The sequence below is a fragment of the Glycine soja genome, chromosome 3 (assembly GCF_004193775.1).
Source record: "Glycine soja cultivar W05 chromosome 3, ASM419377v2, whole genome shotgun sequence".
Taxonomy (NCBI): Eukaryota; Viridiplantae; Streptophyta; class Magnoliopsida; order Fabales; family Fabaceae; genus Glycine; species Glycine soja.
The window spans coordinates 30,935,465-31,079,643 of record NC_041004.1 but is presented as its reverse complement, the minus strand read 5'-3'; the positions used below and the strand labels follow the sequence as shown (position 1 = coordinate 31,079,643).

The following is a 144,179-nucleotide window of genomic DNA, read 5'->3' as shown; positions in this document are numbered from 1 at the left end:
TTCTTAGTTAACAACCATCTTAGAATGGTTTTTTAAAAAGAAATTAGAAAAAATTGAGGATTTTAAAATGATTTTTCCAATTCTAAGACGGTTTTTCAAAAAATTGTCTTAGAATGTTTTTTTTTTAAAAAAAATTAAAATATATTGAGGTGGAGCTCTAAAATATTTCAGACAAGAACTACAAATGTCACATGATTAGCCTTCAGAACTTTCCAACTATTTTATAATATATATATATATATATATATATATATATATATATATATATATATATATAATAACAAAACACGATGAATGAAGTGGCCATTTCACTCTTATAACATGTAATGTCATACAAGAGATAAAGATATAAAATTTTGGGTACACAATTTACATAATTACTTATTTAAATAAATGATTAGAACAGTGCAGTCAATGAAATTGTGTGATATGTAAAAGTTTCACTCTTTACAACATTTCTTATTTTTAGTTAACAAAGTTACAAGTTTATTTCAGACTCTCTACCAGTAAGTATTAGTCATATATGTTGTAATCTGCATAATTACCTGGGTTGATAATCTTCTAATTTCTTGGTTTAGTATTATAGTGAACAGATGCATATCCTCATGGCTCCTCTTACCAGGAAGGAATGAACATTGTGTATCCAAGTTACAAACAAAAAAAGGATAAAATGTGCACCTAAGCTAGTAATGCTACACTTCTTTTGGGTGCTTGAGATATGGTAAATCTTGTTAGCATTTGGTGAGAGTTGCCTCCCCAAATTCTCTACATCCTTTTCAAAGATTCTTCTACTGCCTGTGTCTTGTCAGCTAAATAAATGTCGAGAGATATTGGTTCAATTTGTATCTACGCAGCAGCCATGTGAATTAAAGATATATACCTACCCTCTTAAAAGAAAAATATGTCATAAACAATTAAGAGGGGAAAGAGGATAATTTAGTTTGATAACTTGGATAGGATGTTTAATTTCCTTTAATATTGACAAACTCATATCCTCCTCATGGTATTTCACACACTTGTGTCCTCTTATATATTACTAAAGAATGGTCAAACTTCTAAGTTTTAACTGTCTAATGCTTTTGTCACTGAACAGTAAAAAATTCAGAAATAGATACAAGAGTGGCCACTGATATATTTTTCTCTTTTCTCCCACTATGATGCAACATTTTCCTAGTCATAATCTCAAATAGAATTCTTGTGTTAAGGCTGAACCTTTAAGATTTTTAAGTCTGCCGTAAAAGAGTAGGTGCTCTCTTCTTGTTAGGGATTCCCACAACAAGCTAAAATAATATAAGAAAAAATATATATAAAATTTCTCAATCGTTATGAATTTAACTTAATATTACATAAAAAAAACCATATAAATTGGAGGAAATTCCGGATTACTCATGTTGTGGCCATACACCTATGCTAGTATATATTCCATCCATATGAGTTCTTATGTCAAGACCTTGAACAAATGCGGTACCAGAGGTTGGCTTGTTGAGGCCAATCATTTGTAAGCATATACAAGCTGGTTAATTAAGGAGAAAATCAGCTAGAGAGGAAAAAAAAATTCATGGCATAGTAAAAGAATTTCATCTAATAGTGAAGTAAAACAATAAGAGGTCCACTCAACTAGGAACATTTTCTTCTTAATACATTTTTATGGTTCTTGATTCTTGATAAATCATATGCCTCTTACAATACCTACAGGTCTTAGAACGCGTGTTGGTACGTCTGTTGGTAGTTAAGTTGAGTCAACCCATTTGCATTTCTAATTGACATTTGAAATGTTAGTATGCTACCCATCTTTACCCCTTTTACGGAATAATCTATACCTATACTCAGTCGTGTTCCAATTCAATTCAAGTTTAGGATTATGCTTTACAAGCAGCCATTTTTAGTTGCAGCTATGTGCATTGAGACTAGTAAAGAAAGGGACATTTATGATTTGGTCTTTAGACCTTGATAATACTTAAAAATAACTAATTCAGCTTTTAGCAGTGTGACCAAAGCTGTAATGACAGGGAAAGATAATTTGGCCATTGTTTGTTTTATGACAAGATAAAAGTTTGAAGAATTGTGTGGCTAACTTAACAACCATGTCCATGTTTATTGTACTAGTACTTTCTGAATCTTTAACTAGTTAACATCAATACCAAGAAATATTGAAAACTATGACATAATTTCAACTACAAAAGTAATACCTTCTGAATGACTACCATCAAGATGAACTCCAATAAAATATTGTACCTCTCCCTGTTGAACAAAGAAGAAGAGAATCGGGTTAGCCTTTGAGAATGCTGAAGAGCTTCATAATGTGCTTTCAACCTCAAGTATTCTAGCTGACAGCTTAACTCCTATAGTCATGGAAGCAAAAATCATAGATGTTACAAAAGCTGAATGACTTGTGCATTAATAAACTGGTGCTCCCTGAAGCATGCATGTAACAAATTGTGTCCATACACAGTTAGGCTATAAATGTTTTGCTCTAGACCCTATTAATAAATATTCTTTATTTATTTTTATAAACTATAACTTTTGTCAATATGAAAATGAAAAATTACCCCCTCTGGGAATCATTGGTTCAACTTGATTTTCTAAGAGAGACACTACTGAAAATATAACTTTATGCAAACACTACTGCAAAAAGGATATTGGATAGAACAATTATGTTGTAGCCAATTATGCTCTACATTGGCTTTTACTTTTTTCAAATATAAAAAATGTTATGGAAGTGAAGAAGAACAAGCAAGAACAGCAGCAACAGATGCAGCGGAAAACTATGTCATACACAGAGTTTTGCAGCAAGGTGAAAAGAGAGAAAGATGAGGAACAACACATAGTTTTACGTGGTTCACCCTTGATCAAGGCTACATCCACGGGAGGGAAATAGAAAGATTTTTATTATTGATGCAATATACAAGTGGAAGCTATATTCTCAATACAGAGCAAGCTATCCTATATATACATACATACATATATATATATATATATATATATATATATATATATATATATATATCAGAACAGAAAAACAATAACAAAATTAACTGCCATATGGATTTTGGTCACAACCCAACAATTCACCACCTTGAACTAACATTCATATAAAACACCAACTGCACCCTCTAAGCATACATGAACTTAACCCCCAACAATCAACATTGAGCAAACTTAAACAGTGATCAAACTTGCCCTTTGGAACTGGCTTTGTGAACATATCAGCAGGATTGTGCAAAGTGCTGATCTTATGAACCTTAATTCTTTTTTCTGACGGAATGAAGTGATATCTAACATCTATATGCTTGGTTCTATCATGATGAACCTATCCTTGGCCAAGCATATAGCACTAAGGCTATCATAGTAGATGTCAGCACATTCTTGATTAATTCCAAGACCATTTATCAGACCTCTTAGCCAAATTCCTTCCTTTGCAGCTTCAATAAGAGCCATGTATTCAACCTCAGCAGTTGAGAGGGCAACAGAAGGTTGAAGTGTTGCCTTCCAACTCACCAAGCAGCCACCAAGGGTGTAAGCTACCCTGTTAGGGACCTTCTCTTGACAAGATCAGCAGCAAAATCAGCATCAGAATAGCCAATGAGACAACAATCTGAGTTAGATCCATAGATCAATCCTACATATGCAGTCCCTTAAAGATATATGAAAATTCTCTTCACAGCCTTCCAATGTTCCTTCTGAGGTTGGTTTAAGAACCTACTAACCATGCTAACAGTATAAGCAAGGTCAGGTCTGGTGCAGACCATGGCATACATGAGACTGCTAACAACACTTGAGTATGGAACCTTTGGCATATAGTCCTAATCAGCCTGAGCTTGAACCTTTATCATAGCAGACAACTTCTCTTTTTCTGAAAAGGGAGTGCTAATAGGTTTAGAATCAGCCATTCCAAACCTCACAAGTATCTTCTGAATGTAGTCCTTTTGAGACAAAAATAGCCTTTTCTGAGTTCTGTCCCTATAGATCTCCATTCCTAAGATTTTCTTTGCAGCCGCTAGATCTTTCATATCAAATTCACCACTCAAGAGGATCTTCAGATTTTGTATATCACACATGCTTTTTGCTACAATAAGCATGTCATCTACATAGAGTAGAAGATAGATCATTGATCCATCCTCCACCTTGTTGTGATAAACACAACAGTCATAGAAACTTCTCTTGAATCCTTGGCTGGTGATAAAGCTGTCAAACCTCATGTACCATTGCCTTGGAGATTGTTTCAATCCATACAAGGACCTCTGTAGTTGACAAACATACCTTTCTTTTCCTTGAAATTCAAAACCTTAAGGCTGTTTCATTAAAATATTTTCTTCCAATCTTCCATGGAGAAAAGCAGTCTTGACATCAAGTTGTTCAAGTTCCAAATCTTGGTTTGCCACTATAGCAAGCAAAACCCTGATGGATGTATGTCTGGCCATAGGTGAAAAGATTTTGTTGAAATCTACTCCTTCTTTTTGGCTGAATCCCTTGGCAACTAACCTAGCCTTGTATCTTATCCCTTCCTTTTCTGAAAGACCAGGTTTCCTCTTGAATATCCACTTGCAACCTACCACATTTCTTCCTTTAGGTAGTTCAAAAAGTTTCCAGGTTTGATTCTTATATAGAGATTCCATTTCCTCTTTCATAGCTAACAACCAATTTTCAGCTTCAGGATGATTGATAGCTTCTATGTAGGTGGTAGGTTCATTTGAATCTATTTCTTTAGCTGCATGTAATGCATAGGCAGCCATGTCTTCAAAACCATATCTCTCAGGAGGCTTAATGACCCTCTTAGATCTCTGACTAATTCCAGGATTGAACTGTGTAGGCTCAGGTTCAACATTCTGATGAGCCTCATTTGCATTGGAATTTTTTGATTGCTCACCTTCTTGAAGAATAGGAGATGCATCTATATAACCCCCTTTTTTCGAGTCTTTGGTTGTAGATTCTACATCCTTTTCTTGAGGAGAGTGACAACTCTATGTTCCAACAATTGGAACCTTAATTTTTGGATGGAGCAGATGTGATTCATCAAAAATTACATCTCTGCTGAGTAGAACTTTCCTTTCAGAGGGTGACCAGATCCTGTAACCTTTCACCCCATCACCATAACCCATGAGCAGACCCTTTCTTGATCTAGGTACCGGCTTTCCTTCATTGACATGATAATAGGCATTGCAGCCAAATACTCTTAGATTTGAGTAGTATGTTGTTTTGCCATTCCAGATTTCAATAGGAGTTTTAAGTCCTATAGTAGTAGAGGGTGTTCTATTGATCATAAAACAAGTTTTATTGATAGCTTCTCCCCAAAAACTTCTATTGAGACCAGCATTAGACAATAGGTATCTTGTTCTTTCCAAAAGTGTTCTGTTCATTCATTCAACAACTCCATTTTGCTGAGGAGTGTTCCTAACAATAAGTTGTCTAGCAATCCCTTCATCTTTGCAGAATTTGTTAAACTCTGTTGAGCAAAACTCCAAGCCATTATCAGCTCTGAGTCTTTTAACTTTCCTTTCAGTTTGTTTTTCAATTAATGCCTTCCATTCTTTGAAGCATTTGAAAGCTTGACTCTTCTGACTCATGATGTAGATCCATGTCATCCTTGAGTAGTAATCAATTATGGACAGAAAATACCTTCCACTGTAGATGCAAGCTTCATGATGAATCAAGATTGATTCAAAGAAGTTTTGATGATAACAAAGGTGATGACAAAAAGCTCAAAAGTCAAGAACACTTCATGATAACAAAGATGATGATCTCAAAGAATCAAAGAATGAGTTCAAGATGTTCAAGATTGAATCAAGAACATTTCAAGGTTCAAGAGGATATTTGATTTCAAGAATCAAGAATCAAGATTCAAGGTTCAAGCTTCCAAGAATCAAGATCAAGATTCAAGACTCAAGATTCAAGAATCAAGAGAATAATTAATCAAGATAAGTATGAAAACGTTTTTTTCAAAAACTGAGTAGCACATGGATTTTTCTCAAAACCTGTTTACCAAAGAGTTTTTACTCTCTGGTAATCGATTACCAGATTATTGTAATCGATTACCAGTAGCAAAATGGTTTTCAAAAATCTTTCAACTAAATTTACAACGTTCCAATTGATTTCAAAATGTTGTAATCGATTACAATGTTTTGGTAATCGATTACCAGTGTGCTTGAACGTTGAAATTCAAATTCAAATGTGAAGAGTCACATTCTTTCACAAAAAAGCTTTGTGTAATCGATTACACTGATTTGGTAATTGATTACCAGTGATAGTTTCTGAACAAATCAAAAGATGTAACTCTTCAAATAGTTTTTGACTTTTTCAAATTGGTTTTAAGTTTTTCTAAAAGTCATAACTCTTCTAATGGTTCTCTTGACCATACATGAAGAGTCTATAAAAGCAAGAGTTTGTTTTGCATTTCATATCAATCTATCAATCAATCTATCTATCAATCTTTTCCAATTCATTCTTTACACAAGCAATTCTTTCATATTGATTTCTGAGTCTCTTTAAACTTCTTCTTCTTCTTCCTTTTGCCAAAAGCTTTCCAAAGTTTTCTAGTTTTCCAAACCTTGAAAACTTGTGCTATTCATCTTTTTCATTCTCTTCTCCCTTTGCCAAAAATAATTCGCCAAGGACTAACCGCCTGAATTCTTTTTGTGTCTCTCTTCTCCCTTTTCCAAAAGAACGAAGGACTAACCGCCTGAATTCTTTTGTGTCTCCTTTCTCCCTTGTCAAAGAATTCAAAACGACACAGTCTGAGAATTCTTTTGATTCTTCCTTTTCCCATATACAAAAGATTTCAAAGTACTAACCGCCTGAGAATTCTTTTGTATCCTCATTCACAAAGTTTCAAAGGTTTAATCGCCTGAGAACTTTGTCTTAACACATTGGAGGGTACATCCTTTGTGATACAAGTAGAGGGTACATCTACTTGGGTTGTTGACTGAGAACAAGAGAGGGTACATCTCTTGTGGATCAGTTCTAGTGGAGGGTACTTCCACTAGGTTGTTCAAAGAGAACAAGGGAGGGTACATCCCTTATGGATCTTTGCTTGTAAAAGGATTTTTACAAGGTTGGAAAAGAAATCTCAAGGACCACAGGTCGCTTGGGGACTGGATGTAGGCACGGGTTGTTGCCGAACCAATATAAAAACTCTTATGTGTTTGTCTCCTTCTTCCCTACTCTTTTAATTCCCGCTGTGCATTTTAATTTCCGCTTTTACTTTTGGTTAAGTTTCTCTTCTACTCTTTATTTACTTAACAACATAGTAAAAGCCTTAGAAGAGTACATTTTTAATTAGTAAAGGTTTAGGAATAATTAATTCAACCCCCCCTCTTAATTATTTTGAGGCCACTTGATCCAACATCCACCACCTAGTGAAGGTACTCTTGCAGGCCCCCAACAGTCAGCATGAATGTAATCAAGAGTTCATTTGGTGGTGTGAATGCTTTAGGAAATTTAATCCTATGTTGCTTGCCAAAAACACAATGCTCATAGAATTTAAGTTCATCTAGTTTCTGATTTCCCAATAGTTGTTGTTTTTGAAGTATCATCATACCTTTCTCACTCATATGACCAAGCCTCATGTGCCATAATTGAGTTAAGTCAGGTATGCTTTTATTGGATTTTGATGCAATTGCTACTAGACCATCCTCAATACATGTTGTACCTTGAAGTATATAGAGATTACCCTTCTTTATACCCTTCATCACCATTGTAGAGCCTTTCTGAATTTTCATGACCCCATTTTCAGTGTTGCATTTGAACCCCTTTCCATCCATAATACCTATAAAGATTAGGTTCTTCTTCATCATACCTTTCTTCTTTCCTTTAAACACCTTTTTCTTGATGTTCTTGTTAGAGTTAGAGACCACAAGACCATATCTATTTGATTCTTCAGAATTTCTAGGTGCTTTAGATTGAAGTTCCCTTGAGTATAAGATGGATCTCACCTCCTCCATGGTGACACATTCCTTACCAACACTAAGAGAATTGATAAAGCTTTCATATGATGGTGGTAGAAAGGCTAACAGAATCATGGCAGCATCTTCATCCTCTATCTTAACATCTATATCTCTCAATTCCATCAAAATAGAATTCAATTCATCAAGATGATCCTTAAGAGATGTACCTTCTTTCATGTGTAAACCAAATAGATGCCTTTTCAAGAAGAGCTTGTTGCAGATTGACTTGGTCATATATAGTTTTTCCAACTTGAGCCATAAGCCACTTGTATTTCTTCATTAGCAACTTCATATAAAACTTCATCAGACAAAGAAAGCAGGATTAGTGAGTGAGCCTTTTCTTCTTGTTCCGTGAGTTCTTCAGTCTTTGAAGCAGATGCCATTTCTTTTGAATCAGAAGCCACTGGTTTCTTCACAGATGCAGGAGCAATAGGAGCCCAAACACGTTGTTCCTTCAACAGAGCACGCATCTTGATGCGCCACAGATTGAAGCTATTCTTTCCATTGAATTTCTCAATCCTGATTGTGTTTGACATGATTTCTTGAGTGTTCTTGATCACAGTGAAGCAGCGAAAGAACCAGAAACAAGACTCCCACAACTTGATCTTCGTTTTTAGATGAGAATCTTGAATTCCCTTGATCGCAACTTGAGCTCTTGATACCAGTTTGTTTTGGAAGTAAAGAAGAACAAGCAAGAACAGCAGCAACAGATGCAGCAGAAAACTATGTCATACACATAGTTTTGCAGCAAGGTGAAAAAAGAGAAAGATGAGGAACAACACACAGTTTTACGTGGTTCACCCTTGATCAAGGCTACATCCACGGGAGGGAAACAGAAAGCTTTTTATTACTGATGCAATATACTAGTGGAAGCTATATTCTCAATATAGAGCAAGCTGTCCTATATATATATATATATATATATATATATATATATATATATATATATATATATATATATATATATATATATATATATATATATATATATATATATATATCAGAACAGAAAAACAATAACAGAATTAACTGCCATATGGATTTTGGTCATAGCCCAACAAAAAAGATGTTAAATAGATCCATATTTCGTTCTATGTACAAAAGACAAAAAAGAAAATAAGCAAAAAATGTTGCAATAAAATTTGGCAAGTAAAGTGAACAACTACTCAATTAATTAAATATGGTGTATGGGATTATCACCAATACCAAGGATTCCTTTATTGCCACATTGTCCTTAGGCGCTCCATAGTCGCATTTCTGGTACCTCTCCAGCGTTTTGAGCATGTTGCACGTTGACTTATATAAAATAATAATGTATTAACATGTAGAATATCATATAATAAAGTACCAATTAAGTGTATAATTCCATTACTACAGGAAAAATGCATAATCAGTAGTACTTCGGCATCTGAGATTTTTTTTTTAAAGGGAAAACTACAGAGAGTGAAGAGAACAAACCACTCAAGCATCCTTCAAGATCCTGATGAGGCAGGCAAGGCTTCTCGCTAGAGCTTGCATTGCAGCTGTTTAACGTTGAAAACCATTTCCTTCCCAATCCCATGCACTTGTACTTGGAAACATACTCTTTCACCTTCAACTCATGCTCCGTCAACCAATCATAATACACTTTTAGCATAAACGATATGCACATTAATCTAGCATATTTTTCCAAAAGAGCCAACATTTGAAGGCAAACAGAAATCAAACTCACTGAGTCCTATGTTCAAATTATCCCAACACTACTAAATTAAACTTCAATTTATCCTTCACTGCAAGAAATCAAATCAACTACGAACAAATCCTTCAATTAAAACTTCAATTAGCAAATGACATTATATTTTATTTTCTTTATGACTTTAGGCTAAACACCAAAGCATGCTTAATTTAGAGCTATATCCAATATGCAACAATGTAGTTAACGGACTAAGCCATCAAACCAAAATTGAATTAAACATGTGAACATTTAAAATCCCAAAGCAAGACCGTTTTGTTTGGCATGAATAAGTTGCTGAAGTTACCAGCTTGATAGGACCTGGTGGTGAAATTCCATTATGGTTGTTTGTGAGGTAAAACACTCTATAAAGTCATCATCAGGGCTCTACAACAAAATAACAGAGTAAAGTAGTAACTAGATAAGTGAGCAAAAAGGAGGAAATACATGGAATTCAATTGCAAATTTTGTAATTCAGACTTAAGCTTTTTGTGTCATCTACCATTAAACTCAATAAAAAAATTCAGAGTTAAAGATCCAATTCAATCACAAATTTAAAGTTAAAAATTATATTCAATGGAAAAAGAAAAAGCCTAAGAACCTGGTGTTTGTAAATGGAATAGTTGTTCAAGGTGTAAGAATAATAGGCGTAAGTGTGACTAGTGTTCTTTTGTGGGCCAACAGAGCGTAAGTGTAACTGGTGTTGGCTTGTCAAAATATTATTGTTAACTGGTGTGGGCTAACAAAGTGAAAGCATAACTAGTACATACTTGGAAACATACTCTTTCACCTTCAACTCGTGCTTCGTCAACCAATCCTCCCAAAAGATGAATCCTAGGTTTGTTTTGCGGACCTTTACGATGACATATTGCACGTTATTCGTTAGGAATAGAGAAGAGAGTGCAACCTCTTTCTAGAGTTCAACTATTTTGTCGAGCTTACAGAGGAGCACTAATATTAGCCACGCCATCCGTTTAGCTATCTTGGAGGATTCCTTTTGAATCACGGATTCGAAGTTGTTTAGCATCGTCTGAACGTTCTCACCGAGCCTAGCCTAAGAAGCAAGTACCTACGATCTGATGGAGAAGGTTGAGTTTGATGAGAAGAGGGATTCATTTTGTTGACGGTTATCAGAGATTGCTTCGTACAAGTAGAGCGTCCTGAACATTTTCTTCGAAGTTTTCTTGCTGCACTAGACAACTTTTTTTGGGAATTCAAACAACGACGTAGCGCCTTCGCTGCAAATCATGGTGAAACAGGGCTCCACGGTCTTCCTCTCTGGTGAACTAAAGATGTATAGCGAAGGAGAAGATGAGTGACCAAGTGGGAAAGGAGGGAGCCTCTGCTTCTAACCCTTTGCGGGATTGGGGCTTAGGGTTTTCGCCAATGAGAGAGACAACTGTTAAAGAATGTGGGTGGGCACGAGTGAGAGGCGCATGCCTTTTCAATAAGTCAGATGCGTTTTCAAAGGCGGTTCTTCACGTAACTGATGTAGTAATGCGTCTTCAAAGATGGTTTTGAGAAAACCTTCTTTCAAAAGCTACAATTATTTACAAAAATGTCACCGTCCTTATTTTTAAGAGGGTTTTTGTATAACCGTCGTAGATCCGCTGTCGTATAAAACGTTTATTTTAGTAGTGATTGGAGCTTCATCCCATATAATCAATTTTGTGATTTTCAATAGCTCCACAAGTTCACTCCCTTGGTGAATATTACAAATAGAGGTATCAAGAGTTGGAACAGGAATTTTGAATGCGTTGTCCTACCACCAGGCAATAAAAGAGAAGCAATGCCACTCGATGTTACGGTTAACACAATCTCATGTTGAGACCTAAGTGCAGATGCCAAAGTCTTCCACATGAAAGTTTTATCGATACCACCATACCCATATAAGAAAAACATGCCACCTTTTGGAGCTTTTACAACATCAATAATTTTGTGGAAGATTTCCTTTTGCTCATTTGTTATACATGATATATAAGAAATCAATATCAATAATATGAGTAAAAATATTATTTAATTCCATAAAAAATACTAGTAAGTGGGTTCAAATGTCTTTGATATTAAGCTTTTAGAAGATTCACATCATAATCAAGCTCACTCATGATTAATCTATTTCCACACATACTTCTAACATAACCTCGAGATATGACATCATTGGGTAATCCTTTAGACTCTTTCTACTTTTCTCCAATATTTTTTCAATCTTCAACAGTGTCAAATTTTTAATATCTTCATCACAAAGCTGTAAATCTATAAAATTAAAATTAAAATTAAAATTGTAAGTTATTCAATTTGCAAACCAAATAATGATAAAAGACTTGTAGTTATTAATTAAGAAAAAAATATCTGTTATGTTTGTCAGCTTTCTTTGCTCATAAAGGATTCCATCAGAAAGGCACTACCATGTTCAATTCCACACGTCCTACGATTTATTAATGTTGTTTGATAACAACATTGTCATGAAGAGCTTTCTTAAATAATGACCTGAACCCCATTCACTTGTTTCTCCAATTGCTTCAATGTATTCTATGTCATCATCAAGAAATCCCATGGTAAAACATGCTTCCTTGAAAGTGGAATATTCAACATTTTCCATAGTTCTGATTTGTTCATAGGTAGTAGGACCCTTACAAACTATTAACATCATCCTTAAATTAAACAATTCACCTGTATTTGGAGGATCCCAAATTAGCCTTCCAATTGTATAACCTTTTTTTCTTGGTTTCCAACATCTCTCTTGCTTTTGTCATACACAAACTTTGAAACAAATTGACCACACGTCAATTTTTTAGCATCAGGATACATTTGGTTGGCAGCCATCCAAGAAGTAAACACTGATTCAGTTACACTTGGTTTGGAAAGTAAATCATTTATACGATCATCATCCTTAAAATACACAGCTTATTCTCCAGAAAGATGAAAGAACAATCTTTCCACAAATGGCTTCCTACTATGTATTGGAAAAGAACAAATTCTTCAGCATGCTTCAGATGGTGATATATACTTGCAATCAAGGTATTGTTTGATTTCATCTGTTGCCCTGTTTTCATATGAACCTTCATGTTCATTTGGATAGATTGAAGTTGTAATTCAAACCTTTGTTGATATACTTAAATAAATATTTAATTGAAGTACTCGGATTGCACCATTCCATGTTAATGTGTGCATGATATTTTATAAACAAAATTGGATTGAAGGGGACCACACTCTTGTTGTCAAGAGTATTACCATTTTTTTATAATAGAATGACCATTATTTCTCCTCCTATAAATAGGATATTCATCTTGGTCAAGAGATGTTGATTGCTGAAATTTTTAAGGATAGTACCTTGAGCACCTTTCACTCTTCATGCATGGTGATGTATTGTTGGCTAAACCGCATGGTCCATGGATCATGTGTGACTTCACCAAGTTGTACAACTCTTTCTGATTATGTTCACATGGCATCTCTGCTAAAATAATCTTGTCAATATCATTTGTAGTTGGATACTTATAGGATGGATGCATGAAGAGAAGTAAATGTGTGTGTGGTCGTCCACGCTTTTGAAACTCAATGGTATACATGTCTACAAAATCAAGAAAGTTTAAAAACAATTATATTAAATCAAATAAATTGCTAAAATAAATAATTATATTCATGAATACCAAATATGTTATATACAAAAATATATACTTACATGCTACAACTCTTCCTAATATACGTTTTTTAGTTAAATCTGCATGTAGTTCATCTAACTTCATTTTGAAGAATATCTTGAAAAAACATCAGGACGATTATAAGCTTTCAAATGTAAAGGATCAAGAAGTCTTTGAATTTTATGCCAACATGGATTGCAGGTAAATGTGACAAATAGATCAAGAAACCCAACATGACTACAAATAGTCATATCGTCAAAGTACAATTGATCCATATATCTATGACCACCGACAAAACTTGAAGGCAATATAACTCTTTTTCCCTTATTCGAACCTTGACTTTGCTGAGTTGAACTTGCATATGATAAATTGGATAATTTGTCTACTCTTAGCTTTCTCTGGTTCATTCTAATGAAAGATAATCTCTCTGATTCAAGCATTAAATATCCATCCACCAGATATTGTTGAAACAATCTTCTTAACCTTAATAGAGTTTTTGCTTCTCTAGTTCTACTTTGTATTCGAAAACAAAGCCATTCTCTAATAGTAAGCTGTGTTCTTTTGGCACTTCTAGTTTTGGGTGTAGCTTGATGAAGAACATCATCTATGTATTCATCCTCACCATAAGGAAACAAAAGAGAATACTAAAATCCTATGTAACTTATCTCTAATTCATCTATTCGTTGTAATTTACCACTTTGTGTCTCCAAGTGGATATATCTATTAAATGTTGTATCAACATCACCTGGTATTATTACAACAACTTTAGAAACAGTGGGTGTGTTGTATATTCTATCATCCTTGTGTCTATCAGAAATTAATTGTAGCTTTAGCTCTTGGACATGTTGTTGTTTTAGTCTATCTTGAGCCATCCTAAAATATTTTGCATGTGTATTCGATTCATCAAGAATAGTTGATAACCTTGCAACTATGTTTGGATCACTGCTAGAATTGCCCCTAAAGAGTTGTCAAGTTTCACATTTAATGTTAATAAAGATATAAAACTTATCATATGAAAAAAATAGGAATAATTGTTTTTACCCCCTTAATGCTTGAATCCTATTTTGTATTTCATTTTTTGTATCGTAAATGTAGAGTTGTGCAAATCATGAAATTTGTACCTTCATAGACAATCAACTCCCAATTCGGTGGCATGCCTTACCTTGAATCCGAACATTGGGTGGTCCTCTATCATTATTTATTGACCTATGCAGCTTAACTCTGGGTGATGTGAATGCAAACATCATGTTATACGTCTGAATATGATGCTGGAAATTCTTACTGTCATTAGATTTGTTGTCAAACAAAAGATGTTGAAGTGCAGGAGGAGGTGTTTTCAGAAATGGTAGTTGCACTTTTTCATCACCACAACACAGAGGAAATTTAGGATTTGGTGTATGTCTATTCTTATGCATCCTTTCTTGACACCACATCAATGCTTCACAATATTGACACATCAGTAGTGGATCTCCAATATTAGAATATTCTGTTGCAGTATGCATGTAATAACATGTTAAACCTTGACACATTACATTTAAATAACAAATTAAATTAAATTGTTTTAAGAACTATTATGGTGTGTACCAATTTGAACAACATATGTATTTGTAAGTAATTCATCTTTATCCGTACTTTCACTACCATGTATAAATTGGTCACCTAAAATATAGTACAAATCACTCAGTATATTGTAGGTAAAAAACTCTGCGTTATATAATCATTTCATAAAATATCTTCTTCTAGCTCAACAACATCACATCTTTCATTGAATTCCACATTTACTCCTACCACTGGTGTAGACGAACACAATGAGATTGAAGTTGTTGCAGTCAAATTAGGTTGCTGATTACCAACACATTCATGTGTATAGTTTTGACTACTTTGTTGAAATCTCTTAACTAGATTTAGACCAATAGAATGATTTCCAACTCTACTCCTTTTTTTGCAAGAAGGGTTTAGACATGAACTTGGTTGAGTATATTGGCTATTTGTAGCCAACTGCTCATTCCGTGTCCTCGATGTTATGTTAGCCTGCAGTGTACGTTGTGTGGATCTTCTATTCATATTTTGCCTATTAATCCTTTTGAAGCACATTCTTCCACTTTAATAATTCTCTTTATTTTCCATTGTTCTATAACCAAATAAAATATAAAAACACTGCATTTAGTAAGTTGTCTACTACACATGTTCCAAATTTTAACTAAATAGGTGAAATCTAAATGTAAATTAGTAGCAAAATATGTAGTATAAGGAAAACTACGGAAATAAAATGATAAAAACTTAAATGCAGTGATGAAACATATTGATTTGGATATATTTCTATAACTTGGTTGCTGACTTTGATTTTTTGCATACTCGGATTCAACCTGCTACTCTGCTACTAAATGACCCACTTTTATCATATGAATCCCATGTGACAACCTTCTAAATAACAACCCATATTTATATTTCTATAACTTGCTTACTAACTTTGATTTTTTGCAATTTTACATTCTGTTAGTAAAAATTTATTTGATAATTTAAAATTTATAAAAATATATTACTTATATTATATTTTTTTTATAAAATAAAATATTTGTTTTAAAATCTGTTACGTAAAACTATAGTTCTTATCTTTTAGGATTTTTCTTTTAGTGGGTCAATTTGGTTTGTTACATGTTTACTATGTTTGTTTTTTTGTTTTCTGCATGTTGGTTTTCAACGTTCAGTACATGTGGGAGTTTTACTTTGAGTTTTTTGTGTTGTTGTATAAGGGGGTCTATGTCTATATATATCTCTCTCTTCTTTAACCAATAGACATAAGCAGAAAAACAATTTGCTTTTTTCTCTAAATTTCTTCTCTTCCTTTTCTTATAAAAAAATATTTTTTTAGAGCAAGAGCGTTGGTGTTCAGAAAGTTGAGGGATTTTCGCTGCACACAATCGGAACCAACAGATTGTCGTATCTTGGGAGAGGAGCGTAATCAGATTTTTCTGCCAGTGTAGTGAAGGTGTTTTCTCTTTAAGGATAGTGTTTGCGTGCTTTAACCCAGGATATTTAAAAATTTTCACTTAAAATTATTTTCCTTTGTGCTTATTGTATGTCATATTGCATTGTTAGTCCATGCTCTGTCATATTCTGAGGTTACTTTGCTACTGTTGTTTTATTATTTAGTTTAAGGTTTTGCATCTTCTTCTCATTGATTCCTTTTATTTTATTTTATTTTTCTAACAATCCTAGAGAGAAAAATCTACTTTCTTCTTGCATAGTCTTTTCTGCACTAACATTCTGTTTTATCAAAATTTCTATCATGGATATGATTAAGTTTCTTTCTAGTAAACATGAATAATTTACGGGCGAAAATGCAATGTATTATGCTCCATTAAAAATGTTTTTATTATATTATTTTGTTTCTTTAAATTTTAAATTAGTTGGAGATTATTGGCAAATATTTTATTATAATTTAAAATTTAAAATTAAAATATATTTTCTTTATCAATTATGTTTTTTAAAGATAAAATGCTTTTAGAATTAGTTTCTGTGAAAAACTAAAAGCATTCCACTACTTCTATTCCTATATGTTAGGAAGCTATCTTTTACTTGATCAATTTTCTTTGTGAACGTTACAAGTCTTTAACATTACGAAGTTTGTTGTTTAGTGTTTATTTTTTGTTTTTTAATGTTATTGCTGCAAGTATTTTGTTGCTACATGTTTGTGGCTAGTTGCCTCTATATATGTAGCTTGTTGCTAAAAAAAATGAACACATGAAAATGCAACACACAAAGCAAATATTCTCTTGTTTCTAAAGTTACTACTATTAGTGTTTTAATTGCACTTGCTTGTGTTTTTAATTTGGAAATTCATCAAATGGAAGTAAAAACTACTTTTTTAAATGGTGAATTAGAAGAAGAAATTTATATGAACCAACCTGAAGGCTTTGTAGAACCAGGTAAAGAAAATAAAGTTTGCAAACTTGTTAAATCCTTATATGGTTTAAAGCAAGCTCCAAAGCAATGGCATGCAAAGTTTGATCAAGTTGTTCTTTCATATGGTTTTCAAATGGATAATAGTGATAAATGTGTGTATGTGAAACAATTTGATGATAGTGGATGTGTCATTTTACATTTGTATGTGGACGACATATGAATATTTGGTAGTAATATGCATTTCATAAATGATGTGAAGTCTTTCTTGTCTAGTAATTTTGATATGAAGGACCTTGGTCTTGTAGATGTGATTTTGGGTATTAAGCTTATAAACAAAGATGATGGCATGGTTTAAAATTCATAAAAATATATTACTTATATTAATTTTTTTTATAAAATAAAATATTTGTTTTAGAATCTGTTACGTAAAACTAGAATTCTTATCTTTTAGGATTTTGCTTTTAGTAGGTCAATTTGGTTTGATAGATGTTTATTATGTTTGTTTGTTTTTTTTTCTACATGTTGGTTTTCAACATTGCTTTTACCCGTTGGTTTTTTAACACCAATGCTCTTGCTACACACGATTAAAACCAACTGGTTGTCGTATCTTAGGAGAGAAACGCAATCAGATCAGATTTTCCTACCAGTGCAGTGGGGGCATTTTGTCTCTAAGGATAACGTTTGCATGCTTCAACCCAGACTATTTAAAATTTCTCCCTTAATAGTATTTTCCTTTGTGCTTATTTTATGGTATATTGTATTGTTTATTCATGTTCTGTCATATTCTGAAGTTACTTTGTTGTTGTTGTTTTGTTATTTAGTTGAAGACTTTACATCTTCTCATTTATTTATTTTATTTTTCTAACACATTCAACTTGCTACTCTGATACTAAATGACTCATTCTTATCTAAAAATTAAAAAGACAACTTTGGAGTTTGGAGTAATCAGATTATTGCTTTCTTTTTTGGTCACCACGTGATCATTGTTTTTTGGTTATTAGTTTTTTTTGTGTGTCTAAAATGTAATTTGATTTCATGGGTATTGCTACGGAGTGATAGGAAGCATATGCTTCTTGTAGTCCCAAAGCTATGAATAGCTAGTTGTCTCATTAAAACCTAATAACCAAAAAACAATGATCACGTGGTGACCAAAAAAGAAAGCAATAATCTCATTACTCCAAACTCCAAAGTTGTCTTTTTAATTTTTAGATAAGAATGAGTCATTTAGTATCAGAGTAGTCCCAAAGCTATATATATAGCTTTGGGACTACAAGAAGCATATATGTGGCAGCAAGGAAACTAATCCATGTCAGTGATGTCCAATTAACCTGCAACAACTATATATATATATATATATATATATATATATATATATATATATATATATATACCCTATTTAGGTATGTTTAAAGGTGCTTAGGTTTTAAAGAGAAAAGAAAGAGGGATAAATTTTACATTGTTGATAAATGATTTCTAATTAGACAACTTTGTACTATGATAATTTAATATAAATTTCATTTAAATTTTTCTATTTTCTTATAAATATTATATACTAATTCTTTTCAATTAAAATTTTGATCTACAATCTCCAAATTGATGTGTATGGACTAACATTTGCATACAAGGAGATGAATGAAAGAGAATATATATAGGCAATTTTTTTGTTTTCTTTTGCTGAATTTATATATAGGCAGCTTGATACAGAACTTCTAATTAAATTATTTCAATTAACAAATTATTTGAGATCCTTTTTAATAGAATTATTATTTGGCATTTAAAACACCATGTTACGGATATTTTCATTTGACATTGGTCCAATATTGGAAAGAAAGTAGTTGTAACCCACATATTATAACTACTTGTTAAAAATTTAATACATGCACCTTTTATTTAATTTTATTCAATATTATAACTACTTGTTAATACTTAATTAATGTTTGGAATTCATTATGTAGCTCCAATAATGCTCAATGTAATTAGTAGGCACTTTTTGTTTTCCTGTTTGCATTGTGATCTCGACATTTATTGTTGGACATTATAGTGACCATCATCACAAGTACGAATATTTTTCATAAAATTTTGATGCTCTTTTTTTGTTACAAATACTTTTATAACTTGTTGATTGTGATTAATGACTATTGCTTTATATAAAATTAATATTCATCATGAGTGAACCTTAGATTCACGTTTGAGATTCAATACAATGATTCTTCCGAACAATTTGGATAAATCATAGTATTAAATCTTGACTTGTTCATTTGGATAGTTTGGGAAGACTCATTTTTTATAGTATATTCATACATATAGGTTAAGTATCTTTTATAAAATTTGATAAAATTTCGGTACAATGCATTTCTCTTTATTCTCCAAGTACATACTTGATGGTCATGGAATTAATCTCGTCATTTTCATGTCATGTACTTGGAAATCAATGCGAAAATGCTGTCGAAATTTCGTCAAATTTAAGAAAAGAGACTTAGCCTTTACGTAAGAATCTACTATAAAAAGATACCTTCCTGAATGGGATAGGGCCACACCTTTAATGAAAAAAGTGAGGTTTTCATGCATTGAATAACTTTGTGAGTATCACATGGTTATTAATTAGATGGACCAAAGTTAGATGAACGCAAGTCGCATGAGCCCTAGGTGTGAGGAAGGCGTTGAACAGTTCTTGCAATTTGCTTCCGAAAGTATTCGACTGGATGAGGATGAAAAATATTTTGTCGTTGTATAAACTATTTGAATGGGAGACGACAAGTACTAGACAACATACGAGAACATTTTTTGTGTGATCGGATTAAGAAGAATTATATGACATGGATATAGCATCGTGACTTGGCAGACATGTAGAGGGGGTCCCAATTTGAACTGTTTGATGTAGAAAAAGGAGATCGCTTAGAGAATATGATTCGTTATCTTGGACAAGACTCTTTTTAGCAAGCACATGCCCCTATGTATGATACATTGAAAAGTAATTTGAAGAAGCCTTTGTATTCGGGGTGCAAGAAGTCGTTGACATTGTTGTTAGCAGTGTTAAGTCTTGTTAATGTCAAGCCCAAATATGGATGGAGTGACAAAAACTTTTCTTCACTGCTTCAAGTAGTGCAGGATATGCTTTCAGAGGAAAAACATGTTGCCTAAAAGTTACAATGAAGCGAAGAAGATACTGCGTCCGATGGATATGGAATATCAGAAAATCCATGCATGCCCTAATGATTTCCTAATGTACAGAGATAAGTATGAAGAAATGCATAAATGCCTCAACTGTGGGGTATCACGGTACAAAGTGAATGATGATGATGAGTGTAGTAGTGATGAAAGCACAAACAAAGGCCCTTAGTGAAGGTGTTATGGTATTTTTCGATCATTCCAAGGTTTAAGCATCTGTTTGCTAATGCAAATGATGCAAAGTACCTTACATGGAATGTACATAGAAGAAATTGCAATGGAATGCTTCGCCATCCGGCTTATTCCTCCTAATGGAAGAAGATTAATTGTCTATATCCAGATTTTGAAAAAGAGGTAAGAAATCTTAGGCTTGGACTTGCCATTAATGGAATGAATCCCTATGGTAATTTAAGCACTCAACACAGTCCGTGGCCTATTTTGCTAGTTATTTACAACTTGTCTCCTTGGTTATGCATGAAGCAAAAATACATGATGTTGTTTATGATGATATCAGGCCCAATATAACCAGGAAATGACGTTAATGTTTATCTCGGTCCCTTGATTGAAGACTTGACAAAGTTGTGGGACAAAGGGGTTATGTTTGATGGGTATCGAAATGAGACATTCAAGTTGTGTGCAATGCTATTTTGTACCATTAATGACTTTCCAACATATGGAAATTTGAGTGGATACAATGTTAAGGTCCATCGTGCATGCCCTATCTGTGAAAAAAAAAAACAAGTTACGTACAACTGAAACATGAAAGAAAAAACAGTATACACTCGGCATCGACGTTTTCTGAAACCTTATCACCCTTGTCGGTGATTGAAAAAAGCTTTTAATGGAAGTCAAGAGCATGAAAGTGCACTGACACCGTTAACTGGTCAATGGGTTCTTAAGTGGGTTGAGGACATCAATACTATATTTGGAAAAACCCAAAAGAATGAAAAAAATTAAAACTTGCATATGGAAGAAGAGGTTGATATTGTTTAATCTTCCATACTGGTCTGATCTAGATGTCAGACATTGTATTAGTGTTATGCATGTGGAGAAAAATGTGTATGATAGTGTCATCAACATGCTTCTTAACATTCAAGGCAAGACAAAGGATGTTTTGAATACTTATCAAGATCTAGTTGAGATGGGTATACGAGACCAATTAAATCCAAGGTCTGATGGTAAGAAAATATACTTGCCTCCAGCTTGTCATACTTTGTCCAGAAAGGATAAGATAAGTTTTTTTCAGTGTCTGGGATGTGTCAAAGTGCCACAGGGATACTCTTTAAATATTAAGATCCTTGTGGAGTTCAAAGATCTAAAGTTAGTTGGCTTAAAGTCTCATGATTGCCACATCTTGATGCAACAATTGTTAGTCGTGGCGATACGAGACATTTTGCCTAACAAAGTGAGGCATGCCATAACTCGCATGTGCTTTATCTTCAATGCCATATGTAGTAAATTCATTGATCCGATCAAGTTAGATGAGCTAAAAAATGAGGCTGCTATTATCTTGTGTCAGTTGGAGATGTAATTTCCTCTTTCATTTTCCAACATCATGGTTCAGTTAATAGTTTATCTGGTAAGGGAAATTAAATGTTGTGGTCCTGTTTATTTGCGGTGGATGTGTCCGGTTGAGCGATACATGAAGATCTTAAAAGGGTATACAAAGAATCTACACCATCTTGAAACATCTATTGTTGAAAGGTACAATACAGAAGGCGCTATTGAGTTTTGTTCAGAGTACATTGAAAAGGAAAAACCTATTGGGCTTCTAGAGTCTCGACATGACGAAAGAGTGGGAGGTAAGGATTCAAGAGGACTACATGTTATCACTCCAAGTCTAGAAGACTTGCAACAAGCTTATTTGTATATACTAAATGACAATAATGAAGTTCTACCATACATAGTTCGTCACGAAGCTTTAGTCAAGGAAAGTAACCCAAAAATGACCAAGAATAAGGTGCTGAAATGTTATAACTTGGCAAGGATATGATATCAACAAGTATTTCTTCTACACGAAATCACAAGACAACAGGAGTACAATGCAAAACAATGGGGTTAGTCAAAGGGTTGAATCTCAACAGTTTGTTACTCTACATGATTACAATCCTCGTCTATCTTCCATGTCTTACTTTGGAGTCACTAAAGAATTCTCGAAGCTTAATTATGCCAAATTCATTGTCTGTGTTTTCAAGTGTAAGTGGGTAGATAAAAATATCAGTGTGTGAACTGATGATTTTGGAATTACTTTAGTTGATTTGAAGAAGCTCGCATATCAGAATGATCCTTTCATCATAGCAGAACAAGCTAAATAGGTGTTTTATGTTCCAGAACCTTATAATGATAGGTGGTCAATGGTTTTACACGGAAAAACAATTGGTGTTAATGTTGAAGATGATGATTCAACCGTTGATATTTGTCTTAGTCCTTTCTCCACACAAATGTCATCTAACGGCAACGGAGAAGAAGAAGTTGACGACGTCCATGCAAATCGTAATGATCATGATGAAGGAGAATTTATTAACATCATATAATGTAATTTATTTTATATTTGCTTGCTTTCGTAATTTCAATAACATAACTTAATATAGTTTTTATACATTGTTTAATTAATTTATTTTTTAACAGACACATGGCTACACCACCCAGCTCCCCCCATCCTCCTCCTAAGTCAGTAGCACCTTCGTCGTCTACGTTGAAGAAGACAAGAAAAGCAACATGGCTCAGATCATTGGCTACTAGATCAGTTGGGGTGGAGAGATTAGTGGTTCATGTGGATCCTACCACTGGGAAAGTCGATGGTCCCCACGGAAAGAAATTAATAATGTATTTGGGGATCGGCGCTTGCGATAAGGTTGATGTTACATATGATAATTGGAAACAAGTCCCTGTAGATCAAAAGGATTTGATCTGGGAGGTTATTTAGGTATTTCAATTAAATGTTGCATGTTGTTGTAATTGGTTGTACTAAAAATCTTAAAAATTATAATTGATTAACTATAGAATGTATTTATTGTATCACAGTTTGAATTTGATATTCCTAAATCATTCGATTTAAGGACGATGAAAAAAATACTTCAAACCGTAGGAAAGCGATAGAGGCATTTTAAGTTAGATTTGACCTCCAAATGTGCTCTAGCAGACGTCAAGGAGAGCGACGATGATAAAGTATGTGGAAATTACAACATAAGCAAGGAGAAGTGGAACCAGTTTTGTCAGAGCCATAGAGACCCTTCATGGGAGGTTAGTTGATTTTCATTGTTTTAAAGTTTATATTTATGCATTATTGTCAAACGTATTAAGTTAGGCTAATGTGTAATTGTTACAGGATATTCAAAAAAAGGCACAGGCCTTTCAAAAACAAAACACTGCCCCCCATGTGTTGTCTCGTGGGGTTATGATTATCCAGAAGAAAAGTTGATGGATGGCAAGAAAAAGAAATAATTGGAGGAAGCAGCCCAATCCGGGAGCACTGACACAATCATTGATTCTCCATCTCCCATTAGACGACACATGAAGTGGAAGATGACCTGCATGAAAAAATCTGGTCAAATGACATATGAGGCAGCAAAGGAAATTGCAGGGAGGATTGTATGTGACTCTCATTTGACAGTGGTCATTTTTAATAATAATTGTTGGATGAGTAAATCAAATGTGTTTCATTTGTTGACTACAAGATTCCCTAGAAGAGCAGGCCTCACGGGGAAGCTTTGTCGCTCATGGACATCAGGATGTACTGACTACTGTCATTGGGCGACCAAAACACCCTGGTCATGTTCGTGCTACTGGAGCCAACGTCACGATTAAACAATACTTTGGATTGGCTTGAAGGAGCTCCCACACATCTATATCTGTGGCTCCCGAAGACCTGAAGTAGCTAACACAAAAAATCAGGGACCAGTTGGAGGATTTGATCACAAAAAGTGACTCGACAACTAATGTTGTCCTTTAGCCAAATGCAGTCCTAGTTGTACTCGCAAATGCAATCACAGGGACTCACACTACCTCCTGAATCTGAGGTTGGTCCTTCTGCTACTCGTGTCAGCACAATGGAAAGTTGTGTCAATTCCTTAGGGTAGGACCTAGACACGAGTGACTAAGAGAAATGTGGCTTGTATGTCAATGAAAATCTTTCCCACCAAGTTACCCTTGGAAGTGTTTATGAGGGGTCAACCACCATCCACAACATCCCTTTGGGCAATGATCAAGTCAAGGTCGGTGTTGAGGAAGTTTGAGATATTGATGTTCGCATTCTTGTACCCACTCAAGAGGTTCAATTAGTGGGGCAGACACTTAACACCTTCCTTGCTTGGCTGACACATCTTGTAAAACATTTTTCAAAATAGGTATTTCATTTTGTTGTTTTTAAGAATTATAAAAAAAGGATTTTTTACAAATAAAGTTTTGATTGTCATTGACTTATGTTTATTAACTGTGTAGGATAAACAGGGAGTTGAGGGACCAGCGAAACCTGCAGATAGGTTAGATCCTGATGTCAATCCCATATATGTGATGACATTGACCATCCCACTGGTTTTCCTTAAGCCTTTGTAGGTACCAAAGGATGTTATCATGTTTAGGGTATATAATGATAACTTCCCCTTGTACATAAAACATGAATATCTTTCTGAAATAACATATGGTGGGCAATGTCTCAACATCTCTATTATATAATTGTGGATTCTGTAAGTCACTTTACATTATTGTATATTAGTTAACTGATTGTTTTAAATTCATACATAATTTACTTTATCTTAACAACAATTGGCATATTACTGAGACAAGTATGTGAGCAGGGAATTCCTCTGTGTATGGATTCCTCAAGCCACAATCCATACAGAGATATCGGCAATCGCAATTTGAATCACAAGATTATATTAAGAAATGGATGTAGAATTCACATAAAGATGTCTACCTAGGAGCCTACTTGAATGGGTAAGTTATACTGAACAAATCAATTTATATAATGTATGCACTATAATAACTTAATGTTCTCCAATGCAGTGCACGTTGGCAAATGGTCATTATATGTCCTAAAGAAAATGTTGTCATCGGGTTTTATTCCTTGCATAATACGCCTGACAACTACTTGAAAGGAATTATTAACAGGTCAGTTGTATTTTTATACATTTATTTTATTATTAGTATTTGACCTCGGTATTTTAATTGTAAATACCCATGCATGTTTCTCTTAATCAATGCTTTGAAGGGATTCAGCGATAGTCAAGGAAGTAAATGTAGAAGCAAAGCTTCATGGTGAATCAAAGGTGATTCAAAGGTGTTTTGATGATAACAATGATGATAACAAAAGATGATGACAAAGGTGATGACAAAAAGCTCAAAGATCAATCAAAGAACAACTCAAGTGAATCAAGAACAATTCAAGAGTTCAAGATAAGAATCAAGAAGAATTCAAGACTCAAGAAGAAAGTTAAGAGTCAAGAATCAAGATTCAAAGTTCAAGATCTCAAGAATCAAGATCAAGATTCAAGAATCAAGAGAAGGCTTAATCAAGATAAGTATGAAAAGTTTTTCTCAAAAATTGAGTAGCACATGATTTTTCTCAAAACATGTTTACCAAAGAGTTTTTACTCTCTGGTAATCGATTACCAGATTGTTGTAATCGATTACCAGTAGCAAAATTGTTTTGAAAAAGTTTTCAAATTGAATTTACAATGTTCCAATTAATTTCAAAAAGTTGTAATCGATTACAATGTTTTGGTAATCGATTACCAGTGCCTTTGAACGTTGAAATTCAAATTCAAATATGAAGAGTCACATCCTTTCACATAAAAGCTTTGTGTAATTGATTACACTGATTTGGTAATCGATTACCAGTGACTATTTCTGAATAAATCAAAAGATGTAACTCTTCAAAAGGTTTTTGACTTTTTCAAATTGATTTTAAGTTTTTCTAAAAGTTATAACTCTTCTAAATGGTTGTATTGACCAGACATGAAGAGTCTATAAAAGCAAGGCTTTGTTTTGCATTTCAAAATCTTGAATACTTTCCAATCAATCTCTTACAATCCTTTACAAGCCTTGAATCTCTTTGAACTTATTTTTCTTCTTTGTACCAAAAGTTGTATGAAGTTTTCTATTTTTCTAAACCTTGAAAACTTGTGTTATTCATATTTTCATCTCTTCTCCCTTTGCCAAAAAGAATTCGCCAAGGACTAACTGCCTGAATTCTTTTTGTGTCTCTCTTCTTCCTTTTCCAAAAGAACGAAGGACTAACCACCTGAATTCTTTTGTGTCTCCCTTCTCCCTTGTCAAAGAATTCAAAATGATGCAGTCTGAGAATTCTTTTTATTCTTCCCTTTCCCTAATACAAAAGTGTTCAAAGGACTAACCGCCTGAGAATTCTTTTGTATCCCATTTACAAAGTATCAAAGGTTTAACCGCCTGAGATCTTTGTCTTAACGTAGGGTACATCCTTTGTGGTACAAGTAGAGGGTACATCTACTTGGGTTTGACTGAGAACAGGAGAGGGTACATCTCTTGTGGATCAGTTCTAGTGGAGGGTACATCCACTAGGTTCAAAGAGAACAAGGGAGGGTACATCCCTTGTGGATCTTTGCTTACAAGGTTGAAAGAAATCTCAAGGACCGCAGGTCGCTTGGGGACTGGATGTAGGCACGGGTTGTTGCCGAACCAGTATAAAAACTCTTGTGTGTTTGTCTCCTTCTTTCCTACTCTTTTACTTTCCGCTGTGCATTTAATTTTCGTTTTTACTTTTTGTTAAGTTTCTCTTCTACTCCTCATTCTCTTAACAATTTAGTAAAAGCCTTAAAAGAGTAATTTTTTAATTAGTAAAGGTTTAGGAATAATTAATTCAACCCCCCTTCTTAATTATTCTGAGGTCACTCGATCCAACAGTAAATCCAAGGCTGCTGCTAGATGGATTGTGGTTAAAGTAAGTGATTTAAACAATTTTTGTTGCCTTAAAAATTAAATTTTATTACTCTGTACACTAATTTTTGGTTAACTTTGAATATCTAAATACCCTATTCAATTTAGTGTAATAAGAAAAAAGGAAGCACTAAGTACGGGTCCTACGTAATGCATTGGATGTCAACGATAGTCCTAGAAGGTTTCAAGGACAATAAGGAAATGGTAATTGTTTACTTCAAAACTAATTCAATTTGTTATAGCTGTTATTATTTATACTTATTAACTTATGTTTTATTATATCATGCAGTGTTTCATTGATCGAAAACCATTAGAACCAGAGACCATGAAGGAAATTCGCATTTAGTGGGCAAGATATTATCAAAAAGTTAAAAATGAAACACTAGGTGTTTAAGTAATTTTAGAATTGTAGAGTTATGTTAATTTAGATTGGGTTACAATTGATTTTATGTAATTACTTTCATTACTTTGAATATTTCTTTTAATTGATAGTAAATATTCAATTATTATGGACAAAATTTGAACTGCCAAATAAAAATTGTCTGGATTGGTTCTGTTTTCAATTTGAAGGTTAATTTGGGGTAATTAAAAAACAGAAAGGATATAATAAAAAATCCAAAAAATAACATCTGTTTTCAGAAAAACCGATGTTGTTGCACAAAAACAACATCATTTTTTAGAAAAACCGATGTTGTTTACCAAAAAACAACATTGGTTTTTAGAAAAACTGATGTTGTTGATAAGAACACAACATCAGTTTTCCTAAAATTAATATTGGTGAGTAGAAAACAACATCGATTTTTCGTCTATTACAACATCAGTTTCTAGGAAAATCAATGTTGACAGTTAACCATAACATTGGTTTTTCTAAAAACCAATGTTGGTTTATACATATTTTACATTTTTTTGGTTTAATTCTTACTATACAACATCAATTTTCTAAAAAGCCAATGTTGTGTATTTTAGGTTAACATCAGTTTTTTAAAACCGATGTTAACGTTAATACTTTTGACGCTGGCTGTTTCAACATTGGTTAATAACTAATGTTGAATGTCCTTAATAATCAATGTTAAAAACCTATTTTCTAGTAGTGAAAATGTACAATATACTAATCACTTAGGTTCACATCTTTATTAAGACTTATCATCTAGGCTTGTTCTTAAACAAACTATCTTTTCAATATTCTATTGTCTTGTGGGGGCCTAAATAAGGACATTATACTTAGCCTAGCTCACAGTAATAAGAAATTCCAAAATAAAACTAAATTGACCATAATATGTTGCAAAATGGAACTTAAATTACAACGATGCGTACCTACCCCACAGTCATATCTAGAAAAGAAAAATCTTTCATAAGCTACCCAATGTTATATGTATATATAAACTACCCATTGTGTGTAACATTTGCCTAAAAGAATAATTATTTAGTCTCATGAGAAGCAACCAATTTCCAATTTAGTACCATTTATCATATATCAAGATTGGAAAATGCATAATAAAAAATTTGTTGAATATGCAGGAATAACTTAAAATGAAAAAACAACAATAAAGAAAAAAATAAAAATTTAAACTTGATAAGGAACTAACCTAAGACTTTTAAAGAGATGTATTGTGTCAAAATGTATGCTTTTCTGGTGCCATCGTTGCTGCACTTTTTCATAGGAATTAAAAGACATTTAGTTTGAGTTAAATTTATCAACCTTCTTTCACAGCAGGTCTTCAGAAAAAAAAAAAAAAAAAGAGGTGGAATTTGACATGTATATATTGAAGATTAAAAAGAATATGCAACACAAGAAAGATCTATTTCCAGTTTAGTATCTAAGTTGGGGCTTAAAAATAACTAGTTCAAGCAATGAACTCAAGAAAGAGAATACCTTTTATTTTTGCAGAGGCCAAAACAAACTCTCAAAGCCTGATTTTAGGGCAACAAAAAAACTCAAAATTTCATATCAATGCCATTACCTGCAAAGTTTTTCAATCACCTAAGTGAGATCCCATATATCACAAGGCTTTTTAATAGATTGGTGCAAATATCAACGTGTTTCGCTTTCTTTACTTTACATGTCAAATATGAATTATATTTTTTTAGTTATACATCATACAACATAATTAATATTTCAAAAAAAATAATTTTGTAACATAATTTAGTCATTCTTTTCCCAAAAGCAACACCTGTGAATTCAAAGATTAAAGTTGGACATTGAGGAAAATTCTTCCCATTAGAAGTATTGATAGCTTTCCCTTGAATTTCATCCTATTGCTCTAACCTTGATTGCTAGAAATCATAATGGAATTTGGATGAGGCATTTTTTCAAACACCTCATAAGCAAAACAAATTTCAACAATTTTAAGCATAGTTTGTTTTTATGATATAAGAAGCAAAAGCAAGACTAAAAAGCACCAGCAAAATTTTGGAATGTATATCAAATAAAAAACACATATCTAATGAGAAGAAAGAAGCAACATTTTCATCCCTTAAGTTCCTAATATCATTCTAATCATTTTTCATGGCCAAGAAATAAAAGAAGCAACAGAAGACAAATATTTCAAACTTGATCTTTCACATTGAAATACTTGTTAGTGCGGCGTGGCAGTGGTGGTGTGGCAATGTTGTTTGGTGCTGGTCGAAGTTTGGTCACGATGGGTGAAGGGTGGAGGAGATGGTTTTTGTCGGAGATGATGCAACACGATGATGGTGGTGCGACTGTGCTATTTGGTGGTGGTTAGAGGTTGGTAACGATGGGAAGTTGGTGGGTATGGTGGAGTGGTGGCTTTTAAGGGAGGTTATGGTGGATGGGTGACATTGGTAGTTCGTAGTTTGAAGGTTTTCATAATTTTTTGGAGGAGTGAGTAAAGATTTGGTAGAAGACAAAAATGCCCTCCCATTGGATAGATGCCACAAATTGGTTGAGGCTAAAATGGCATTTTCTATAGGCTAAACATTTTATAGTAGATAGTAGAAACCTATAGTTGATGCAACCCATCACCAGAGCCATGGCTAGGAGACTCCAAGAAGATTGGGCTAGAGACGCAAGAGAAGGGCCTAGGATTCTCATGAGCCTTAGGGTAGATTTTGAGCCAATGGTCTAAGTATGAGCCCACTTATCTTTGTACATATTAGATTAGGGTTTTATTATTTTTGGGCCTTGTATTTAGGGCTCCATAGTGTAGGGAGGGTATCCTGGTAATGTAGGATTTTTTAGCCCTTGTATTTTAGGGCACCTAGACTAGTTTTTGTATTAGAGGTAGTTTTGTAATTTCACATGCATTAAGTGCACTATTTGATGTGTGTGTGTGTGTTGGGAGAGAAATTTAATTTAATTGGGAGAAGCCCAATCTAATTAAATTTTGGACCATTCTAAGGGGGAGGTGAGCATTTGCTTACTACACCCCATTGTCACATCATATAGTCACACTTTGTGCATGACCTTCATGTTTTACATGCCTCATGACACCTAAGCACACTTAATGGAGAATCTTGGACTTGATCTTGGATTAATGGGTTGAACCATAGCTAAAATTCACTAATAATAATTAGTGAAATTTTGGCTCCAAATTTGGCTCCACAAATTCAAATTCAAGTGAAATTTGAATAGAAATTCAAAATTTCCTCCAATTTTGTGTGACACTTAGGCTATAAATAGAGGCCTTGTGTGTGCATTTTTTCAACTTTGATCATTTGAGAAATTACACTTCAAAGTTCAGACCTCATTTGAGGCATAAATTTTGTGCCCCTTCTCTCCCTCTCCCTCCATTCATCTTCTCCGACCTTCAAGCTCTTATCCATGGCTTCCTATGGTGGTGAGCTTGTTCTTGACTCATCTTCTCCTTGAAGTGGCGTCTTCAATCACCTTTCCTCCTTCTCCATTCTGCTGCCATTGATCTTCAAGAAGCAAAAGACTCCATTGATGAAGAAGATCCAAGGCCTACAACCTCTACATGGAGCTACATCAATAGTGTTGAGGACTATTAAGTCTAAAGATATTTAAGTCTTAAAGACGAATTATGAATCCTAATTATTTTGATTAAATATAAATAAATGCAAATGATAAAAGTTGAGTCAGATATTCTATCAAATCATGATCTGTCTATGTGCGTTTGAATTTTTTAGATGATGCACTCAAAAGACGATTTGATATAACATTTAAATAGTGCATTTAAGACCTTCATTTAATACTTTGTCTGAGATTTTTTCATGTAGAAAACATTCTCCTGGGATCTATCAGAATCCTATGAAGAATAAATAAAGACCATAATTTGAAAGACGTTGATTCTCATTAAAAGACACATTCTGTTGTTGTAAACCTGTTGTGATGAAAGAAGTGACTTCTCTTGTGAAGAACAACACATGATACCCTATCAACATGAACTTTGCATGAAGAAGGAACGTGTATTTAATGCTAGCATTAAATGCCTTAATGGATTCGAGACTTCAGACAAAGAATGGAGTGAAGAATTCAACCATTAAGAGACAATATATGAAAATTTTATACGTGAATTATTCTTTCTTGTAAAACTTTTTGTAAATTCTTGTAAAGATACAAAGCTTTCAAAATACCTTGTATTCCTTGAGACTAAAAGTGCTAAGTGCATTACTAAAATAATAGGTTTTAACATCGCCCTCTTAACATCGGTTATGATGAAAACCGATGTTACAAAATGCGAAGTGACATTTTTGTAAATAAAATGTCATTTTTAACATTGATTTTAGAAAAATTGATGTTACAGGACAATTTTAACATGGGTTATTTAAAAAATGATGTTGTCTAAGCACTCACAACATTGGTTTTTTTAAAAACTAATGTTAACCTCGCGATTTTAACATCGATTATTTAAAAACTGATGTTGTCTAAGCACTCACAAAATAATTTTAAAAAAAAAACAATGTTAACAAGGCGATTTTAACATCAATTATCATGGTTATTTAAAAACTGATGTCTCTGCACTCACAATATCGGTTTTTAAAAAATCGATGTTATTCTTGTTATTCATTGTTCACTGTCATGCTCCCTCTTTCTCCACTTTTCTCCTCTATTCTTCTTCTCATCCTCCCAAAATACAACACATTCTCCTCTTCTCTTCCTCTCGCCACACACCAAAAATTCCCTCCCGAAAACCTACCTGTCGCCCCTGTCAAAGATTGCCCCGACAAACGCCTCAAGACTAACGCCATGGTTTCTCTTTCAAGAGATAAAACTCATTCCTCTACGTGTAAAGTGTAATGGTAGAAACTCAAAAGTTAGGGTTTATGCAAAAATAACCCATCGATCATGGCTGGACTTGTCGTAGTCATGGCGATTCATAGGGCTGAATTGCTGAGTCCTGGTGCACGGTGCAAGCACCTAGTGGGGCTGCACTTGTCGAGCACGATAGAGCTAAGGGACATCTTACTATATTAGACTCACGATAATGTCGCATAGTTACTCTTTGATGGCCTAAACGCATTTAAAAGGGGGTTGCCCAAAATCCAAGTGCTCACTAACCCTAACACTGAGAGAATCAAGAAAAATAGCTTGCATCTTCAACCTCTCACAATCCACCATGACCAAAGATCGTCTCTGTTTTAAACCAGTTCTATTTTGATCCTCTACAACTTATTTCTCTGCTTTTGCAAGCTAGCTATTGTTCCGGTTTGGTTTCTCATGCTTATGTTTTTTTATTCACCACCACTAGACGTTTCTACAGCATTTCCACAAGCATCTCCAGCATCAAAATTTCCTCCTTGTGGTAAGAAATTTCTTTGATTATTTAGGACATGCTAGAAGTAACATATGCATTACTTGGGAAGTTGATATTTTTAATTTCTTTTATTAATATTTTGAGTGAAACATGATATGCTTCAGGAATCCACTTCCATTTTGATCTGCCATCCAACAAGAGTCATTGCTTGAATATTACCAAGCATCTGGACAAGTTTCTGTTGGCTGATTCGGAAAGCTGCTAATGGTGCTCAAAATTGTTTCCTCTCCTTTAGGTACCTATTGATCTATCCAAATTCAGAAATATTTGACGTGAAAGAGCAAGTATGATAACATTCTAATTAATGGAGCAAATGATAAGAAAATAGTAACATATTTGGATAACTCTTTCAATTGTAGGTAAAACAATAACTGTGCACCCAAGTTGCTTTTAAAAATGGTTAGTTAGTGTCATAAGTTACATTAGAATTGTTTTATTTTTTGACTTTAGGTTATTCTGTTTGTTGAAGTCAGTGATAATCATGCAGTGCTATTACCAAACCATGTTCTTTTCTTTAAAGATAAAATCCAATTTCATTAATCTCAAGTCCACCATTCTTCACATGACCTATGAGACCTCAAGTATATATATGTATTACAATAATAATAGCTATAATAAAGATCCACTTGAGTACATGTATATAAGATCAAGCTATACTTTGCATGGAGTATAGATCAAGTCATAGAAGGTCTGCATGAAATTCTACCCAATAATAATAATAATAATAATAATAATAATAATACACTACTAGAAAAATACTTTCAACATCACTAAATTAACATCGGTTTTTGTTAAAACCGATGTTAACAAAAATACGGTGGCAAAATGGTAAATACCCATACTTTATTAACATTGATTTTTCAAAAAACCGATGTTAACAAGAGCATGGTGGTAATAAATTCAGTTAATTCACATAAGTTTTGAAAAAACCGATGTTAACTAGTTTATGTTAACATCGGTTTTTTTAAAACCTGATGTTAACGTTATTTTGTTAACATCGGTTTTTGTAAAACCTGATGTTAACATAAACTAGTTAACATCGGTTTCATAAAAACAAATGATAAGTTTATAACGTCAACATCTTGTGTTATTGATAAATTAAAACATGAAGTTCTTTTCCCCGTGCATTGAGTTTCGCAAACCCTGCCTCCGTCATCACTGCCATCTCCCTCCTCCGTGACACTGCATCTTGCGACTCGTCACCGCCATCTCTTTATCACCCAAGTGAACCTGCAACTAGTCTGGTGAGCATCCTCATGCCTGCTTCCCTCATTGTCGCTTCCCTCATTGTCGCTTAATCTTTTCTAATTCTGAGCATTCCCTCTACTTGTTTCATGTCTTGTGAGCATTCGCTGAGGTACATTTCGTTGAGCATTCCCTCGTGGCTGGTTCTTTTCAGATTGTGAGCATCTTGGACTTCTGAAAAGGCTTCTGAGCATCCTGTTCATCACTTACTCGAAGATACATTCCTTCTAGGTTTTTTGGGTGATTAACTGTTTATTCATGACACTAGGCTATATTAGTTGTTCATTGTTGAGGGTATATGTAGCAACATATTCGTGCTTTCATTTCATTTTTGCATATCTGCTCTGTTTCTATACATTAGCAGTTTCATTTGTGAGGTGATTTTTTGATTTCCTTATTTTCTAATTAAGTTCAAAATAATTTGATGTTATACATGTATGTTGATTTCAATTGTAGTCGAACAAAATGACATTGATTTTGTTTGAAGGTAATGGCATTGATCTTGTTTCCTGTGTGTAGTTGCTCTATGCATTTCTCCTTGTGTATTAGTATTTATTGAAGTCAATTTTCTATTTTGAAATTTAATGGTGTCATATATTTTGATATAATATTTTGCAAGTTTCAGACATGTCTTATGTTATTTTGGCTTTTTAGTTGTAATAGTTATTTTGATAAGAACTTGGAATTAGAATAGTAAATAGGGAGCCCTTGCTACATACCAACTGATAGGGACTAGCAAATCATAAATGAGAAGTGAAATGAAAACACTCTACTATTTAGATGGAGGTCTGATCAAAGTGATCCAGGACCTGATAGTGACAACACATACAATGGTGAATGGTGAAATGGAGATAAAAAAAAAAAAGAAGTAGCTCTAGGCTTTTGAGAGGCCTAGTCTCTCCCACTAGTCCAAAATAATTCTCCACTCCCAACACATATCCCTCCTTATATGTTTATATTCTCTCTGAGCACATGCACCCCTTCTAACTTTCTACCAGCTTGGCATTTAGTTTCACTTTCCCCCCTTTAATTTCACTTAGGTTACGTGCATCACACCTCATTTTGTTGCCTTACACCTGCACTCTGCTTTCCTCTTTCATAATCTTTGGTGGTCTTCGGCCTTGGGTTTGTATCAAATTTTTAATCAATGGTTGTTGTATGGACTTTTGGAGTCCATCAATTGTTTGCTCATGACTGACCTTATTCTGTTCTGCTTGCTGATTGCAACTTCCCCCCATGCAATGTTTGTTAACTTTATTACTCAAGTTGTAGTCTTCCTAAATTTCATCCCCTTTTCCTTGATAATGTTTCATCCCTCTTCCAAACTTCTTGACATAATGATTTTAAGATCATCTCCAACAGCCCCTCAATGTCCATTGCTTATGTGTCCACTACCTCAATTTTTTTGATTTCCAGTTTCCTCACTATTGGGTCAATGTTTGACTATGCTTAGAATCTTTTCCATCTCCATTGTTTCAGTTTCTATACCTTCGTCTTGGCTTCTATTTTATAGCCACCTAGGTTTTAGTTCCTCATCCTGGACTAAAATTGGTTGATTCAGATCACTCTCTGGCTGGAATAATTTGATTACTTCCCTAAGAGTGTTCACAAAGTAGTATTTGGATTGTTGAGCCAATCACTATTGATATACTTGATCATTACAGCTATTTTTTCCCATACTAGTAGAGCGTCGGCCTGTAGGATAGCTTGCCCAATCAGCATCACAATAAATATGTCTTTCATTTCTTGCTTCTATGATTTCAATTGAAACATTGTCCTTAAGTAGAATGGCAGAAAAAACTGTAGCACATAATGAACAAGTTATATGTAGGGCAATTTGCACTGAGCTGAAATCTGTTGTACCCTTTTGACAGTAATGGGATAATAGGTCCCTCCCTTGATCTGTTTATATATAGCAGTGAATCATAAGTTGATGATAACAGGGGTCATTGACAACAACATAAGCCTTGGCAATTAGGAAAATTGTGCTTTTAGCATAAATTATACAATGATAAATTATACAATCAAGGGCAAACTTAATTCAATGGCCAAGGACAACATAAATTATACAGTCATGCCCTGCCCAAGTAGTCATCTCTACACATAGACCGTTGGTGCCTGAAAACATTGCAAAATCTAATGAAAAGGGTATTCCTCATCGCACTTTTCCTATGATGCATATGAAATACTCTTCCTTTGAGCCTCAGTTGCTGCTAGTTTTGCTCAAAAACACTCATTTTCTTTTGTTATTAATAACATCTTTTATAGATCAGATAAATGATTAAAGATGTAATTTTGATATAAAGCTGGTTAAAAAATAAACTTGTAACTTAAGTCATATAACATCTCAAATTAAAGAAAAATAATAATGAAAGTGGAAAAAAAAAACACACACATTGTTCTTCAACAAGCCTCAGTTCACCCTTAACTACAACCTTTGCAGAATCTACCATTTCTACATTCCTCAAAGCCATATCAGTTGCAACTTTTATTTCCTCAATTTCTTTAAGGTTTGCCTCCACCTTTCTATCCACTTCATTCCTCTTTTTGTTGATTGGTTGAACCTGAGCCATTGTTGTTGTTTATGTTCTGTCAATCATGTCTTCATCTTCATCTCCTCAATGGCTCTTTATTCTGATGCTTTTGCACCCTCAGCTTGTTGTAGGTAAAGCTCTAGTTTCTTCTCTAGTTCTTTTGCCACTGCTTTGGATTTTTCAGCTTCTTGCTTCAGCTCTTGTGTTTTGGATCTCATTTCCTTCTCTTCCCTTCTTGCGGTTTCTGTCTCAAATGAAAGTTGTTTGATCTTCATTTCTATCTCAATAATTTTATCAGATTCTTTTCCTAAAGTGTTTTTGTGGCTTCTTTGATCTCCAAAGTTATTCGTCTCACTGAATCCATCTCAGAAGCATGTGCTTCTTTCATTTGCTCTTGAAGAACCTGAATCTCTTCACTTGCTGCTTTCCCAAAGTCAATAGCTCTTTGGCCAGATATCAATTCAAGAATAAGAATTCCAAACCCAAACACATTATTTTCTCAGAAGATTGGCATGTAGAGAGATACTCAGGGGCTATGTGCCCCCACAGTGCCTCTCACTGTTGTTGTCACATATGAATCCATGTGGTCTAATAGCTTTGCCAACCCAAAATCTCCCACCACAGCCTCACAATAATCATCAAGCAAGATATTTTTTGCCTTCACATCCCTATGAATAATCTTTGGATCACACTGTTCGTGCAAATATAGCAAGCCTCTTCCAGCTCCTAAAGCTATTTTTTTCCTTGTTGGCCAGTCCAAAGTTGGCTTGGCTGTATCATCAAAAAGATAAATGAATACCCCTTCTTCATAAACTAAAGGCTTTATTGGGAAACTCAAAACATTTCTTTTACTTAGGTTTTATGGAAATTGGAAGTGCATCCAAGTTTGGTATGTGTATTAAAAAGTTTCATGTGTATGACAGCAGACCCAAGATGGATACATATACAAGCTAACATGCAATTTGGTCCTAGAAAGTGACTGTTTTTGGTCCCTGAAAGATTTTGTTTAGATAAATTAGCCCTCTGAGAGATAAAATTTTTTAGTTCACACACACACACACACACATAATTTACCTTCAAGGTTTCTGTACAACTCTCCTTGTTTGAATTTTTAAAACAAAATTTTAGATTGAAATATGTTGATGAGATGTTTACTTTTCTGAAACTTGGTTAGGTGTGACAATATTTTGTTACTTGTCACAAGTTCTTGTGACAATATTTTGTTAGTTTTCCTGTGAAGTTCCTGAAGATCCAACAAGTTCTTGCATCCCATTAAAATCTTCCATAGGTATGTCTCTTTGTTCAAAATTAACTTGCTGCATGTTATTTATGTTTAGTCCATTGTTTATATCTTCAAGAGGAAGCTAGATTAATAGAACTTTGTTGCCTAGCTTCTACTTGATGAAATTGTTGCTACCTTTGAAGTTGTTGCATCTGGTTGAGCATGATTAAAGGAATAATTATAATTTGGGGTCATCTACTTTGAGCATGGTTAATGATCTTAGATTTGAAATATATTAGCTGGCATTCTTTTGACCATTCTTTTGGTTAATCATGTTACACTTTTCTGGCTATTTTTTGGAGAAATACTGTGTTTGTAAAACTATTGACCTTGTGTAACTGCAGTAGTTAACTTCGTGCTCACTACATATGCATCCAAAATAGTACCAAAGAAATAAAACATTTGGTGAGAAAACCATGAACTAATCCATTAGGTTTCACCATCAAATAAAAGCCTCCTAGACTAAATACAAAAAGAATGCAAACAAAAAAAAACTATCTCATTTGTTAGAAGATTATCTTCATTAGTTGCACATCAGGAATGGATCAGTGAATTGATTATATTTACTTTCAGATGGTAATCCCCATAGCTGCATAAAATAATATTACTTTAAGGAACAAAAGAAAGCGCTATAGCATAGCATCTGCATAATAACTAATGCAGAATAAAAGCCATTAATAAATCCCTAGTGACAAGGCATGATAGAATAATTGAATAAAGAAACCATAACCTGCTGGCGAGCTGCTGCAAGTTTTAAGAGCTCATCAGCCTCAGAGAAGTTCAAGAACCATTGGGTTAGAGGATGATCTTTGGTGTCACCTCTCCTTATCATCCACAGCATTGCTTGGTACTGCAGAAACCAAAACAAGGGAAAGCTTAAAGAAAAAATCTGAAGGGTAAAAAACTTAAATACTACTACTAGTAGGAATAGGAATAACATTGAAAGGAAAGTACCAAGACTTGATAAATTCAAACCAGCAAGAAGCCTAGGCACATTAACAGTAGGATGATTCTGTACACGTGCAAGAAAAACCTCTGAGGGTTCAGGGAAAACAATCTCGTTATAAGATTCAACAACCACGAGTTTCTTCGTAGACTAGGGACCAGATTCATCTTTTGGATATAATTTCAAATGCTGGTACCTATAACCACAGAATCCGTTAACATAAGTTATTAAAAAAATGCAATCCCCCAAGTCCCAAATCCAAGTAACTAGCAAAGAGTAAACCATCAATTTCATGCTTGAGGTATTACTCTCACAACCTCTCCTAAATAGTCCCTAAAGTAAAACAAACCACTTAAGTAGTTCTAAAAGTATTAGAAATGAAGTTAACTATAACATTTTGAAAAAACCATTTCTTTTCCTATGAAGTCTAGCTGCAGACTCTCGAAACATAAGTGTAGCCTTGCATTATGGCTCCTTGCTTTATGGCTTTATCATTATTCACTTGTTTTGATTCTGATTCCTGATTTTCTTCTTCCTCTACTACGTATATCCTCATATGGTATATTTCCTCATTTTTGGATTTGTTCTTGTAATTTATCTCTCCATTGTCGCAACCTACCCTTCGGCGGGAGGGCGACGCGTGACTCGCGGGATGCGTGTGCCACGAAAGGAATTCGCGCGGAGTCGCCACCAACGTTTATTTGAGGAAAACGTCGGAAAAATCGGAAAAGACGCGATCTACGAACTTTTAAGTGAAAGGTTCGGGAGTTGTATTTACGCACGGGGAAGGTATTAGCACCCCATACGTCCGCCCCAAGGGACGGCAGCCTTTAATCGAATGTGCAAACATGACTTTGATTTTTTATGTTCCCTTTTTATGTCTCTATATCCTTTATACCCTTTTTATATTTTCTCTTTTTGTGGTCGACAAGGGTGTTTCCCTTTGCTCCTACGTATTCCTCAATTTGGGATGAGAAAATCAGACCTACGTAGTTCTTTTAAAAGCGGTAAAGTTACATGTTGATTTTATGCTTTTGAACGGTCCATGTTAACCGATAAAAGCAAAGAGGACCGTTTAAGGCGTTGGACCTTAAAACGGTTTTTAGTGATTTTCGGACAAAACTTGATTTGTGAGTCTATTTTAGTCTTAGTTTCACTTTGGTTATTAATCAATTCATTCAAGGAAACTTCCAAAGAAAAAACGTCCGATTGATTTTTTTGTTTTATTTTATTCAAAGATATTTTGTTTATTTTATTATTATTTTTCAAGATATTTTGATTATGTTATTATTATTTTACTTTTTTTGTTTAACCGAGGTTATAGCGTGAACGATCGGTTAGATTTCATTTTAAAAGTGATTAAATGAGATTACAACACAAATGATCGGTTGAAATTCATTTTATCATTTATTAGGTGAGAAAACGGCTTAAATAAACGGTAAAAGCGCGTTAAAGACGGAAGAAAAGAAATCGAAAATGAACGAAATAAAGAGGAAAGCTTAAAAAAAACAAGAAATGAATTAAAAGTCTCGGATTCGAAAACTTACCCGTTGAAGAACGAAGAACGGATGAAGAACGATGAAGAACGGACGAAAACCTTCACGGATTTGCTTACGGAAACATCTCGGAAGCGTTACGGAAGCACCTCGGCTTGGATTTTCTTCACGGAAACAATTTTTTTCACCCAAAACAGCTGAAATACATAGCCAGGGGGCTCAGGGATCCTTAGAACAGCCCCCTTCAGCCTATTTATAGGAAAAAGGGGGAGGAGGTTGCCGCCCAGCTCGCCCAGGCGACCTTAGCTCGCCCAGGCGACCTTAGCTCGCCCAGGCGAACTTAGCTCGCCCAGGCGAGCTGGGTTGCTTCCTCCAGAAGCAACCCAGCTTCAAAAAACGTTCTGGAAGGCCCAATTCAAAATTTCGAAATTGCTATTTGCACCCCCCCAATTTTGATAAGTTCACCCCTTCTTTCATAATTTACGGAAAAGTTACGGAAGCCTTACGGAAGCATATAGGACTTGATTTTCTTCTTTTTTTCTCTTCCGTCTCACCCGTATTAAGTTAATTATGCTTATTTAGAGTTATAGGAATTTTACGGAAGCATTACGGGTGTCCCGGAAGCCCCGGAATCCCATTTTTCAACAAAACGGGGGGTGTGGTGGCCATCTAGCTCGCCCAGGCGAGCTCAGCTCGCCCAGGCGAGCTCAGCTCGCCCAGGCGAGCTAGGTTACTTCAACCTTAAGCAAGAAATTGCCCAGAAACCTCTAGAAGGGCCCAGATTTGAAAATTACTGTTTGCACCCCCCATTTTACTAAGTACACCCCCTCTGCTTTTTTTTTGGTGATTCTTTTTTCGTAAAGTTACGGAAACTTACGAATTTCGTAACGATACTTGTTTTCTTTCCGTAATGTTACGGAACCTTACTTAATTATGCAACGATGCTTCCATTTGATTTCCGGTGTGTCACGGAAACTTACGAATTGTGCATCAATATTTTTTTGGTTTTTCGGCATGTCCTGGAATTTCACAAATTGCCTAATGATGGATGCCAAGCACCTCACAAGGACCAAAGAAAGGTCGCATGTCATCAAGCAAAGGTCCCCGGACGAAATTAGGGTATGACAGTTGCCCCTCTTTACTTGTCTTTTATTGGAGATAAAAGGAAAGTAAAGATAAGACACTAATTTCGTTCCTCTCGATTTGACGAGAGTCGCGGGTGACCATAAAATCTCCACATGCAAATGACTTGTTGCTCCCGGAATTTCACAAATTGCCTAATGATGGGTGCCAAGTACCTCACAAGGACCAAAGAAAGGTCGCATGTCATCAAGCAAAGGTCCCCGGACGAAAATTAGTGTATGACACTAATTTCGCTCCTCTCGGTTGACGAGAGTCGCTGGTGACCATGAAATTTCCGCATGTAAATGACTTGTTGTTCCCGGAGGAACAAAAGGTGCAGAAGACTATGTCAGCCTCTGCATGCTATCAAGCGTTCTGTCTTACAGATAGCAAAAGAATGTTTATACGGATAACCACTCGGGTATTTCCGCGTATCATCGGGCCCGCCGCCTCTGGATGATACAAGGGTGCAGAATGACCAAATTTGGTCTCTGCTTGTCATCGGGCCCGCCGCCTCTGGATGACAAAAGGGTGCGGATAACCGTAAGGTATCTCCGCGTATCATCGGGCCCGCCGCCTCTGGATGATACAAGGGTGCAGAATGACCAAACTTGGTCTCTGCTTGTCATCGGGCCCGCCGCCTCTGGATGACAAAAGGGTGCGGATAACCGTAAGGTATCTCCGCGTATCATCGGGCCCGCCGCCTCTGGATGATACAAGGGTGCAGAATGACCAAACTTGGTCTCTGCTTGTCATCAGGCCTGCCGCCTCTGGATGACAAAAGGGTGCGGATAACCGTAAGGTATCTCCGCGTATCATCGGGCCCACCGACTCTGGATGATACAAGGGTGCAGAATGACCAAACTTGGTCTCTGCTTGTCATCGGGCCCGCCGCCTCTGGATGACAAAAGGGTGCGGATAACCGTAAGGTATCTCCGCGTATCATCGGGCCCGCCGCCTCTGGATGATACAAGGGTGCAGAATGACCAAACTTGGTCTCTGCTTGTCATCGGGCCCGCCGCCTCTGGATGACAAAAGGGTGCGGATAACCGTAAGGTATCTCCGCGTATCATCGGGCCCGCCGCCTCTGGATGATACAAGGGTGCAGAATGACCAAACTTGGTCTCTGCTTGTCATCGGGCCCGCCGCCTCTGGATGACAAAAGGGTGCGGATAACCGTAAGGTATCTCCGCGTATCATCGGGCCCGCCGCCTCTGGATGATACAAGGGTGCATGTCACATGACCTCAGGGTCAGTATGACAAAGATTATGGGGCGGCCGACAAAAGCAAGGCTCTTGCTCCTACGTATCCTCCAATGAGGAATTCAGACCTACGTAGTTCTTGATAACTTGTGAGACTTGAAAAGTCTCCATCGGAAAATGCTGACATCTCCGGAAAGGGCGCAGATGACCATATTGGTCTCTGCTCGTGAATCACACTTGGGGTCACTGAATGACGAGGTGCGGATAACCGTAAGGTGTCTCCGCGGGCTACCAGCTCTTGAGTCATGGCAACAAAAGGCGGTGTGGTCGACAAAAGCGAGGCTCTTGCTCCTACGTATCCTCCAATGAGGAACTCAGACCTACGTAGTTCTGGATAACTTGTGAGACTTGAAAAAGTCTCGGTGTTTTCTCCACTAAAATGCAAACATGCTTTAGCAAAGAGACAAATATTCCAACTGATTTAGAGCAGCATATGCTTTTTTGAGTGAAAAACAATGCGTCTACCGGGGAAGGAGAGTCTACTGATGAAATCTCCCATAACCATAAATGAGATTTTGGATGTTAGCATTTCGTTTCTAAATGACCATTTAGAGGAAACACTGGGTTCGACAAAAATAGAAGAAATCCACTCAAAGTGTATCAATCTCGCACAGGTAAGTGTTTCATCCTAATTCCGAACCATAGATATGTCATGACTTGACTTTGCAAATTATTTCCTATCAAATCAAAAATTACATGCGTGATCATGGATCAAATAGGACTTCCCTTGGGAATGGGTTCTTTTGGGGAGTTTTTCGGCTTTTATGTGTTTTTGGCTTTTGATTTTTTTTGTTGGCTTTTTCTTTTTCTGTTTTTGTTTAGTGCGGGGCGAAAAAGTCGCTAGCGCACGGGATTTTGGTTGGTAATCAAAGGGAGAAGACCATTTTAGGTCGTGGTTTCCTTTCCTTCTTCTTGTTCATTTGGTGACAATTCTGTACTGTTCAGATATTGTCTGGTCCAAAGACCTCTCTGCACATTTCTTCTGGTTTCTTTGACCAGGAGCTTCCTTCTTTTTTACTTTCTCCCATTCTTTGGTTGGGAATTTTCTTTCTTTTCTTTTTTCTTTCTCCCACTCTTTGATTGGGAATTTCCTTTCTTTTCTTTTTTCTCTTTCTCCCACTCTTTGATTGGGAATTTCCTTTCCTTCCTTTTTTGCTTTCTCTTTGATTGGGAATTTCCTTTCCTTCCTTTTTTGCTTTCTCTTTGATTGGAAATTCCCTTTCCTTCTTTTTTTTTTTTTTTTTTGCTTCCGAGGGTAAGGTTTATGGTGAGTCAAGATTGTTAGTGCTTAGCTTTACTGAGTTTTAAAAGATTGGCTAAAATTTTGTTAAAACATAAGCACTTAGACAATGAAGGAAAGCTGGAGTTGCTGCACATGATGTCCAACGTTATGTCAAGGAATCAGATTGGGCTGCACAATGCACAAGGCAAGATAAAATGTCAAATGAAGAATTGAAGCTGCAGAATCCATGATGTCGGATACAATGTCCAGGACATCCTGCCCGAAAATACTGGACACATAAATCTGTTATATCTTTAACAGATTAATGTGCAGTTAGCAACAGATTTGGCGATCTATCTTTAGGAACGAATTAAAAGATAATTAAAGTTCGAATTACAAACTTGAATAGTTCGTTCAGGGATTAAAGATTAAAGATAAAAACTAAAAGATCAAACTTTATCTTTTAGATCTTTAAGTGCAGATTTTTCAGGAGAATGATAGATCTCATCCAGCGCAAGTTGTTGCAGCCCAGATACGCACACTGCTATATAAACATGAAGGCTGCACGAGTTTTCTACCAAGTCCGAGATTAAAGAGTTATTTTGTGAGTTTTGGGACTTGAGTGTTTTGTGAGCCACCTTGATGTTACCATAACATCAAGTGTTGGACCTGAGTGTGTAGAGTTGATCTCTAATGTTCAGAGAGCAATCTCTGGTGTGTCTTTGATTTAATTGTAAACACGGGAGAGTGATTGAGAGGGAGTGAGAGGGGTTCTCATATCTAAGAGTGGCTCTTAGGTAGAGGTTGCGCGGGTAGTGGTTAGGTGAGAAGGTTGTAAACAGTGGCTGTTAGATCTTCGAACTAACACTATTTTAGTGGATTTCCTCCCTGGCTTGGTAGCCCCCAGATGTAGGTGACGTTGCACCGAACTGGGTTAACAATTCTCTTGTGTTATTTACTTGTTTAATCTGTTCATACAGTCAAATATAATCTGCATGTTCTGAAGCGTGATGTCGTGACATCCGGTACGACATCTGTCATTGGTATCAGAATTTCAAGGATTTTGGCTCAAGGCTTGTAGAATGGCTAGACATGATACATGTCAGGGTTTGGTTTGGTTCAAGGATAAAAAGGGATGCCCCACATTATTTCCATGACACAAATGCAAAAATGATGATTTGGAAATTTTATGCAAAACTGGTTATGAATGCACCTATGCGGACGCTCAAGTGTCAAATTTTTATGGTCATGTGATGCTAGGGCTCAGGATTCATTTCCTCTATTTTAAATCAACCCAATGTTTCCAAAATATGTTCTTTTATCAATTTGTGCATTCATCCGAGTCCATTTTGGGCGTCTGGGAAAATCTTCACAGCATTCACCCTTCAGGTGTATACACATTTTTTCAAAAACTAGTTATGATCAGTGAATTTTTCCAAAGAAAAGTTGGAAGTCATCTCTTTTCAGAAGCATGTTGGTTTTTCAGCTTGACAACTTATTTTTCTTTTTTCTCCTTCTTTTTTTTTTATCATTATCATTTGTTTATTTCTTTTTCTTGTTTGTTTTTTTTTTTCTTCTTTTTTTTTTTCATGAGGTATTTTGCTACCTAAACATGTGCATATTTTTGTGAGGTATTTTTGCTATATACATGCATATCCAAGGTATCTTGCCACCTAAACATACATATATATGTTTTGTGAGGTATTTTTTTGCTACATACACGCACATCTAAGGTATCTCTCTACCTAAACATACAAATACATATTTTGTGAAGTATTTTTTTGTTTACATACACGCACATCTAAGGTATCTCTCTACCTAAACATACATATATATATTTTGTGAAGTATTTTTTTGTTTACATACATGCATATCTAAGGTATTTTCACTACCTAAACATACATATATATATTTTGTGAGGTATGACTACCTTCCGAGCTTGCGCTTGTTTTATTTAAATCCCCAGGATCATGAGCAACTAGGTGCGTCCTACTATAAAAAGTGATCAAATAACAAGCATAGATTCAAAAGGTACTAGGTTGCCTCCTAGTAGCGCTTCTTTAACGTCTTTAGCTGGACGCCTTATGACTTGTCGGTCACTGACCTAGTACTTTGCTTACCTTTGGCTTTGGACTTGGTCGCTTATTGGTCGGCCATGGGTCGTAAGCAACGCTCTAACCTTTTTGTGGATGAGCTGAGGTGAACTCTAGAGGTGATGGCGGTGCGTCTGTTGCCCGCTGCCGGCCATCCCCAGGCTGCTGTGGTGTTTCGCCCTGCGCCTGCCTGGAGACGCAGCACTTCTAGATGAAAACTCGATTGGTAGGGGGCCTGATGACCCTGCTGGGGGCAACAGGCACTCCCTTGAACTGATAGAGACCCGTATTTAGAGTTGGCAACTCCAAGACACTATTGGCCTTCTTCGGGTCCACTAGGTGTCTTGCGGGCACAATCCCTGCAAACAATAGATGACATCAGAAATCAGTTGGGGGAGGTGCATACTTACCTATGTCATGATGGCATGAGCTTGCTGGGGGGACAAGCGCCCTATAGGGCCGATAGAGGCCCGTAACCAGAGCTGGAAACCCCAGGGCCCTGTTGGACTTCTTCAGGTCCACTGGGTGTCTTTGTGGGTGCGATCCCTGCAAACAATAGAAGGTATCAGAAATCAGTTGAACCATATGCATACTTACCCATGTCGGGACGACACAGACCAACTGATACTTTTGCAGGGGGAGATTGGCATTGCGGTCGCTGGGCAGAATATTGCTAAGTAGCAATGTCATCTATGTAAGAGTGGTCATGTTGGTGCGCATGATCCGCACTCGTCTCTTTGCAGCGGCACGGGTGAAATCTTGCCCCAGTATGCATAGTAGCAGTGTGATAGCCTCCCTCTCTAGTTGTGCTCGCACAGTTGGCCCTCCTCCAATATCAGGGGGTGGCCCAGAAACCGTTAAAAGGAAACTACTGGTCCCTTAACCGGGAGTGCAAGTCTCGGTTAAGCATTTAAGGACAGAGGACCTTAAATTATCTTAAGGTGTGGATATGGAGCCCACTGAAAGTGAGGACGCGTAGTCCTTTAAAGGCGAGGGCGTGTAGCCCTCTGAAGTTCAGGACGTGTCGTCCTTTCAACGGTGAGGGTAACTAGTACCCAAGGTGAGGGTGTGTAGCCCTCTCAAGGCGAGGACATGTAGTCCTCTGTAGGTGAGGGCGTGCAGCCCTCTGATGGTGAGGACGTGTAGTCCTCTCAATGCGAGGACGTGTAGTCCTCTCAACGGTGAGGGTAACTAGTACCCAAGGTGAGGGCGTGTAGCCCTCTCAAGGCGAGGACATGTAGTCCTCTGGAGGTGAGGGCGTGCAACCCTCTGATGGTGAGGACGTGTAGTCCTCTCAAGGCGAGGACGTGTAGTCCTCTCAACGGTGAGGGTAACTAGTACCCAAGGTGAGGGCGTGTAGCCCTCACAAGGCGAGGACATGTAGTCCTCTGGATGGTGAGGACGTGTAGTCCTCTCAAGGCGAGGACGTGTAGTCCTCTCAACGGTGAGGGTAACTAGTACCCAAGGGTCCACCCTTATGAGAAAGCAAGAGATCGACTCATCGAGAGGGCCGGTCATCCCAAATCCACAAGATTTGGACATTAGATGTAGGAAATCTATGCAGTTAACATGATTTTTAGGGATGCAGATGCATGCAACCTTTGTCGTGAAATTTGGTAAATGCGGACTTCATATGAAACAATGCAATGTAATGGAAAGTTGTACAATGTTCATGACATTCTTTTCCTATTTTGTGATTTTGATTTTGATTTGATTTTTTTGGAAAACATAGATTGACTGTCCTTTTGAAAGAGGTGATAATTCATGCGACCTTATCCTATCTTTTGCAAATCTCTCCGGGAACTCCCTCAAAGTGTATGTTCTTTTTGATTTAGTCACTTGACCATTTTGGAGTGATGGCAATGGAGCCATTTGATGTTTAATCAATCCATCGAAACCCTAGGGTTTGTCCCCCCTTTTTTGTTGAAAACATCGATGGGTGAGAACTTTTGATCGGCCCCTATGTTAACTTGAGGCTCATGCACGGTGCCCCTCATTGCCCCAGTGTAAGGCTTTGAGGTACCAATCGTTGCCTTTCGTCATGACCTTGTAGGAGGGAACCTATTGGGTGAGAACTTCTAATCTGCCCCTAGGTTCGCTTGAGGTTTTTGCATGGTGCCTTTCGTTGCCCCAGTGTAGGGCTTAGAGGTACCAAGTGTTGTCTTGTTTTCACGACCTCGTAGTGAGGAAGAATGAAAGAAGCAGTTGATTCTTGCAAAAAGAATTTTCCAAGGACGAGAAATAATTGAAGGATCTTTCAGTTGATGGATTAAGTCAAATGACTCCTATGTAGAAGCAAGATGTTTTGATGTCTTGATGATGCTAAAGGATCAAGTGCTTCTAAGTTTTATCCAAGAAAATCAAGATATATGATCAAGTTTGATCTCTTTAGAATCTTTAGGAAGAAGTTTCCAAATTGAAACAAACAAAGGTTTGACCAAAGAATTCTATCATTTCAATTTGAGATTTGCTCTCTGGTAATCGATTACCAGTAGTTAAAAATGTTTTTATTCAAATTTTTAAAACCTGTAATCGATTACGTAAGTCTTGTAATTGATTACCAGAGGGGATTTTCAGAAAATAATTTCCAAGAGACATATCTATTCAAATGTTTTATGAACGGCCATTCAAATGTTTTAAAGAGAGTTTTCATTGCCCAAACAGTTTTATCCTCTCGAAAGATCAAGAGTTTTTTTGAACTGAAATGTCTTATCCTCTCAAAAAGATTCCTTGGTCAACCACTTTCATATTCAATAATGAATTTTGATTGGTCTTCATTGTACAATCTATCCCTTTTAAGAGAGATTTCTTCTTCTTATTTCTGAAAAGGGATTAAGAGACTGTGGGTCTCTTGTAGTAGAGGATTCTCGAACACAAGGGAAGGGTTGTCCCTATGTGCATTGTTAATTCGAAAAGAGAGAGTGAAAGTTTAATTGGGGAATAATATTCGTATCTTAATTCAATCCCCTCTTCTTCTCAAGGTAACTGAGGCCATTTGTCCAACATCCTATTCTTGATAACTCACTTCTCTCTAAAAAGACAAAATGAGGTCACATGAACGTCTATATTTTTACTTGAAAACACAGTCAATCAAATGCCTTTTTATTTTTTATTTTGAAACTTATTTTTTATTTTGAAACTTATTTGTTTTGAACTTTGCTCGTTGTTTTACGGCACCCCCACAAACGTGCAACATGAGTAATCTCTGATTGAACGGTCTTGGAAGTCAACACTCAGGAGCGCAGGTTGCTTGAGCAAACAGACCAATGGCTTACACTCACATTCCGGTGGAAGTTGAATAAGCAAAGATGTGTTCGTGAGAGGATGTCCATTTTATCCATATCATTTAACATTGTAACTGTGGTTTATGGCATAAACTTGAAAATCCTGATGAGTCATAACAACAGCTTCCAGAATTGCCCCATGTATGGTGTTGCTTGTTAATGTTAGGATTCAACAAGCGATTCTCCTCAAATTTCAGCCAGCCCGTATCAATTAGACCTTGCACCTTACGCTTCAGAGCCCTACAATGCTCAATGGAACGCCCCGGGGCTTCTCCGTGACAAGCACACGTTGCGTTCGAGTCGTATTCTCGGAGAAATGGAGGTTGATGAACCTTGGCTAGGGTTATGGCTACCATTGAATTATCAAGTAGATATGGGATCAAGTTTAGCATATGACAACGGAATTTGGGGTGAACCCTACAGGCTTTTTGCTGCAAAATTCCTTTTTGTTGGTGTTTTTTTTTTGTTTGTGCTAAAAGTGGTCTTCGTCATTGGAAGTGCGGTAGACAGACTTTGTGGTTGATTTAGGGATGGCCTTTGTGGATAACTGGGTGGTGGGTAAGGAGGAGGTTTGTTATTGGCTGAGTAATGACATTGTTGGGTTGGTGGGAAACTTGGCCGTATAGGAATGGCAGTCACAGCATGGGTTTCTCCCTCTTTCTCACCCTCTTCATTTGCCCCAGTTTTCTCAGTCGTCCTAGTAGGACGATCAAATTTGCCTCTTTTCGGATCCACTTCGATCTTTTTGCTGGCGGAGACCAAATCTGTAAAACTTGAAGGTGTGTAACCCACCATTTTTTTCATAGTAGAACACCGGTCACGTGTCTACTATCATTGTGATAATCTCTTTCTCTGTTTTTGGGGGTGCTACTTGAGTTGCCAAGTCTCTCCATCTTTGGGCGTATTCTTTGAAAGATTCGTGCCCCCTTTTTGCACACTTTTTGTAGTTGCATCCTATCCGGAGCCATATCAGAATTGTACTGACACTGCTTAATGAAGGCAACCATTAGGTCCTTCCAAGAATAGACTCAAGAAGGTTCCTAAGTTAGTATACCAGGCGACAGTTGTCCTAGTAAGACTTTCTCAGGAAAAATGTATCAGCAGTTTCTCATCTTTTGCGTATGCCCCCATCTTCCGACAGTACATCTTTAGATGGTTCTTGGAGCGAGTAGTCCCCTTGTACTTGCCAAAGTCCGGCACCTTGAACTTGGGAATGACCATGTTTGGGTATTAGGAACAACTCTTCTAGGTTAGCAAAGGCATAATCTTCACCTCCTTCAATGGCCCTGAGCCTTTCCTCTAGATGATCCAACTTTCCCATTCCTGCCATAGTCATAAGGGTTTTTAACCGTTGTGGAATGCAAGAGGTGCAGTTATGGGTGATACTGAGGGCCCTCCAAAGGGTTTTGTAGGGGTATACCACCAACTGCTTGCCCTTCAGTGGTATATCCGAGCCAAGGCTCGAAGTCGGCTAGATTGTGATGGGGAATTTCATGGGTCTCTTCCACAGTTTAAGAGACATGTGCATGATCAGTTTGGGGTTGCTGGCTTTCAATGGGTATAGGAGTGGAGTTATTGACATTCTTATTGGGAGTGTACGCCACATTGGGTGGCGTATAGTTGAGAGGCAAGCCATATGACGGGAAGGCGTGCTCGTTTTGAATTTGCACATCATGGGGGCCGCCCGTACTTCCTAAATCTTTGCCTACCATATTTGAGGTTGGATGATTCATTTGCTTGAGGCCGGATGGGGACGTCGGGTTCACGCTGGTAGCGGCAATTGCAACCGCATTGGCTTCCATTATCTTCTTCACGCTCATCATGGCCTCCATCATTGTGGCCATTTTCTCTTTAATGGCCTCCATGTCGGCCTTCATCTTCTCTTGTATCTCCTCTACTTCACCCATTACTCTAGCTCTAGCACGAGTTCGGTAAGGGCGTCGTAAAGCGTGTCCCTTTCTTTTTTATAACAATGATTAAGTTCATTTTATTTTATTTTTCAAGGAAAGAATGCAACGAGCAATGCAACCAATGAAAAGCATGGATGCATGCGAATGATGTACAATTGAAGTATTGCGAATTTTTACGCAAGATATGGGGTTGAATCAATTTAGATTTTCAACATGGTCCATGACATCTTTGTCAAGGTGAAACTGGAAGTAACAAGGACATCAATAATCCTAAATATGTTTGGCAGTAGATGAAGCAGTGATGTGACTCGATTCATCTTTTGCCCCAATTTTGCAAGACGGTTACTTCCATATTTCAACTTGACTTGATGAACCTTTTTGTAAAAGCATGAGCTTGGTTCAACCCTATAATCCAAGGAATGGAAATTCTGATCGCCAATACTTCAACAACATCTCATAGGGATGAATGACTCGGGCATACTTTAAGCTATGCACGGAAAATGTAATTATGAAATTGAGATGCCCGAAGAAACACCATTTCCTAGTTAACCATGCATTAGGTACCATGTTAAATTATTTTGTTTTGTTGTTGTGTGTTTTTTTTTTTTTTTTTTTTAGAAATGGGTTTATGATCCCAACATGGTTGGCTCATGGTGCCTAACACATGCAACTAAGAATGTAGTGTGAAGTTTTCACGCTTCCCCTTTTTTGTTTTTGTTTTGTAGAGGAAAACGCAAGGATGAGCAAACATGAAAACAAATGGTATGCAATTTTGCAGATCAAAAAGTTTGTTGAACGCATATGCATGATGATGCCATGACTCATGCAAAATGTGAGGCTGGAATATGATAACGGACAAATGCAGGATATGTCCATTATGATGTTATGAAGAGATGCTTATGCGATGCATGATATGAATGCATTTTACGGACACGAGAGCCCGGAAAATTATCTCTTCTTACTTGTGCATTTGGGGGCGCAGTGCCCCATGTGTACAATTAAGAAGGTGATATGGACCTTCCGGCTTCCCGTGACAAAGGACGAGACCAACATACAATGCATGCTAGAGATAAAATGCGGGAGTGACTTGATTCGCACTGATTTTTGGAGTAAAAACGTGGGACAAACTCATTTTTTTCAAAAAGTTATAATTAGTCAAGATCTGAGCGACAATACAAACTTCCTAGCGGTTTCTAATCATATGGTCCATTAAGTCTATCATATGCTGACAATAGCTGAGAAGTCCATGGATCTCCTTGGGGGCGGAGTAGGTGTCCGCCGTTGCTTTGGCCTTGGCTAGCAATCGGGGAAGTTCTTGACTCCTGTTCAAAGTAAGAGCAAATCGGCCCATCCTCATTGTTGCCTCTTGGTGCAGTGAATCAATTACCCTTTCCCTTGCTTCCCTTTCTACTGATATCTTGGCGTACTCATCCTCTAGCCTTTGCTCGTGAGTCGCCGCTAGATTTAGCTTCTCTTTGCACTTATCGATGATGGCCCACATATTCCCTTCAGTCTCGCTTTAACTGTTGGGACAAATTTCTTTTCGACCTAAGGCAAGCCTTTAGCTCGTCCTTCCAGATCATGCCTTTGACCCGTGATGATTCCTTTCACCTCTTCGGAGCTTGAGCTTACTATTGCTGCCCTATAAAGCCCCTCAAAACTTTGCTGGCACGTGTTCTTCCTTTTGGGCCTTCTTGGTTTCTCGTTCCAAGGCATCAGCGGTGGCCATATTGACGTCCCTTAGTTCATCATACTCTTTTCAGACTTTGATGGCTATGGACTTGAACTTCTCTTCGACTACTCGGGCTCTTTCAAGCTCTGCCTTTAGGGCTTGTACCTCATCACTTTCTTCCGAAGCTTTAACCTCATCGTCCCTCACAGTCTTTAGATTTGGGAGCCAATCCAGTCCTTGTGTTCGGACTCTCAGCCACTTATGATAGCCGCCGATGATCCCATTACTGCTTCCCCTAAGCTCTCTGTCCTTTCTTCACGCCGCATCCCATGCCTTGCGAACTCCTTGGAGTACCCTCGCGTTGTGGTCACTAAAACCCCGTGCGATGAAAGGCGTGATGCTTTCGTCTAATGGCGCTCCTCTCATGGGGTAGCCAAGCTGTCTTATGGTGAGAACGGGATTATAATTAATACAACCCCTTGTTCCCATCAAGGGAACATTTGGACATCCTTCGCATGAAGATAGAATCCTGATTCTTCCTTCCTTCTAGCGAGGGAACCAATTAACAGACGCCCCCCCCATGCTAGCCAAGAGTTGGTCCCAATTCGCCTTTCCTTTTTCGACGCACGAGCGGTAACCTTGTAGCGGATAGACGGGCCTACCTTCTTGGAGAAAAAGGTGTGAAACCAGCCCCACATAGAGAGCTGGAGTACAACAAACAATCCTTGCATTGCTTTCTTCACATCTTCAGTCGAAGGTGTCATATAGGTCGGCTAGCATAGCGACAACTAGACTTTCCTTGTGGTTATGATAGGCGAGAAAAACGTCGATCGCTGCCAGGTCCACCAACCCATCCACATTTGGAAAGAGGACTCCCTCGAAAATCAACAGTGTGAGAATATCTATGAATGGGGTCCACTCGCCTTTATCTGCCAAGATTCTTGCTTTTACCTCCAAATATTTTCTCGGTATTCCGACCACCCCATTTTTGACTTGCTTTTGGTGGTCTAATTCCTTCGCCAAGATTTGGAATATTTTAGAAATTCTAGCTAACGAGGGATAGAACCCTGAGAAGAGGTATGGTTTCCTTCCCCCTAGAGGACATCCTAGAATTTCTTCGAATTCTTCCACCATGGGTGATAGTTGGAAGTCCCCAAAAGTGAAGCACCTCAATGGATGATCATAATACTGGGCAAGGGAGGCAATGGACTCTGTGGAGACTTCTACCCTAGCTAGGTCCCAAATCTTACCATAGGCTTTGCGAAAGGCTTGCCGCTGAAGTTGACCCATTAATTGCCCCAACTCTCGTAAACTAGTGACCTCTAAGCTCTTGATTTTGACTTGATAGAACCTCTTTTTAAACGAAGGCTTTTGACTTGATCCCATGTTTTACTAAAGTGAAATAAAATCTAGTGCGAATCAAAACTCCGACATCTATCATGGGTGGAATGGATGAATGCATGAAGAAATGCATATGACACAGATGCAATTTACGAATACGGGAGCCCGAGAAACTGTCTCCTTCTTAGATACAACGTCTAGGGGTAGCAAAGTGCCCCAACGTATGTATTTAAAACGGTGACACGGACCCTTCGTTGGTTTGCTAAAGTGAGGGGATCAAAGACGAAACCTACGCATGATGCATATGCGAAAGGCACAACACGGGGATGTACATAGTACGACAATATTCACAAAAAAATATAAGCAAAAGGGTATATGATACTTATGCATGGCAGTGTGAAAAATGGCACGCAACGTGTTTGCTCCGTGCCTCTATTTAAGGGACCTATAAGGGAAAGAGCTAACTAGGCTTTTAGTAATAATCCCCAAGGTAGTCATATCTCTCTTGATGGTTTCTAGAGGTATCATCCCCTTCGAAGAACATATTGCAGCAGTAGGGACTACTAGCAACAATAAGTTTTCAAAGAGAAAAGCTCTAGATGAGGGTTCACTATAATCAAGCAAGTCAGAGACCTAGCATGATCACAGATTCACCTCCACTCCTTATGTTCCCATGAACCCGGGTATAGGGCCCTTCTTCACTCACAGTGTGTGCAAATAGTGTTGGTGTTTGTGTGCATCAAATGAATAAATATTTACCTCATGCATACATTTTAAAACGCACTAAAAGCAACAAAGAGTTTATATACACAAGTACATAATGAAGGAAAACAACAAAGGAGTAAGTCATGGTAAAGCATTTGCACAAGATTAAATGGCCTAACTCTCTAAAAATTGTCCCCAGTGGAGTCGCCAACTGTCGCAACCTACCCTTCGGCGGGAGGGCGACGCGTGACTCGCGGGATGCGTGTGCCACGAAAGGAATTCGCGCGGAGTCGCCACCAACGTTTATTTGAGGAAAACGTCGGAAAAACCGGAAAAGACGCGATCTACGAACTTTTAAGTGAAAGGTTCGGGAGTTGTATTTACGCACGGGGAAGGTATTAGCACCCCATACGTCCGCCCCAAGGGACGGCAGCCTTTAATCGAATGTGCAAACATGACTTTGATTTTTTATGTTCCCTTTTTATGTCTCTATATCCTTTATACCCTTTTTATATTTTCTCTTTTTGTGGTCGACAAGGGTGTTTCCCTTTGCTCCTACGTATTCCTCAATTTGGGATGAGAAAATCAGACCTACGTAGTTCTTTTAAAAGCGGTAAAGTTACATGTTGATTTTATGCTTTTGAACGGTCCATGTTAACCGATAAAAGCAAAGAGGACCGTTTAAGGCGTTGGACCTTAAAACGGTTTTTAGTGATTTTCGGACAAAACTTGATTTGTGAGTCTATTTTAGTCTTAGTTTCACTTTGGTTATTAATCAATTCATTCAAGGAAACTTCCAAAGAAAAAACGTCCGATTGATTTTTTTGTTTTATTTTATTCAAAGATATTTTGTTTATTTTATTATTATTTTTCAAGATATTTTGATTATTTTATTATTATTTTACTTTTTTTGTTTAACCGAGGTTATAGCGTGAACGATCGGTTAGATTTCATTTTAAAAGTGATTAAATGAGATTACAACACAAATGATCGGTTGAAATTCATTTTATCATTTATTAGGTGAGAAAACGGCTTAAATAAACGGTAAAAGCGCGTTAAAGACGGAAGAAAAGAAATCGAAAATGAACGAAATAAAGAGGAAAGCTTAAAAAAAACAAGAAATGAATTAAAAGTCTCGGATTCGAAAACTTACCCGTTGAAGAACGAAGAACGGATGAAGAACGATGAAGAACGGACGAAAACCTTCACGGATTTGCTTACGGAAACATCTCGGAAGCGTTACGGAAGCACCTCGGCTTGGATTTTCTTCACGGAAACAATTTTTTTCACCCAAAACAGCTGAAATACATAGCCAGGGGGCTCAGGGATCCTTAGAACAGCCCCCTTCAGCCTATTTATAGGAAAAAGGGGGAGGAGGTTGCCGCCCAGCTTCAAAAAACGTTCTGGAAGGCCCAATTCAAAATTTCGAAATTGCTATTTGCACCCCCCCCCAATTTTGATAAGTTCACCCCCTTCTTTCATAATTTACGGAAAAGTTACAGAAGCCTTACGGAAGCATATAGGACTTGATTTTCTTCTTTTTTTCTCTTCCGTCTCACCCGTATTAAGTTAATTATGCTTATTTAGAGTTATGGGAATTTTACGGAAGCATTACGGGTGTCCCGGAAGCCCCGGAATCCCATTTTTCAACAAAACGGGGGGTGTGGTGGCCATCTAGCTCGCCCAGGCGAGCTAGGTTACTTCAACCTTAAGCAAGAAATTGCCCAGAAACCTCTAGAAGGGCCCAGATTTGAAAATTACTGTTTGCACCCCCCATTTTACTAAGTACACCCCCTCTGCTTTTTTTTTGGTGATTCTTTTTTCGTAAAGTTACGGAAACTTACGAATTTCGTAACGATACTTGTTTTCTTTCCGTAATGTTACGGAACCTTACTTAATTATGCAACGATGCTTCCATTTGATTTCCGGTGTGTCACGGAAACTTACGAATTGTGCATCAATATTTTTTTGGTTTTTCGGCATGTCCTGGAATTTCACAAATTGCCTAATGATGGATGCCAAGCACCTCACAAGGACCAAAGAAAGGTCGCATGTCATCAAGCAAAGGTCCCCGGACGAAATTAGGGTATGACATCCATTCAAAACACATACATCTAAGTTTGAATTCTGTCCCTATCTCCATATGCTTGTAAATTAATTCTTTTTGTATTCATTGCATAATTTACTGTATTTGGGAAATGGAAAAAGGCTTATTGTTATATCTATATAGCTTGATAAACTAGCTTCACTTTCTACCACATTAAATTCAACAACCTTCTGGTTTAGGGTTTCAAATTTTCAGATCATTAAAACTCCTCCTTTTTTCTTTTCTCCTACTTGATAGATTAAATTCTATAGATTGGGATTAGTTGTTTTTCTCCTAGATAGATTTAATCCTATAGATTCAATCTGCTATGTATCTGCCAATGTTTTTCATTTGCAACAATGCCCAATTATGTAGTCACTTGATGGCATTGAACATCAAGTGGCTACATAATTAGCCACTTGTTAGCATATTAACACACACACATACACACACACCCTCATCACACACACACACACACACCCCCTCATCAGAGACACACAGACACACACACCCTCATCACAGACACACACACACACTTCACAATAGTTGTTAATGAGTTAATCTGTTTTAGTTTTACATCATCCAAAAATTGTATGCATAATTAATTGTAGAAGGAAATTGGCTTTTTAATAAGCCTAGTAATTGCCATATATTGATATCTGCTTTTTGGAATGATGATTGATGTAGGTGTTCATTGAGTTATTTCTTTGATTCTTGCTTTCATTTTGGACCGTGCTGCTCATCATCACAGGTACAAATGTTTGTTGCCAATTAATATTTTATTACGTGTTCACTGCCATTAATGACAATTCATATATGCTATACAAATTGTGTTCATGATGAGTGAACCTTAGATTCCCGTTTGAGACTGAATGCAATGATTCTTGTAGACAGTTTGCATTACTCATTGTATTCAATCTTGAATTGTCCGTTTGGAAAGTTTGGGGATATTGATATTTTTATGGTAGATTCATGCATTAAGGTTAACATTATTTTGTTTAATTTGATGAAATTTCGGTACAATGCATTTCGAGTTGTTCTCTGAGTGCATACTTGATTATCGGGAAATTAATTTCACTGATTTCATGTCGTGTACTTGGAGACCAATGCGAAATACTGCCAAAATTTTGTCAAATTTAACAAAATAGAATTAACCCTGATGTATGAAGCTACCATAAAAGACTGTCTTCCTGAATGGGATAGGGCCACACCTATAATAAAAAAGTGAGATTTTCATGCATCGAATAACTTTATGAGTATCACGGAGTTATTACTTAGATGGATCGAAGTTGGATGAATGAAAGTCGCATCATCCTAGAATATGAGGAAGGCGTGGAGCAGTTCTTGCAATTTGCTTCAAAAAGAGGTCGACTGGATTAAGATGGAAAATATTATTGTCCTTGCATCAATTGTTTGAATGGAAGACGACAAATACTGGATGACATACGAGAGCATCTATTGTGTGATGGAATTAACAGGAATTATATGATGTGGATATGGCATGGTGAAATGACAGACATGCAAAGTGGGCCCCATTCTGAATCATTTGATGTAGAAATAGGAGATTGCTTGGAGGATATGATTTGTGACCTTGGACAAAAGTCTTTTCTGCAAGCCCATGCCCCTGTGTATCAAGGATTGCAGAGTGAGTCAAAGAAGCCTTTGTATCCAGGGTGCAAGAATTCCTTGACGCTATTGTCGGCAGTGTTAAGTCTGGTTAATGTCAAGGTCAGATATGGGTGGAGTGGCAAAAGCTTTACTTCACTGCTTGAAGTAGTACACGATCTGCTTCTAGAGGAAAACACATTGCCTAAAAGTTACTATCAGGCCAAGAAGATATTGTGTCCAATGGGTATGGAGTATCATAAGATTCATGCTTGCCCTAATGATTGCATATTGTACATACATGAATTTAAAGAAATGTCCAAAAACCCTAGGTGTGGGGTGTCACAGTACAAGGTGAAGGATGATGAGGAGTGCAGTTCTGATGAATACTCAAAGAAGGGCCCTCCAGCGAAGGTGTTGTGGTATCTTCCCATCATTCCAAGGTTTAAGCATCTTTTTGCTAATGAAGACAAAGCAAAAGACCTTACCTAGCATGCAAATGGGAGAAACTCTGATGGAATGGTCCGCCATTCGGCTTATTGCACCCAGTGGAAAAAGATTGATGGTTTGTATCCGGATTTTGGCAAAGAGGCAAGAAATCTTAGGCTTGGACTAGCCAGTGATGGAATGAATCCATATGGCAATTTAAGCACTCAACACAATTCATGGCCAGTTCTACTAGTAATTTACAATTTGCCTCCTTGGTTGTGCATGAAGCGAAAATACATGATGTTGTCTATGATGATATCATGCCTAAGACAGCCAGGAAATGACATTGATGTTTATCTAAGTCCGTTGATTGAAGACCTGAGAAAGTTGTGGGGCGAAGGGGTTTTAGTGTTTGATGGATTTCGCAATGAGACTTTTGAAATGTGTGCAATGCATTTTTGTACCATTAGTGACTTTCCAGCGTATTGGAATCGGAGCGGTTACAGTGTCAAGGTTCATCACGCATGCCCCATCTTAAAAGGGTATACCAAGAATCTACATCGTTCAGAAGCATCTATTGTTGAAAGGTACATTGCAGAAGAAGCCATTGAATTTTGCTCAGACTACATTGAAAAGGCTAAACCTGTTGGCCTTCCTGAGTCTCAGAAACATTAAGAAAGCTAGCAGATGGGCCTAAAAGAAATGTGATAACTTGGCAAGGATACGACATAAACAAGTATTCCTTTTACACAAAAGCAAAAGCCGACAAAAGTACAATGCAAAATAGCGAGATCACCCTAAGGGCTGAATCTCAACACTTCGCAAGTGTGTATGATGACAATCCCTATGTAGCTTCCATCCCTTACTTTGGGTTCATAGATGAAATTTGGGAGCTTAACTATGTCAAATTTACTGTTTGTGTTTTCAAATGTAAATGGGTTGACAGTAACACCGGTGTGCGGATGGATGATGTAGGATTTACGTTGGTAGACCTAAAGAAACTAGGTTACCACGATGACCCTTTCATCATGGTAGAACAAGCTAAACAAGTTTTTTATGTGCAAGACCCTTGTGATGAAAGGTGGTGTGTGGTTCTACACGGCAAAACAATTGGTGTTAATGTAGAAGATGATGATTCATACATGGACACTTATGTTAGTCCTTTGTCCACACAAATCACTCCTAACGTCATCGGAGAAGAAGAAGCTGACGACGTTCATGCTAATCGTAATGATCATGATGAAGGAGAATTAATTAACATCATCTAATGTAATTTTCTAATTATGTATTTGATTTCGGTAAATTGATTTACATAACTCATACTGTGGTTTTTGATAATGTTAACTAAATCAAGTTTTTCTCTTTACAGGACCATGGCTACTCCCCCTGCCTCACCTCCTCCTCCTCCTCCTTCTCCTTCTCCTCCTCCTGCAATAGCATTAATGTCTCTGTCCACCCAGAAGCGGACACGCAAAGAGAAATGACTACGATCCTTGGCCACTAGACCACCTGGGGCAGAGAGACCTTTGGTCAATGTCGATCCTACGATCGGCAAGGCCGATGGTCCCCACAAGAAGAAATTAAGAACATATTTGGGGGTTGTCGCTCGTGATAAGGTCAACGTCACATGCGATACCTGGAAGGAAGTCCCTGCTGCTTAGAAGGATTTGATTTGGGAGCATATTTAGGTATTTTAGTTTGTTTCTCTGATTTTCTTTATTAGCCAAAACTTATAAATGATTTACAATAAAACCTAATTTTTTATTTGTCAGTGTCATACCCTAATTTCGTCTCGGGACCAGAGGATGAGGACCTCGTTTGACCACTTCCAAACACTTGAGACCTGTCCCCATGGAATCTATGAAGTTTCGAGGCGTTCCGGAAAAGGAACGGTAAAGAACGCAAAAAATGGGGGTGTATTTAGCAAAGAAGGGGGTGTAAATGCACTATAATTTTGTCCGGGGACCGTTGTTGATCACTCCGGAACACTTAACACCCATCCCCGTGGAATCCGTAAAGTTTCGCGAGGTTTCGGAAAGAAATCAGCTGAAAAGCACAAAAGGGGGTGTATTTAGTAAAATCGGGCGTACAAATAGCAATTTTCAAATCTGGGCCCTTCCACAACATTTTGGATGCTTGGTTGCTTCCTGAGGAAGCCACCTGCTCGCCTGGGCGAGCTGGACGGCAAGCTCCTCCCCCGTTTTGTAAAAAAATGGCTTCCGGGACTTCCGTAATGCTTCCGTAAAATTCCCATAACCCTAAATAAGCATATGTCACTTAATATGGGTAAGAAGGAAGAGAACAAAAGAAGAAAATCAAGTTCAATAGGCTTCCATAACTTTTCCGTAAAGTAAGAAAAAGGGGGTGATCTTAGTAATTTGGGGGTGCATCAGGAAACTTCCTGAGGAAGCTACCTGCTCACATGGGCGAGCAGGGTGGCAAGCACCACCCCTTTTTCCCTATAAATAGGCCAAGGGGGGCAGTTCCAAAGGGTTCCTGACCCCTATGCTATGCATTTCAGCTGTTTTGGGTGAAAAAACGTGTTTCCGTGAAGAAAATCCAAGTCGAGGTGCTTCCGTAATGCTTCCGAGACGTTTTCGTAAGCGATTTCGTGAAGATTTTATGTCATTCTTCATCCGTTCTTCGTTCGTTCTTCGTTCTTCAACCGATAAGTTTTCGAATCCGAGACTTTCAATTCATTTCTTGTTTTGTTTGCTTTCATCTTCATTTTGTTCACTTTTGGTTTTCTTTTCTTCCATTTTCAATGAGCTTTAACCGATCGTTTAAGTCGTTATCTCATCTAATAAATGATAAAATGAACTTCAGTCGATCATTTGTGTTGTAATGTCGTTTAATCAATGTTAAAGCAAAATCTAACCGATTATTCACGCTGTAACCTCGGTTAAATCAAAAAAAGGAAAATAATAATAAAATAACCAAAATATCTTGAAAATAAATAATAAAATAATCAAAATATCTTTGAATAAAATAATCAAAAAAATCAATCGGACGTTTTTCTTTGAAAGTTTCCTTGAATTAATTGACTAATAATCAAAGTGAAACTAAGGCTAAAATCAACTCACAAACCAAGCTTTGTCCGTGAAAAGTCACTTGAAACCGTTTTAAGGTCCAACGTCTTAAAACGGTCCTCTATGCTTTTATCGGTTAATATGTACCATTCAAAAGCATAAAATCAACACATAACTTTATCATTTTTGTAAGAACTACGTAGGTCTGATTTCCTCATCACAATTGAGGATACGTTGGAGCAAAAGCTCCGCTTTTGTCGACCATGACAAGAGATCGTTAATGGTCCAATGCCTTAACATTTCTCTCCTTTCAAAAACAAAGAGATTGTTAATGGTCCAACGCCTTAACGTTTCTCTCCTTTCAAAATCAAAAGATCATTTAATGGTCCAACGCCTTAAATGACCTTTGTTCAATTAAAATCTATCTTGTGAAAAAAGATAAAAACAACTTAACCAACATTTAGTTCTGAAAGAACTACCTAGGTCTGATTTCCTCATCGCAATTGAGGATACGTAGGAGCGAGGGAAACACCCTTGTCGACCACAAAAGGATAAAAAATACAAAAGGCCCATAAAAAACATAAAAACATAAAAAAGGGAAAATAAAACAAATTGAAGACACGATATTGCACATTTGATTAAAGGCTGTCGTCCCTTGTGACGGACGCGTGGGGTGCTAATACCTTTCCCGTGCGTAAAAACAACTCCCGAACCTTTCACGATTAAAGTTAGTAGACCACACCATTCGGATTCTTCCGACGTTTTCCATGAATAAACGTTGGTGGCGACTCTGCGCGTTCTCCTCCCTTGGAAGACGCACCCGTGAGCCTCCGCGTCGCCCTCCCGCCGAAGGGTAGGTTGCGACAATTGGCGACTCCGCTAGGGATTGTTTTTAGAGAGTTAGGCCTATTAATCTTTTGTGTAAAAGTCGTGTTTTCCCTTTCATCGGTTTCCCTTTTCCTTTATGTTCTTGTATAAACTTCTTCGAAGTTGTAAGCGTGTTTTAATGTATGCATGAGATAAATATGTATTCATTTGATCCACACAACACCAACACCTTTTTGCACACACAGTGAGTTGAAAAGGGGCCCTATACCCCGGTCCATGGGAACATAAGGAGTGGAGATGAATCTGTGGTCATGTTGGGTCTCCGACTTGCTTGATAACAGTGAACCTTCATCTAGAGTTTTTCTTTTTGATAACATATTGTTGTTGGGAGTCCCTACTGCCGCAATATGTTTTTCGAAGGGGATGATACCCCTAGAAACCGTCAAGAGAGATATGACCACCTTGGGAATTATCACTAAAAGCCTTTTAGTCCCTCCCGTTTAGGTCACTAAAATAGGGGCACGAAGCAAACACGCTACGTGCCTTTTAAACACTGCCATGCATATAACCTAAATGTCATGTACGCCTTTGTTGTATGATTATTTATGGATATTTCCATACTATGTACATCCTCGTGTTGCGCTTTTGCGCGTCTGCATCATGTCTTCACACACACGTTGTATGTTAGTCTCAACTTTTGTCACGGGAAGCCGGAAGGTCCATATCACCTTCTTACTTGCACACATGGGGCACTGTGCCCCTGAATGCGCAAGTAAGAAGAGATGATTTTCCAGGCTCTCGTGCCCATAAATGCATTCATATCATGCATCGCATAAGCATCTCTTCATGGCATCGTAATGGACGTATCGTTCCTGCATTTGTCACTTATCATTTCATGCATTGCATTTTTCATAAGTCATTTCATCACCATGCATCTGCATCTAACATGCTTTTTGCATACCTTTTATTTACATGTTTACTCATGCATGATCCTTGCGTTTTCCTCTGCAAAACAAAAACAAAAAAAGGAAGCATGAAAATTCACATTACATTCTTAGTTTCATGTGTTAGGTACCATGAGCCAACCATGTTGGGACCATAAACCCATTTCTAAAAAAAACAATAAAACAAAATGATTGAGCATGGTACCTAATGCGTGGTTAACTTGGAAATGATGTTTCTTCGAGCATCTCAATCTCATAATTACATTTTTCATGCATAGCATACGTATTTCTGAGTCTTTCATCTCTATGAAATATTGTCAAAGTATCGGCGATCAAAATTGTCATTCCTTAGGTTATGGGGTTGAACCAAGCTCATGCTTTTATGAAAAGGTTCATCAAGTCAAGTTGAAGTACAGAAGTAACCATCTTGCAAAAAATTGGGGCAAAAGATGGATCGAGTTACATCACTGCTTCGTCTACTGCCAAACACATTTAGGACTGTTGATGTCCTTGTTACTTCCAGTTTCACCTTGACAAAGATGTCATGGACCATGTTGAAAATCAAAATTGATTCAACCCCATGTCCTACATGAAAATTCGCAATACTTCAACTGTGCATCATTCGCATACATCCATGTTTTTCATTGGTTGCATTGCTCATTGCATTCTTTCCTTGAAAAAAAAGAACTTAATCATTGTTATCAAAAGGAAAGAACACGCTTTACGATGCCCTTACCGAACCCATGCTAGAGTTAGAGTAATGGGTGAAGTTGAGGAGGTGCAAGAGCAGATGAAGGCCGACATGGAGGCCATGAAAGAGCAAGTGGCCACAATGATGGAGGCCATGATGAGCATGAAGAAGATAATGGAAGCCAATGCGGTTGCAGTTGTCGCTACCAGCGTTGTTGCTAAGGTGACCCCGACGCCCCCATCTGGCCTCAACCAAATGAATCATCCAACCTCCGATATGGTAGGCAAAGATTTGGGAAGTACGGGCGGCCCCCATTATGTGCAAATTCAAAACAAGCACGCCTTCCCGCCATATGGCTTGCCTCCCAACTATACACCACCCAATGTGGCATACACTCCCAATGAGAATGTCAATAACTCCACTCCTATACTCATTGAGATCCAACAACCACAATCTGATAATGCACATGTCTCTTAACCCATGGGGGAGACACATGAAATACCCTACCATAATCTAGCTGACTTCGAGCCTTGCCTCGGATATGCCACTGAAGGGCAAGCAGTTGGTGGTATACCCCTGCAAAACACTTTGGAGGGCCCTCAGTATGACCCACAACCACACCCCTTGAATTCCACAGTGGGTAAAAACCCTCATGCTATGGCAGAAATGGAAAAGTTGGATCATCTAGAGGAAAGGCTCAGGGCCATTGAAGGAGGCGAAGATTATGCCTTTGCTAACCTAGAAGAGTTATTCCTAGTACCCAATATCATCACCCCTCCCAAGTTCAAGGTGCCGGACTTTGACAAGTACAAGGGGACTACTTGCCCCAAGAACCATCTAAAGATGTATTGTCAGAAGATGGGGGCATACGCAAAAGATGAGGAACTGCTGATACATTTCTTCCAAGAAAGTCTTACTGGGGTAGCTGTTACCTGGTACACTAACTTGGAACCTTCCCGAGTCCATTCTTCGAAGGACCTAATGGTTGCCTTCGTTAGGCAGTGTCAGTACAATTCTGATATGGCTCCGAATAGGATGCAACTACAGAACATGTGCAAAAAGGGGCATGAATCTTTCAAAGAATATGCCCAAAGGTGGAGAGACCTGGAAGCTCAAGTGGCACCTCCAATGATGGAGAAAGAGATGATCACAATAATAGTAGACACATTACCAATGTTTTACTATGAAAAAATGGTGGGGTACGCACCTTCAAGCTTTGCGGATTTGGTCTTTGCCAGCGGAAGGATCTAAGCGAGTCTGAAAAGAGGCAAATTTGATCATCCTACTTTCATGAATGAGAAAACTGGGGCAAATGAAGAGGATGAGAATGAGGAAGGAACCCATGTTGTGGCTGCCATTCCTACATGGCCAAACTTCCCACCAGCCCAACAATGTCCTCGCTTAGCCAATATCGGCCTTTCTCATTACCCACCACCCAGTCATCCACAAAGGTTATCCCTAAATCATCCACAAAGTTTGTTGGCCGCACATCCAATGCCAAGTGCAAACCAAAACACCAACCAAGAAATGAATTTTGAAGCGAAAAAGCCTGTAGAATTCACCCAAATTCTGGTGTCCTATGCTGACTTGCTCCTATATCTACTCGATAATTCAATGGTTGCCATAACCCCAGCCAAGGTTCCTCAACCTCCATTTTTCCAAGGATACGACTCGAACGCAACATGTGCTTATCATGGATAAAATGCTAAATAATATGGATAAAATTTGACATCCGTGTCTCTCTCATCCTCTCATAATTACATCTTTGCTTATTCAACTTCCACTGAAATGTGAGTGTAAGCCATTGGTTTGTTTGCTCAAGCGACGTGTGCTCCTAAGTTTTTTTTTACTTCCAAGACCGTTCAATCATAGATTACTCGTCCTACACGTTGGTGGGGGTGCCGTAAAACGACAAGTAAAGTTCAAAACAATAAGTTTCAAAATAAAAGAAAAAACATTTGATTGGTTGTGTCTCAAATAAGTACAAACATTCATGTGACCTCATTTTATCATTCCTGAAAGTTTGTCTTTTTTTAGAGAGAATGTGAGTTATCAAGAATAGGAATCATTTGACTTAATCTATCAATTGAAAAATCCTTGAAATGTTTCTTGTCCTTGAAAATTCATTTTCGAGAACCTGCACAGTTTCTTCCTTGCTACAAGGTCGTGACAAAGACAAGGTTGATACCTCAAAGCCCTACACTGGGGCAATGAGGGGGACTGTGCATGAGCCTCGAGCGAACCTAGGGGCAGATCAAAAGTTCTCACCCGTCGATATTTTTAAATGAAAAAGGGGGGACAAACCCTGGGATTTCAATGGATTGATTAAACGGCTCCATTGTTGTCACCCCAAAATTTTCAAGTGACTACATCAAACAAAACATACACTCTAAGGGAGTTCCCGAAGAGATTTGTAAAGATAGGATGAGGTTGCATGAATTATCACCTCTTTCAAAATGACAGTTAATCTATGTTTTCCCAAAAAAAAAAATCAAATCAAAATCAAAATCACAAAATAGGGAAAGAATGTCATGAACATTGTACAACTTTCCATTACATTGTATTATTGCATACAAAATTTTCATTTGCCGCATTTCAAGACAAAGGTTGCATGCATTTGCATCCCCAAAAAACATGTTAACTGCATAGATTTCCGAGATCTAATGTCCAAACTTTTAAGTTTGGGATGAGAGGCCCTCTCGATGAGTCAATCTCTTGCTTTCTCATAAGGGTGGACCCTTGGGTACTAGTACCTATTGCCTTTAGAGGACTACATGTCCTCGACTTCAGAGGGCTACACACCCTCGCCTTCAGAGGGCTACACGCCCTTGCCTTCAGAGGACTACATGTCCTCGCCTTCAGAGGGCTGCACGCCCTCTCCTTCAGAGGACCACACGTCCTCACCTTCAGAGGACTACATGTCCTCGCCTTCAGAGGGCTGCACGCCCTCGTCTTCAGAGGACCACACATCCTCACCTTCAGAGGACTACACGTTCTTTCCTTCAGCGGGCTACACGCCCTCGCCTTCAGAGGACTACATGTCCTCACCTTCAGAGGGCTTCACGTCCTCGCCTGCAGAGGACTACACGTCCTCGCCTGCAGAGGACTACACGTCCTTGCCTTCAGAGGGCTTCACGTCCTCGCCTTCAGAGGACTACACATCCTCACCTTCAGAGGGCTACACATCCTCACCTTCAGAGGACTGCGCGTCCTCACCTTCAGAGGGATCTAGGTCCTCGCCTTCAGAAAGCTACACATCCTCGCTTTCAGAGACTCCACATCCGCACCTTCAGAGAACTCAAGGTCCTCTGCCCTTAATGCTTAACCAAGACTTGCATTCCCGGGTGAGGGATCAGTAGTTTCCCTTTATCAGTTCCTTGGCCACCCGCCTAATCTCGGAGGAGGGCCAACTGTGCAAGCACAACCAGAGAAGGAGGCTATCATGCAACTACTATGCATATCGGGGCAAGATTTCACCCATACCACCACAGGGAGATGAGTACGGATCATGCGCACCACCACAACTCCGATCTCCCCCTGCCGAAGTGTCAGTTGGTCTGTGTCGTCATGACATATGTAAGTATGCACGTGGCTCAACTGATTTTTGATGCCATCCACTATTTGCAGGGATCACACCCACAAGACACCCAGTGGACCCTGAGAAGTCCAACAGGGCCCTGGGATTTCCAGCTCTGGTTACGGGCCTCTGTTAGTCCCATAGGCTACAGGGTGTCCGTCCCCCCCAGCAAGGTCATGCCATCATGACATAGGAAATTATGCGCATGGCTCAACTGATTTCTGATGCCATCTACTGTTTGCAGGGATCGTACCCACAAGACATCCAGTGGACCCGGAGAAGTCCAACAGGGCCTTGGGGTTTCCAGCTCTGGTTACAGGCCTCTGTCAGTCCTATAGGGTGCCCGTTACCCCCAGCAAGGTCATCAGACCTCTAATCACCAGACCCTTCGTCAAAAAGTACTACGCCCCTAGGCAGGCGTAGGGCGAGGCACCACAGCAGCCTGGGGACAGTTAGCAGCAGGCAACAGACATATCGCCACCACCTTGAGAGTCCACCTCAGCTCATCTACAAAGGTTGGAGCGTTGCCTACGACATGTGGCCGACTAGCAAGCGGCCAACCACCAGGGCAGGTATGAGCATCCGGCTCAAGACGTTAAAGAAGCGCTACTAGGAGGCAACCTAGAATTGGCCGTGAAGAAGCTCCCCGCGAAGAGGTCCAGGAAGGGCACCATTGAAGAGAGTTCTAGTGCGGCCTTGCAAGCCGACACAGGCTTCGACAAACACCGATTCCATAGAGTGGAACATCAGTAGCATTTTGAGGCCACCGAGGGATGGTAATTCCTTAGACAGAGACAGGGGCAGCTGAAGGATGATGAATTTCTGGATTTCCTTGGAGGAGGCGGAGCCATAAGATCGGAATCGCCAAACTTGTGATTTATCCTTCATTATTGATTTCAATTATTTTTTTATTTCCCGTGTGATCTGACATTATCTGCTTCCAATTATTATGTCCATTGTGATTAAACTGAACATGCAGTTATCTGTCACATTGCGAGTAATTTATCGCTTTGGGCATATGTTCGTACTTACTTTACGATGATTTATCCGAAACGCAAAAAATGTGTAGGTCTTGTTCACTTTCGTTCGCACGCCTTTCTCAAAAAGATGTGATCTCGGGCATCAATCGTGCCCAGGTTACAAGTTGTTTTTAATCTTTTGAGAGAAAAAAACAAAAAAAAAAACAAAAACAAACAAGAACAAAAAATATATCTTTCTGCTGAAAAGCCAGCATGCTTTTGAAAAGAAATAACTTTCAGCTTTTCTTTGAAAAAAGATTCACTGATCATAACACCAGTTTTTTGTGAAAAAAATGTGTATGCACCTGAAGGGTGAATGCTGTGAAAATTTTCCCGAATGCCCAAAATGAACTCGGATGGATGCATGAATTGATAAAAGAGCATGTTTTGGAAACACTAGGTTGACTTAAATGGGGAAAATGAATCCTGAGCCCTAGTGTCACATGACCATAAAAACTTGATGCTTGAGTGTCCACATGGGTGCATGCATGACCAGTTTTGCATAAAATTTTCAAATCATCATTGTTGCATGTGTGTCATGGAAATAATGTGGGGCATTCCTTTATCCCTGAACCGCTGGCCAAACCAACACCCTGACATATATCATGTCCAGCCGTTCTACAAGCCTTGAGCCAAAATCCCAACTCACCATAAACCTTGACCCAGGATGAGAATTTCCATCCTCGCCCTCAAAAGAAAACAAAAAGAAAAAGAAAGTCCTCGATCGAAGATCAGAAGAAAACAAAAGGAAAAGAAAGTTCCCGATCAAATATCGGAAGAAAACAAAAGAAGATATACGTAAAGGTCTTTGGACCAGACAATATTTGAACAATACAGAATTATTACAAGCAAATAAGAAAAGAAAGGAAACCGCGGCTTGAAGTGGTCCTCTCCCTTTGATTACCAACAAAAATCTTGTGCGCTGGCGACTTTTTAGCCCCGCACTAAACAAAAACATAAAAGGAAAAGGCCAAAACACTCATAGCCAAATTTGTAACATCCCAATTTTTGTAATCTAGTTTAAAAAGAATTGTTATTTATAAATAAATAGAGTTTTAGAAAAATGATAAGATTTTATAAATAAATAAATAAGGAGATATAATTATTAATTAAAATAATGATTTGAGAGAAAATAAAAAGGATATTTCATTTATTTGTTTGATAGAAAATAAAATAGAGTTTGTTTTTATAAAATAAATAAATAAATAAATATAGAACAAATAATAGGCTGAATACCCTAGGTATAAATAGTTATGTTAAGTCAGGTGCCTCTTTTTGGCCTCATTTTCGTTTTTCCTCTTCTCCTCTCAAAACCCTTTCTTTCTCCCGTAACCCACCAAACCTGTCTAAGAAAAACAACGATCTTGGACTCATACACTGTTGGATCATCGTGAAATTTGAGTACCATGTTCGCAACCCAATTTCGAACATTCTCACCGTCGGGAATTTCAAAATCATATCAGAGCTTAGAGGAAAACCCTTCGCATTGTAGCATTTCAATTTCTCGCAGAAACCCAAAACTGTCTCAGTAAAACTATGATCCCGATTTCGTTAACCGTTGGATTTTCATGAAATTTGGATATGTTGTTCAAAATTCAATTTCGCAGACTTCCACCGTTGGGATTTTTGAGATAATACTCGTGGAGGGAGAAAAAGGAATCTCATAAAGATAGTACAAGTGGAGGTTTCAATCTCTTCTCCGTCTCTCTGACATTTGGGAATTCTATCGGAGTAGTCGGAGGAATAACTGAAGGAATCTCAGGGAACCACTATAGATGTTACTATCGCTGGCTGAAGACACGTGAGTCCGCTCAGAGGTAAGGGATGAGTTTATCGCAATTAGGGATTAGAATGAACATGTGTAGGGATCCTTAGAGAACTAAATTTGGGTTTATTTTAGGATGTTTATTGAATTATAATTTTCTCTTTATGATTATAAATATAACATTATTGTGTTCTATGTACCAATTGATGTCCTGATGAGAATTGATTGATAAACTTGAGTGCTCTTGATGTCTTTGTGTTTAACCCATGAATTTGATTAATTGATTTTGATATAATTGTGAGAAACTATTTCAGGGATTTTACACCCCATGTTGTGATGAAATCTTTTGTATAAATTGTTATGTTGAGGTTATGAAATGATGATTCAAACTGTGAGTATGTGATAAATTGAACATGTGACGGATGATGAAATACATGTGTATTGAGATGAGATGTGTGTATTGAGTTGTGAACTATGAACTGTGCAATCACACAATTGTAAGACCTTTTAAGGGTGACGAGTATTGTGATGGGATCCACTGTGGGAACCCGACGAGTTAAAATGATTTTGAAAACAATTGAGTAGATGTGTGTATTGCATAGTTCATAGGTAAAGTGTACATGATTCATGAGGTGTGATAACATGTTAAATTGAGATTATACCATTGTGATTGGGATTAAGTGTATGTGATAAATTGAGTATGTATATGATTGAGATATATATGTGCATCGAGTTGTGAACTATGAATTGTACAATCACACGATCATAAGTCCCTTCAAGGGCGACGAGTTAATGCTAAGTCCCTTTTAGGGCGACGAGTTGATGTTAAGTCCCTTTTAGGGCGACGAGTTGATGCTCAGTCCCTTTTTGGGCGACGAGTTAATGTTAAGTCCCTTTAAGGGCGACGAGTTAATGATAAGACCCTTAAAGGGCGACGAGTTAAAATTATTTTGAGAACAATTGAGGAGTCGTGTGTTTTGTACAGTTCATAGATAGGGTCTGTGTGCTAAAATAATTTTAGGTGTTGGACCTGAATCAAGAGGGAGAGGCCCTGACAGACTCTTCGGAGTGTAGGCCTTGGGGGTCACCGGGTTTGAGTGCTCCTTTAAGCCTATGTTGATCCCATATGGTTGGAGCATTCTCGCAAAACATCGTGACCCTGACTGGTCTCCCTATGATCTTACTTAGTGAGAGTGACCTGACAAACCCATTGTGTGGTGTGTCTTGTTATGCACTCCTAAGCGCCCCAGGGTGGTTTTTCATTGACATGGTACCACATTGCATATAGGCTTGAGTCTTAGCATAACTTTCGCATACGCTTGCTAATTGTTTATTATGAAATTGATGTGTTATTATGTCTTGATCGGAGTGTGTGATTCCTGTGTATAATTATTGATGATTGAAAGGTGTGATTGATGAATGACAAAGTGATGAAATAATGTGAGATATGCTAAGTAAATTGTATTTGGCTACTATATGTTGTGTTGTTTCTCTCTAGTAGTTAGCAATGTGATAACTCACTCCCGGTTTGCTGTTTGTGTTTGGATCCTGTGATGATCTTGAACTTTGTGTTCGGGGGAGCAGATGAATAGGTGGATGACTATGAAGAACCTCATGCTAGAGGACACGGGAACACCACGCTCTGATAGGATGTGACATTAAGATATAGGTTCTATATTAATTGTATGAGACTTATATGACTTTCTTTGAGTCGAGATGACTTTATTATTTATTTGGACAAGTTTGAATATGATGTATAAGAAAGTGAATGTGAGCCTTTTACCCATTTGAAAAGCTTGTATTTAAAAATGTTTTAAAAATACTTTTAATTAATATTTGAATTTTTATTCCTTTATTAATATATATGTGAGGGGTAGAGGGTGTCACAAAATTTCCCACCAAAAACACTATTCCCAAAAAAGGTCTTATTGATCCATGATCACGCATGTAATCTTTGATTTGATAGGAAATGATTTGAAAAATCAAGTCATGACATATATATGGTTCGAAATTAGGATAAAACACTTGTCTGTGTGAGGTTTATACACTCTGAGTGATTTTCTTCTATTTTGGACCCAGTGTTTCCTCTAAATGGTCGTTTAGAAACGAAACGCTAACATCCAAAATCTCATTTGTGGTTATGAGATAATTTTATCAGTATACTCTCCTTCCCCAATAGACACATTGTTTTTCTCCAAAAAATTATATGTTGCTTTGATCAGTTGGATGTTTTGTTTATTTACTAAAGCATGTTCACATTATAGTGAAAGAACACTAAGACTTTTAGTCTCACAACACAGTTCTGCTAATCTCGACCCGAGAGTCTGGTGGCCGGTAGAGATACCCGAGTGGTTATCCGAAAACAACTTTTTGTTAATCCCGACCCATGAAGTCCGTTGGCAGGCGGAGATACCCTGAGTGGTTATCCGTACAAAGACAAAATCTGTTAATCCTGACCCATGAAGTTAGGTGGCAGGCGGAGATACCCGAGTGGTTATCCGTACAAACACAATTCTGCTAATCCCAACCCATGAAGTCCGATGGCAGGCGGAGATACCCGAGTGGTTATCCGTACAAACACAGTTCTGCTAATCCCGACCCAAGAGTCCGGTGGCAAGCAGAGATACCCGAGTGGTTATCCACACAAGACAACATTTGTTAATCCCGGCCCATGAAGTCTGGTGGCAGGCGGAGATACCCGAGTGGTTTTCTGTATAAAGACAACATCTCTTAATCCTGACCCATGAAGTCCAGTGGCAAGCGGAGATACCCCGAGTGGTTATCCGTACAAAGACAACATTTGTTAATCCTGACCCATGAAGTCAGGTGGCAGGTGGAGATACCCGAGTGGTTATCCGTACAAACACAGTTCTGCTAATCCCGACCCATGAAGTTCGGTGGCAGGCGGAGATACCCAAGTGGTTATCCATACAGACAACATCTGTTAATTCCGACCCATGAAGTCCGATGGCGACGGAGATACCTAAGTGGTTATTCGTACAAAGACAACATCTGTTAATCCCAATTCATGAAGTCTGGTGGCAAGCGGAGATATCCGAGTGGTTATCCGTACACAACTTTCTGTTAATCCCGACCCGAGAGTCCGGTGGCAGGCGGAGATACCCGAGTGGTTATCCACACAAGACAACATCTGTTAATCCCGACCCATGAAGTCCGGTGGTAGGCGGAGATACCCGAGTGGTTTTCCATACAAAGACAACATCTGTTAATCCCGACCCATGAAGTCCGGTGGCAGGCGGAGATACCCGAGTGGTTTTTATATAGAACTGATGTTAATGTTTTGAAGATTAACATCGGGTTTTGTAAATAACCGATGTTAATATACGTAAATAACATCAGTTTCAGGAAGAACCGATGTTAAGATGTACGTTAACATCGGTTTTTATACAAAAACCGATGTCAAAAAAATCGATGTTATTGTATAAGTTATAAAAACCGATGTCAACGTTCACCATTTTTACACTTATTTTGGTGTAGTCTTAATATATAACATCAGTTATTTAGATAACTGATGTCAGTAGTTTTATGTTAACATCGGTTAAAAACCGATGCAGAAATTCGTAAATAACCGATGTAAAAAGCATATTTTCTAATAATAATAATAATAATAATAATAATAATAATACAAGTATATAACTAAAAAATTCTACATCTTTGGATGACAACTGTAGGACCTATTGCTTTTTAACGGGAGGGAATATTGGTCCATGATCATACTTCTTAATAATGTGATTAGCCTTTTAAATAAATTTCCATACTTTGGAGATTAATGTTTGGCTCTTAATTGAAAAATATCCTCAAATACCCAAAAAAATGAGGCAAGTGAAAAGAAAACTCTTGCATTAGCCTATTATTAATTTTTTGCTCCAAATTATAACTAAGTATAATGCTTTAAATCTCCAACTACTGCATTTAGGATTGAGGCAATAGGTGAAGTTAACATGCATAATTGTACGAGAACCAGAAATATTGTTGCATGTCTCTGCTTGACTTCTTTTTCGCATTTTATATTTGTTATCATATGAGTTGTGTAGGCTTTATATATTACTGACTTGATTCATTAATTAATTAGAAAAATATAATGGTACTTCCCAGCCCCACACCAATTCTCTGGCATTTCCTTTACAAAAGAGAAAAAGAAAGAACACAATGGTTTATTAGTTCTATTATTCATGGGAACTTGAAAGTCCAATAGAATCTAGTCAATTGGTAGCTCCATGTTGATGCTTTTTGGGGGGAAAATCTGCTGAAAGTACAAGGTTTTCACAAACAAATATACAAGTTGTCTGCTGCTTCTTCACTACGCACTACATCCATGTGTTTGGCATGTAACAATTTGTGGTATAATCAGTTTCTTCTTCAATTTTTGCTAAAATATATATTATAGAAACTTAAATATGATCATTTGGAAATTGGTAACTATGGTCTACATAAATGTGTACATAACTGATGATTATATATATATATATATATATATATATATATATATATATATATATATATATATAGAGAGAGAGAGAGAGAGAGAGAGAGAGAGAATAAACACACATGCACATATTATTTTTATTATATTTTTTCAATGGATCAAATTAAATAAAAAATATATAATAATATTTAATTAGATTTAAATTTGAAAATAATAATATAATTATACAATAATATTTTTAAGACCATATGATTTATTAGAACATAAAATAAAATAGTTTGAGTTTTAAGAGGATAACATACTAATAATAGAAACAATTAAAATGATTAGTTTTAAAATTAAAATTAATAATAATTGTTATATTTGTTTTCAATAAGGCCCTGAACTACTTTATTTTTTTTCAATTAGGTCCATAAACTTATATTTTTTTTTAATTAGGTCCAACGTGGACCTAATTAAAAAATATATACAAGTTTAGGAAACCAATTGAAAGAGAAAAAAAGTTTAGGGTACCTAATTAAAAAAATTTGTAAAAGTTCAGGACCTGTAGAGTGATTAAACCTTTTATTTTTCTTTTTACATGTTGTTGTCCTTTTCTCATTATGCATATGTAAATACTAGAATTTTCATGCCAATCCATTTAAAACCAGATTCTTGTAGCTTTGCTTCTTGTTGGTTTAAGACAACAATTGCTAACATTTGTCTTTTCATTCCTGCTTCTTAATACTTCCTTCACTGAGATTTATTGTTTTTGTTATTATCTAAAAAATTGAATTAGTCCACATGTTGTATTTCCTATGCTTTAACTTATATCCCTTCAACTTATTTTCTAAGAGTTAAAAATCAAGCACTAGATGTTTAAGGAATTTTACAATTGTAGAGTTATGCTTAATTAGCTTAGGTTATAAATGATTTTATGCATTGAGAATATTGCTTCATTACTTTAAGTATTTGTTTTATTTAATAGTAATTATTCAATAATAATTCGAATATAATATTTTTTACTACTTGGATTGGTTCTATTTTCAATTTGCAAGTTTGGGTTAATAAACAAAGCAACAACATATTAAAAAATGCAAAAACAATATCAGTTCTAAAGAATCAATGTTGTAATGCAACATACAACATCAGTTTTGGCTAAAACTGATGTTGTATAGTAACAAAATAACATCAAGTTTAACCAAAATCGATGTTATTTTTTGTATTTTATTTGTACATTAGTTACTATACAACATCAGTTTTCGTAAGAACTGATATTCTATAGTGTATGTTAACATCGATTTTGGTCAAAACCAACATTGTTCTAGGCATAACATCAGTTTTCAATAAAATTGATGTTGTAAGGTACAATACAACATCGATTTTGTTGAAAACTAATGTTGTTTTTTGTATTTTTTGAATTTTTGTATAGTTCTTACTATACGAAATCATTTTTTGTAAAAATTGATGTTGGATTGTGTATTTCAACATCGATTTTTTTTCAAAACCAATCTTAACGTTGATGCTTTTAATGTTGGTAGTTTCAACATCGGTTCAAAATCAATATTGAATGTCCAAAATAATCGAAGTTAAAAGCATTTTTCTAGTAGTGGTGATATATCTACCTATAAGACGATCATACTTTAGTTAGTAAGTAACCTTCCAACAAATCATGTTGATTTATTTAGAGTCAACACTGACTTGGTAGGACAAAGAATATTGAATTTAAGTCAAAAGTAAGAATGAACAATACTTGTAACTTTGATAAGTTAGTAAAAACTTGATGCATAGTTGCCAAGAACTAAACGTAGCCTTGAGGTTGAGACAAATCAATATAAATTTTTTGTGTGTTCTTGTTTAACTAACAAAGGATTTTGAATTTTTTTAGATCTTACATTTTCTTTTTAAAAGAAAACCATTTTTCTCATCTTCTATCTTTTTTATATTTATCAGACAATAAACGTGTTTTACTGTCGTAAGAAAAATTTTAAATTTCTAAAAACACAATTCAACACCCCTTCCCTTCTTGTGTTATGTACTCCTACAAGGACTTTATCAAATTTAACTTGGATTCTTTAGACATTTTTTCAGGTTAGTTGAATAAATTAGAAAGCTCTTACTAGATGTAAATTAATGTGGTGTTAAACATACTATAAAACTTGTTAAATGAATAACCATGATTGAAATTCAAAAACAATATGAAACTTTGCTTTTATGATGTTTAGAAATTTGGTTTCTATTCATAAACATAGTTAAATGAAATTTTAACGAAACTATATAATTAGAAAGAGAATAACAACAGGAAAGTTGTAATAAAAATAACAATTCAAGAAAAAGAGACTTTTAGTGTCAGCCAAGGTCAATGATAAGTGGGAGTTGACCAAATTTTAATCAAATTAATTTGATTTTAGAAATAAGATTAAATCACCCCTTCTTGTACTAGTTCTACTACCTCTTTTATTTTTAGTCTAAGATTATATATATACTGATATTTAAATATTACATAATAAGCATCTGACAAATTTATATCAAATTGGATAAGATCAATATGAAAAAAAAAACAATTAAGATCTTTCTTCAAGTCTCGCTTAGTACCACCATGTATGCAAAGTATATAATACGTTTTAGTGTATTATGAGATATATACTTATGTAGCTACTTCTTAAAATGTTGAAGCTCTATGGAAATATATTTAGATGATATCCATTTGCTTTGTCTTAAGGTATTACTTAACAGTCTTATTTAAGGTAAAGATAACCATAAACTAGGATGGATTAATACCCTCAAAAAGAGCTAAAACAAATTAATTGCAGCCAAACACATTATTCATATTATTCCCCTAGTTATTGTTGATGGATTGGCACGTGCACCAATTCATTCCAAGTATTAAAGTTAAGACGAAAGTTCGATTATCGTATTCACAAAGACTTTGTTTGTTCTTATGTAAATGAATATTTGATTAAGAAAAATATTTGGAAAGGTTGTAGAAAAATAGAAATTTAAATTGACAGAAAATTAAATCAAACAAAAAGAGAAATTAAACAAGAATTTAAATTAAAAGACACAAAGATTAGAAAATCCAATAATATTGTAGAAGTAAATTCAGAAGATGAGAATGTTGGAAACTTAGCCTACCAAAGCTGCTCGTTGATGTAATATTAATGATTTTTCTCTATTTATAATTATTTCAATTTATACCTGCATTTACTAGTATACTCTAACTTTGGTCCCCCGCATGAAAGAGTCTAATTTATCTATTTTCTCTGTCAAATTCCTCTGCAGAGCTAAAATAGTAAATTGAATTAAGAATAGAGATGTATAATAGACTAAACAAAAATCAAACTATCCCTAGTGATGACTTTATTTAGATACTTTTTTCCAGTTTTATTAGAAAATAATGTTTCCCAATACTACCCCTAAAACTTACCATGCAAATAGGTGATCAAGCCACAAACAATAATATTAAGCACAAGAAAGGATAATACAAAAATAATATTATTAAATAGATAGGAAGAGAAATTACATTAAGAGTAGTTGACTGTCAAGTTCCTAACAAGGAGATTTAGCCTCTCATTATCATGGAGGCTTTACAATTGCAAGAAGAGAATATTTAGTAAAGGAGAAAAAGATAAGAAAGGGAAAAAAGGGAAGGAATGTCTCTCAATGTTTGCTTCTCCTTCTTCTACCTTTTGCATTTTATAAGGAATTGTATTCTCTTCGAACTTTTGTGTGTTTTTTCATTCTTCTCTCTTCTTCTTTTATAGGTGCATATTAGCTTAGCTAAGCGCGCTTTTCGCGCTAAGCCCATTTTTACTTTCCTAAATTAGCATGTTTTTCGTAATTATTCCTGCTTTCCTGAATTATCCTTTTTTTATTTTATTTTACTCACTAAGCATCATAAATTCATGACTTTTAATATTTTCTTCACAAAAACTTAAAGGATGTTAATTTAACAATTATTTGCTCAAAAAAGAAGAATTAGGATAGAAAAATTACAAATTCCTATATAATTTAACTAAAAAATATACTTATAATTAGTGTTATTCATTAATAATGTGTTAACTCTTTGATTGGCACCGGAGGAGGTTGGAATCCATGTTGAAGAGTTGAATGTCAAACTTTGTCTATGTTATGCATTGTGTGGCCACACTAATGTTCAATCCACCCTTTTAGAGAATGCACTATCTCAGCTATGCACCATGCACTCATTATATATCTTCCTTGGCAACCAATCCTGCATGCAATACATGTATGATATACATGAAATTATATAATTTGGGATGCTAACCAAATTAATTCAATCTTCCCAACATAAATTGACAAGGGTGATATGAACAAACCTCACAAGAATAGATATTTTCAACACTACAAGGAGCTAACATTGTAGAGGTGCAATGGTAGAAGCAGTCCTTGCGATATTTTCTTGGTGGAAATTATGTGTATGGAATAAATAATGTTCCTTTGGGTGCCTTCAGTCGTTCCTTTTCTGTCAATCCATCTCCTACTAACCAAGTCTATTCAAAAGCAAAAATAAAATGAAAGATGAAAGAAAACCTTATTGATCGAGGACACAAATAATTAATATTTTTTTACATAATATTTTTTTATAAGCCAATTTTTTACATAAAAGTCATCATGAAATTTTTGTCCCTAATTTTAAGGGCATTGCCAACAATCCCTCATAGTGTATTTTCATACCCAAATAAAGCAACAAAAGAAGACAAATAAGGAGATTAAAAACAAGGTTTATGAAATTTATAATAAACGAGGGTGTAATTAATTTAAGTACTTTACATCAATTTTCATGTGGAAGTTTTATTTATGATTGTGTAGATGGAAATGTTTTTTTAACTTTTATATAAGATAACACTCCAAACAAAGAAATTATGTCTAAGAAATATTTTTAATTTCAACTCTACCAAAGGAAAGAAAATATTATTTTAATATCATCTTCTAAAAAGTATTAAAATATTTTATATATCAAATATTACTTAAGATTTTTTCTTTGATTTAAAATGCACAAAACAAGGGGAAAAAACCAAAAATTTGTGGACCCTTATTCATTATTTTCACCACTTCATAGCTGAGAATGCATGGAGAGATAATAGAAAATCAATAAAATTACAAATGTGTTCTTGTTAATTAATATTTTTTAAATTAAATTTGTTTAAATAGAATGTAACATAATTTTACTTTCTTCACTCGGCCTTTCTCTCTCTTTTGATCTCTCTATTCATACAATGCCAGAAGGAAAAAAATTCTCTTTATTTTCTTTCTTATTTCCTGCTTTCTTTACTTTTAGAGTGAGTTTGGATAAAGAATTTTAACTAAGGAAAGTAATTTATCGGAGAATTTAAATTTCTTCAATCTAAAATTCATTGTTTGGATGTTTTTTTATGAAGAATTTAAATTTTTTGGATTTTAAACAACTAAAAATGTGGAATTTTAATTTCCTTCGAAAATGTGAGAAATTAAAATTCTCTTCTTGATAGAAGAACGTTCCAAAATGTTCATGTATTTCATTCATAACCTTCATCCTCTCTTCCACCTGATAGTTCTCGAAATCATGTTCTCGAACTCGTGACTCTTCCCTCACGCCGATGATTCTCTTCTTCAAGAAACAATGTCTGAGCTTGCAGAGCGTCGATCGGGTGCGGGCATAGGGGGACACGTAGAACTGCACCCGTCAGTCAGGAGAGCATCCGTAACTGCTTATCACGCGGCGAAGGTGTTTTTCGGCACGAAGGGCTTGGGTCATGCCTTGTGCCGTTGACTGAATGTTGTGGTCGGGTATGGTGGTGTACATCGTCGTATCATGATTCCCCTGTGACTCCCCATGCCGCATCAATATTCTTCTCTTTGGAAGCACACCAACCATATTTTCTCTTCTCTTTGCATTCATTTTGTTTCATCCTCACAATTTTTTTTTATTCACGCACAAAATTTTGGAAATAAAAGAATTTCAATTGAAGTATTTAAAATTCTTAGAATTTAAAATTTCTCATAATTTAAAATTCCCTCATCCAAACACACTCTTAGCTTAAAGTGAAGCAAATAGAGTGAATTTTGTTATGTATATCATCGTCTTTGTGTTGATTTTGGTAAAGGCCAAATTGGTTTCAGAGCTATTGAATGACTTTTTGAGCCTTACATAATCATCCTCATACATTGTAGCAACCTGAAATGTAATTAAGAGACCACAATTTAAATTATATCATTACAAGAAATTTGCTAATTAGCGACAGAAATTAGCAAGAAAATATTTCCAACTAGAATCCTTCACTAATTAATGACAAATTGGCAAAGAAAAACCTAATCTCACATATCCGTAGCTACTTAGCTATAGAATCACAAAGTCACCCTACTCACTCGCAATCCCTCGCCTATATAAATTAAAGATGCTGACATGAACACCTTATTCAAACAATGTGTAGGCAAGACCATAAGCAATCTTGGGGAGTTTGCCCCTAAGTAAAAGTTGAGTTGTTCCCTTGGGAAAGCTATTAAGAACAACAGCAACTACAAGGCTGCTTCCATCTACAACCCTAACTTTTAGCTTTGGATGCCTACTAACATATAGTCCTCCATTGATGTTAAGGTCCTCTCCTTGATTCCTTAGGCCTAACCTCAAAACTTTTATGCCTTTTCTGTCAACATCGAGTATTGCTTCCTCTATCATTGTGTTGATAGCCACTTTTTGTGATTGCATGAAGTACTGCAGCAAAACTCCGATAGTTATATATGAATTTTATTTTATGCATTGGTAGATAATAAATAAATGATTGCATGCAATTTAACTTTATAAAGTGTAGTTTAATTACTTCTCAAAATGCATACCACATTCAATACATGAAAACAATCCAAAATATTATGATGCACGGTATATGTGACAGTATTTCTTGAAGAAAAAAATGTGACATTGTATTCATCTAACAAAAAATCATGTTTCCCAAGCCTCATTAGCACACTCATCTAAATATTGATCTCAAAATTTAATTTTATTAATCAAAGCATCTCGATAAATTTTTCCTATGATGATTAGTCAAAAGTATTAGTAAGTTTGAATGATCATTTTCCCTTGCATGAGCAATTCCCAGGCTTGTAAGGCCACCAAACCCATAACAGAATTAGTAAGCCTCCCCAAGGCCATGCCATGTGCATTAGTAGAAAGAATGAATATAACATTGTTTACGTTAACATCGATGTTTTAGAGAACCGATGTTAAGAAAAATACGATGGCATATTTGTAAATAAAGCAAGTTGGTTAACATCATTTTTTTATAAAACCGATGTTAACGAACTAATTCATTCACGAGAAGCTAGGGCTTTGGTAGTTGGTAATGCTTGTTTGGTTTTGATGACGTTGGTAATTCTTGTAGATGCTTGTTTATTGTCATGCTCATTCTTGGTTTTGATGGTGTTGGTAATGCTTGTTTCTGTGTTTGGTTTTGATGGTGATGGTAAGTGAGAAGCTAGGGCTGGTTCTTGGTTTTGATGATGTTGGTAATGCTTGTTTCTGTTTGTATGTGCTTGTTAATGGGACTTTGTGCTGGTGTGAGAATTCTGCCACAACCTTAGGCCCCTAAAATAGGAATATCATTGTTGGTTTTCAAAATAGGAATATCATTGGTATCATATTGTTGGTTATAAAGATTTAATTTATTAGTATCATACAGTTATGTCAAATGTATCATGCATATTAATGTCATGTTTATATTATAAATGGAGTTTAGAAACAATGGATGAACATCAACAAAACTGGATGGAAATGACCCTCACAATGATGAAGATTAACAAAGAATCAAAGAAAATGTTTAACATTGTTCATGTTTTTTATCAGGTTAGAAATTATTTCAAGACTATTCTAAAATAAGCATGAGTTGATATAACACTTTTTCTTATATTACTTTGCTTGTTAGATGTAACCTTACGTGAAGTGAGTAGGTCATTTGTTGTAAGATGGAAGGATGAACTAGAGCCTACGTGACATCTACTAGACTCTAGTGGCAACATGCACTCTTTCTCATATAACCAAGATCTGGTAAGCCTAGCTCTACTTACTGGATGGACAAAACTTAGAAAGTTCTATGGGCTCACTGGAAATCATCAGGTCACCTTGACCCACTATGGACAGAGTGTTTTCCTCCTTACCATCTTCAAAAGCAACTCTGAACCAAAAACTTACCCTAAATGGCACTTCTTGTACCACCAAGTTCCTAACTCAGTCACTTTTAAAGTCCTTTTGGCTAAGTACAAAGTGACTTGCAGCAGTTTGGTGAGTAATTAAGCACTCTTTTGTATTTCAAATTTTGAAATCATTTACTTATCTAATAATAATTTCATGTTAATTTCAGGATGTGTTGAGTACCATGTACTCATTTATGAAAGCTGCAAGATTCACCCATCTGAACTTGAAAGGGACTACGGAGTGTAAAATAGTTTATAATCATAATAGGAAGACTGCAAAAATTTGAAATGGAGAGAGGAGTTTTGCACAATCATAGAATTTGTTTCCTGGAACCAGATGCAACTTCTAACTTTATTTTATTTTGGTTTTGTTTGTAATTAAAGTACATTACTACTATAATATGTTATCAATTTGTAAATTTTTGTTTTTAAGTTATTTTGTTTAGAACTGTTTATAACTGCTCTTGGTGCATGATATATTGATATATTTTGTTTTAACTTTTGGTGCATGGCTAATTTTATGTGTGTTTTTACAACTTTCAATGATAAGTTGTGATGTAAATTAATTACAGGTTGGTATTTAAAAAAACAAATATGATATTTAAAAATAAACCATAAAACAACATCGATTTTAAAAAAATTGATGTTGTTGTAACAACATCAGTTTTTTTAAAAGCCAATGTTGTTTTCTAAAAACCGATATTATTTTTTGCTACAATATCAGTTTTTAAACAACCAATGTTAACATTGATAAATTAACGTCGATTGTTTCAACTTCGGTTAATAATGGATGTTAAAAGTCCTTAATAACCGATGTAAAAAATTTATTTTCTAATAGTGGTGGTAGTGGGGATGGGAGCCATCCTAGAGCAGATAAATAATTGTCAATAGTAAATAGTTCTCAATAATGTTCAAGGAATCAATAAAGCAAATAAATAAATGAGTTTAATGATCTGATAATATAAAACACTTTTTCATTGTCGTTTAATCACAATTTATTATTAATATAACTTTTAAAGTAATTATCGTAAAAGTCAATAAGCTAACTATAAATATTAGATTGTAATTGAATAAACCTAAAAAAAAATCCTACACCATCCTACACCGGTATAATCTTGTTTTTCTTAATAAATGTATAGAGAATGGGAATATAGATAAATTACTTGGGGAATGTACTTAGGTATTGCCCAAGTTTGCAACTTGAGTTTGTCAAAACGATTCCCCTCCAAAATAAATGTACGACCATAAACCCATGTGAGAATCATGGACCAAGCTATTACCGGCCACATCAAACAAAGGTACCATTTTGACATGTAGTGCCATAGATGTAGTCATAAAGAGGAATAAACAAGTAGTTTGTTCTAAACTGAGTATGGTGCAAAGAATGAAACCTGTGCCGTAATTAAAAAAAAAACACTTTTTTTTTTTACTAGTTGCTTCTCAAACGGAGAAATACATTCGAGTCAAATACCAATATAATTATTAACATTTTCATATGGGTCATTTTATTACACTTTATAAAATTCAATTATATTATATTTTATTTTAATAACAAATAATACCTAAAATATTTTAATTGTAAAATTTTTAAAATTAAAATTAAATTAGTCTAGATAGCCTTGAGATTTATATGGTTTAAAAAAATTGGGTGATCTAACTGCCCTCAAGTAAAAATGCAATTAAATCATCTCATCCTAGATGATCCAATAAAATTATATAGAATTTTGTGCATAAAAAATATAAACAAATGGGCGTAATTTTATTGGACCACACATGATAGGGTTATTTAAACCCATTTTTAATTGGAGTTAGTTAGACAAACCCTAATAAAATCGAATACTTATTAACCTTTGATTGGATATTCACTTATTTTCACAAATATAACTATGAGATCCAACCAAAGATATGATGATAGAGTCTCTCTAGAGTAGCAACCGAAAAAGAAAAGGAACACGTATTTGTCCTAATGGGACATTAATGAAAAAAGATATCGAATGTCGTCTTTTATGATTTACTGATAAAAAAATGTCTTTTATGATTTTTTTACCAGTATATACCAGTATAATGCAACTGAGATATTGCATTTATTCAATACCGAACCACATGATAAAGAAATGAATAGATCGAAAGCTGAGGCTTTTATGGTGGACAAGGGTTACATGCGTGGGTCCTACGAAAAATATGAATTCAGATAGAAAGTTGATATTATCATGTGAGGAAACAGCTAGAGCTAGCTGAATATAAAAGTATATTAAGTTGAAAATATAAGAGTATGAAAATTAGATAAAATAAATTTAATTATTTATGTATGATTAATGATTTATTGTGTATTTTTCTTTCTGTTAAAATAGAATTTAACGCATATTCATTAAGAAGCAGTCAGTTATTATTTTTATTTGCAGCATAATTCATATTAATATAAAATCAAACATAGTCTTATTTGTTTAATATATTAACTTCTTTAATTTTTCATGCACTCCTATAGCTAAATACTCCCTCCACACATATATAAAATAGAATGTAAAACTATGTATATGAAATTATTATTAAATACTTACATGAAATATTTGAGAGGAGGAAAGATGTCAAAGAGCCACTTTGGAACCACCTCAAAGTTACAATGACCCATGTTATTCATGAAATCAATGTAAGTGACATATCCAACCATGGCCCCCACAGAAGTTGTTTTTGTGAAGACTAGGGTTAACTTGGGTAAATATATATGTGTTCAACGAATGGATGAATGGCAGCTGCACCTAAAAGAATATGCTTTTAGATAAAGATCAAGTACGGAAATTAATTTTCTGGCTCATAAAAAGCAAATACACTATAAGGCATAAAGAATTAAAGATTGCTGGTGGCTATGGGAGAAAAGTGTTGCTTTCTGTTTTACTCAATTAGATTTAGAGCAGTTGTATTTTCATTAATTTTTTATACAACGATTTTTACATAAAGGAGAGATAGAGAAAAAAATAAACCGAAAAAATATACACTAAGATGAGTTATGTGATAGAAATAAATAAATAAATTATATGATTAAAAGTGAAGTAATATGCTGTGACATTTATGGAGTGCATACATAAACACCTCTTTTTCTCTTTGGGCTAGATAGTAGTGTGCATTCGAAGACCTTTCTTTTGTTTCTTCTAATATGCTTATTTTAGTCCATTGTTTATGTTGTATTATATACATTAAAAATAAGTATTAATTTCTTTATTTATATTAAAATTATTTGTATTTTTCACTATTTTTTTATTTATTCCTTTGACCGTTCTTTTATATTATTTTTTAATTTCTTGATCGGTAAGCATCGATATAATTAAAAAAATAACATTTTCTTGATCAATTTTATAAGAACAAATAAATATAAACAAAATACTTCTTCAAAACTAACAGATAATTAAAACATAGTCTATATAATTTGATCACATATTTTTAATTACTTAATATCATAAAAATATAATTCGTGTAAGTGAAAACATAAGCATCGGAAATCAAAATTATGACTCCCTAGATGTATTCCTTAATGGCGTGAAAAAATAATAATAATAATAATAATTAGTTAAAATCTAAATTAACATAAACTATCTGAACAACAACTTAAACTATCTATATAAGAAGTACAGAAAAGTCATATATGAAAAGAACCAATCAAAGTCATAGGTCCTATAAATAATAGTTATATATATTTAGTTACTTTATATGTACATCTAATTATAAAGTGGAGCTATAAATAATTGACACCTGTTTTTCAATAAAGTGAACCTATAAATTGAAACAAATTTCCACCTGCAATCTGGCTTGTGGTCCCCTCTATAGTGATAAAATTGACAATAATGCAGTCTGTCATTCTGTGACCAATAAATTATATCTATTAAATGCAAACTAGAAAAGTCGTTCGCCAGATTTGAATTATGCAAGCAAAAGCAATTAATGAATGACATTCTAAGTGCAAAATAAACGCTACCTAAGATCAGGATCGGCGAAACAATAAAATAAAATAAAACAACGCTGCTAAATAATAAAATAAAATAAAATTTATTTTGAACATCATTTATTATTGGCCCGATCCTAAGTAAGACAATTATTTTTAGGTCTAGGAGACTCACAATGATATGTTTTGTTACTATCGAAGATGGAATATAATAACCTAAAACTGCATGGAAGCATATGTGCATATTGCATGCGGTTAGATGGGAAACCTGAAAGTAACAACAAAAAAAGGAAGTAACAATAAAAACATCCAAAAATAAGAGACGTTGCAGTCCACAAGATAGGCAGAGAATTAATCTGCATGTGATTGTTCTGTCAAAAAGGGAAAGATATAATTGAGAAACTGGGAGAGAAAATGTGAAAGTAACTTCCTCTTGTAAATTAGTAGTGACACGTTATGTTTAAAACAAAGTGAGTAATTTCCATAAGCTAGAAACCAACTTACACATGTGTTGTTGCCGTTACACATGAGTAGTTGAGGGGAAGGGTAATAGATAGTAATTTCCTAAACGAAATGTGTACATAAAAAGAGATATTCCTTTTATAAATTGTTATAGATTAAGAAAATTTATTAAATTTCTTGATTTTTATACAATAATCTTAAAAGACAAATAAAAAGGAATAAAAACAGTATGTAGTTAAAATTGAAAAAAAAATTGGATGATTTTATGGCATGTGAAAAGTGATATATTTAATTTTTAATCGATAAATGTTAATTTATTAATTTTATTATAAATGTCAATTGAAAAAATTTAAACTCATAATCTCTTTTCTTTATCTCTTTTTCAATTACTAGATGAATCTTATATAAATCATGTGATTTATCTAGTTAATATGTAATGATATTAATAATATTATAAAAAACTGTCTTGTTGTCATCACGTGTTAGTTGAACAATACTACAAGGTTTTATTTTTTACTTCATTCTTTTACTTTCTATCTTCAAGCTCTTTCCTATATTTTCTTTCGTCATAGGGGTTGCACGGTTCACTAAGCGTGGGAAGTATGCATGACTGTTCTATTTATGTTTTAAAATAATAACTTTAAAGGTCTTCCTAACAAGTTCCCTAAAAGCAGAAGGTTTTTAATATAAAAATGAGAGTAAAGCATAAAAAATATCATAAATAATATAATTTATATATTTTAATAAAAAAATTTCTCTTATTAATTTCTTAACTAATATCTTTAGGAAACTGCTTAGTATTTTCCTTCTTTTAATATTATTTCTTTACTATAAAATTTCGTGCTTAAGCATGGTTTTTAGGGAAAAGTAGAAGTTAGGGACATGCTATAATATTTCTTTAAATTTCTTTACTATAAAATTTCTTTACTATAATATTTAATACATATTTAATGACGATTTTGTCCATATGTTATTTTCTTTAAATTTATTGTGCTACTTTTCCGTTTTACACCTTTTTGGTTTCACCTTCCCGGTGTTCTTTGTATTCCTATCCTTTTTCGTTAAAAGCTTTTGAAGTTTTGGTGGTCCCATTTGTGTGTTCGTCGTTGTTGTTCCTATTTCGTCGGAGGTACACATTTTATCGAGTTTTTTTTTTTTGCGTTTTATGTGTAGATTTTTAGAGAAGAAAAACAGTAAAATGGTAAAAACTTTTTCCGGAAGAACTTTGAACTACCGGAGGAAGTTGTTCCGGAAGAAATTGTTCTGGAAGCAGAACTATGAACTTCCGGAAGTACTTCTTCCGGAAGTTGATTTGTCAACTTTCGGAAGAAGTAGTTCTGGAAGAGACTTCCGAAACAACTTCTTCTGGAATTTCAGTGTTGTTTTTCCGGAAGAACATCTTCCGGAATGTTAGTTTTTAAAAATTTTTTGGAATTCTGTTTTAAAATTTATAGATATATATATATATATATATATATATATATATATATATATATTATAATTTATAATATCTCTATTTTAAATTGTGGATAATTGGTTTAATTAGGTATAATGATTTTGGTATAATATTAAATGATTTAGTTAAAATAATTGTATTTTGTTGTAGTAGAAAAATGTTTTATTAGTTGTTTATTATAGTGTTAAGTTTAGTTTAAGTAAATAATGTAGTTATAAATTTTGAATGTATTTGTATTAGTTGTTAATATGTTTGTTAGTTAATATTCAGTCAATTTTTGGATGTGGTTATAAGATAATTTGAATGTACTTGTGTATGATGCATAATTTAATATGTCGTTAAGATGGACGAAGATCAATGGACGCATGACTATACGATGTCACAAGAAGTTCATATGGATTATGATTATGATAATGAAGAAGAATGTGGTGTGAATGAACCACATGTTGATTGTTCAAATGCTTTGAATACGTCTCAGGTAATCATGTTGATTAGTTTGAGTCATTTGATTGAATTGATGTTTTGTATAAAAATTAATATGTTGGGGTTGCGTTGTAGGTATTTGGTACTCGAGATGATGTTTTGTAATGGGCTCGAACAGTTGCCCATGAAAATGGATTTGTTGTAGTGATTATGAGGTCTGACACAGATACCGGTAGCAGAGGAAGAAGTTCATTTGTCTTAATTGGGTGTGAAAGGAGTGGTATGTACAAGTGTAGGAATAAAGAATTCGTTAGAAGAGACACTGGGAGTAGGAAATGTGGTTGTCCCTTCAGGTTTCGTGGGAAACCAGTGCATGGAGGGGAAGGTTGGATAGTAAAGTTGATCTGTGGGATTCACAATCATGAATTGGCCAAGTCCTTAGTTGGACATCCATACGCTGGGCGATTGACTAAGGATGAAAAGAAAATTATTGCTGATATGACAAAGTCGATGGTGAAACCAAAAAACATCTTGCTAACGTTGAAGGAACACAATGCCAACAGTTACACCACAATAAAGCAAATTTACAATGCAAGAAGTGCATATCGTTCTTCAATAAGAGGAGCTGATACCGAAATGCAACATCTGATAAAGCTTCTCGAACGTGATCAATACATTCATTGGCATAGATTGAAGGATGAAGTTGTGGTGCGTGATCTATTTTGGTGTCACCCAGATGCAGTAAAGTTATGCAATGCATGTCATCTGGTGTTTTTTATAGACAGTACCTACAAAACAAATAGGTACAGACTTCCACTACTTGACTTTGTTGGGGTGACACCAACGGCGATGACATTCTCTGCTGGGTTTGCATATCTGGAGGCTGAGCGTGTTAATAATATTGTATGGGCTTTGGAACGATTTTGAGGTCTAATTTTAAGAAACGATCGCCTCCATGTTGTTATTGTCACTGACAAAGACCTAGCACTGATGAATGTAGTGAAAATTGTGTTCCTAGAGTGTACAAATTTGTTGTGAAGGTTTCATATCGATAAGAATGTGAAGGCGAAGTGCAAATCTTTAATCAGTCAAAAAAATGTCTGGGACTATGTAATGGATAACTAGGATACTTTGGTTGATTGTCCGTCCGAACACTAGTTCGCTGAGTCACTTCAGAAGTTTCAAATTGTTTGTTCGCCTTGACCGATGTTCGTTGACTATGTTAACGACACATGGATTATCCCCCACAAGGAAAAATTTATTACAGCATGGACGAATAAGGTCATGCACCTAGGTAACACAACAACAAAAAGGTATTAAGAACTGATTTTATTTGTTAGCAAGGATTATTAATAAATGGTATTTAATTGTTGTATATTTTTCATGTTTGTTGTGTATTTTAAATGTAGGGTTGAATCAGCTCATTGGGTTCTAAAAAGAGTATTACAAAATAGCCTTGGAGACCTGTGTAGTGTTTGGGATGCCATGAACAACATGATCACGCTGCAACACGTTGAAATTAAAGCATCCTTTGAAACCATTACGCATGTGGTTGGGCATGTATTTAAAAAACCTTATACAAGAGGCTTCTTAGGATGGTTTCAAGGGACACTTTAAATGAGATTGCTTTTGAGGTTGACCGTCTACGTTATCTCGGCAACAATCCCTCTTCTTGTGCTTGTGTGATGAGAAGCACGCACGGTCTTCCTTGTGCATGTGAGCTTTCTAGGTATACTGCTGGCAGCATCCCAGTGGAGTCAGTCTATATTTTTTGGAGGAGACTTTTCTTTTCAGATCAAGGGTTATGTGAGGCCGAAGTCAACATCAAAGAAGAGATTGAGACCATATCTAAAAGGTTTGAGGAACTTGATGTGTCTGGAAAAGTAACTCTGAAGAGTAAACTTCGAGAAATTGCATACCCTGATCATAACTCTATGTGCCCTCCTCCGTCAAAGGTCAACACTAAAGGTGCACCGAAGAAACCAATGAAAAGAAGTCAAAGATCCACAAAGCGTGATCCGTCTTACTAAGAGTATGTTGATGCTTTTCATTCTATTCAAAGCAGCAACTCTTTAGTCAAACATAGTGCATCATGTTATGAATCGCCTCAGCCAACAAGGATCATCCCGATGTTGGATCAATTTGCATCATTCATTCAAGGTTTCATTCGTGACGTTGTGGATGTGAAAGCGGACGGTAACTGTGGATATCGGTCCATTGCCGCTTTATTAGGTATGGGGGAAGATTCGTGGCCGTTAGTGCGTAACGAATTGATTAAAGAACTTGGCAGGTGGTCGCATGAGTACATGAACCTCTTCGGTGGCACAGAGAGATTTGAACAATTAAAGTTGTCCCTACTTGTTGATGGGTTTTCCAAGGTATGTTTTTAGGTTTTTTTTTAATAACAAACTTTAAATTACTTACATGTGTATGTTTGCTTGATTCAGGTTAGTGTGGACAAGTGGATGGATATAACGGAGATGGGATATGTGATTGCATCACGGTATAACGTAATCGTTGTATCATTGTCCCGACAACAAAGCATGACATTTTTTCCTCTTAGAAGTCAACCACCACCTGATTCTTCTGGGCACCGCATGATATGTGTCGGTCACGTGTTTAGAAATCATTTTGTTCAGGTACATGGAATATAGTTAGTATAACAATTATGCAATGACTTCCCTGGTTCATTTGAATCGGTCACCGCATGATATAATGTTTGTTCATGTACAACAGGTTTATTTGAAAGACCATTGTCCCTTACCGCATCCAGCGTTGTTGTGGTCAAGCAATTGTTATTCTCAGGCAAAGTAGTGGACAACTCCATATATTAGTAGAATGCAGCAATATACAAGCTTGATGTCATTCAAAGGACACTATGTCGACCTAAATTAAGACTAAACATGCATTGTTTATGTAATTGTATTCATTATGCGATATAATTTGTTGTAAGCCATTAATAACCAATTAATATTATTAAGTACTCGTTTCGTTAAGCAAAAAAATAATTGGTCCAACAAAAATCAATTATGCGTGTATGATACATCATTGTCATAATTGACAACACATAATGACATGCATGCGTATTAAAGTTTGAGCGCGACACCACATTGACTGACTTGCACATTCTGAAGGAAACATAAACACGAAACATGTTCATGCGTGTCTATTGTTTTGTAAAAAAAGTGAAGCAATCTGTCGGTGACAACCATGTATATATATGAGACACGGCTAATAAATCACACATTATCTTGCTTTCACATAGTCTCCCAATTGATACACAAAGTATGACATTTTTAGGAGAAACTAGCAGTCAGACAATTGTCAACTCAAGGTTGGGTTTCATTTTTTCAAATGGATCGATTTTTCACAATGATACTGGGGTTTACTTCCAAACTTCGACTCTGGTGCCCATTCGAGTACCAAACAACTGTGATTTTGCAAGCCTAAAAATCAGAATACACAATACCCTTTAGCTATCCGACAAACAATTTTTGGATGAAATTCACTACCGAAAGCCATTCACCCATACAGGTAACCAAATTCGCTTTCAGTGTATGAAATTGATAAATGATGACGATGTCAACACAATGTTAATGTGTAATGATCAATTTTCGTGTGTTGGTCCGATTGAGTTATTATGCACCATTGGAAGAACACCAGATGGAGTAATAAACTTACTTCAACGCACTATGCCCCGTACTCATGATGTGATCATGTATTACAACGGGAAATGGAACATGCCACCCCAGAACAAATTTGTTGGATGCGCGTTCACAGGAAAAAATCCTAAGAAATTTCAAATTCCTTCAACATGTACCATCGATGAACTGAAGGATTTAATAAAGCAAGTTGCACCTAAAGGGATTCCCCCTCTTGGAATTCACGAATTCAAACGGTAAGACGATTGTTTTTCCGCCAACCAGGTCGCTTTGAGTATTCGGATAAGCTTATAAAATATGGAATTAATGAGCTCAAGACCAACGAAGAACTGCTGAAGGTGTTAGTACAATCTAACTACTGGAAAAAATATGGACCAATGGAAATTTTAGCTGTCTTTACGAAATATGTTGTGGAATTCGAAGACAAGGTGACTACGACTGAATGGAATGTTTATTTTTTTGCTTTTCGTTCATGTAACCTTTATCTATTTACGGCGTGTTTAAATCCCATAATAAAGTTCAATGTGTTATTTCAATGGTCCAAAGATAATTTATTTTAATTGTTTGACCTTCAGACCTTACGCATACTTAGAAGGGTCTGATTCCTATTTTTTTCGATTTTGTGCCTCTTTTTTTAGGTGTTATTTGATGGAACCAGGGAACGACATTAATTTTTTTAGGTTCTTTGACGTCCAAACATGAGAAATAGCACCCCTCCAATGTCTTACGCGACTCGCACACCCTCCAAAAAAAACCCCAAACATGGGTACTTAAACATGAAAAAGGGTCTGATTCCTATTTTTTTTTATTTTGTGCCTCTTTTTTTAAGTGTTATTTGATAGAACCAGGGAACATAATTAATTTTTTTGGGTTCTTTGATGTCCAAACATGAGAAATAGTGTCCCTCCAATGTCTTACGCAACTCACACACCCTCCAAAAAAAAACCCCAAACATGGGTACTTAAACATGTAAAAAGGGTCTGGTTCCTATTCTTTTTAATTTTGTGCCTCTTTTTTTAGGTGTTATTTGATGGAACCAGGGAACGACATTAATTTTTTTGGGTTCTTTGACGTCCAAACATGAGAAATAGTGCCCCTCCAATGTCTTACGCGACTCGCACACCCTCCAAAAAAAAAATCCCAAACATGGGTACTTAAACATGTAAAAAGGGTCTGATTTCTATTTTTTTCGATTTTCTGCCTCTTTTTTAAGGTGTTATTTGATGGAACCAGGGAACGACATTAATTTTTTTGGGTTCTTTGATGTCCAAACATGAGAAATAGCGCCCCTCTAATGTCTTACGCGATTCGCACACTCTCCAAAAAAAACCCCAAACATGGGTACTTAAACATGTAAAAAGGTTCTGATTTCTATTTTTCTCTATTTTATGCCTCTTTTTTAAAAATTTATAATTTTAATGTCATTCTTATGAACGAAAATCATGATTTTAGCTTCACTTTTTTTATAAAAAAATTCATAACAGTCCAAAACTTCACTTAAGGACCAGGATCGGAATCAGAATCGATACGTCAGTTAATATCATAAAATAATATACAGTGCAAAACAAGTCAACTATATTAAACTAAAAAGTGTAACAAATACAAAAAATTATGTCAACTACAAAACATAAAAACAATAATCAATGCTCTGGGCGCCGTCTCTGTCGAGCCCTGACACTTTCACCCCCTCTAGCGATCGTGAGGCAATCTTGCATAATATCACGTAACTCTGTGCCTGTAGTGACCATCCTAAGGTTGAGCACACACTCCAACCTTTCTGCGATCGCCTCATAGCCGTCGTAATCATCCTGTGACAGTCATTAAAAACATTTATTATAAAATTTAAAATAAATAACAATACATCAAACATTAAACACGCAAATAATCTTACCACTGCATGTGGAGGGGGGTCAAATGCCACTGGAACCTATGGGATGGCCGGCTCCATGTACTCCTCATGGTCTGCAGCAGGTGCATGCCTGCGCTGGTCACCTGCCTGGGTCGGTATCATGAATGGGTGAGATATCCAGAAAAACTACTCCATGTAATCCGCAAATACCTGCCCAGACACGACACAAAGCTCACCCACAACTAGTATGTGGTCCGCGAAATGCATCCACATGTCATCTATATCATCATATGACAATGAAGCGCTAGCAGGCGACGGAGGGATGCTCTGAATGTAACCAAACTGCCATAGCACCCTCTCCGGTCGAGCTGTGACCACCATAGGACCCCATCTCAGCTGACCCGGAATGATGAAATCAGCTCAAACCCCCTAACCCCTTGATGCTCAGTGTAAGGCAACCAGCACACATTTGTGACCGTCAAAGCATCAAACGTGCCCGGTACGGTGCTCCTGTAATTCCCTTCATATGTGCCTTCGACGTCAGCCATCGGGAAGCACGTGGGGACGTCTCCTCGTACGCATCATCTGTGACGCACTGATGCACACTAGGAAAGTGCTCATAGATCCAGCACTACAAAAAAAATGAGGTTAACATAACATAAAAACATGTTTAAATCATAATCCAATGTAACATATTTAAAAACACAAAATTTACCTGTAATAAAGTCAGGTACCCCGCAATCTATCGTGTAGTGGTCCTAGAAGCTTCATCTAACTGGTCATACATATGAACCAGCGCGGCAACTCCCCAGGCATAACCACCACTCTGACCCAGGTCACGAAAAGCCTCTAGATGCACCACATGAACATATGTTGCACTCTTGTTAGCAAAAAGAGTGCAACCGACCAGGTGCAGCAGATAAGCACAAGCTGCTACAATTCATCGTCGTGCCTCACATCTCATCTCATAGATGTCTCGAACCCATCCCAGCCGTAGATATGCCCCAAGTGATCGTGTTGTCTCGGCTCTAGCCTCCTCAACAGACACCTCAAGCAACTCTGTCAACAAAAATATCGCCTCGTCCACAAAAAGAGCATGAAAGCTGTGGAACGCGCCACTGATAGGCAAATGGAGGAGTGACGACACATCATCCAGTGTGATCGTCAACTCTCCTACTGGAAGGTGGAAGGTGCTGGTGTCGCTCAGCCACCTCTCCACAAATGCGGATATAAGTCCAGGATCGCCGGTTACAACTGAACACCCGATCAATGGACTTAATCCTGTGACACCAACCAGTCCTTAAATCTCAGGCACTGGCCTCCCAATTAATGTCACCTTCCTCCCGTGCGACACCGACTTCAACTCAGGACGTTCCTGATTTGAAGTACAAATTATACAATTATAAAAAAAAAAATTAATGACAAACAAATCAACAATGAGAAATAATTAACAAATTAAAATACCTGTCCACTCCAAATGACGTGTGCAACATGGTCCGCAAATGATGTCAGCACTGATGGGTCACGTGGCCCACCTGGGAATCCCTCAGCATGTGACCCCTCAGCACCATCATCACCCTGTACGTCCGCAGTCATCTTAGGTGCATCCTCAACCATATCAAGGACATCCTCAGTCATGTGAAGAACATCCTCAGTCATCTGATGAACCTGTTGCCTACGGGCTGATGCAGTAGGCCTATGCCTCTCAGGAACATCAACTGCATCATGCTCATCCTATCTATCTCTGCCTATAATTCTACCTATAGCACGATCTAAACCTTGTGTTCTAACCATGATCTGCAAATCATGTGGAACACGTATATTTTTGGGTCAAAACATACACAACTTTCTTTATAAAAATAGAACAAGTTTATTTATAAAAAAATAAGACTAATTTAAATAAAATTATTTCAAAACACACACAACATAATTTATAAGAAAATAAACAACTTCATTTATAAAAAAACACAACTAATGTAAAAATAATTAATTAGTAAACATCCACAACTTAATTTATATAAAAAAAAACTTCATTTATAAAAAAACACAACTAATGTAAAAATAATTAATTAGTAAACATCCACAACTTAATTTATAAAAAAACAACTTTATTTATAAACAAAAAAACACAACTAATTTAAAAATAAATAATTAGTAAACATACACAACTAAAACTATATATAAAAATAAAACAAAATTGGGAGAAAAAAATTTCAAAGCATACATAATTTATAAAAATAACCAACTTCATTTATAAATAAAATACACTAATTTAAAAAAAACAATAAACAAAAACACACACAACTTAATTTATAACAATAAACAACTTCATTTATAAACAAAAACACAAATAATTTAAAAATAAATATTTAGTAAACATACACAATTTAAATTATAAAAAAAACAACTTCATTTGTCATAAGAAAGCCAAACCTCATTTTTTTAAAAAAATTTCAATAACATACACTACTTAATTCATAAAAATAAAATAACAACTTCATTCATTTAAAAAAAAAAAACAAAACAATATTTTAAAAAAAAAAAACAAACTTCCGGAAGAAGTAGTTCTTCCATAAAGTTTCCGAAAGAAGTTGCTCTTCTGGAAAGTTTCCGGAAAAAGTGGCTCTTCCGGAATACCCAAAGGTCATCCAGAAGAATCCTTCCGAAAACTTTCCGGAAGAACCACTTCTTCCGGATACTTTCCGGAAGAATGATTCTTCCGGATGACCCTTTGTTTCATCCGAAAGAACCCTACTTCAGGAAATTTTCTGGAAGAACTTCTTCTGGAAGTTTCGAAAGAAGTCTTCACGATTCTTCCGGAAACAGCCACCGTAACAAGTTCGCGCTTTCCCCATTTTTTTCGGCGTCTTCTACCCTAAGGTTCCACTATCCTAGGCTAAATGCTACAACAATAATAGATATTAAAAGCAATGGGGAGTTAGGGAGGCCAACCTCAAAGGCAAAACACGTCTGATCGAAGCAGAAGAAGCAGCCGGGCTCGCGGGACTCGCGGAGAAGAAGAAGCACTAGGAACAGGAAGAAGAAAAGAAGTAACAGGAAGAAAAAAGCGCATGGTTCTTCCGAAAGGAGGAGCGCTTTTTAAAATTTTTAGATAAAAAACAAAATGGCCCATTCACTAATTTGTTGGGTGCACCAGCAATATTGCTGGGTGCACCTGGCATGACCCTAGAAGTTATCATTAGGGATGTGCATGCAATGGGTCTAGCCGGGGTTCAGGCAAAAAAACTTCCCCTGACCCAACCCTACAGTTGACATTCATGAACCAAAGCTGTCAGAAGTACACTTTCGATTTGGGTGGGTTTTTGTTTTGATGTGTCAAGGTTAGTGCGGTTGGGTTGGTGCGATTAAGGTGTTCTGCTACCACTGTCATAGATGATGGATAATTGGGCTTTAATATTATGAACGAATCAACCTAAGTTTTATATATAGACAATTACGGATCCAGAAATTTTAAAATTATGAAAGCAATACTGATATATTAAATTAATATTTTAGTTACATATTATATTTGATATTTTTTAATATAATTAAAATTTATAATGAATAAATATATTTAAATATATGAATTAGATTTTAAATAATTTAAATTTTGAAATAAGACTAATTTTAAGTATAAATATTTTTTGAAAAAAATATTTATATTTAATTGAAAAAGAGATAAAATAGAATAAAGTGAAAGTATTAGACGATTAAAAAATTCAAGTATACAAATAAATACAAAAGAAATATAATTTTAAATGATATACTGATTAATTTTCTGGTTAATTAGAAGTTATATAGTGCCTAAAATGCACAACCAAAAGACAATTTTTTTTCTCGATTTTGGCTGTTTTTTTTTCGCTCCAGGGTCACATTTTAAAAAAAATATATCAATACTAATTATTAATTTATTAATTTTTTTATTAGTGAGAGAAATTTGAATCCATGATAACTTCTCCCTTCCCTTTCTTCCATTAAATACTAGATTAACTTTATACCTCATGGGCTAGGTTTATTTACTCATTCCTAGTTATCATTGTTCTCATTTGGAGTGGCGTGCAAGTCTTGGTGATATATGCGTGTGATATTCCAACATAGATTCTATAGATAGGTTGACTACCTTTTATTGGTATCACTTTATAAAAGTTTATCTGATTAGAAAAGAGCATAGTATATGATTAAAATATAGTTTGTTTTTAATTTTTAAAAATTTAAAATTATTTCTTATCTTAAAATAAAAGAAAAAAATTATATATTTATCTTCTCCGACGTCCCCCAATAATTATAGGTGTACGTGTCAAATAAACAGGCTGAATAAATCTTGAATTGAGTTTTTATGGATAAATTGAAAAAACAAATTAATTCATCTTTTTCGTATAATCTTTTATGATCTTTTAAATTAACAGCACTCACAAATTAACCGGAAATTTACATCATTCACAAATTAACCGGAAGTTAACACACTTGAATCATTTATGATCTTTTAAATATGTATTAAAAATGACTCACTTAAAAAAACATCAAACTCATCCAACAATAATTTTGAATTTTAGAAAGATAAAGTTGATTATTGAAAAAAATTAAAATAAAAAATCGTTTTTAATAATAACCAAAATCAGATTAAGTCTTTCTTTTTATAATTAAATGAATTAATTGAATTTATATGCAAAATAAATTAAATCATTAATAGTTAAAGATATTGAATAGTGACCCTACATTGTCAACAAGATTCTTGCATTTGTGTTAAGCAGATATAAGTTGAAGATTAATAATTATGTGGTATGCATATATAACTTCCCCCTATCATATATTCGTATATATATCACTTGAAAGTTGAAAGCTCGCAATGTGATTTGTTTTTGTTTCATTGCTAGATTCATGTATGTTTTGGCCACGTTTCAACTTGCTATAACTCTGTGTGGACCACGAGTACAGATGCCCAACCAATGCATTGATTGAACAAGCTGAGTAGGTTGAATATATTCTCAACTTATATCATCATTCATACATACTAGTAGAGATGAAATGTTGCTATTTAGGGTAATTTAGAATTAGATTGTTGTTTGAGGTATATTAAACGTTTGTTTGTATTTTTCAATACATAAAACGAAAAAAATATGAACACGGATGATGGATAAGAGAAAATGTCGGTTACGTTCAATGTGATTGGAACCCAAATACACCTTTAATTTGTAATACATGCAGAGAGAAAAGTTCACTTGTGATTTTTTTTATATAAAGAATAAAACTAGGATGTTCATTATCGTCTTATATTTTTTATTTTTATAAATATTTAAAAGTTCTAATAAAATTATGATTATTTAATGTTCTTAAATTAAGAGAGATAAACATAAAATTATCTTATAATTTTATCATATGAAAAATCCACATAAGAAAATACATTTTCATCAAACTAGATTTTTTGTGTTGTGAAAATTTTGTAATGGTCTCTTTGTTCATAAATATCTAGCAAATTTACTGGGAATGTAATTATTTAGTGTTTATGATAAGAAGAAATTGGCATGAACTTTACATTAATTTGTTTGGAGAAAATTTCATAATACCTTTGTTGTGTGAAAACAAATATGTCGGGAGATCTGTGATGTTGGCGTAATGTAAAAATGGAAAAAGAAAAAAAAAAGTAAGATTAAATTATCACTTTAAAATTTTAAGAACTAACTATTAGGTAACCCGTGCCTATGCAAAACCGATATTAAGATACATTATATAATATTAGTTTTTAAGAAAATTAATATCGTATAATAAACAATAAATCAAAAAAATGTAAAATATGTAAAAACCAATATTAATTTTCCTAAAAATTGATATTATGTTACATCTAATAACATCGATTTTTCTAAAAATCGGTGTTGTGGTGCACACGACAACATCAATTATTGATGTTGTGAGTGTACCACAACATCAATTTTTAGGAAAATAGATGTTGTTTTTTTACAATTTTTTAATATCCTATCTATTTTTTTAATATTACCCAAATCTGCAACTTAAAAAACAAACCAATCCAAAAAGTTTCATAGTATAAATTTTTATATTATTATTGAATAATTACTATCAATTATAATAAATAGTTAAAAAACAATAATGTCAATACATAAAATTATCTATAATCTAATATAATTAAACATAACTTTTACAATTGTAAAATTCATTAAACACCTAGTGTTTCATTTTTAACTCTGAGATAAGATCTTGCCCACTAAATGTGAATTGCCTTTATTATCTTTGGTTTCAATGATCTTGGATTAGTAAAATATTGCATGATATAATAAAACATAACTTAATCAAAGTAAATAATTCAATAAGATATTTAAAGTTAACCGAAAATTAGTGTACACATTATTAAAATGTAATTTTTAAGACATCAAGCATTACTTAAATTACTTACTTTAACTAGAATTCATTTAGCAGTAGTCTTGGATTTACTTTCTTGACTATCGTTGAATCCCTTCAAAGCACTAATTAAAAGAAACATGAATGCATATTGTACAATTAAAATATTGATGTCAATTACTAATGATAAAGTAAATATATTAAAAAGTACAACTGATTTGTTAATAATTTCTTTCAAGTAGTTATCGAGCTTATTGTGTAAGGAATAGGACCAGACGATAACATTGTCCTTAGGACATATAACAACCAGTTGTCAATGTGCACTGCATGGGAGAACATTAAGTTATTATAGTGCATACATTATTTAAATTGATTTGTTCAGTTTTATTTACTCATTCAAGTAGGCTCCTAGGTATACATCTCTCTGTGAATTCTGCTTTCATTTCTTAATATAATCCTTAGATTCAAGTTGTGATTGCCCAAATCTATGTATGAACTATGGCTCAAGGAATCCATACACAAAGGTATTCCTTGATCGTAGACTTAACTCATTCATATGCATATTGTTGTTCAAATAAAGTAAATTATGCATCAATTTAAAACAATCAATTATGTAATGCACTGTAATGTAAAGTGACTTTGTTAACTCATTGGCAAGTGTACCAATTCATCCGAGCAGTATTTTAAAATGGTAAGATCAAGTATCTCTTCCACATGGATTTTGTTTGTACTCAAGATGATGTATATCCAATTTGTGTGCAATTAATGAATAGATTTAAGAAGTGCAATTTGAATCATTTTTGTAAATTAGATAATTATACGATTCTAAGCTATGACTGAGCAAGAAAAACAAACACTGGGAATGGCGAAGGATTGTGAAAGCAGGAGTTGTATATGTTGGGGGCTTCCTATCAAAACTCTTTTTGATGCAATATAATTAATTTTTTTATATTTAATATTATTCTAATTATCACCTTCATCTATTAATATACTTAAACTGTGACTCCTCACAAGAGAGAGCCTAATTTCCCTAATTTCTTTCTTAATCCCTCAAGAACTAAATTAGTTGAACCACATGACTAAAAGAGATGTATAAACAGGTTAAACAACCTCACACTATCCCTAGCAATGAAGCATTTAGATGTTCTTTCTGGTTTTAAGGATTAAAAATATTTTTCAATGCCTAAATCCTAAACATAGCATATATATGGGTGATCAAACCAAATACATGTGAATAAGCACAAAAAGAGACAATGAAAACTAGTAATAACATTAAATAGATAGTGAAAGTTATTACATCAAGGGAGTTTGGTGGAAAGCTCCCTAACAATGGGTTGTTTAGCCTTTCATTGTCATGAGAGACCTAACTATACAAAAGGGATGGAAATATGAAGGGGAATGGAAGGAAGATGAATGTAGGGATAGTCTGTGGCTTCCATTGGTTGTCTTTTTCTTTTTCTTCGAGCTCTAGGGTTCAGTATTACTTCTTCATCGAAGTCCCCTCTTTTTTTCCTTGTTTCTCACTTAAAAATCCTCCTGATATGAGTTTTCACAATTTTTGCACTAAGCATGCAACACACGCTTAGCACCTTTTCGTAGGGCTTCAAGCTCTCCCAGTAGCTTCCTTACACTAAGCAGGAATCTTCCCGCTAAGCGACTACAGCTCGCTAAGCGAGCCTAGTGCGCTATGCGAGAATCATCAGGCTTCAACTTCTCTTTCAATCCCTTATCTGTGTTTCTACAAAACAAAAACCATCAAAGCAGTATAAATCTAACAGTCTAGGCATCTACTACACAAAAACTCAGAGGATGCCAAAATTCCAATGATTCACACAAAAAGAAGCAATAAAAGAAGAGCATATTGGTAATTCCTACATGTCTTAATTATAGAATATGCTTATGCATATCAGTTATCAGACTCACAAAATCCACATTTGTATAACAGAGATGTTGAGACATTGACCACCATGTGCTATTTCAAAAAGATCTCCATACTTTATGTACAAGGGGATGCCATCATTATACACCCCAAACACAGTTGAATCCCACGACACCCGCATAGCATTGAGGAAATGTTGCAGAATCATCATCAGGTTCCAACCTATCTACAGGTTTCGACGGTCCCTCAGGTCCTTATTTATAACAATCTTTTTTTAATAATAACAAACATAACAAAAGGAAATACATGTTTTGAGTGGGTACAAGAAGGTGTTAAGGGTTTGCCCTACTAACTGAACCTCTTGAGTGGGTACAAGAACACGAGCATCAACATCTCGAACTTCTTCAACATTGACCTTCACTTGATCATTGCCCAAATGGACGTTGTGGATGGTTGTCGACCCCTCATAAACTCTTCCAAGGGCAACCAGGCGGGGAGAATTGTTATCAACATACAACCCATACTTGTCTAATGCACCCATATCTGGGTCCTACCCCGAGGGATAGACAGAACTTCCCTTTGTGTTGACACGGGCAACAGAAGGACCAACCTCGGGCTCAGGAGGCAGTACGAGTCCCTGGATTACCTATGGGACTGCATCTGGATGAAAGACAACATTAGTTGTCAAGTCACTTTTTTAGTGATTGACTGCTCCAGCTCGTCCCTGATTTTCTGTGTCAGCTGCTCCGTAATATTTTCTGTTAATCAATGAAACTCTTTTGGGTTGAACAACGTATGCATGAACTTGTTAAAGTTGGTCCAAAGTAATGTCTAATCATCACACCGACTCCAACAACATGGACATGACTAAAGTGCTATGGTCACCCAATGGCAGTAGTTAGTACATCCTGACATCCGTGGGCAACAAAGCTTTCATGTTCTGACTGCTCTTCAAGGGAATCCTCCAGTCAACAAAATATTTCATGAGTTTACAGACTACTGTTGTTATTACAAAAATTGAGCATTGAAATAACAAATAACTTCCAATCCTATCTGCAATTTCATGTGCCGCCTCAGATGTCATCTGACCATATTTTTATGTGCGAGGCATCTTCCACTTCACATGTCGTCCAATCGGAGATGAAGGATCAAGGATTGTTTCTGTGCTCCCGAATTGGGTTGCTTGCTCCAATCGTTTCTTTTGTTTTTCCTTGATTAACGTTTCTTCTAGTAAATCATAACCCCCATGAGACAACACGTGTGGGGCAGTGTTTAGTTTCTGGATGGCCTAAGCCTTTTTTCTAACATCTTGTCACAATTAGATAGAAACTTGTCAACAAAATGCACTTGAAAATAATGCATAACTGTCAAATTCATAAACAATGCAAGTCAACTAACCTCCCATGAAGGGTCTCTACGACTTTAACAAAATTGGTTTCATTTTTCTTTGTTGATACCGTACTTCTCATAAACAGTGTCATCCTCATCCTCCTTAACTTGTGTTAGAGCCCATTTGAAGTCAAATCTGGCTTAAACTGCCTCCATTGTTCTCCTACCATCTTAAGGATTTTCTTCTTTGTCCTTTGGTTGGACGCTTCTGGAATATCAAATTCAGCCTACGATGCAAAAAATACATTTAATAGTTAGTCAATAACATTCAACATTTTAAGATTTTTAGTACAACCAATTATAATTACATTCAACATTTAATTCAAATACTTGAATGTCCACCCAAATCAAATCCTTCTAAGCTATAAGAACTTCTTTTCGGTTAACAAATGTAACATTCACCTTGTCTCAAGCGACGATACCCAAATACGTTCTTACTTTCCTTCTGTGGGGACCATCAGCTTTCCCAGTAGCAGGATCAACATGAACCACTAGTCTATCCATCCCAACAGGTCTGGTAGCCAATGATTTGAGTCGTGTTGCTTTTCAAGTCTTCTTTGACGTAGACAGCGAATGTACTCAAAATGAGGAGAGGAGCTCGATGGTGTAGTCATGTGTCTGTTAAAAAACAACATTAATTAAAGTCAACTCAAAAGTATAGTAAGTTATGTAATTGTTTATATGGAAACAAGTAAATATAAAAAAAATATTACATTATACAATGTTAATTAATTCTCCTTTGTCATGATCATTATGATTTGCAAGGACATCGTCAAATTCTTCTTCTCCATTGACATTAGGCATTTGTGTGGAGAAAGGAGTGAGACAAGTATCAAGGGTTAAATCATCATCTTCAAGATTAAGGCCAATGGTTTTTCCGTGTAGAACCACTGATCACCTTTCATCACAAGGATCTTGAACATAAAACACATGTTTAGCTTGTTCTGCCATGATGAAAGGCTTATTCTGATAAGCTAGCTTCTTTAGATCCACCAAAGTAAATTTGAAATCATCGGTTCACACATCGATATTGCTATCAACCCACTTACACTTGAAAACACACACAATGAATTTAACATAATTAAGCTCCCAAATTTCTCCAATGACTCCAAAGTAAGGCATGGACACTAAACGGGGATTGTCATCATGTACAGTAGCAAAGTGTTAGGATTCAGCCCTAAGACTAAGCCCATTATTTTGCATTGTACTCTTGTCATCTTGTGATTTGGTGTAGAACGAATACTTGTTGATATGATATCCTTGCCAACTTCTAACATTTCTTGTAGGCCCATCTGCTAACTTCCTTAACGTTACAGAAGTATTATCGTCACCAAAGATTGTATCTTTAAACTAATTTAAGGAAGTCTTGTTATGCTCTTGCAACACCTTATTCTTGGTCATTTTTGGGTTACTTTCCTTGACTAAAGCTTCGTGACGAACTATTTATGGAAAAACTTCATTGTTGTTATTTAGTATATACAAATGAGTTTGTTGCAATTCCTCTAACATGCAACCCTCGTGAACCCTTTCCTCCCACTCTCTCATCATGCTGAGACTTGGGAAGCCCAAAAGGTTCCACCTTTTCAATGTACTTTAAACAAAATTTAATAGCTTCTTTTGCAATGTACCTTTCAACAATGGATGCTTCAAGATGGTATATATTCTTCGTATACCCTTTTAAGATCTTCATTTATCTCTCAACCGGACACATCCATCGTAAATAAATAGGATCACACAATTTAACTTCCCTTACCAGATGAACAATTAAGTGAACCATGATGTCGAAAAATGAAGGAGGAAAATACATCTCCAGCTAACATAAGATAATAGCAGTCTCATTTTCCAAGTCATCTAACTTTATAGGGTCAATGACTTTCCTACAAATGGCATTAAATAAAAAGCACAAGTGAGTTATGGCATGCCTCACTTTGTTAGGCAAAATGTCTAAAATCGCCACAACTAACAATTGTTGCATCAAGACGTGGCAATCATGAGAATTTAAGCCAACTAATTTCAAATCTTTTAGCTACACAAGACTTTTAATATTTGAAGAGTAGCCTTGTGGCACTTTAACATGGCACAGACACTGACAGAAATATGTCTTTTCCTTTCTTAACAAAGTACGACATGCTGGAGGCAAGTATATTTTCTTACCATCACACCTTGGATGTAACTGGTCATGTATACCCATCTCAGCTAGATCTTGACGAGTATTCAAACATCATTTGTCTTGTCTTGAATGTTAAGAAGTGTGTCAATGACACTATCACACATTTTTCTCCACATGCATAACATTGATACAATGTCTAACATCTAGATCGAACCAGTATGAAAGATCAAACAATATCGACCTCTTCTTCCATATGCAAATTTTACTTGTCAACTTTTTTTGGGTCTTTCCAAATATAGTATTGATGTCCTCAACCCACTCAAGAACCTACTGACTAGTTAATGGTATAGGCACACTTTCATGCTATTGACTTCCATTACAAGCTTTTTCAATCGCCGATAAGGATGATAAGGTTTCAGAAAATGTCAATGCCGAGTGTATACTATTTTTCTTCCATGTTTCAGTTGTACATAGCTTGTGTCTTCTCACAAATAGGGTGTGCATGATGGCCCTTAACACTGTATCCATTCAAATTCTCATATGCTGGAAAGTCATTAATGGTACAAAATAACATTACACACAACCTGAATGTCTCATTTTGATACCCATCAAACACGACAACCCCTTTTTCCCACAACTTTGTCAAGTCTTCAATCAAGTGACTGTGATAAACATCGATGTCATTTCCTGACTGTCTTGGGCCCGATATCATCATAGACAACATCATGTATTTTCGCTTCATGCACAACCCAGGAGACAAGTTGTAAATTACTAGCAAAATAGGTCATGAAGTGTGCTGAGTGCTTAAACTGCCATAGAGATTCATTCCATCAGTCAAGCCTAAGATTTCTTGCCTCTTTTTCGAAATTCATATACAAACAATTAATCTTCTTTCACTAGGAGGAATTAGTCGGATGGCAGACCATTCCATCACAATTTCTCTCATCTGCATGCCATGTAAGGTCTTTTGTGTCATCTCCATTAGCAAATAAATGCTTAAACCTTGGAATGATTAGAAGATACCATAACACCTTTGCTGGGGGGCCTTTCTTTGTGCTTTTAACACTGTTGCACTCATTATCATCCTTTACTTTGTGCCATGATACCCCACACCTGGGACATTTATGCATTTCTTCAAACTCATATCTGTACAGTATGCAACCATTAGGACATGCATATATTTTCTGGTACTTCATACCCATTGGACATAATATCTTCTTCACCTGACATTTATGCGCTTGTCGTCTCCCATTCAAACAGTTTATACAAGGACAAAAATACTTTTCATCCTCATCCAGTCGACTTCTTTCGGAGGCAAATTCCAAGAACTGTTCAACGCCTTCCTCATACGCAGGGCTCATGCAACTTGCATTCATCCAACTTCGTCCATCTAATAACTTTGCGATATTCACAAAGTTATTCAATGCATGAAAACCTCTCTTTTTTCATTAAAGGTGTGGTCTTATCACATTCAGGAAGACATTTTTTTTATAGTAAATTCATACATAAAGGTTAACTTTCTTTTCTTAGATTTGAAAAAATTTTGACAGCATTTCACATTGATATCCTAGTACATGAAATGAAAGCGGTGACATGAATTCCACCAAAAAAAAAATATGCACCCAGAGAACAAAGTGAAATGCACTATACCGAAATTTCATAAAATTTAAGAAAATAAATTTAATCTATATGTATGAATCTACTATAAAAAAAATGACTCTTCCCAAACTATCCAAATGGACAATTCAATATTCAATACAACAATTCATCCAAACTATCCAAAAGAATCATTGTATTGAATCTCAAATGGGAAACTAAGATTCACTCGTAATGAACATAACTTGCATATAAAGCAATAGTCATTAATCACATAAAGCAAGTTATAAAAGCATTTGTAACCAAAAAGAGTATGAAAGATATTCGTACCTGTGAAGATGGATACTAACAATCTCAAATAATGAATTCATGATGAGGATGCAAATAGGAAAATGAAAACTTCCTACAAATTACATTAAACATGTTATAAATCATCAGGAAATTGTATTCTTTTTATCAATCAAAAGGTAGAAGTAGAAGTGGTATATGGCTATGATATTCATTATAAATATAATATAAGATCATCAGGAAATTTGAGCGGAACAAAATAAGCATTTTCAAGAAGAAAAAAAAACTAGGTAAATATTTAAAAAAAAAATATTAAACCATAAAAAGTGTGTAGAAAGTAGGACACAAATCAATCTAGAAGAGTATACAATCTCCTACAAAAAGAGGTGCGTAGAACTAAGAGTGTATAAATCAAAATACAATCTGACCCTAGTTGTTTGTGTTAAAGATGCATATGTTATGTACTAAAAATGAAATAATAATAATAATAATAATAATAATAATAATAATAATAATAATAATAATAATAACAACAACAACAACAAAAAGATTCCTTTATATTAATTTTTAACAATAAATTAAAGCTACATTCAATTTTAATTTATTTATTCAGTAGATAATTAATTAATTATTGAATTGAAAGATATAATAAAGGTGTCACTTTGTCCTTTTTCTTTTGTTTTGAATTTAAAAGAAGCATAAAAAGTTGTGTACTTTTGCTCTTCAAGGCATAAAGACACAAATTGATTGCCAATTAAAAAATGCTTGAATTATTGGGCCATTCACTACTAAAAAATTTACTTTTACCATCATTAGAATAACATCGGTTTTATAGAAAACCAATGTAAACGAAAATACGGTAGCATAATCGTAAATAATGTGACTTTGTTAACATCGGTTTTTTAGAAACCAATGTTAACATGAGTTGGTTAACATTGATTTTTTAGAAAACCGATGTTAACTTGTGTGACATGACTTCGTTAACATTGGTTTTTCCAAAAATCAACGTTAACAAAGTCATGTTAATATCAATTTTTGGAAAAAAAAAATGACGTATTATTTTAAATTATTTTTTCGCGCTTCTGGTGCTTCAACTTTACTCTTACTCTTACCCGTTCGACCTCGCGATGGTCTTCTCCCTCATGTTTCTAACTCACTGCCATCCCTCACGTTTTGCTGTGACGCTGTCACCACCTCACCCGTGTTATGTTGTGACGTCATCACCACCTCAACTCGTGTTTTGTTGCGACACCATCGTCGTTTCATCCTCTCTACCTCACGACAAAGATATTGTATTTGGTTTCGTGGCCTGTTCCCTCGCAACTTCCTTCCCAGGTTAGCCCTATCTGAGCAATGCCTTTGCTTTGTGTCAGAAAATGTGCTCTCTGAAATTGATAATGGTGCTAAATGCTACTAAACCCTCGTGAGGTGAATTTGCGGTTCTCTAATGAAGCTTGTGTTCTAAATCTATGGTAGTGTTGCTGTTTTTTATTTTTATTTTTGCTTGGTTTGCGGTTATGCATATGGAAGTTAAATTATACTTGTGTTTTAAAGTTATGGTAGTGCATCCTTTTGTATGTAGTTGTGGCCTTGTGGGTTATGCATATATGGTAGTAGCTTTATGTACACACTGCTAGAAAATAGGCTTTGGTGGCACAATTTTGTTTCTGGTTCTAGTTCTGGTTTTGGTAAAATATCAGAGAAAATATGAGAAGAAATGTTGCATGATTTTGGTTCCTCCATAACTAGAACACTTAGCAATTTTTAGTGAAATCATTGTCTATTCTGTTTGTTTTGTAGATTTATTGGTGTTTTGGTTGTTTGCATGAATCTGGTTTTGGTTGTTTTTGACAGTGTAGGCCTCACTATTGTTTGTTTGCATGATTTTGGTTCCTAGATAAGCATGGGTCTGGTTCCTCATTATTGTTTGACAAAATGTACTTAATGTCATGTTTATATTATAAATGGAGTTTAGAAACGACGGATGAACATCAACAGAACCGAAAGAAAATGGCTAACACAATGATGAAGATTAACAAAAAAGTAAAGGAAATGTTCAACACTATTCATGTTATGGATCAACTTAGAAATTTCAACACTATTCTCAAATAAACATGACATGATATAACACTTTTGCTTATATTACTTTGCTTGTTAAATGTAGCCTTACAGTGAAGTCAGTAGGTCATTTGTTGTAAGATGGAAGGATGAACTAGAACCTACTTGGCATCTGCTACACTCTAGTGGCAGTGTGCACTCTATCACATATAACCAAGACCTGGTGAGCTCTACTTGCTGGATGGACAGAACTTAGAGAGTTCTATGGACTCACTAAAAATCATTAGGTGACCTTGACCCACGATGGATAGAGTGTTTTCCTCCTCCTCATCTTCAAAAACATCTTTGAACCAAATTTTACCCTAAATGGCACTCCTTATACCACCAAGTTCCTAACTTAGTCACTTTTAAAGTCCTCCTGACTGAGTACAAAGTGACTTGTAGCATTTTGTTGAGTAATTAAGCACTCCTATATATGTCAAATTTTAAAATCATATAGATATCTAATATGAATTTCATGTTAATTTCAGGATGTGCTGAGTACCATGTACTCATTTATGAAAGCTAAAAGATTCACCCATCTAAACTTGGAAGAGACTACGGAGTGTAGGATAGTTATAATCATCATACGAAGATTGCAAAAATTGGAAATCGATGGAGGAGTTTTGCACAATCACAGAATTTGTTTCTAGAACTCAAGTTATATTTGAGTTCCCAGATGCAACTTCTAACTTTGTTTTATTTTGGCTTTGTTTGTAATTACTACTCTAATATTATCAATTTGTAAAATTTTGTTTATAAGTTATTTTGTGAGGAATATTGGAACATGTTTAACACATTTATGGTATATATTTTGTTTATAAATGTTTATAACTAGTCTTGGTGCATGATATATTGATATACTTTGTTTATAACTTTTGGTGCATGACTAATTTTATGTGTTTTTTTATAACTTTGAATGATAAGTTGTGATATGAATTAATTACAGATTGGTAATTAAAAAAATAGGATATTAAAAACCCATAAAACAACATCATTTTTCTATTGGGGTAATCAATGTTCTCACAAATAAAAATACCCACATCCACAAAGGATTGTGAGAACACACACAAAGATTACACCGTAAGAAAAATAATAACAAACACAAGAATTTAATATGGTTCGGCACCTCTTGCTTACGTTCACGAAACCGTCTCAAAAATATTTTACTATCACAAAAATGATTACAAAATTGTAACCCATCCTAGATAGTGAGAACAAAACAACATTGGTTTTTATAAAAATCGATGTTATTTTTTGCTAAAACAAGATCGATTTTTAAACAATAAATGTTAACGTTGATATTTTAACATCGGTAGTTTCAACATCTGTTAATAACCGATGTTAAAAGTCCTGAATAATCAATGTAAAAAACCTATTTTCTAGTAGTGATTTTGGCAGCAATACTCACAAGCATACACACATAAAGTCAGTAATGTGTTAAGCAGCCATTTTGGCAGTAGTACTCACAAACATTAGAAGCTTGATTTGGGTGAACTACTACTTCTAATATGTAACAATTAGGATATCTATTTTGACAAGAGTAAAAATCACAACAAAAGTAAATGCTTTCTAAATATGGAAAACAAATGAACATGGTCAGTCCAGCTTAGACTCATGAATTAAGCTAACCAGTAACCATCCTATAAGCTACAACCATGCGCCATCAGGGGAAACCCGTCAACACGATACTCAAGCATAGCCATACTGAGAACAATCAGTGGAAACTGAGTCATAAAATCATTTCTATGCAAGTTTTAGTGTAGAAGAGCTCAAATAACTTCAAGTTACTACCCAAAAAGGAACCAACATGCCTTCCTCTCATCCATTTCAAAGAGTCACGTAAAGAAATAACAAAGACTAAGGATTTTTAACTTGCGGTTGGCATATTCCTAACATTCTTCTCTATAATCTCAACAAAAGAACAAAATCAATAAGCACTTCAAGAGTAACTCTCTTTAAACTCCAGCATTGTGCCTTTCTCCAATAATATATCTATGCTTCTATAATGATAAAACGCAAAAAAATAGGCATAAACGACGAACAAAACAGGCATCCAAATCGAAAATAAATGTTAATCTTTCGAGAGAATGAATGTTATCCTTTGGTAAACCTCATCACCATCGTGAGGCCAATAGTGAAAGCGAGACAAACAGTGAGCACGAGAGTGACACTGACAGGGAGAGTGCCAACGGTGAGGAGTTTCAGCGCCACGAGAGGTTAGAGTGAGAGTGAGAAAGGGTTCAAGTGAGAGTCAGAAAGGTTGCAAAGTAAGGGAGCCTGAGGGTTTTAGGTACCAAAGCAATCATTATAAATGATCCAACAACATCAATTTTTAAATAAAACCAATGTTACTAGAAGAAACTCAACATCGATTTTGGAAAACCGATTTTACTAGAAGTAACTCAACATTGGTTTTTGGAAAACCAGTGTTAACATTATACTAGCAACATTGGTTTTCCAAAAACCGATGTTGACTTACTTTTAGTAACATCGGTTTTTGGAAAAACTGATGTTGAGTTTTTCCTAGTAACATCGATTTTTAAGAAATCGATGTTACATTTCGTCCAGCAACATTGGTTTTAAATCGATGTTAACACACTCATGTTCGCATCAATTTTATAAAAAATTGATGTTAACGTAGCAATGTTAGAACCATTCTTTCAAGTAGTGTTATGTCTTAAAGACGAATTATGACTCCTAATTATTTTTGATTAAGTACATATAAATACAAATAATAAAAGTTGTGTTTGATATACTATCAAATCATGAGTTGTTTCTGTGCGTCTGAAATTTTTAGACGATGCACTCATAAGACAATATGATATAACATTTAAGAAATACATTTAAGACCTTTATTGAAAACTTTATGTTTGAGATTCTTTGTTGTAGAAAATATTTTCTTGGGATCTATCAGAGTCCTATGAAGAATAAATAAATCCCATAATCTGAAAGACGTTTATCCTCATTAAAAGGCGCGCTCTGTTGTTGTAGACCTGTTATGATGAAAGAAGTGACTTTCCTGCTGAAGTACAAGACATGATATCCTATCAACATGAACTTTGCATGAAGAAGGCATGTGCATTTAATGCTAGCATTAAATGTCCCATTGGATTCGAAACTTCAGACAAAGAATAGAATGAAGAATCCAACCATTGAGAGACAATGAATACTTGGAGATAAAGACAATATATAAAAGAAGCTTTGAAGAAAGAATATACGAAAATTATCTATGTGAATCATTCTTTTGTTCATTCTTGTAAAGTTTTCTGTAAATTCTTGTAAAGATACAAAACTTTCAAAACACCTTGTATACTTTGAGAGAAAAGACTGAAAATGCTAAGTGGTATATCCATCTATAAGATGATCATACTTTAGTTGGTGAACAACCTTCCAACAAATCATGTTTATTTATTTAGAGCCAATAGTGGCTTGGTAAAACAAAGAATGATGAATTTAAGTTAAACTTGGGGTACATATAGTAAATGTAAGAGTCAAAAGTGACAGTAAAAAATACTTATAACATTGATAAGTTAGTGAAAACTTACTATATGGTTGTCAAGAACTAGATGTAGTCTTGAGGTTGATACGAACTAGTATAATTTTTTGTGTGCTTTCTTGTTTAACTAACAAAAGATTTTTAATTTGTTTTTAGATCTTATATCTTCTTTTTAAAGAAAATTGTTTATCTCATAGTTTGATCTCTTTTTATATTTATCAGACAATAAACGTGTTTTATAATCTTAAGAAAAGTTTTAAATTTCTAAAACACAATTCAACCCCCTTCTCATCTTATCAACTTAAAAAAAGTTTTAAATTTCTAAGATGAATATAGACAAAAAAAAAAAAATTAAGTTCTTTCTTCAAATCTGGTTAATACCAACATGTATGGAAAGTATATAATACTTTTGAGTGTATTATGAGATATATACTTATATAGCTACTTCTTAAAATGTTGTAGCTCTATGGAAATATATGTAGATGATATCCATTTGCTTTGTCTTAAGGTATTACTTAACAATCTTATTTAAGGTAAAGATAACCATAAGTAGGATGGATTAATACCCTCCAAAGAGCTAAAACAAATTAAGCAGCCAAACATATTATTCATATATATTATTCCCCTAGCTAGTTACTCATTAATTGGCACCGGAAGAGGTTGGAATCCATGTTGAAGAGTTGAATGCCAAACATTGTCTATGTTATGCATTGTGTGGCCACACTCATGTTCAGTCCATCCTTCTAGAGAGTGCACTATCCCAGCTATGCGCCATGCACTCATTATCCTCCTTGGCAACCAATCCTGCATGCAATACATGTATGATATATATGACATTTTATAATTTGGGATGCTAACCAAATTAATTCAATCTTCCCAACAGAAATTGACAAGGGTAATATGAACAAACCTCACAAGAATGGATATTTTCAACACTACAAGGAGCTAACATTGCAGGGGTGCAATGGTAGAAGCAATCCTTACGATATTTTCTTGGTGGAAATTGTGTGTATGGAATAAATAATGTTCCTTTGGGTGCCTTCAGTTGTTCCTCTTCAGTTAATCCATCTCCTACTAACCAAGTCTATTCAAAAGCAAAATTAAAATATGAGACATGAAAGAAAACCTTATTGATCGAGGACAAAAATACTTTATAATTTTTTTTACATAATATTTTTTTTATAAGCCAATTTTTTACATAAAAGTCATCCTGAAATATTTGTCCCTAATTTTAAGGGCATTGCCAACAATCCCTCATAGTGTATTTTCATACCAAAATATAGCAACAAAAGATGACAAATAAGGATATTAAAACCATGGTTTATGAAATTTATAATAAACGAGGGTGTAATTAATTGAAGTATTTTACATCCATTTTCATGCATGTGGAAGTTTTATTTATGATTGTGTAGGTGAAAATGTTTTTTTTTTAACTTTCATGAAAGTTAACACTCCCAAAAAAGAAATTATTTCTGAGAAATATTTTTAATTTTAATTCTACCAAACCAAAGAAAATATTATTTTAATACCATCTTCTAAAAAGTATTAAAATATTTTGTATACCAAATATTACTTAAGCTTTTTTCTTTTAATTATTTGAAATGGCACAAATCAAGGGGAAAAAAGCGAAAATTCGTGGACCCTTATTGATATTTTTCACCACTTCACAGCTCAGGAGGCATGGAGAGATAATAGAAAATCAATGAAATTAAAAATGTGTTCTTGTTAATTAATATTTTTTATATTAAATTTGTTTGAATAGAATGTAACATAATTTTAGTTTCTTCACTCTATTTTTCTCTCTCTTTTGTTCTCTCTATTCATACAATGCTAGAAGAAAAAAAATTGTCTCTTTATTTTCTTTTTTATTTCCTTCTTTTTTACTTCTAACATAAAATGAAGCAAATAAAGTGAAATTTGTTATGTACCGTCTGTGTGCTGCTTTTGGTAAAGGCCAAATTGGTTTCAGAGCTATTGAACGACTTTTTGAGCCTCACATAATCATCCTCATACAATGCAGCAACCTGAAATGTAATTAAGAGACCAGAGTTTAAACAATATCATTACAAGAAATTTTCTAATTAGCCAGGAAATATTTCCAACTCCAATCCGTCACTAATTAATGACAAATTGGCAAAGAAAAACATAATCTCACATATCCATAGCTACTTTAGCTGCGGAATCACAAAGTCACCATACTGGCTCACTAATCCATCGCCTATATAAATTAAAGAAGCTGACCTGAACACCTTGTTGACACAATGTGTAGGCAAGAGCATAAGCAATCTTGGTGAGTTTGCCCCTAAGTAAAACTTGAGTTGTTCCCTTGGGAATGCTATTAAGAACAACAGCAACTACAAGACTGCTTCCATCTACAACCCTAACTTTTAGCTTTGGATGCCTACTAACATATAGTCCTCCATAGATGTTAAGGTCCTCTCCTTGATTCCTTAGGCCTAAGCTCAAAACTTTTATGCCTTTTCTGTCAGCATCGAGTATTGCTTCCTCTATCATTGTGTTGATAGCCACTTTTTGTGATTGCATGAAGTACTGCAGCAAAACTCCGATAGTTATATATGAATTTTATTTTATGCATTGCCAGATAATAAATAAATGATTGCATGCAATTTAACTTTATAAAGTGCAGTTTAATTACTTCTCAAAATGCAGACCATGTTCAATACATGAAAACAATCCAAAATATTATGATGCACTGTATATGTGACAGTATTTCTCGAAGAAAAAAATGTGACATTGTATTCATCTAAATATTGATCTCAAAAAATTTTATTTTATTAATTAGAGCATCTCGATAAATCTTTCCCATGATGCTTAGTCAAAAGTATGAGTAAGTTTGAATGATTATTTTCCCTTGCATGAGCAATTCCCAGGCTTGTAAGGCCACCGAGCCCATAACAGAATTAGTAAACCTCTCCATGGCCATGTCATGTGGTAGTGGGGATAGGCGCCATCCCAAAGCGGATAAATAATTTTCGATACTAAATAATTTTCAATAATGTTTAAGGAATTAATAAAGAAAATAAATAAATAAGTTTAATGAACATACTGATAATGTAAAATACTTTTTTATTATCGTTTAATTATAATTTATTATTAATATGATTTTTAAAGTAATTATTATAAAAATTAATAAGTTTATTATATCTGATGAATTGTGATTGAATAATGTTGTAAAAAAATTTATACCAAGAACATATAATCCTTTTTCTCTTAATAAATATATAGAGAATGGGAATATAAATAAATTACTTGGAGACTGTACTTGGGTATTGCCCAAGTTTGCAACTTCAGTTTGTCAAAACGATTCCCCTCCACAATAAATGTACGGCCATAAACCCATGTGAGGATCATGGACCAAGTTGTTACTGGCCACATCAAACAAAGGTACCATTTTGACGTGTAAGGCTTAGAAGCCAAGTAAGCAAATCCAAGCCTGAGATGATATATGGATTCAGGGGTCGTGAGATGTGTTAGGTGTACAACATTAGGGATTTCTTCCTCTTGTTTTAATGCTGACTCGTGTAATTTATCGGAAGCTTTGTCTGTGGTGCCATAGATGTAGTCATAAAGAGGCATAAACAAGGAGTAGTTTGTTCTAAACTGAGTATGGTGCAAAGAATGGAACCTGCGACATAATAAAAAAAAAAAAACTTTTTTTGTTAGTTGTTGCTTCTCAAACAGAGAAATACATTCGAGTCAAATACCAATATAATTATTAATATTTACATGTGGGTTTTTTTATTACACTTTATAAAGTTAAATTATATTTTTTTATTTTAATAAAAAATAATACATAAATATTTTAATTATAAATTTTTAAAATTAAAATTAAATTAGTCTAGATAGCCAAGAGATTTATATGGTTTAAAAAAATTGGATGATCTATCTGTCCCAAGTAAAAAGGAAATTAAATAATCTCATCTTAGATGATCCAATAAAATTACATACAATTTTGTGCATAAAAAAATCTAAACAAATGGGTGTAATTTTATTGAACCACATATATAATATATATATAAATAAATCTTCGATGCTCACATTTCGAAATGTCCGCTTCAACCGCAGTTTCACCTCCCAAAAAAGCAAAGTTGGCATCTAAATTCTAATCTCAAAATGGAAATGAATTGAAAAATTCGACCACACGTATATGTTTAGAGCATTTTCCGAGTGAAGTGAATAGGCACTGTTGGCGGAAGCCAATGTCCCGGGGTCCCAGGGACTCATTCTGACTGAAACAAAGGGTGGGTCTTTACCAACTTATAGGGTTGATTAACCCCATTTTTAATTTGGGTTAGTTAGACAAACCCTAATAAAATCGAATACTTATTAACCTTTAGTTGGATATTCAGTTATTTTCCCAAATATAACTATGAGATCCGATATGTGATGATAAAGTCTCTCTAGAGTAGCAACCGAAAAAGAAAAAAGAACACGTATTTGTCCTAATGGGGCATTAATGAAAAAAATATCGAATGTCTTTTATGATTTACTGATAAAAAAAATGTCTTTTATGATTTTTTGACCAGTATTTTTCTTTTGTGAACCTTTTGACCAGTATAATGCAACTGAGATATTGCATTTATTCAATACCAAACCACATGCTAAAGAAATGAATAGATCGAAGGCTGAGGCTTTTATAGTGGACAAGGGTTACATGCGTTAGTCCTACGAAAAATATGAATTCAGATAGAAAGTTGATATTAGCATGTAAGGAAACAGCTAGAGCTAGCTGAATATAAAAGTATATTAGGTTGCAAATATAAGAGTATGAAAATTAGATAAAATAAATTTAATTATTTATGTATGATTAATGATTTATTGTGTATTTTTCTTTCTGTTAAAATAGAATTTAACGCATATTCATTAAGAAGCAGTCAATTATTATTTTTATGTGCATCATAATTCATATTAATATAAAATCAAACACACTCTTATTTGTTTAATATATTAACTTCTTTAATTTTTCATGCACTCCTGTAACTAAATACTCCCTCCACACATATATAAAATAGTGTGTAAAACTATGTATATGAAATTATTATTAAATACTTACGATGAGGTGTACATGAGATATTTGAGAGGAGGAAAGATGTCAAAGAGCCACTTTGGAACCACCTCAAAGTTACAATGACCCATGTTGTTCATGAAATCAATGTAAGTGACATATCCAAGCATGGCCCCCACAGAAGCTGTTTTTGTGAAGACGAGGGTTAACTTGGGTATTGCAAAGAGAAGAAAATATAATATGTGTTCAGCGAATGGATGAATAACAGCTGCACCAAAAAGAATATGCTTTTAGATAAAGATCAAGTGCCGAAATTACTTGGCTGGCTCATAAAAAGCAAATACACTATATAGTATATAGAATTAAAGATTACAGGTGGCTATCAGGGAAAAGTGTTGCTTTCTGTTTTACTCAAATTGGATTTAGAGCAGCTGTATTTTCATTAAATTTTTATACAACAATTTTTACATAAAGGAGAGATAGAGAAAAAAAAAACCGAAAAAATATACACTAACATGAGCTATGTGATAGAAATAAATAAATAAATTATGTGATAAAAAGTAAAATAATATGCTGTGACATTTATGGAGTGCATACATAAACAGCTCTTTTTCTCTTTGGGTAGATAGTAGTGTGCATTCGAAGACCTTTCTTTTGTTTCTTCTAATCTGCTTATGTTAGTCTATTGTTTATGTTGTATTATATACATTAAAAATAATAATTTATTTATTTATATTAAAATTATTTTGAATTTTTTCACTATATTTTTTTATTTATTCCTTTGACCGTTCTTTTATATTATTTTCTTATTTCTTGATCGGTAAGGATCGATATAATTAAAAAAAATTAACATTTTCTTGATCAATTTTATAAGAACAAATAAATATAAACAAAATAGTTCTTCAAAAATAACAGATAATTAAAAATAGTCTATATAATTTGATCACATATTTTTAATTACTTAATATCATAAAAATATAATTTGTGTAAGTGAAAACATAAGAATCGGAAATCAAAATTATACCTCCTAGATGTATTCCCTTAATGGCGTGAAAAAATAATAATAATGATAATTATTTAAAATCTAAATTAACATAAACTATCCGAACAACAACATAAACTATCTATAAGAAGTACAGAAAAGTCATATATGAAAAGAATCAATCCTATAGCAGAATCCTAACTCCAATAAATATAGTTATATGTGAATTACTTTATATGTAATTCTAATTATAATGTGGGCCTATAACTAATTGATACCTGTTTTGCAATAAAGTGTACCTATAAATATTTGACACCTGTTTTGCAATAAAGTGAACCTATAAATATTTGACACCTGCTTCCAATTGAAACAAATTTCCACCTGCAATCTTGTTTGTGGTCCTCTCTATAGTGATAAAATTGACAATAATGCAGTCTGTCTTTCTGTGAAAACATAGCACTCTGACATTTGACAATAAATTGCAGGCATCAAATGTAAAATAGAAAAGTTGTTCGCCAGCTTTGAATTATGCATGCAAAAGCAATTAATGAATGACGTTCTAAGTGCAAAATAAACGTTACCTAATATGAGCATAGATCAAAGAATAAAATAATTAAAACTTAAATTTTAAATCTATATATGAACAAAGAAAAATGATTTGTTATTAGATTTTATTAAATAATAGGGTTTCGTGTATAGACAAAAATTTCATATATATATATATATATATATATATATATTGATAAAATATTCAATATTTAACTCTCATATTTAAAATAAAAAATATTATTTCGGACATCATTTATTATTGGACCGATCTTGGTTAAAACTATTATTTTTTGGTCTAGGGGACTCACAAGTTATAGGTTCTGTTACTATTGAAGAATGGTGATGAGAGTGGTAACGAGAGTAGAGAAAATGATGATGAAGTGCTCTGTGTAACCAATAATAGAGAAACTCCACTGGTCCTGCATGAAGCAATATTGCCATAACAACTCCATCTGTTCTCCATAATGGAATACGGGATGCCCCAGATAATGTGTAGCTTGCCAAGTAGTATAATAATCCATTGAACAATATTTGGTCATCCCTGCACAAATTAAAATAAATAATTCAAATGAGCAAGTTAAATCAACCTAATAAATGATCAGAATATAAAATAATCTTTGTTTCTTTTCTCATTTACATATTTTTTTCAATGATTTTTATGTGCTTGTGTTACATGCTCACCTGTTACGTACTGAAGGAAAATTATTTTCTTTACACCCTGTGAATACAATCTTTAATTGGAAAAGGGAAGGTATATGTATGATGTAATGAATAAAAAAGAAAAGAGGGATTTTTCTTGACATGCATCCTGCTTATATTTATTTATTTTCATAAATATTCAACAACTATTTTAAATTTAAAATAAAAACTTATCTTCCCTTCAATATAATTTCCATCAAAACACCAAAAATTAAAATCCATCCATGCATTAGACTTGTATATATTAGAGTTGAATGAATAGATATATAGGATAAAAGAAATGTATAGATTCAAGACATATATTCAGTTTATTTATATCATATTTGACATTACTTCTTTTTTTCATTTTATATGTTATATAGTAGTATAAAAAAATATAATTTAACATTAAATTAAATTAACTAAAAACAGAAAAATTCCACAATATTCTCCCCCTCCCCCTTTGGGAAAAAAGAATTTTGCTTGTAGGCCCCTAACCTATAACCTATTCCCCCTCGCTCCTGGAGCAGGAAAGCTACTTTCTGTCACACTAATTTATTGTCTTCCTTTTTTCTAACATCCTTTCCCCAATCAAAGTGTTAGGGTCCTAGCCATGAGGTACCACACTTCGAGTGAGATGCAACTAAATCTGTTTATGTTTTTTATGGAAGCGTACTGTGGTGTGTTGAGGACCATTAATTTTGTTTTCTTTTCTTAAATGCAAAGAAGATATATTGATGTATGGCACCAGAAATGCCGTAACATATGCAAAAGATATCCAACATTAGTTTTGGTTTTGTGGTGTACTATTCTGAGTACCTATCGTATATTTGCTAATAAATTTCCCATGTTTTGTAAAGTGTCATGCAAGGAATGTCTTAGCTTTCAACTACTAAGACAAATTCATTTATCAGATACTATAAAATATCTAAGATATTTGGTTGTTATGTTTGGCAAGCTTGGATAAGGACCTACTATTCCATGGACTAATTATCTAAAACAAAATTTCATGGTTCTGTTAATTTTTTTTCTACGAAAATATTCTAGCACTCAGGTATATATGGACCGAGAAGAACATACGAAAAATATTATAGCACTCATACATTTAAAGAAGAGTGAAGAATTGAAGAATTCATGACTAAAATACCAGGGGTGATGAATCTGAGAAGGAAGCATTCATCTCTGAGCGGCCTTAAGAACTAATTATCTTTGTAAACTAATTTAGTAGCATATGTACATATTATTTGCACTCCAAATAAGATATTATTTTTTTTATTGAAATTAAAGAAGAGATTACTTTAAATCTTAAAACTAAATATTGTTCCTTACATTAAAAAAAATTAAAATTCTCACATCATTTTATGAATATATATATATATATATATATATATATATATATATATATATATATATATATATATCATGAAAGAATATTCTCTTACCTCATTGTTAGATGAAACTCCCTAAAGTATCTCTCTATCAAAGAAAAAAGGACTAATGATGTAAATAGATATATAGATTTCATACTTAATATTTTTCATAATAATAATAATAATAATAATATACTAAGTCAAAACCACATGCAAATCCATCTATATATGATTCTATTAACTACCAAAAATTAGACAAACTAACCAATCTCTTTCTCTATCAACTTGATCAAACTCAATTCCCTTGTCGACAATTCTAGCATTGCCTTTGGCGGTTCGGTAACGAGAGAGAGTGATCCATATCTGGTTATGAAGCATACGCCATAGAAGAAATGGAAATATGAGAAAGGTGCTTATATCCCTTTCACTCTTATCCTTCACCAACACAGAATAGGAGCTGTGAACTACCCAAGGTGCTAGTAACAAATACTGCAAAATGAAATTGAACCGCGCGTTAATATCTTAATTAATTGTACAAGAAAGCAAACAAAGGAAATCAAAGAGATAAGAATAATTTTAAATTCTCCTACATTCTTTTACACATTTTCTTGTAAACCTTCTTATTTGATATTTACTTTATGAAGCATTGGAAAAATCAATAAGAAGATATAAAAATATTACTCATAAGATAAGGAGTAGAAAGTTAAGATCTCTTTGGCTTGTCCTTTTTTCATCGGTCGATATCCTTTTTGTTGCAATTACAAAAATGCTACTTTTATTTATTTTGTTTTACAAAATATACATTGACATTTTTATAATTACTAATAAATATTTATTAGTTAGAAATGAAAAAAATAAACCTATTAAGCACACAAAAATGACATTACTATTAAACGCTTTCTTACACGTTACAACTGGCTATCAATTTGACATGTTATATAAATACAATAAACATGGTTTACAGTTATTGTTAAATTAAAATCTCTAAAATGTAGGATATATTTTAAAATAAAAAAATTAAAGAAATAGGTTTTTATGAGAAATTTAAAATTTAAAATTACCTTGTATTTATGTTTTTCTTATAAAAGTCTAAAAGTCGCGTATTTTATGATTTACTAAGACGTTACCTTATTTTATAAAATTTTATGTTGCATTGCTCGTAACAATCTCTGTGATTGAACTTGTGATGTTGATTGGTATAATTGGATTGTACTTGGATAAATGCACCTTTATGAAGAGCGTGGAAAAGTACTTAAATTGCAAAAATTCCTTCCAAGTGAGTTTGTCGCTTTAAAATGTACATATGAGAAGTTACCCTTAATTTTAACGAGTTAACATCACAATTTGTTTGCTTATAAAGAAACATCACAATTTGTTTGAAATTAAACCAAAGGTGTGCATACTTGTACACTTTATAAATTAAACAAGTTTACATAAGCTGAGTTTTTTTGTTTTGCATATTATAAATAATAATAGTAATCATATTCTAAATTTCAGTGCGTAAACCCTAAGAAAAAAATTCATGCACATTTTGTTCTTGTATAAAAAACAATGAGAGCAATGTGTCATGATAATGTTATACACTTAGACGTGCAAATATCTTTCTATGCCAAATGAGTTGCATGAATAAAATGTAAATAACTATTGTTTAGAGAGAGAGAGAGAGAGAGAGAGAGAGAGAGAGAGAGAGAGAAGGGGAATGAATGTATGCAACCTTAAAGCTTCCAAGAGGTTTCCATGGCCAATCCGTTAGGATTCCAGGCCTTGAAGCCATACTTAATTTGTTCGCAGCACGATTGATCTATATTGTTTGAGAAGTGTCTTTTGTTACGTTCACAAGTGTTTCTCTTCTCTTTTTTTTTAAAGCATATGGTGGGTGTAACTTTATTTATAGACCTAGCTGTCTCATTTTTCTCACATTGGAACAATTGATGCGTTTACCTACCAACGAAAACCAAACCCCACCACTTACCATCGCATGGGAAAGCACCACGTTACGTTTTTAAATAGAAAACCTCTCTTGACTTTCCTACATTAACTTTCATATTTAACCAAATTGAGATGTCATCGTTGATTGGGTACCAGATATATACAATATATCTTCTTAATAAAAATATATAATACCATCTTTGTGACCAACATTGATAGTATATTTTATCATTAAAGAAATTTGATTTATTTGTTGTCCTTTAAAATTATATAATTTTTATTATTTTTAAAATTAAATATGATCATTAAATATTAACATAATTATTATTTATTGTTATTTTAATGGAACAACAACACAGAACAATATAAAAAAAAAACAGTAGAGAAGAAGTCATGTCACAATTAAAACGAGTAATTTTGCTTATGTTGCCTTCATTTATTGGCCTCGCCAAACTTTCGGTATGGGTGGCAGGGCCATAAATAGGAGTCAGTAATTTATTTAGATGTCTAGTGTTGTGTTGTTTTTATTTTTATAATGCTTTTAGGGCTAGGTCAGAAAAAGGCACTCTATGGATTGATTTCTTTGTTTCGAGTAGTTTATTCATCACTGTGGCACTTCTGAGGCCATGATCAGGTTTGAAAATTGCTCAGAGAATTCAGCGAAGTACGATTCCCTGTAGTGAATACGCAATCGCAACATGATTTTTATCTTACTATCTTAATTAAATTTTTATTCCTAAAATATAAAATTAAGGATTTAAATCTTGTGCAGTTGAAAAAAGCAACCACAATTAAACGCACCCAATTCAGCTGGTCATAATAAAACTATATAAGCAACAAATAGTTGGTTCGAGTAATAATGATTTTCTTAAATAGGATTTTAGATTTGAATTGATGAAAAAAATATGATTAAAAGAAAAAAAAAATCTCATTAAAAAAGATCGATCAAATTTTTTAATGAAAAAATTATTGATAAAGTTGGTACATATTCTAAACTATATCAATACCATGATTACTGATATTCTTATGTAAGCACTAAAAAGATGACTGATTCCCTTAATTGTGGAACTTCCATGTATTAAAGTTACAGATGTAAGGAAATCCTACCAATGAATTTTGATTAAGACAAAGTCATAACAAGTAAAAACACTCTCAAAAAAGTCAAGAAAAAGCCAAAAATGAAAGAAAGAAGCAATAACAATAGTATGTGTCCTTGGTATGTCTTGTAAACTATTTAAGTATCAGTAGAATTAACATCAATGATCCCTTTGGGGCTCTTCTAATCAATTTGGATCAATAAGAAACCCATTAAGCAAAGCACATACTAAATTGGGCTAGAAACCTTGAAAACTCAAAATTGGGCCTGGTGGGGGTACCTAAAGATGACGATTTTGTTATGTTTTTAGAAAAAAAAATCTTTCCATAATAAAATAGACAAATGAAATTATGAAATAGGAGAGTATTTGGTGATAAAACCTATTTGCTTCTAAAAATATAGAGGTTGTTTTATTTGGGAAAAATATAATATCCTGGGATAAATCTATAAAGCATATTTTCCTAAAACAACAACTTTTCAAATATGAGATAATCTGAAATGAATTTGGGGTAAAATTGAAATAAATTTAATCAGATCTATCTCTATCTATCTTATTGAAAAGTTCAACTTCACACCTCATCTATTATAAATGTCTTTGTCATAGAGCAAAGTGCATCAGACATAAAGGTGAAAAGTTCAATAAGAATTCTATTATCCAAACCTTGAAAAATTAGATAAGAAAGGTGCCAATAGCTTGGTTCTTTGATGTATTTCTAAAGTGAGAAAGAGAGAATGCTAAATTGAATACAATTCCTTTGGGATTAAAAGTTGGGTGCCAAACGGTTTTATAGTAATTCAATTTGCCCATGCTTCTTGAGTTACTAATGTCACTTGGTTAACACCTTAGATAAAATAATATTATAATTAGAAATAATTGATTAAATATTTTTATATATATTGTAAATAAATTTTGAACACAATTTTTCCTTATCTTTTCACTTTCCTATAAAATGAAAACATTCATTTGATGGTGAGCTAGAGTGATTTCATTTTTTCATAGAGAAACTTACATAAACTTAAATTTGATGGGATCAAAATTTCGAAGGGTTTATTGGTGCTCACAGTGGGTTGCTTAAGAGTATCATGGTCTTTCAAAAAGATCGCTTAGATCATATCTCTTTCTCACCTTAATTGCTTATGGTTGTTAGAGATAGGTTATCTCTTGGTTTGTAAGCATCGGTTCTCTATTTTCTTGTATTGATTCATCAATTCTCTATAGGGAGTCTTTTGATGATTAAAATCTAGGGCTGATTCTTGTATTGTGTGTTGTAAAGAATTTTGTGAAATAATGCTTATTCTTTCTAAACCATTGGTTGCATCTACAATAATAATAATAAAACATATCTTTTCACTTTTGGACGCTTTTGATTTTCTTACACTTAACACACTTGTTAATATTTTAAACCTTAATAACTTTGTTATCATCAAAACTTTGAAGGTTAGATGTTTCATATGTTTTTGGTTTCAACAAATCGGTATAAAAAAATTTGTTTACTCTTTTTATCTTTTATACGGTGAATTGGTCCTAAATCAGTTGAAGTGCTAAAAGTTCTTTGTGAAAATTAAATTTGGGTCTTAATTGGGTAATCCAATTCAACCCCTCCCCCGTCTTGGATTCAAGTCATTTTTCTTAACAATATAAATACCTAAAAATTATAGAAAAGCAATTAAAAATAATTAGAGCTCACGACCATGAAAAAATATTATTTGACTAACATTAAACTAGACAAAGGGTTTAGCTCTTCATGCGAAAGACATGAAAATACAAAGGAGAAGTTATGAAAACCAGAAGAAGAGAGTTTGACAAAGTAATCATAGAGGGATGCAATCATGCAAAAGTGGTAAAAGTTTCTCTTCAGGTGTTTCTAAATATTTTTTATACTCAAAGTTTGGAAACTAGGTCTAATAGTAAATAAAAACTTAAAGGGTTTTCTTTTTATTAAAACCCAAAATACAAAATCAAGTTAAAATCATATCCTAACTAATGTCCAATGTTCAAAGGTAAAATAAAAACATGGTTGTATTTGTGGCTTATAGTTTCTTTGTAATTTTAGTAATTAAATAATAGTAATTCAATGAATATCAACCATCAATATAATGAATGGCTTAGAATTAGAATTCTCCGTAAGCTATCATCATTTATCTTTTTTTTTTTAAATATAAATAGAGTAAAGGAAATGTGGAATTCATTGGAGAAAAAACATAAGCATTCAATCCATAGAGCTCGCATGTGATAAATAAGGATTCGTAGATAGAGAATTATTCTTTGTAGTTTTTTATCATATACTTTTGCCACAAAATAAGGATTCGTAGATAGAGAATTATTCTTTGTAGTTTTTTATCATACTCTTTTGCCACAAAATTAGCGTTCTTGAATTCGAAAAACACTTTTATAACTTTAAATCACACATAGTTTTAAATGGGACTTTAATTCATTAACCATGCATACCGGATCAAGCAACTCCGTTGGTCAATTTTGGGTTCACTCTATGAGTCGATTAACCAACCTATGAGTGGGCCATTCTATAAAATAGGCTGTACTGTGGAATAGAGTTAAGATTGTTTCTGTCAATATCTACTAGGTTGATTGGAGGTGCACATGTATTATCATAAATGTAAAAGAGAATTGGGATTCTTGTGATCTTGTGGAATAGAAAAGTTTTCATTATGTGAATCTTCGTAATTTTATCAAATTTTCAATTACGTAGTTGAATTTGTTTTAATGGGTTTGGGAACTTTTATTTTTTAATTAGATTCTCTCATCTAATTATCGTCATGAAAAAATAATCACAAACACTTAATTAGTGGTAGAAACAATAGACATATGTTTTTAGAGCATTATAAATACAATTGAGTCAATTTTAAGAGACTTTCACATAATTTCAACCTATATAGGTCAATTTAACCTAGAGATGGATCTATGTGTAAAGCAATGAGGGGAATTGTCATCACAAAGTAAAATTTTTTTAGTTGAATATATTAAATAAATATATTTTTTTGCCCCCATGAAGAAATATGTGTTGCCCCCATTAGATAATTGTTTTTAAAAAGATGAATGCAAACAATTGAAAAAAACAAAAGAGAAAATAAGTTAATACTAATTTTATCCACTTTATCCTTTTAATTTTTATTATTTTTAATTTTTCTTATACTCTTTTAATAGAGCTTATATTATCTTTCGTCTGAGAAAATATTATATTATTTTTTGCCCCAACTAAAAAAATATGGATTCGTCATTGATTCAACCTAAGCATTCTTTCACAATCCTCTCAGAATTGTTTGGCTATGCAGAAAGTTGAACTATGTAAAAAAAAAAAAAAAAAAACTCTCACAATTGACTTAGTTGTGCTTATAATATACTCCATAAGTATGAGTTCACTCTCTCCACCTCTAATTAGGTGTCTACATTTAATTTTTCATAATGAAAATTTGACCGAAAGAACCAATTAAAAAAAATTAGCGACCTAACTAAAAGTTTAGTAATATTATGAGGACATGCCAATCAACTTAACCAATAGTTAATCAGAAACAAGATTTTTAATATATTAGATCAACCCATTTAACACACCTTTCAAATATAGTAAAAAAAAAATTAGTATACTCCTTAGAACATTTTAAGAGTGTGTTTGATTTAGTAAGGAAAGTTAAATAAAAGGGAAAAGAAGAAAATGAAAAATGAAAAAAAAAAGTGAAATATTGTTTAGATTCTTAGTAAGAGAACAAATGAAAGGAAAAATGATTTTTTTTTTCTTATTTGATTGTACAGAAAAGGTTAAGTTAATTCATAGGTCCATGAACTATTTAGCAATTTTTAATTAGGTTTCTAAACTTTTTTTTTTCAAATGGGTCCTTGAATTTGTATTTGCTTTTTAATTGGGTCCTTCTGCCTAATTATCATTACGAAAAAAAAAATTAACTATTTGAGTCAATTGTGTGAGATTGCCTACTTTACTACTTGAGTTTTAGTTTTTCTGAAAATAAAGTTTTGATATAATGAAACGTTGTTAACTCATTGGCAAGTGTACCAAATTGTCTCAAGTAGTAAAGTACTCGGAAGTCTGAGTGTCAAATCCACATGAACTTTGTTTATACTTAGATAGATTCAAACCCAATTTACAAAGCAAGAGATATAAGGAATTTAAAATAGAAGATAAAGAGAGTTAGGAGATAAGATAAAGATTTAAAAGAAAAAGATAAGAGATTTAAAGATAAAAAAGTAGAAGACAAAATAAATAAGAGATTTTAAAGTAAAAGATAAGAAATGTAGAAGATAAAGATAATGATGCTTAAAGATAAATTCAAAATTTAAATATGTTGGGACCTAGCATGCCAAAACGATTTATGATGCAATATTAATGATTTTCTCTATCTAATGATATTCATGTTTCCACCCATATCTAATATGACACTCTATCTTTGGTTTCCCACACGAAAAACCTAATTTATCTATTCTTTTCTCCCAAATTTCTATGCAAAGATAAAAAATAATAAATCGCATTAAGATTAGAGATGCATGAAATAGGCTAAATGAATATCAATCTATTTCTAGCAATGATTTCATTTAAATACCCTTTCCCAATTTTTTTAGAAAATAACCATTTTTCAATGCATTATCCCCTAAACACTATACGGATGGCCAGATCATAATAAACAATTAGGCATAGAAAAGAGCAATAGAAATAGAATTGCATTAAATAAATAATAACAAAGAGTTACATTACAAGAGTTGGCCGGCCAGACTCCCAACAATGGGGGTTTAACCTCTCATTATCATGGGAGGCTTTACACTTTAGGGGCTGATGTGGATAGAAGAAGGGAAGGAAAGGATAAAGGAACAGAAGGGGATAATGGACATAGAGAGTGGGTTTCCCCTATTTGAGATACTCAGGCTTAGGATTTATTCATCAGAGAGCTCTGAGTCTCAATCTCTTGGTGTGTAAGTGTGTCTTTCTCCTTTGTTTCATACTCCTTTTATAGACTTAAGGTAGCTTAATTTCCAAGCAACCTCGCGCTTAGAGCAGGCTTTCACGCTAAGCACGCCTTTGGGCTTCTTCGTGGGCCTTCTTCGCGCTAAGCGAGCTGTCTCAATCTTTAACTTTTCTTCAAGGCTTTTTCTTCCATTTTTTGCATCAATTTTCCTCCAAAGCACTTGAAATATTCTTCTTTTAACTTCTGCTGATAAAAAATTACAAAGATATTAATTTCTTCATTATTTCATTAAAAACAACAGTAAAGTGAAGAAATTGTAATCATTCTTAGTCAAAATTAACTATCAAATTAACTCAAATTTTGATGTTATCAACTCCCCCAAATTAAAATCTTTGCTTGTCCTCAAGCAAAAGACAGGTTTTGAATGTACTAACACATGAGATAACAATGAACCATTTCAAACCTTTCAATGACTGACCCTTGAGCTTGCATTTGTCTTAATATTGTGATGAAAGCATGAAGGAATGCACATGGAGATGGAAAAGTTTAGCCAATAGAAATTTCATCAAGGAAGAATTACCACACTTCATTCCTCACAAGGCTAGTGTTTCTCTCAACGCACAAGTGTCTTAGCTAAGAGTGTTTTTAAATTCAACAACTGAACTAATGTTCCCATCTTTGCACTTCTTCTCAGTTAAGGTAATCATACATACATACTGTGAATCACTAAGGGCTTTTTAGGCTTGTAACGTGGCTAACAAGGAACTCATAGTTTTTCTTTGGATTCAAAGTTATGTTCTAAGAGAGCACCTACCTCATGTCCTTATGATAACCCATGCTTTATATTTCATAGCCTCCAACTTCCATGTATTTCATTCTTAACAGCACACAAATCTCAAATCTCTTTGGCACATAGTTGCTAACAACTTTTTATTTGAAGCATGCTCTTTTTTTTAGCAATAAAAACTATAAAAACTAAATTGCACTAGCACTATAGCAACTGATCATATAATGCAGTTTCATCTGGATGTGTGTTGTTATTAGTGTTCCAAAAAAAAAAATCCACCCAAGAATCCTCCTTCCCCAAATTAGGAGTAAATTTGTCTTAACCTTTGCTCTCCTACAACCTAAGATAAAGTAGTTATTAATTTCATTTGGCTTGGGTTTCAAAGACAATTTATTTACATTAGGCTCAACAAGGTGGAAGGGATTTATTCTAGTAACAGGTTGGCTATTTGGCTCAGTGGCTAAGAAAATCAAAACAAGGCCTTGATCATTTCCACCTTATGTATGTACTCAATAGTCTAAGAATCATGCAAAATTAGGAAATTAAGAGCAATCGTTCTCTCACACTTATAAGGTCACACATCTCACCGGACATTTATGAAGTGCTCGGCTTACCATACCATGATGTTCATTTAGACTTGTTAACCTCTTCACTCTTGTGTTTTCGATTCATACTTCATCACTCACAATAATGCCTGCTCACACAAGAATCAGAATTTTCACAATCATCTCATCAGTACACAATATATCTCAATCATCAATTCATCCAGAACAAGTCATAGCCAATTATTGATTTCCTGTCTCTATCATGCAATTTTTTATTCAATGACTGAAATTAAATTATTGGAATTAAACTGCATGAAATCAAAATAAAATAAAGAAAGGAAATAACACAACTACCCTAAAAAAAATACACAATGCAATTAACTAAAGAGAGATAGAGTAAGAAATCTTGGGTTGTCTCCCAACAAGCGCTTCTTTAACATCATTAGCTTGACGGGTCAGATGCCTTCAAGGTGGCATGAAGGTCACATAAAACACATCTTCCTTGCATTTTTGCCTCTTAGCTAGAGACTTCATGAAACTCATGTATCCCGGAAAATCCTCCCATATCATTGCAAGAGAAGTGCTAGAGATCAAGGAGAGAATGACACTTAAAGATTTATCCCATTCTCCATGCCTTTCTTCCTTGACAATCAATTAATGAGGAAGGGTATTGACTTGGAGAATACTTTCTTATTGAATTTGTACTTGTGAGAACTTCTCCCATTGTTTTTGTGTTCTCTCCTCACTTTCATCTTTTTCTCTTGAATCATGATCTTCTACAAGACATTCATCATGAGCTTCAACCTCTACAAAGTTTTCTTCCCTTGTGACCAAAAAGGGTAATTTAGCCACTTCTTTTGCTAGCTTAACAAATTGAATTTCTAGATTTTGAATTGTGTGTTGAGTAGCTTCAGATGTTTCCATGAGTTACATCAACAAATTATCAAGATTAGAAATTATTTCTTCTTCATATTGATTGTGAGGTTGTAACTCTTGCTCCCACTGACAATTTTCCATGGAGTAACTCTTGCCAACCTGAATCTCCAGATTTTGAATTGAGTTTTGATTGGCTTTAAATCTAGCTTGGGATTCCATGAATTGCATAAACACATTCTCCATATTAGAAAGTTTTTTTTCTTCATATTAATTGTAAGGGTGTAACTCTTATCCCCACCAAGGATTTTTCATGGAGTAGAGATGACAATTATTATTGAAATGCTCTCCTCCACAAAAATCACAATTTACCAGTGGTGGGTGACTGACCCCTAATCGTATGCTTTCAAGATGCTCAGTCTACCTCTTTAAAATATATTCCATGGATCAAGTTATTTTAAGGTTCCATACTACAAGCATAGACTCACAAGAAAAAGATACTTTTTTTTTTTGAAAAAATAAAGATAAAAAGTTAAAGATAAGAACTGATTGTTTTAAAATTGGAATATGCAAACAACCAAGTACAAAGAATAAAGTCCCGGCAACGCCGCCAAAAACTTGTTAACTCATTGGCAAGTGTACCAAATTGTCTCAAGTAGTAAAGTACTCTGAATTCCAAGTGTCGAATCCACATGGACTTTGTTTGTACTTAGATTGATTCAAACCCAATTTACAAGCAAGAGATAAGGAATTTAAAATAGAAGATAAAGAGAGGTAGGAGATAAAATAAAGATTTAAAAGAAAAGATAAGAGATTTAAAGATAAAAAGTAGAAAATAAAATAAATAAGAGATTTTAAAGTAAAAGATAAGAAATGCAGACGATAAAGATAATGATGCTTAAAAATAGATTTAGAATTTAAATATGTTAGGACCTAGCATTCCAAAACTACTTGTGATGCAATGTCAATGATTTTCTCTATCTAATGATATCCCTATTTCCACTCACATCTACTATAACACTCTATCTTTGGTTTCCCGCACGAAGAGATTAATTTATCTATTCTTCTCTCCCAAATTTCTTTACAAAGATAAAAATAATAAATCACATTAAGATTAGAGATGCATGAAATAGGCTAAACGAATATCAATCTATTTATAACAATGATTTCATTTAGATAACATTTCCCAGTTCTTTAGAAAATAATCATTTTTGAATGCATTATCCCCTAAACACTATAATAAACAAAAGAGCAATGAAAACAGAATTACACTCAATAGATAATAAGAAAGAGTTACATTACAAGAGTTGGTCTGCCAAACTCCTAACAATGGGGGTTTAGCCTCTCATTGTCATGAGAGACTTTACACTTTAGGGGCTGATATGGATAAAAGAAGGGAAGGGATGGATAAAGGAAGAGAAGGGGATAATGGACATAGAGAGAGGGTTTCCCCTATTTGAGATACTCAGGCTTTGGAATTAGTCATTAGAGAGCTTTGAGTCTCGGTCTCTTGGTGTATATGTGTGTCTTTCTCCTTTGCTCCTTACTCCTTTTATAGGTCTAAGGTAGCTTAATTTTCATATGACCTCGCGCTTAGCACAAGCTTTCGTGCTAAGTGCGCCTTTGGGCTTCTTCTTGGACCTTATTAGTGCTAAGTGAGTTGTCTCAATCTTTAACTTTTCTTCAAGGTTTTTTCTTTTGCTTTTTGCATCAATTTTCCTTCAAATCACTTGAAATATTCTTCTTTTAACTTCTTTTGATAAAAAATTGCAAAGATATTAATTTCTTCATTATTTCATTAAAAATAACAATAAAGTGAAGAAATTATAATCATTCTTAGCCAAAATTGACTATCAAATTAATTCAAATTTCGCAATTATCAAGCGTCAATTTGCTATGGTGAAACTAAACTATTTTTGGATTTCAAACACAATTTTTGGAACGAAAATGAAATCAAATAGAGAAAAGTGTTGTTAAGATGAAATCCATAGAATTCTTGATATAAAACTCGTTCATAATCAATCTCCTAGTTTAATGCAACCAATATTCAAACTACGATGACTAATACTAATTTCTTAGTGACTAATCCTTGAGTTCCAAACCAAATCCCTAATTCCTTAGCTGATTTTGACTGAAAAACTCATAGCTAATCAACTAGTCTCTACAAATTGAAGTATTTGATCCATTTCTTGTATCAAAGCCTTGCACAATTTCACGAAACCAAAACTGCTACCCCCTCAAATTAAAGTCCATCCAATGAAGATTTTTTTGTATGCTAAAACTCTAAAGGTGAGCCAAAGTTACACCTCAAAAAGATTTAGGTCTGCACATGCAAGCTGATGGGTGATTGCACAAAAGAGTATTGAAAAGATGCTACTTTAATTTAATCTTTAACCATGACCAAGAGACAAAACAAATATCATGCATCAATTGTTTTCTCAGGATCCCATCATTAAAAAGAAAAATGATTTTTGAGCACCTCTTAAGTGTCTACATCTTGAGAGAGATAGGAAGAAAGGAAAGAGAGAGATAGAGAGAAATTATAGATTTTGATGGAGTGTTTGTAAGTTGTGGATGTCCAAATATCATCACCTTATTAAAAATACACATGTTTCTTTGTTTTCACATACATCATTAACTAAAATTAAACATTTTTGTTTTTATAAGATCACATAAGCTTTCTCTTCCTCTCTTTTATGTTCCAAATGAGATAAAAAAAAACATGTATTTAAGTGAGACCTACACAAATTCTTTGGCTAAATGATCAAATTAGTGCAAAACCAGAAGCAAATTACTAAAACAGGTCATTGTGTTACATGTGACAATAATGAAGTTATTTAGTCACATGACTACCAAATTTGCTATGTCAGTGGCAATTTCTGGTGAAAAAAAATTGAATTGAATCCTAGTTAAAAAAGAAGTTTCTCATGTGGATGTTGTTGGAGAGAGTTCTTTAAAAACTAAATTAAAATAAATAGATATTAAAATTAAAAATAAAATCAAACAAAATATTAATAAAAATGAATAAACATAAATAAAATTTTAATTAAAATAAATAATAAATTTGAATAAAATATCAATTAAAATAAATAAAGTTAGGGTAATTATTTTATATAAAGACTTTTGCATGTACAAGCCCAAATGCAAAAAGTATATAGGATTATTATTGTTCATAATTTCTGCTCAAACTCTTTTTCCATTTTAATATTTTTCTTCCTTTTTCAATATAATTTTTTTTATCACATCTTTCACTTTTTTGATAAAGTTCAAGGTTGAGAGATGGAAAAAGAGAAAAAAGAAATTGAATATTACTTTGCATAATGTTGAAAATGAGTAAATCAATTTTTACATGAATACATTGAACCTTGTATAACTAATGCTAGTAATTTGTTACATAATTGGTTACAAGAGTAACTAACTTGTAACTAATTAAACTAATAATTAACTTGTAACTAACTAAACTAATCTATATCTCTAATACCCTCACAAGCTGGAAGTGAGAATATAATACATCAACATCAAAGGAAATGAGAATAAAGTTAGAAAAATTGGAATATAACTAAACATGCCGGAAATACATTGGCCAAAACAAAAATTTATAAACAAATCAACAACATTGGCCATGGTGCATGTCTTCTAGTAATCTTCGACCAACATCGGCTTTCTCAACTTCTTTCAAGAGTCCAAAGAAAACATTGAAGCTTAACCATTAAGTGAAATCAACAAGACCATTTGGCAAAAGCTCAAATCATCAATCCATGAAACTACCAAAGCTTAGCTACCAAGTAGAAACTATACCTCAAAGTTTAACCACTTGGCAAAAGCAACAAGGCTTAACCATCAAAAGCATAAGCAAAACAACAATTCAATGCTTAACCATCCATGGAAAAAGCTTAAACAATGCTTAATTACCATGGACAGAAGCTTACATCAACATAAAGCATCAGCAAATAGAAGAACACAAAATTTGTCTTCAATGAGGACATTTTACAAACACTTTGTGAACTAAAAACAACTAAGGCTTAACCATCCATGGCAGAAGCTAAAACAATACTTAACCACCATGGACAAAAGCAAACAAATGAACAATGCTTAACCACCATACATGACAAAAGCTAAAATCATCAAAACAAGTCTAAAAGTTTGAAAATAATAAGCCAAAATCTTCATAAGCATTTAATCAAATACCTTGTAGGCAGAAACTAGACAGTCCTAGACATAGAAAAACTTACATAAACTTCATTTGGAGTAAAAAATTATCAATTCTGAGAACACATCCTTACTAGATGAGAAAGTTATTAATGTTACCAAATTTCAACTAGTCAATATTGTTGAGGAAGGATACTCACTGGATGAAGTAGTCGAATATAATGGAAACAAATGCATTAAAAACATAGATCATGCATCTTTTGATGGAAAGGGCTCAGCTATAGTAACTGTAATAACCTTAGAATCTGAATTTGGATATGTATCTTGGAGTCACATGCCTCTTCCAGAACATGAGATTAAAAACATAGATCATGCATCTTTTGATGGAAAGGGCTCGGCTATAGTAACTGTAATACCCTTAGAATCTGAATTTGGATATGTATCTTGGAGTCACATGCCTCTTCCAGAACATGAGATTAAAAACATAGATCATGCATCTTTTGATGGAAAGGGCTCGGCTATAGTAACTGTAATACCCTTAGAATCTGAATTTGGATATGTATCTTAGAGTCACATGCCTCTTCCAGAACATGAGAGGGTAGCCAGATCATTCCTTCTTCAAAACCAATCTATATCTCAAAATAAGAGAAGAGATTGAATATTACTTTAGATAATACTCAAAATGAGCAAATTAGCTTTTACATGAATACATTGACTTTTATATAACTAATGCTAGCAATTTATTACATAATTGATTACAAGAATAACTAACTTGTAACTAATTAAATTAATAACTAACTTGTAACTAAATAAACCAATCTATATCTCTAATATATTTTTTTTTCCACTTTCTTTCTCTTTTTCTTCACAATTACACTGGACTGACGGTTGACTTTTTCCAAATATTTATTAGGTTGGTCGGGGTACGTTCGAGCATTATGAATGTGAAACTGAATTGCACTTCCTTTAGATGTATTTGCATGGTTTCAATATTGGATGAGAAATTAGCTGATTAGTAACTGTTGGACTGTGGCCTAAATCCATATGGAAGTTTATTCAGTTATTTTTTCTGTTTTGTCCTCTGCCTATATAAGGCAAGGATGCCCTGTATTTTTCAGAGATAAGCTTCCATTTGTATATTGCAACCATAATAAGAAAATCTCTCTGTTTTCCCTCCCGTGGATGTAGCCTTGATCAAGGTGAACCACGTAAGTATGTGTGTGTTCTTTCTCTCTTTTCTTCTCTTTCACCTTTGCTGCACAATTCTGTGTGTATGACAATTTTGTGGGAGTTTTGTTTCTGGTTCTTTCGCTGCTTCTTGGTGATCAAGAACACTCAAGAAATTATGTCAAACACAATCAAGATTGAGAAATTCAATGGAAAGAATAGCTTCAATCTGTGGCGCATCAAGATGCGTGCTTTGTTGAAGGAACAACGTGTTTGGGCTCCTGTTGCTTCTGCATTTGTGAAGAAAGAAATGGCTTCTGAATCCAAAGAAAAGGCCTCTGTTTCAAAGACTGAAGAACTTGCAGAACAAGAAGAAAAGGCTCACTCACTAATCTTGTTTTCTTTGTCTGATGAAGTCTTATATGAAGTTGCAAATGAAGAAACTGCAAGTGGCTTATGACTCAAGTTGGAAAAGTTGTATATGACTAAGTCAATTTGCAACAAGCTCTTCTTGAAGAGGCGTCTATTTGGTTTACACATGAAAGAAGGTACATCTCTTAAAGATCTTCTTGATGAATTGAATTCTATTTCGATGGAATTAAGAGATATAGATGTTAAGATAGAGGATGAAAATGCTGCCATGATTCTGTTAGCCTCTCTACCACCATCATATGAGAGCTTTGTCAATTCTCTTAGTGTTGGTAAGGAATGTGTTACCATGGGGGAGGTGAAATTCAGCTTATACTCAAGGGAACTTCGATCTAAAGCACCTAGAAATTCTGAAGAATCAAATGGATCTGGTCTTGTTGTCTCTAACTCTAACAAGAACATCAAGAAAAAGGTGTTTAAAGGAAAGAAGAAGACTCATGTCAATCCAAAGGATATCTGTAACTACTGCAAGGAGCCAGGTCATTGGAAGAAAGATTGTCCTAAGAAAAAGGGCAAACCATCTGTTGCTGTTGCCAAGGAAGGTTCCACATCTGAAAATGAGCTTGTTCTCTCAGTTGCCGATCATCACCAACATTCTGAAAATTAGTTAATATTAGACTCTGGCTGGTCCTTTCATATGTGTCCTAACAAAACCTGGTTTGACACATATGAAGAGAAATCGGGTGGAAATGTGTTCATGGGAAATGATGTCTCATGCAAGACAATTGGAATTGGCAGTAAAAATCAAGATGCATGATGGAATTATCCGAACACTCACTGAAGTTAGGCATGTTCCAGAGCTGAAGAAGAACCTAATCTCTATAGGTATTATGGATGGAAAGGGGTTCAAATGCAGCACTGAAAATGGGGTCATGAAAATTCAGAAAGGCTCTACAATGGTGATGAAGGGTATAAAGAGGGGTAATCTCTATATACTTCAAGGTACAACATGTATTGATGATGGTCTAGTAGCTGTTGCATCAAGATCAAATAAGAGCATACCTGACTTAACTCAATTGTGGCACATGAGGCTAGGTCATATGAGTGAAAAAGGTATGATGATACTTCAAAAACAACAGCTGTTGGGAAATCAGAAGCTGGATGAACTAAAATTCTATGAGCATTGTGTTTTCGGAAAGCAACATAGGATTAAATTTCCTAAAACAATTCACACCACCAAAGGAACTCTTGATTATATTCATGTTGACTGTTGGGGGCCTATAAGAGTACCTTCACTAGGTGGTGGAAGGTATTTTCTGTCCATAATTGATGACTACTCAAGAATGACATGGATCTACATCATGAGTCAAAAGAGTCAAGCTTTCAAATGCTTCAAAGAATGGAAAGCACTAATTGAAAAACAAACTGAAAGGAAAGTTAAAAGATTCAGAACTGATAATGGCTTGGAGTTTTGCTCAACAGAATTTAACAAATTCTGCAGAGATTAAGGGATTGCTAGACAGCTTACTATTAGGAACACTCCTCAGCAAAATGGAGTTGCTAAAAGAATGAACAGAACACTCCTGGAAAGAACAAGATGCTTGTTATCCAATGTTGGTCTCAACAGAAGTTTTTGGGGAGAAGCTATCAATACAGCCTGTTTTCTAATCAATAGAACACCCTCTACTGCTATAGGACTTAAAACTCCTATTGAAATCTAGAATGGCAAAACAGCAAACTACTCAAACCTAAGAGTATTTGGCTGCAATGCTTATTATCATGTCAATGAAGGAAAGTTGGTACCTAGATCAAGAAAGGGTCTATTCATGGGTTATGGTGATGGGGTGAAAGGCTACAGGATCTGGTCACCATCCGAAAAGAAAGTTCTACTCAGCAGAGATGTAATTTTTGATGAATCACATCTGTTTCATCCCAAGCTTGAGGTTCCAATTGCTGGAACACAGAGCTGCCACTCTCCTCAAGAAAAGGATGTAGAATCTACAGCCAAAGACTTAGAAAAATGGGGTCATTCCGAAACATCTCCTGTAGTTCTTCAAGAAGGTGAGAAATTAGAAGATTTCAGTGCAAATGAATCTCATTTGACTGTTGAACCTGATCCTCCACAGCTCAATTCTGGAATCAATCAGAGACCAAAAAGGATCACTAAACCTCCTGAAAGATACGAATTTGAAGACATGGCTGCCTATGCATTACATGCAGTTGAAGAAATAGATTCAAATGAACCAACCACTTACCAAGAAGCTATCAATCATCCTGAAGCTGAAAATTGGTTGTTAGCTATGAAAGAGGAAATGTAATCTTTGTATAAGAATCAGACCTGGAAACTTGTTGAACTACCTAAAGGAAGACATGTGGTAGGTTGCAAGTGGATATTCAAGAGGAAACCTGGTCTTTCCGAAAAGGAAGGGATAAGATACAAGGCTAGGTCTGTTTCCAAGGGATTCAGCCAGAAAGAAGGAGTAGATTTCAACGAAATCTTTTCACCTGTGGTCAGACATACATCCATCAGGGTTATGCTTGCTATAGTGGAAAACCAAGATTTGGAACTTGAACAACTTGATGTCAAAACTGCTTTTCTCCATGGAAGATTGGAAGAAAATATTCTAATGAAACAGCCTGAAGGGTTTGAAGTTCAAGGAAAAGAAAGGTATGTTTGTCAACTGCAGAGGTCCTTGTATGGTTTGAAACAATCTCCAAGGCAATGGTACATGAGGTTTGACAGCTTTATCACTAGCCAAGGATTCAAGAGAAGTCTCTATGATTGCTGTGTTTATCACAACAAGGTGGAGGATGGATCAATGATCTATATTATACTCTATGTAGATGACATGCTTATTGCAGCAGAAAGCATGTGTGATATACAAAATTTGAAGATCCTCCTGAATGGTGAATTTGATATGAAAGATCTAGGGGCTGCAAAGAAAATCTTAGGAATGGAGATCTATAGGGACAGAACTCAGAAAAAGCTATTTTTGTCTCAAAATGACTACATTTAGAAGATACTTGTGAGGTTTGGAATGACTGACTCTAAACCTATCAGCACTCCCCTTTCAGAAAAAGAGAAGTTGTCTGCTGTGATAAAGGTCCAAGCTCAAGCTGATCAGGACTATATGTCAAAGGTTCCATACTCAAGTGTTGTTGGCAGTCTCATGTATGCCATGGTCTGCACCAGACCTGACCTTGCTTATGCTGTTAGCATGGTTAGTAGGTTCTTAAACCAACCTCAGAAGGAACATTGGAAGGCTGTGAAGAGAATTTTCAGATATCTTAAAGGGACTGCAGATGTAGGTTTAATCTATGGATCTCACCCAGATTGCTGCCTCATTGGTTATTCTGATGCAGATTTTGCGACTGATCTGGTCAAGAGAAGGTCATTAACAGGGTATGCTTACACCCTTGGTGACTGCTTGGTGAGCTGGAAGGCAACACTTCAACCTTCTGTTGCCCTCTCAACTACTGAGGCTGAATATATGGTTCTTACTGAAGCTGCAAAGGAAGGAATTTGGCTGAGAGGTCTGATAAATGATCTCGGAATTAATCAAGAATATGCTAACATCTACTGTGACAGCCTTAGTGCTATATGCTTGGCCAAGGATCAGGTTCATCATGATAGAACCAAGCATATAGATGTTAGATATCACTTCATTCGGTCAGAAAGAAGAATCAAAGTTCATAAGATCAGCACTCTGCACAATCCTGCTGATATTTTCACAAAGCCAGTTCCAAAGAGCATGTTTGATCAATGCTTAAGCTTGCTCAATGTTGATTGTTGGGGTTAAGTTCTTGTGTGCTTAGAGGGAGCAGTTTGTGTCCTATATGGATGTTAGTTCAAGGTGGTGAATTGTTGGGTTGTGACCTAAATCCATATGGAAGTTTATTCTGTTATTTTTTCTGTTTTGTCCTCTGCCTATATAAGGCAAAGATGCCCTGTATTTTTCAAAGATAAGCTTCCATTTGTATACTACAACCATAATAAGAAAAGCTCTCTGTTTTCCCTCCGGTGGATGTAGCCTTGATCAAGGTGAACCACGTAAGTCTGTGTGTGTTCTTTCTCTCTTTTCTTCTCTTTCACCTTTGTTGCACAATTCTGTGTGTATGACATTTCTAGTCTGCTGCATTTTCTGCTGCTTTCTTGTTTGTTCTTCATCACTTTTATAACAGTAACTTTGGAATTCAAGTTTTTGTCATCAAGCTAATGACGAGTTAACATAGAAAATCCTCGAAAAGAGAATCACATAGGTAATGACCAAGTTTTGGAGAGGTTCTTAGAAAATGGAATTTGAAAAGTTGAAACTAAAACATAAGTGGTAAACTAAACAGTTAAACTTTGGTTTGTAGCCCAACCCGGCAATACCCAATGTTTATTGAAATAAAGGTACCTTTTCAAGACTTTCTTCTTATCATGATTGAAAAGTTCGGTAACTCAAATAAATACAGACACACTTGAAAGTTGAAATGCATACTGTGGTGGGCCAATCAAAGTAAGGTCGGATTGACTGATACATTGAATGTACATCATTTTCATGTAAATACTTTCGTATAATTTTAAGTGGAAAAAAATATTCATTAGGTAGGTTGATGTACGTTCGTCCATTATGATTGTGAGAGTGAATTGATACTCTTACCGACATATTAGCATATGATATTAATATCGAGTGGCATCTTAGCTGATTATAACTTGGACACGTAGACTTAGAATTCAAATTTATTTCGTCAAGCTCGATCTGATCTGATGACAACTTAGCTTGGAAAATCCTCAATCGCAAAGCTTAAAACAAATTTATAGAGCGTCTTAGCAAAATAAAATTTGAAAAGATGAAACTAAAATATAAGTGGCCCATTGAACAATAAAACTTTAGTTTATATCCCAACATCCAGTGTTCAGTGAAATAAAATCCTTCTTAACACTTGGTTTTTTTTTAGAGAGACGTGAAAAGAAATAAAAGTGTGAGAAATAAAAAAAAAGGAATGAAAGAGAATGAAAAGTAAGATTAGTTGAT

At 34.8% G+C, this 144,179-nt stretch overlaps 3 protein-coding genes and 2 pseudogenes across 3 annotated transcripts; all 5 read right to left on the bottom strand.

Moving 5' to 3' along the window:
* The window catches only part of LOC114405127, a 15,261-nt pseudogene extending 11,464 nt beyond the window's left edge, over positions 1–3,797 (bottom strand).
* A 33,521-nt stretch (positions 3,798–37,318) lies between these two features.
* LOC114405126 (protein NSP-INTERACTING KINASE 1-like) lies at positions 37,319–60,688 on the bottom strand. The gene is made up of 3 exons (XM_028367784.1): positions 60,644–60,688; positions 38,805–38,924; positions 37,319–37,483 (listed from the first exon to the last, which is right to left on the bottom strand). The coding sequence occupies exons 1-3, from the start codon at positions 60,686–60,688 to the stop codon at positions 37,319–37,321; spliced, it is 330 nt and encodes a 109-aa protein (XP_028223585.1).
* An 18,886-nt stretch (positions 60,689–79,574) lies between these two features.
* On the bottom strand, positions 79,575–86,430 carry LOC114405125 (annotated as a pseudogene).
* Positions 86,431–95,291: 8,861 nt separating this feature from the next.
* On the bottom strand, positions 95,292–97,159 carry LOC114405124. Its single transcript, XM_028367783.1, has 7 exons — positions 96,965–97,159; positions 96,872–96,875; positions 96,483–96,781; positions 96,294–96,380; positions 95,997–96,131; positions 95,711–95,896; positions 95,292–95,459 (listed from the first exon to the last, which is right to left on the bottom strand). Exons 1-7 carry the CDS (start codon positions 97,157–97,159, stop codon positions 95,292–95,294), a joined length of 1,074 nt encoding a protein of 357 aa, XP_028223584.1.
* Positions 97,160–115,142: 17,983 nt separating this feature from the next.
* LOC114406437 (very-long-chain aldehyde decarbonylase CER1-like) lies at positions 115,143–125,184 on the bottom strand. Its single transcript, XM_028369143.1, has 9 exons — positions 125,029–125,184; positions 123,580–123,803; positions 121,575–121,807; positions 119,784–120,003; positions 117,980–118,355; positions 116,951–117,259; positions 116,638–116,733; positions 115,620–115,793; positions 115,143–115,513 (listed from the first exon to the last, which is right to left on the bottom strand). Exons 1-9 carry the CDS (start codon positions 125,086–125,088, stop codon positions 115,343–115,345), a joined length of 1,863 nt encoding a protein of 620 aa, XP_028224944.1. The 5' UTR covers positions 125,089–125,184; the 3' UTR covers positions 115,143–115,342.
* Positions 125,185–144,179: the final 18,995 nt, after the last annotated feature.

Bases quoted from the DNA above. Each gene is read 5' to 3' on its own strand.
- LOC114405126 (XM_028367784.1), bottom strand. From the start codon at position 60,688: ATGCTATTGCAGGAGGAGGAGAAGGAGAAGGAGGAGGAGGAGGAG. The intron at 38,925-60,643 runs GTGAGGCAGGGG...TGGTTTCTGCAG, and splicing joins AGAAGGAGGAGGAGGAGGAG to TACCAAGCAATGCTGTGGAT. The intron at 37,484-38,804 runs GTTATGGTTTCT...TTGCACGAACAG, and splicing joins TTGCAGCAGCTCGCCAGCAG to TGTGATCCAAAGATTATTCA.
- LOC114405124 (XM_028367783.1), bottom strand. From the start codon at position 97,159: ATGACTGAGGATGTTCTTCACATGACTGAGGATGTCCTTGATATGGTT. The intron at 96,381-96,482 runs GTTCGAGACATC...TTTGCTAACAAG, and splicing joins CATATCTACGGCTGGGATGG to AGTGCAACATATGTTCATGT. The intron at 95,460-95,710 runs GTATTTGCGGAT...TGACTGTCACAG, and splicing joins TTTGTGTCGTGTCTGGGCAG to GATGATTACGACGGCTATGA.
- LOC114406437 (XM_028369143.1), bottom strand. From the start codon at position 125,088: ATGGCTTCAAGGCCTGGAATCCTAACGGATTGGCCATGGAAACCTCTT. The intron at 116,734-116,950 runs GTCAGCTTCTTT...ATTACATTTCAG, and splicing joins TGTGTCAACAAGGTGTTCAG to GTTGCTGCATTGTATGAGGA. The intron at 115,514-115,619 runs GTTTGTTCATAT...TATTGCATGCAG, and splicing joins AAAATATCCATTCTTGTGAG to GATTGGTTGCCAAGGAGGAT.